The sequence below is a fragment of the Eschrichtius robustus genome, chromosome 11 (assembly GCF_028021215.1).
Source record: "Eschrichtius robustus isolate mEscRob2 chromosome 11, mEscRob2.pri, whole genome shotgun sequence".
NCBI classification, from domain to species: Eukaryota; Metazoa; Chordata; class Mammalia; order Artiodactyla; family Eschrichtiidae; genus Eschrichtius; species Eschrichtius robustus.
This window is the reverse complement of record NC_090834.1, coordinates 13,292,551-13,433,460: the sequence shown is the minus strand read 5'-3', so window position 1 is coordinate 13,433,460 and position 140,910 is coordinate 13,292,551. Positions and strand designations below refer to the sequence as shown.

The following is a 140,910-nucleotide window of genomic DNA, read 5'->3' as shown; positions in this document are numbered from 1 at the left end:
CAGGAACATAGGACTGAGTCCAGAGTAGCACTGTCACTGCAGGCTGGGTGGGAGATGGAGAGAGAGGAGGTTGGCTGGCTCCAGGTTCCCCTGGTCCCTACCTTGGAAAGGGGAGGGTGGGAGGTGGGAGCATTTGGAGCCTGGGTCCTGCCTGGTGAGATGGAGGCCTTGGTGCTGGGTGCCTCACAGCCTGATGGGTCTCCCGCCTCCCTATTTTTGGCTTAGGTAGACAGGGGGGCTGGGAACTCAGGGGTCTGGGCCACCCCGGATCACCCTCTGTGTTTGCCTGGAGCTTCCCTGAACGACGGGAAGAGGCGCCCCGTCCCTCTGGATCTGAGCAGAGGGTGGAGGTGGGAGCCCAGGTCCGACCAAGTCAAGTTCATGGACTCTCTGTGTCTAGGGAGCAGGTTTACTCTGGCCTTTTCCTCCCAGCCGTTTCCCTGGCCCTGGCCTATGGGAAGAGCGCCCTGACTCGGCCCTGCTGCTCGTCGTGGGTGCAGGGTGCTGTGAAGCTGAGCTGGTACCCCAGTGCTGATCGAGGGGCACCACCTTTGTCTGGAGCCCCGTGCCCTGGGCTGGCCGTCTCTCACAGTTTGTGCTGTGCCAGTGTGGGCTGTTTTATGGGTGAGATGGATGACTCCCTGCAGGGAGAGGGCAGGAGAGAAGCCTCACCCGCTTCTCTTTCTCCAGGCGTCTGTGCTCCAGTCCCAGCTGGTCCTGCTTCACCCTGCCGCCGCCTCCCGCCTTCTGGGCCACTGATGTACCCACTGGTCTTCCCATCGCTCAGGGTGACTTCTTAATGACTATAATCAGGGTGTGCGCCCAGAGGGGAGAGTGCCCCCCCAGCCACCCAGTCCCTTAGTGGGGCGGTAGCTGGTCACGGTCCGGGAGGCAGAGAGACCCCGGGGCCAGGCCCAGAGGACGGGGTGGAGGAGGGGTGCTGGGCAGGGAACCCCTGTCTTCTCTACCCCTTCTTCTCTTCCCCAATCCAGGCTTCCTGCTCACAAGCTCTGCTCTAATTATAAATGGTTTGACAACTTTAGGCCAGGCCCTGCAATTAAAAATAAAGAGGAAGACAGGCAGCATTGTCTTCTAACCATGCCTTTAATTGGTGGAGTTAATTTTAACGGGCCTAACTGGTCCTCGGAGGAGGGAATTCCAGAACTGGGGCTCTTGCTGCTTACTCCTGTGACGCTCACCTGGCCCTTTTACTCATTTGCATCCCCGTCAGAAGGGAGCTCCTCAAGGCAGGAGCTGTGTCTCCATTTATTTGTTCTTTTTTTTTTTTTTTTTAAATTTTATTTATTTATTTATTTTTGGCTGTGTTGGGTCTTCGTTTCTGTGCGAGGGCTTTCTCTAGTTGCGGCAAGTGGGGGCCACTCTTCATCGCGGTGCGCGGGCCTCTCACCATCGCGGCCTCTCTTGTTGCGGAGCACAGGCTCCAGACACGCAGGCTCAGTAGTTGTGGCTCACGGGCTTAGTTGCTCCGCGGCACGTGGGATCTTCCCAGACCAGGGCTCGAACCCGTGTCCCCTGCATTGGCAGGCAGATTCTCAACCACTGCGCCACCAGGGAAGCCCCTATTTATTTTTTCTTATCCCTGGTGCCTGGCACACAGTAAGCACTTAATAGATATTTGTGGAATGAACAAAGGCCTAAGTGGCCTGCTGTGTGGAAGACAGGATCAGGAGATTCTGAGGGTGGTTTTTTTTTGGGGAGGGGTTTTCTCTCTTAGCCCAGAATAATTCTCACTCTTAGAATCACCCCTTTGAGCTAAGATGGTGACTGGCAAGTAACAGAAAGAAAGCCTCTCAGACTAGCTCAAGTGACAAGGGAGATATTGAGAGGGCAGGGAGGGGGCTCTCATGGATCCCCCAGGGCAGGAAGGGAACAACAGCCGAACCACTCGGGGTGGGGAGACAGGGACACCAGGGAAATTGGGAGCCCAGCCTCTCTCCATCTCCCGAGGCCTCCCCAGTAGCTGAGATTCCTCCCTGGGACCTCACATCCCCTTGGGGACCAGCCCTCTCCCCACCTCCCCCAAGAGAGAGGGGACAGCTTTTCTTTTTTAACTTCAGCTCAGGCTGAAATTAAATCCTTTCCTTGGTTCTCTGAACATGGCCAAAAACAGGCTGGTGTTTTCAAATTTCGCTGTATTCGAAAGATAGAAAATAGGAATAGAAAACACAGATAGCAGAATCAGTGTCCAAAGGGCAGGTTTCGAAGGCTAGGAATCCTGGTGGAAGTATAGGCTCACTTTTCTAAATTCCCAATCACATGATAACATCACTCTAACCTCCCAAGAGCCGGGACAATTCTACCCCCATGAGATCCTCCCCATGAAGTGCCTCAGGTGGAAGTCACAGAAGCAGAACTGTCCCAGTCCTCGGGGGGACCCCTTTGAACAGAGCCTGGCACAGAGTAGGTGCCTCAGTAAATATTATATATGCTCTCCCATCTCCCACAAAGTGGAATCGTTTAGCAGGATGTCTTATTCCCTCCTGGGAGGAACAAAAAAGTCCCCCCAAAGACAAACCTTTCTGTAAATTAAGCCCCTTGGGTCTAAGCCTTCTCTCACCCCTTATCTAACCAAGCCTCATCCCTAAATCTTGCCAGTTTCCTAAGGAGCTGAATAATGGTTTTGAAATATTAGACCAGTGTGTCCTATTGCCGGTGGTGGGGAGGAAGATTTTTTTCCTCTACCCATCTAGGTTTCTGGCTGTTCTAAGAATTAAATTGACGTGAGACAGATTAACAGGAGAAAATAAAGCAAAATTTTAATAACATGTATACATGGGAGAGACCCAGAAAAACTGAGTGACTCACCAAAATGGCTGAAACCCTCACCTTAAATACTGTCTTCAGCTAAAGACAAAAGAGGATGTTGGGGGTAGTGGTTTGGGACTTCAAAGGAGAGGAAGGGAATTCACAAGGAAACGGAAAAGCAAATGTTTGGTAAACAAATGTTCGCTGGGCCCTGCAGAGACAACAGGACACAGAGTGGTCTCTGATCTTTGTCTCCCCAGGCCACAACCCCAGCCCAGATTTCTCTGGTGATATCCTTATTCCTGTAACAGGCCCTCCATCTAAATCCTTCAGGCAGTTAGGGAGAAGGTCAAGGTTCCTATCTGAGTGTTTTGGGCCTTGATTGTTTCAGCTTGAAATAATCCACAGGCCAAAGAGACACTTTGGGATGGCAGGTTTTGCTCCCCTACACTGGGTAGCCTGCACCCACTGAGTCAGTGGCATCGATGCCTCTGGGGAGGGTGGCTACAGCCTAGAACAAAGACATCAACTGAGTTGGCGAATGGATTTTTCAGACGCAGGTAACAATAGTCTATGAGCAAAGCGATTTTGATTGGCAAGATCTTGAGCTTAAGAGAGAAACCATTTAGCTTTAAACTCCAGAAAGGCTTAGCTTAAACTCAGGATTGGTCATTGAATTTTTAAAAGTTAACCACAGAGTATCTAGGGGTGTTGTAGATGCTTAACTGTTGATTGAATTAACCTTCTCCATGTTCGAAAGTGTATGCATGCAACTAAACTTTTATTCTCATGCAATGCTTCTCATATTAGACTGAAGATTGAATGGCTAATAGTAGTTAACATTGTGCTTACACAGTCGCTTACTGTGTGCTAGGCATTGTGCCGAGTGTTTGATGTATCTCATTTAATGCTCTTAACAACCTCATAAAAGGGTATTACGATTGTCCCCAGGTGACAGATGAACTCATGTCAATTGCCTAATACTATGCCCTATAACATGCCTCTCTCTCTCTCTCTTTAAATCAATCCTGTTACTTCTATTTTACTACTGCTACTCCTCCAGGTTCTTTGTCAGCTTGGGGAGATCCAACCTCCCTTGTCCTGAGGCTTCTGGGGAGAGGTAATCACTTTCTCTTCCCTGCTACAACTAAACCTGAGCGCACTTATAAAGTGATTTTTGCACTTTACATGCATGATTTTTTAAAAAAAAATTTATTTATTTATTTTTGGCTGTGTTGGGTCTTCGTTGCTGTGCGCAGGCTTTCTCTAGTTGTGGTGAGCAGGGGCTACTCTTTGTTGCAGTGCACGGGCTTCTCATTGTCGTGGCTTCTCTTGTTGCTGAGCATGGGCTCTAGGCGTGCAGGCTTCAGTAGTTGTGGCACATGGGCTCAGTAGTTGTGGCTTGCGGGCTCTAGAGCTCACACTCAGTAGTGTGGCGCACAGGCTTAGTTGCTCCGCGGCATGTGGGATCTTCCCAGACCAGGGCCTGAACCCGTGTCCCTTGCATTGGCAGGCAGATTCTTAACCACTGCGCCACCAGGGAAGTCCCTACATGCATGTCTTTAATAACTGTAAATGTTGGTCCCTCTTATTGTTCGACCCACGAGTACTGGAATTTTTCTCTGTATCTCTAGAATCTAGCAAATGCTTGGCACATAGTTGAGATCGAGGATTGACTGTGAAATAAATGGCTAAATGAATGTATGAATGAAAAAACAGTAACCACAGATTAGGGGCTTGAGGGTAGTTGCTGTACCACACGTGGAGGTGCTCCTCCTTGGGAAGCTGGGGCGCCCAAAGAGGCAGAGAGCTGGAGTTTTGATGGGCGTTTTCTCTGTCCTCCCCACCCTCAGTTTTCTCTTAGAGACCAGAACTCCAGGGGGTGATGGAGACCACCCAGGGAGTCTGCCAAGCCCAAGGCAATTTGTGCCCCGCTTTCCTCTGGAACTCCCAGAATGTCCTGCACCAGCAGCGGGTGGCCGCTGCAGAGCGTAAGGGAGAGGCCTGAGATACTGCCTCTGGCGGCAGCCTTCTCCTGCTACCCTTTTGGTTCCTGGCCTGTGGCTGGAAACGAGGAAATCCAGAGTGGCCCCCAATCTGACAGATGAGGGCTGGTGGGACAAGTCAGGGCTAGCAGGAGGGGAGCAACCCAATAATCAAGATAAATATTATTTTACTGTAGCACTTAAAAAAAAGAATCAAATTGGCAATCATGGCTGCCTAGTTTTATAAATAAAGTTTTATTGGAACAAGGGTTGGGATTACAGTGAGGTGAGTGAGACAAGTTTGTGTAAGAGCTGGGTTGGATCTTGCCTCTATTAAAACTTTAATATCTTGTTTCAGTTTGGGGAGGATGAATTCCAGAAACTGAAACAAAATTCCTCCTCCTGGGATTTCAGTTCCCATTCACCCCCTTGGCAGACCTCCTGGATGAAGCTCTGTACGACTATATACAGTGGCCTCATCCGGGGGACAGATCACGCAGGTCACCTGGCCCATAGCCACTTCAGTGGCAGATGCAGCAAAGGCAGAAATCAATGCCCAAGGACCACAGAGGTCAAGCTAGCCCTCAGGGGAGGATACGGGAGCCCTTGCTCAGGGCCATGATGTTACATTAAACCCCTGCCATGTACGAGGCGTCCTGGGGAGGAGGCAAGAGTAGAGAAAACCGGAAGCCCTGATAGGGAGTTTGAATCTGGAATCTGCTGCGTGTTGACCCCAAAGAGACTTAAGTTTTCAAAGGGAAGTGACTCAATTACCTTTACTTGGCAAGGTGAAAACTTCTTTGCTCTCAGTAGACATTGGGCTTCAGAACCGTATTGGTTATGTATTGCTGCATAACAAATGATCTCAAAACTTAGGGGCTTAGAACAGAAATCACTTTTATTCTCTCTCACAAGTTTCAGTGGGTCAGGGACTCAGTGGAGACACAGCAATGACAGCACGTCTCTGCTCCGTGTGACCACAGCTAGAAAACCCGAAGGCTCAGGACTGCAGTTATCTGAGGGCTTCACTGGGTCTGAGGATCTGCGTCTAAGATGATGCATTCGCACAGCTGGCAAGTTGGTCTGGCTGATGATGGGAGGGTTCGTTCCTGTCCACGTGGGGCTCTTCACAGGGATACTTTAGTGTCCTCATGGCATGGTGCTGCCTTTCCCCAGAGTGAGCAGTGAGAGAGAGAGAGATCGAGATCTTTTTATTATCTTGCTTTGGAAGTTATTTAGCCTCGCTCCTGCCACATTCTATTAGTTAGAAGTGAGTCACTACATTTGGTCCACGTTCAAGGAGGGGGGAATTAGACTCCACCTTCTGAAGAAATGACTGTCAAGATATTTTGAGGACATTTTAAAAACCACCGCAAGAACGAAGTTGAATTCAGTTATAGAGAGAGAAAGAAATTCACACTTCTGCATATCTCACTTATGACTATATGTTTAAACCTGCTACATCCATCCTAAATACTTCTTGGATCTGACCGTTCCTCACCGTCTGCACTGCTACTTCCTTTGTTTGGGTCACCATTATCTCTCACCAAGACTCTGTAACAGCCTCAGAACTATCAGGACTTCTCTGCTTCACTTTGTTTTCTACCCCATGGCCAGAGCACCTTCTTGCTAAAATGCAGACGAAAAATATCACTTCCCAGCTTAAAACCATGGCTTAATGGTTTTTAATGGCTTATTTTTTTTTAAACTGACACATAATTCACATACCAAAAAATTCAATATTATCAAGTATACAATTCAGTGATTTTTAGTAATTTCGCAGAATTGCTGAGCCATCACCACAATCAATTTTAGAACATTTTTATCACCCCAAAAAGAAGGAAACCTGGTACCCATTGGCAGTCACTCTCTATATCCCCTCAACACCTCTATTCCTAGGCAATCACTAATCAACTTTCCATTTCTGTAGATTTGCCTATTCTGCCTATTTTATTTAAATGGAATCATATAACATGTGGCCTTTTGCATGGCTTCTTTCACTTAGCATCATGTTTTCAAGGTTCATCTGTGTTGTACCATGTGTCAGTACTTCATTCCTTTTTATGGCTGAATAATATTCCATTGTATGAATAAACCAGATTTGGTTTTTTGGCACAGAGCAGGCATTCAACATTGTTAGTTCCTTTCTCCTTGTATTAGAAAATTCTGTCTCAGACTGACCCTTAATTTGTTTCTCTGTGAATTTCAAATATCCGGTCTTGCAGCCACAGGAAATACATCTTTCTTATCCACGATGTCTGTCTCATATTTGGAGTCTCTGCCCTTAAAAGCCTCTCCTCTGCAAACTCCACATCTTCATTTCCTTCAGCAGCTCTGCTCCAGTCACCCACGCTGATGGGAGCATCACCTAGACTTCCTTGTAAGGCAGATCCGCCCCTGGGTACTGGCTGAATTATCTGTGGTTTTAGGTCATTTCTGTCAGCATGGGAGCCCTGTCTGATTCACTATACCTTGTAGAGCCTTTGCACATGGTAAGTACTCAGTTAAGATGTGTTGACTAAGCCTGCCTCCCTTGGTCAGAATGGGTCCTCTAGCCCTGAGTCCCTCTTCCCTCCCTTGGCTGCTCCTTGAGACCAGGGAGTGAGGCAGATAGTAGTACTGTAGGATCATTCATTCATTCAACATTTACTGACCACATACTGGTGAACCAAACACCATGCTAGGGACCTTAATAAGAAATCTGTTATTTCCCTAGGGCCGCAGTAACAAAGTACCACCAAGTAGGTGGCTTAAAACAATAGAAATGCACTCTTTCACAGTTCTGGAGGCTAGGAACCCAAAATCGAGGTGACAGCAGGGTCATGTTCCCTCTGAGGTTCAAGAGAAAAATCTGTTCCATGCCTCTCTCCTAGCTTCTGGTGGCTTCTGACAATGCATGGTACTCCTTGGTTTGTAGAGTCATCACTCCAGTCTGTCTCTGTCTTCACATGGCATTCTCTTGGGTGTCTGTTTCCAAATTTCCCTCTTCTTAAAAGGACACCAGTCACATTGCATTTAGAATCCATCCTACTCCAGTATGACCTCATCTTAACTAATTGCATCTGCAAAGACCCTATTTCCAAATAATGTCGTGTTCACAGGTTCCGGGTGGGCATGAATTTTGGGGGGAGACTATTTAACGTAGTACAAGAAATGATTCCAGCTGTCAAGGAGTTCATTGTCTAGTGGAAGGGGGAGCAGACACACTAACAGGAGTGATGGAGTGAAGGGCATGTTGGAGCAGAGAGCTCATGACAGGGGGAGGGAGAGTAGGAGGAGGGGAAAGGAGGACATTTGAACCAAGTCTCCGAGGGGGATAGGAGTTGGTAAGGGAAAGGATGTAAGATGGGTATTCCAGGCAGAGGAAACATCATGAGTAAAGGCCTGGAGAAATGCCCTGGGATGAGTAGAGAACTACTAGGAGTTTGTGATGCTGGAGCATAAGGTGGGGATCAGGAAGTGATGATGAGAGAGGAGGATGGGGAACTGAGCAGGGCCGTGGAGTGCCTTGAACATCACTGGCCTTATCCTATAGGTGATTGGAAGCCATCAAACAGTTTTAGGCAGGAAAATGATAAGGCTAAATATATTTAGAAAGTGACTCTGGTGTCTGTGTGAGATGAGCTGGAGGGGTGAGACTGGAGGTCACTGCAATGGACCGAATGTTTGTGTCCCCCTTGAATCCATATTTGAAATTCTAACACCCAATGTGATGGTGTTAGAAGGCTAGGCCTTTGGGAGGTAATTAGGTCATGAGGATGGAGCCCCCATGAATGGGATTAGTGCCTATATAAAGGAGACCCCAAGGGAGTGCTTTCACTCTCTTTTCCACTATTTGAAGATACAATAAGAAGTCTGCAACCTGGAAGAGGGTCTCATCAGAACCCGACCCTGCTAGTACCCTGATCTCTGACTTCTAGCTCCCTGAATAGTAAGAAATAAATTTCTGTTGTTTGTAAGCCACCCAGTCTGTGATACACCATTGTAACAGCCTGAGCTGAGTAAGCTAACAGCCTGAGCTAACCAGCAAACTGGTTATAGGCTGTTGCTAGTCCAGGCTAGAGATGTGAGGCTGTCAACTGCTGTTGTGGACCTTGTCCAGTTTGCATGGACTATTCTAGTGATAAACACCATGGACTTGCACCACAAATTCCATTTTGCAGATAGAACTTGACCTTTGTAAAAGGAAGGCAGAGAAAGGAATCCGAAATTGTTTTCCCAGAGCAAAGGTTGGATTTCCAGAGGCTCTGAAGCCAAGGCTGAATTTCTCAATGAGCTAGCTGGGCTCCACTTGGCATTTAGACATCCCAGGGTTTGCTTTCCATTGATTTTCCAGCGGAAGCCTTCTCCACATCCCTGGTCTTTTTTTACATTCTCAGTCCTCTGTCAGGTGCTGTTTCTGGCAAAGACCTGAAACCTCTCAAAGTGCCCAGCTGGTAAGGGAGCCCTTGGGGCCTGAGTGACCTGGGGATGCCCCTGTCCTGTACGACTGTGTAATGCACCTCTTTCCTGGGCTACGGAGATCTTCCATGGGCCAATGCAAATGTGAGTGGCTAGGAAATCCAAGCATTGCAGGACCCTCATCTCCCCAGCCCACCTGTGCCCTTGATGTTGGCTGTTTGACGTGAGAGGCCCTCTGCCTTTTAGTACATTGTGATGCAACCTACTTTCTCCAGTCTAGACAAAGGAGATATTCCATGGGCAGCTGTAGTTGTGAGTCTGGGATGTTAGTGTCACTGTGAGTGGGAGTTGATTGGCAGTTGAAAGGCCTAGGGGACAGGCTGTGGGACCACCCCTTGTCTGGTGGAAATAGGGTGATAAAAGACGTGTGCAAAAATGCAATCCAAGAGAGACAGAATAAGGGGATGGCTGAGGGAGTGGACAATTCCTGTGGCAGCCCAGACAACTGCTTTTATTGATTCATTCTACAGGGAAACACTGTGAAAGGCTGAAATGGACCAAAAAGATAATTAGGTGTCCTGACTAGCATATTCTTCTTTTTTTTCAACTTTTCATTGTCTTTGAGCTATTTTACAGCTCTGCAAGTGGTAGAAAACCGATAATAATGCAAAGGCTTGTTGTCTTTAAAAATGTAATTGAATTGTGTTCAGTGGAATGCAATTGGTTATTGCCTGTGGATAGACCCATTTTACATCTGTTTGTAAATTCATGTCAGCATTCCTTATTTGCATGTTGTTATGGACTGAATGTTTGTGGCCCTCCCCCCCTCGCCCCGCCCCCAATTCATATGTTGAAGCCCAACCTCCAGTGTGGCTGTATTTGGAGATGCAGACTCTAAGGAAGTAATTAAGGCTAAGTGAGGTCATAGGGTGGGGCTCTGATCTATAGGATTAGTGTCCTTATAAGAAGAGATACCAGAGACCTCACTCTCTCTCCCCCTTCCCTGCACAGGCACATACCAAGGAAAGGCCACTTGAAGGCATAGTGAGAAGGCAGCCACCTACAAGACAGAAAGAGAGCTCTCACCAGAAGGGACCCTGCTGGCATCCTGATTTTGGACTTCCAGCCTTCAAACTATGGGAAATAAATTTCTGTTGTTTAAGCCACACAGCCTGTGGTATTTTGTTATGACAGCCCGAGGAGACAAAGACATACACATTTGAGGTTCTTTTGAGTTTTCCTTTGAACGAGTTGTAACATCTCAGTGGTTCCCTCATTAATTAATGAATGAAATAAGATTTTCGATACAGATTGATTTTATATTTGTATGTGAGAGTCATGATTTTATCTTTAGGACAGAAATTATTCCTTGACCATTAACCATTCAGCTTCCGTGGCCCAGGCAAACTGTGCTGATGGTTGGGAATACGAAGATGAATTTAACACAGTCCGTGTCCTTACAGGGCTGGTTGTCTGGTACAGGGCAGGCAGGGAGGCAAATCAGTGATTGTCATAGAGTGACATTGCTGAGGCTGCATTGGAGGAGGTGGCTTCAGCAGGGATTTCAGGCAGGATTGGGTTTTTCTCAGTGGGAAAAGCATGAGTTTGGGAATCAGACAGGTCTAGGTCCAAGTCCTAAATCCACCACTTCAAAGCTTTGCAATTTCAGATAAATTAATTTTCTTATCTGTAAAGTAAAAATAGTAGTATTTTAGTCTTAAGGGGTTGTGAGAAATAAACAAAGGTGCTGTGGATAAAGTGCTTAGCCCAGAGCCTGGCAGATAATAAATACTTGATACATGTTTGTCTTTTCATCCCTCCTTGGCTGGGATCTCAGAAGTGTAAGGAAGGCCCCCACTTCCTTTTGCTCCCTGTTAGATGACACCTGAAATTCCTTCAGAAGAGGAAAACCCTTTCATTACACAGCTAACGAAGGGCTTGCAGTGTAAACAGCCTGGGACAGGAAATACAGTGACTGCAATGCACGTTAACAAGTAATTTGCTGATCCCAGGGCTTCCGCTTAGAGAAGGTTTTGATAAGAATAACCCCTTGCCTGTGAGTGCCTTGGAAAGCACTTTCACATCTCTGACCCCATTTAATCCTCCCAGTGCCTTCTGGAGAGGGTAGGGCCGGGATAATCATGCTCTCTTCAGGGAGGAGAGGATGTGGGCCCCGAGCAGTGAAACTAACAACTTGCTAGCTCCAGGTTCGCCAGCTAGACCTGGGACTCTGGACTCAAACAATTCACCCTCTCCTCCAAAGAGCAAGAGAAGGGATAGAAGGAAGGAGGGAGGAAATGGAAGGAGGGGAAGGAGTCGCTCTAAAGAAGGGAACTGGGAGACCCCAAACGCAGAGAAGCTCGGGATCAGTTCTGCTTGGAGGAGACAGAGCCTCTGAGGGTGGTAGATCAAGGTTCTTCAACTACGAGCTGCCTGATTTTTAACCACATTGGGCCTCAGTTTCTTTTTTTTTTTTTGGTAAAATGGAGGTAGTAATGTCTATTTCACAGGGTTGCTGTAAGAATAAATAGGATAAAGGAAGCCAAGTGTCAGGCACAACACTAGGGGAGAGGGCTGCAAGCTGCACAAGGGCAGGGACGAATCTGCCTTGTTCACCGTTGGATCCCCAGCAATCCGTAACGCGCGGGGTACACGGGGGTGCTCCGTAAGTGTTCATTAAACGGATGAATAAATGAGTAGCGTGTGCTCAGTAAAGGGCCACCATTGGAATTGTGCCGGAGAAATGGGGTTGCCTGTGGAACTAACCAAGTCTGGGGACATGGAGGGGAGGCTGGAGGAGCTGGGTCTGCAGGCATCTCCAGGTGGCTGTGAGGAGGACAGGCTCAAGGAAGGACTTGAGTTCTTGGGCACCAAGGCTCTGGGACACCTCAGCTGTGAATCAAGGGGCCAGGAGCCAGCTTACTCTGCACCCAGGCACACAGTAAGCCCCAGAGTGCAGAGGGATACTGAAGCCCAAGTCCATGCAGACAGGCAGGGGCAGCTCAGGTGGGTGGTCCAAGGGCCATGCATGCAGCCCCTGGGGGGTGGGCAGAGAGAGCTTTGCTGGGGCCCCTGTGCTCAGGGTTGGGGGGGTTGGTCACCGATGGCCAGAAGGACCCAAAGTGCAACTGCATTTCCTGAACACTGCCTCTCCTCTGCCAGCCTGGCCTCACAAGGGGTTAGGATGTTCCTTCAGGAGCATCTCCGTTCCTCCTATGACCCTCCTGGGACCATGGATTCGTGCCCAGATCTCTAGTGGATTTCTGTGGATTCAGATGTTTTTGACAGAGCCTGTCTTTAGGAGAGGCCAGTGGGACCCTCCGTCCCTGAGCCTCAGAAATCTCTGGTCGGCCTCCATCTGCATCTTCACTTCTGCTGTCTACAGCCTTCTCCACCCACTGTCTGGCTCCTTCCCACCATCATTTACCCTTGCTCAACTCTCCTTACGCAAAACAAAACCAAACCCTCTCTCCCTCACCCCTACCTGTTTCGTCTCATAACATCGTATCCTTTTTCCTCCATATCTTGCTGTTTTATGTTCTCATCTCTCCTTTACTTCTCAGGTTGGGTTGTGGTCGCCAGTGGTCTCTGAAGTCCCCCCCCACCCCGCCCCACTCCAACACCCCACACCCTGTTTCTAAATCCATCCAATGGTCATTCTCAGGATGTCTCTGGAGCAGCATTGGACAACGTGGACCTCTGCCTCCTGCCCCCCCACCCCCGCCCCTCCTGCGCCCCCGGATTCCCTGACATGAGTCCTCCCCGCTCCCTCTGACTACCTGGCCTCTCCTTTCTTGGTTTCCTTGCCGGTTATTCTCCCTGGGCCCCTCCCTTTCCTGGGGATGCTCCTGGGGTTCTGTCCAAGGTCCTCGCCTCCTCTCTCTCACACCTTCTCCCAGCCTGAGCTCATCCTCCCATGGCTTTAATTACCATCTGTAGGCCCATGACCGCCTCTCCAGTGTGGGCTTGTCTCAGGAGCAGCAAACCCATACGCAGAGCAGCGTGTGAACATCTCTGCGTGGATACCTCACAGGCACCTCCAACTCCACATGCGCACGCTTGACCGAACGCATTGTAAACGCCCCTCCCTGCCTTCCCACCATGGTCACCCCCTCAGTGAACATCCGTCAGAAATCTGGGCCTGATGCTTGGAGCCATTCTCTCTTTCACCCTCCAAGTTCAGTCCTGTTTGATTTGATCCAGTTTTCCATGAGGTTTTCCCCTCCTAATTAGCTTCCCAATCCACTCCCTTATCTCCTTTCCGGTGGCTCCCACCCTGGCATGGAGGCCTCCTTCTGTTCCAGCCTCCGCCCGGGCTCCCTGCCTCCGGGCTCGCCTCTGCTCACTCCCCTCAGCTCAGCCGGTCTCAGGCTCTGCCTCATGCCTTTTGCTTTCTGTCAGGCACGTTCCCTTCCTTCAAGGTTCCCTCAAAGCTCGCCTCTTTGAAGATTACTGCCAGAGTTAGAAGGAGTGGTTCTGGAGCCGACGGACCTGGTTCAAACCAGAGATCCCCATCATTTGTGACTTTGGACAAATTTCATAACCACTCTAATCTCGGTTTCTCCCTGCGTAACTGTGGTCACTGTATCACAGATTGTTGCCAATCGAGTGTGTGTCTCTAGCTGGTTTGTGTTCTAGAGAATGGTACCAGTTGCTGGCAGACAGACAGGAATCTTTGTTTTGGAAAATGACGCACTTTGGAGTGTGACAGGTAAAGCTGTCCAGCCAGCCCTCTCACCCACCCCCACAGAGTGAAATCCGGGAAGAGGGGGCCAAAGTGGCGCAGGTGTGGGGAGGGTCTAGCAGTGCACTGGAGGGCAGAGGCTGAAGGGAGGACTCAGAGGATGTGCCTGGGGGAGGTGGAACTTGCAAGAACAGGTCTGGGTTTTAAATTTCCAGCTATTTGCTGGGCTTAGAGAAGCGCCCATCTTTTCCCCAGCTACTCTCAACTTTCGGTAAAGTTCTAAGTCCCTCCTTATGTTAGTAATGTTTGGGGGAAAATTAAGGAAAAAGCAGAGCCACCCCACCTGTCATTTCTTTTAGGAAGCCTTCCTTCCTGGATTCTCCCTGCACCCACCCCACCGCTGGTTAAGTACCCCCCTTCTGTAGATCAACAAGAAGACAAAAAAGGCATGAACTCCAGAACTGAGGCAGAACAGGATTGAGAGGAAGAGGACATCAGAATGAGAGGGAATCATGAAAATGCCAGGTCCTAGCAATTCTCGGGAATCTTGGAGAGCATGGGGAGGGGAACCATATTTATCTGAAGACTAAAGGAAAGGGTGACTCTCAAAGCCTTAAAGGGGCTTCAAGAGAGCATTTGGATCATTGAGAATTAAATTAGATGATGTACTTAAAGCTCCTAGCACTGAGCCCAACACCTAGGATACTCTTCAAAATTTGGGAGTTGCTATTTTTCAAACACATGATAATGTCCTATTTTGTATTTGGCAAGGGTACAAAAATCTCATCAGAAGTGAGGTGGGCACACATCTGCAGGAGCAGGTGCGGACCTCTCCTGTATCTTCCCTGGCACCCAGTCTCCCTGGTGGGGATGCACGGCCGCTGGTCACGGTCTCCAGGCAAGGGACGGTCTTACCATATTTGGAAATGTCCAATGTTGCTGTTATCGTCAGCTACTATTATTTTTAATAACACTGTTCTTCATCCTCTGTGTTCCCAGAGCATTTACTGTCTGTCTCCATCCTCTGTCGCTGAGTACTAATCTTAGATGACTATTTTTCTCTTTAGATATAAGAAACCTGGCTGGTTTTCACATGTGGTTTATGAAAATAGAATGACTATTTTTTGGTTGCATCGTGTATTCTGTCTCCTGCCTCCAATTATACTGCAAGCTCTTTGAGTCAGAAACCGAACGGACAGTTTTCCTTTGGTTCCTTTTGTCTTACACACAATAGTGGCTCCACAGATGTGTTGCTACTGTGGGTGTTAATTCCCTCCCTGGCTGGACCCCGAGAGCCCGGACCTGGGCGGGAGGCTGGGATCGGCCCCTGTTCTGTTTTTGTCTGTTTCTTTACTCCAGTCTCTTGAGATATTCTGAGGTGCCCAGATGTGGTCATGGAGAGAAGGAGACAAAGAAGGGGGTCTTTGAGAGAGAAGAGTGAGCAGTGAGAAGTGAGGGACAACCCTAGGGCATGGAGATTGCCTTCAGTCACAAAGTCTACTTCATGAGATCTCAACCAGAGACATGGTCCTTGGTTGAGGAAGTGTGTACACTTGTGAGCCATGTATAATTATTGAATTATAGAAGACTGACATCTTCTAGGCTGGAAAGGACCTCAAGGTCATCACATCCAACTCCGACCCACTACCAGAATCTCCTCTTATATCTCTGCTAGGTTTTATTCAGTCTCGAACATTTCTAATGATAGAAAGTTCCCTGCCATCAGAGCAGGAACTTTTGGTTACCTAATCATATCTCTTCTCTCTGTCACCCCATTTCCCTTCCCAATGAATGATTTTGACAAGGACATGGGTACGTGACATAATTCTAGCTAATGAGGTGGAGGAGAAGCCTGCTAGAGGCTTCTGGGAAAGGTTTCCTCCCTTTTTAAAAAGACACAAGAAGAGCTGGTCTCTTCTTCTAGTAGAAAATTGAGCCTAGATGTGATGCCTGGAACTGTGGCCGCTATCTTGTGACCGTGAGGGAAGCTATGTTGAAGGCAGGGTGGAAAGACGGAGGCTAACAGAGCAATAACATTTAAAAATAAAACAAATAAACAAGCAAGCAAGTGAACAAACAAACAATGGGGGAATTGGTGTAGTCATTGAACAGCTAAGTTAAACAACATTGGGTTGTATCTACCAATTTAAGCAAACCTCAGAAGCTGCTAACTCATTTTAAACATGTAGTCAATGAAGTTTACATGAACTGCAAATAAACCAGGACTCTCTCAACCTAAATGTATGTGACTGAATTCTGAACCTAAATAAAGGACTTCACATTTGTCTCTATTAAAAATTTCTTTTCATTTCTGTTAAATTTTCTTTTTTGGTTTTGATCTAATTGATCTAAGCTCTTATCTTTTACAGACCTTTTCAATGACGAATTTAATGATACAGAATATTCCTAATTCCTTTCGACTCTACCTCTTTTACCCATAAGTTTTCAATAAGCACACTTTCTTCATCCAAAGAAATGATGAGAGCTGAAGCAAAGCAAAAGAGAGAGTCTGTAAAACTACACTGGAACCTCAGGGCACCAATGTACAGACATTTTGAACCTACCTTGCTGTACCAGGTAGCCCATATTTCTCTATCTTGTCCACATTTGGAAAAATGCCTTGCTGAAATCAGGGTGTAGTGACTATGATATACTGATTCACCCCGCTTTATAAAAATGGAACTCAAATTAGCAGACCTACGCTGGGTCAGTGTGCTCCCGGGGTTATGACCTTCTCTGTACAAGTTTGTATGTGGTGAGGGGATGGTCAGTCTTCTCTGCAAACGTAGCTGGGTCCACAGTCCTGGTTTGGGGATGAGGACTGAGGTCAGGGTGGGGGGGCGGGCGGGGCTAGAGGCTGGGCACCTGGCTGGAAATGTAGAATGATAGCATAAGTTTTTTCTTGTCTAAGTCCAGATAGGTTATCTCAGGCCTCTCAGACAAGCTACACACACTTCGGCTGCCTTCCGCTGGACCTTTCTCCTCCTGAGCTTCCTGACCCTCTGCCAGGGTAGGGCTCAATCTGATTGATCCCAGAAATAGATCCCCAGGGGGCTCTTGAGAAGGGAAGACTTGGTGGGGGAGATGGAGGCCCCCTGAAACCTCTTCAGCCCATGGGGGGCCTAGATGAAACTGGGAATTCTGGGAGAAAAGATTTATCCTATCCAGGAGATAGGGACATTCCTGAGCTGCCCTGGCAGTGACCCGCTCTTGCTCTCCATCCATGATTGTGTACAAGAGCCAGCCTGGTCCCCTCCTTGCATTCTTTGGCCCAGGAGCAAGAAGAAGGCTGACTCTGAGATGACCACGTCCCGGTCCAGTGATCTGGGGACTGGGACCGCCAGGCCCCGCTGCCCCCTCCCAGCTCTCCAGGGCCTGCTAGCTTGTGGGCAGATGTGAGTAGGGGGGACAGATGGCACCTTTATAAGGCCCAGCCCAGATGCCCCCAGGGCCCTCTCAATCAATGGCACTTGACACTCTGGAGATACACTCTGCTCCAGGCCCGAGGGTTGGAGGTTGCTGGAAGATGGGAGCCTCTCCATGGCCTCCTGGGTCGGCTCTTTCCTAGTCAGAGGAGAGCCCGGTTGGAACAGAAGCTGTGTAGCTCCTGCAGGAGGAGGATCTCATAATTTGGGGGCCCCCAGGTTTCCTGGATCTCTTCCCCTGATTGTGAGCAAGGGGACCTGGCCCGATAGATATCCCAAGCTCTGAGCGGCCAGCAGAGTGAGTGGCTTGACCTTTTTGGTGACCTGCCTACAATGCCTGAGCTGGTGGGGAGTGGGAAGAAGGAACTTGCTATTTGAGTTTGGGGGTGATTTGTGGGGTGCTGGAGACCTGGCGGAGCCACCTCATGGGGTCAGCTCTATTGTCCTCTTCCTGTGACCCTAACGGTCAGCTCCCCAGCAGGAGAGGAGAGGCAGCAGTCTCGGGCCTGGCTTCAGGGAGGTGGGGGGGCGGAGAGCAGTCAGGGCTGGGGCTCTGTCTGTAAGCATCAGAGAGAGGGTGGGGAGTGTGAGGTGCGGGGAGAGGTACACACTCGGGCATGCCCGCTCACTCTCACCCAGATTCCATGCATTCAACCAACTATAGACTCACAAAAGCAAAGCCCCGTGTGTGCCGGAGGGAAGTGGAGCCTGAGGGTTCTGTAGGTCTGGGTGGAGGGGACTGGCATACAGGACGAGGCTTCTGTCCCGGGCTGGCCCAGAGCAGCAGCTGGGAGCTGGGGTGAGCGTGGGAGAGGGGACAGTGTCTTCTACATGGATGGCCATTAGAGGCAGGTACAGAGTCCAGGGAGGTCAGTGAAAAGAGGCTTGGGGAAGTGGTCAGGTGGGCGGCCAGCTCCAGGTAGTGGTCTTCCCAGAGGAAAGGGTAGCTCTGGAGGGCCAGGGGCCCGGCAGGTCTCATCCTGGAGCTCCAGGGAAAGACAGGAGGGGAAGAGGGAGGGCAGGGAAAAGAACTGGTGGTAACGGGGTCTGCCGCCCACTGGGCACCTCCCAGTCCGTCCCCTCCTCCCTGCAGTGTGGGAGGGGGTCGTTATTCTCCCTACTCCAGCGTTGGGTGGGGGGGAGTTAACCTGCTCTCCCATGGCCACACGAAAATAAGTGGCAGAGCGGGGTCTGAACTCAGGTCTGTCCAGGGCTGACCTCCCCCTGCTGCAGAGGAGGGTTTAGAGGAATGGAGGGGAGGAAGGAGGAGAAGGGGGTTCTCTCTGGGGCGAGAAGGGAGTAGCAATGGGGTGGCTGGGACCTTAACTGATCTGCACTTGGCTCCCCACGACCCTGAGCCCTGGCCAGTATGTCTCGGGGTCCCCAGTCACTCCATCCTGTTCCCACTCCCACCTGAAGTCCTCCAGTGGCTTCCTTGGGGGAGCTCACCTTGGGGCTGAGGACTCCCTGGCTGCAGTGCCTAGGGGCAGGGGCACGCTTCCAGGGCTGCCCAGCAGGGGGAGCTCTGCCCCACCAGCCCACATCCTAGGGTCTGACTGGGCTGGAGGGGCCGAGGCAGCAGCTTCCATTCTGCCCTCTGAAGACAGCTGAGGCCAATGAGTGGAGGAGCCTGGCCGGCTCTGGGGGAGGCTCCCCGGCCCTCTTCTCCCTGGCCTGCCCAACTCCTGGCCTCCCAAGAGGTTGGACATAAGACTTGGGCTGGGCTTCCCTGGTGGCACAGTGGTTAAGAATCTACCTGCCAATGCAGGGGACACGGGTTCGAGCCCTGGTCAAGGAAGATCCCACGTGTCACGGAGCAACTAAGCCCGTGCGCCACAATTACTGAGCCTGCGCTCTAGAGCCCACAAGCCACAACTACTGAGCCTGCGTGCCTAGAGCCCGTGCTCCGCAACAAGAGAAGCCACCACAATGAGAAGCCTGCGCACCGCAACGAAGAGTGGCCCCCGCTCGCCACAACTAGAGAAAGCCCGTGCGCAGCAGCCAAGACCCAATGCAGCCAATAATAAATAAATAAATTTATAAAAAAAAAAAAAAAAAAAAAAAGGCTTTGGCAATTCGGCTCCCAAGCCCCTTCCAGGGGTGAGCCTGGGCCTCCCACCTCCTCCAGGCCTAGAGGGGAGGAAGAACATGTGAGATTGTGAGGGGTCCTGGGAGAAAAGGCCGTCCTCAGGAAGGGGAGGAAAGACCAACCAGGGCCTGGGAGCTTGCTCAGGCTTCACACACCCTGCAGGGATTTGCGGGGGGTGTGTCTGGGGGTAGCGGGTAAGGTGGCCACTTGCTCCCCAGGCATCGCTCCACCTTCCACCTCCCACCGTGCCCCGTGCCTGGCCGCATCTGGGCCATGGCCACTCGGGGCTCAACCGAGGAGGCTGGCCTGGTGTGGGGAGCCCGGGGGCAGGAACTTCCCTTGCCCACCTTACCACCCCAAACATTCCACAGACACACTTCAAAAGTCTCCACTGCCGAATGTGCCTGCGGAGGAGAGGGGCAGAGGCCAGGCATTTTGGTGGCACCTCTATCTGTGCTGTCCAGTATGGCAGCCCCTAGCCGTGTGTGTCTGTTTAAATTAAAATGAAAAATAAGATTACACTGACATCCAAGTCCGTGGCTAGTGGCTGTGTACTGGAGAGCTTAGATACAGAGCACCTGCATCAGTGCGGACAGTCCTATGGGGGCCCTGGGGTGTGTGGGGGGCGCTGAGCCAGGAAGCAGGTAGGAGCAGGTTGCTTTCCTCACAGTGTGTTTCGGGGGGCAGGTGATCTGGAGGGTGGGGTGCTGCCATCTGAAGCCCTGGGACTAGGGAGTCAGGGACGGGCTTTGTTGGAAGGGGGGCAGACATCCAAGGGAGGGTCCAGTGGGTCCCAGCAGGTGGGGCAGGCCAGCAACGTTGAGCCCGGCCTGTGTACCTAGGCTCTGAGCTCCCATGTGCGCATTTACAACCTGAGAAGAATAATTCCCATCAGATGGTGTAGGAATGGGGGCCTGAGAGAGGCCAGGGCTGGCCGTGTGGCCTGGGGGCAGGTCCCGTCACCTCCGGAGCCTCAGTCACTCCCTGGAAAAGCAGGACCAGTGTAGGCTCCGGTGAGCTGAGCGCTCAGGGCTGTTGGCTGTGGGAAGCAGTGCAGACGGAAGATCTGTGCTGTGTCTCCCGTCCGGAGGGGCCTCAGAGGGCCTTGAGTTCTACTTCCTAGGTTCTTTAAAATTATAATGCATGCAGAGCCTGCTGCCAAAGGAGGATTTGAGGCCGCTAACCCCTTATTTTACAAATGAGAAAACAAGCTTCGGGAGGTTTAGGGACTTACTCAAGTCACGTCTTCCTGAAGTTCTCTGATGTTTGGAGCCAAGAAAAGTTTCGTAAATGCAGCCTCGGCCTTCCAGCTCCACCTCCCACTGCATCTAGACGCCACCATCCCCTTGAGGGATGTGGGGCTGGGCCGAAGCTGAGGGTGAGGACTCGGGCCAGAGGCTTGGCGAGAAGCGGCTGCCGGGGCAGGAGAGCCCAGTCTGGAGACAGAGCTGAGTGTCTGGTGGGGGTGATGGGAGGGGGCTTTCAAGCGGCCACTGCATCCTGGTGAGGATGAAGCCCAGAGGTCTGGGTTCAGGTGGAGCCTGTGTGCCGAGTGACCCCTTGGGGGTGTTAGGACTCCTGTCCTACAGGGCAGCAGTAGGCCTTACTCCCTGGACACCTCTGCCCTGGTCTCTACACACTTCCAGCCCTGGGAGTGCTACTGTAGTAGCAGTAGTATTAAGAGCAACAACTTACTGACTGCCAGCTGTAAGACAGGCATCGTACTAGGTATTTCACCTGCATTCTCTCCTTTAATCCACTCAACAATCCTATAAAGTAGATTAGAGTCCCGTTTAACACATAATGTAGCTATGTGTCAGAGAGGTTCAGTGACTCGCCCAAGGTCACACAGCCAGTAAGGGGTTGGCTGTTATAGTTTTCCAGCTTGTTGTTTGAATCCCAAGTGCTGGGAGCTTTCCATCAAACACAATGGCCTTTCCAGCACCAGGCTCTGGCTGAGAATGTGCTTCCCGGGGTGCTGGGATGCAGGACTTTGGCCTGTCAGGGAGAGTTACAGTCTATGGGGGGGGGGTGGTGCGCTCCTGGAGAGCCTGGTCTTTGATGGGGGAGCCCAGCTTTGATCTCCTTTTGAAGTTCCGGCCTCTGGAACCGGCAACTTCAGTGGGGAGGGCCCAGGGAAGGGGGAGATGAAAGGGCAGAGGCAGCCGGGGTGGGAGAGAGAAGGGAGGGCGTGGGGGGCCGTGAAGAGACATGAGAGAGAAACAGATGTGAACCGAGAAAGGGGGCGAGGCAGCTGGTGAAAGGGAGAGTGAGAGGCCGGTGGGGAAGAGGGACTGGGGGCAGGAAATGCTGCGGGCAGACAGAGGGACTGGCCAGGCCCGGGGCGGAGAAAGGAGACAGGGCCGAGTGGGCTGCGTGGGGCAGGAAGGAGGCGTGGGAGGGGGTGGCCTGGGGGCAGAGGCAGATCCCGGGGCCCCAGCTTCCAGTCTCTTCTGCCCGGGAATCTGGACTGTGGGGTGAGCCTGTGCCGTGGGCCCCACCGGTCCCTCACCTGCCATCCTCCCTCTCCTTCCAGGCGAGGCACCTCTCTCTCAGGCTAGTTCGCCAGTTGTCGGTGTCTAATGGTCTGGAGGTTCCAACAAGTTTCTGGCCAAGGCCTCATTGATGGCATCAGATGGCCCAAGGGATGGGGTGAGGGGGAAGGGAGGAGCTCCCATCCTGGATTTCCCTGGAGTTTATGGCTCAGGCCTGCGCCCAGGCAAGGGGGTGGGGAGAGATTGGGGGGCGGTTTCTGCCCGCGGCCCGTGCACCTGTTCCTGTCTGACATCTTCCTTCCTCCTGCCGGGAGGGGAAGTGAGGACACGTGGTGGGAAGGGGCCAGTGGCGGGAAGCCAGCTAATTCCCGGCTCGGCAGCCTCCTTCCGCTCCACCAAGCCGCCAGCTCGGAGCCCCCTGCCCACCCCGACCCTGTCCCTAGCTCTGTGCTCCCTCCCATCCACACTGCCCAGCCTCCCTGGAAGCTGTCAATTTGTCACAGCTTCTCCCCTGTCCTGGGCACCCTGGTCCAGCACCTTTCAGACCCTGGACCCAAACAGAGGGCCACTCCGGGGCCCAGGATGGCACCCTTAGCTCTGCCGACGGTGGGAATGTGGGTGAGGTGGGGTGGGCCGTGGGGGAGGGTAAAGGCAGCAGAACCCCTCCCTTTCCTGGGTTTCCGCCAGCCGCGCCCAGGATTATATCCACCCCAACTCCCTGTACTTCAGAGGGGCCGGGAGGGCTTCCAAATTAGGATTTATGGGATTAATGGCTTTTTTCTGCCTCCCCCTGCCTGTCTCCCTCACTGCAAACCTCACGCTCTCCCCGCCCCGGGCGGTGGTGTGGGCCCTCCCTGGGGCCCAGACCTCACAAGAAGGCTCTGCAATAGCTGAGCTGCTTCCCTTGGTTAGTGGGGGCGGGGGGGGGGGGAGGCCAGAAACCCCGCCTGGCGCCCAGGCCCTTCCTCACGCCAGCCCGCAGCACCCTTTCCTTGGCGAGGGGGAGGACCTGTCAGAGTAGGTAGACAGCCGATCCCAGTGGCAGGTTCTCCGAACGTGGCTGTGCAGGGGCCTGGGGGAGGTCCCTGCATCCCTTTGGGTCTTCACTCCTCCATACCCGCTGCAGGGGTTTGAGGCTCAAGGCAATCGATCTGCAGAGGCGGCTGGGGGATGACGCGTTGCAGGAGCACAGAGCTTGAGAGGCAGTGGGGTGGAGATGGGTGGCATGTGCGGGAGCAGAGTCCTGGCCCTTCTTGGGTCCCAGGACCCAACTGGCTCCTAGTTGGTGGGGAACGGTCTGCAGGGGCCACCAGTGAGTCCCTCCTGGGTCCTCCCCCCATGCCAGCCCTCACACGTCTTGTGGGACTTTTCTCACACTCAGCACTGCCATGTCGCTCCTGGCTGATCCTTCCCTTCTCCATCCTGCCCCTTTCTTTATCCTCTTCCACCCTGCTCATCCCCAAACCATCTCAAGTACAGGGCCCCGAGGTCAGCTTTCCTCATCTGTAGCTGGAGGGGGGAGGGGGGGCGGGGTGGACCCTTTGACCCAAGTCTCCAGCCCTATGATTCTACTGTCGCAGCTTGAGGGGCCTTCAGCTTACTTTAATCCCTCAAGAAGGCTCACGTGTTTGCTGAAACCCCTCTGACCTCACCATCTCCCCAAGTCAATATCTGAGTTCTCAACCCTGTGGCCTCCAGGTGACTCAGGATCCATGCTGCGGAGGGAAGCCTGCTCACCACACCCTGCAGAGCCCAGCTGGTCCCTTTTCAGCTCAGGGGCCCTCGGTTGTCACTTTGCTGGGAGCCCCTCAGGGGATAGGAACTTTGCCTCGAACTGTTCAGCTGAGCCAAGAGAGGTCAAGGTCAGGAGGAAATGTGGGTATGCAGCCTTGAGCCATGGTAAGAAAATAAAATGTGGCACCCAGGTGCCCATGATGGCTAAGGGGCGTCAGTGTTGCAGGGAGTGAGGCCACTTCTGGGAGAGGCATGTGCCCATTGGACCCATAGAAGGATAAATGGGGGCCGCTGGAACAAGAAGGAGCCCTAGTGATTATTTCCAACCTCTCTGTTTCACAGGTGGAGAAACTGAGGCTCCAAAAGGAGAAATGAAGGTAACACAGTACATTGGTGGTAGAAGGGGACTACATTCCAGACCTCTGGGCTCCTGGTCCAGGTTCCTTCTCCTGCACCTGTCTGGCTCTCCCCCCCACCCCCCTTTATCCATTGCTGAAGCCCCCAGCTCTGCATCGCTCCAGCCCTCTGTGCAGCTGGGCATTTGCACTGCTGGGAAGTGTGGTGGGCAGAGTGTACCTGTGGTCCAGAGGCAGGGTGGGCCACTAGGGGTCATGTGCTAGGGTGGGCTCAGCTGGATGGTGGCATATTCCACAACCTCTTCAGACCCTAGCATGGTGCTCCGTGGCCCTGGCATGAGTTCCAGGGCTGATGTGTCCAGCTCTGCATAGTGGATGTCAGTGTTCTTTGGACCAGAGCCCTAGGAATGAGGCAGAAGGGAGAGATGGCAGGAGGGGGTGGGGGAGGGGAGTAAGGACCAGATGAAGCGCCCCAGGGCCAGGAGTTGGGATGAGATGGGGAGGTGTGGGAGTGAGGTGGGTGCGTGAGGAGAAAAGGGAACCAGGGAGGATTGTACAGTATGGAGGGAAGGAGAGTGAACCAGAAAAACAATCAATCACCACAAGCATTTGTATGCTCCGCTACGCTGTGTCCCCTTGGACTGATGTGGGGATGGGCAGAGGAGGGTGGGTCCCGCTCCTGGTCCCACTGCACTTGCCTCCCAGAGACTATTTGGGCCACCCCTCTCATTTTGCAGAGGGAAGAGAGTGAGGCCAAGAGACGGGAAGTGATGTGACCTTCCAAGGTCACGTGGAAGTAGCTGGCAGAGCAGCGGTGGCATAAAGTCAAACTTGGAGTCAGAAGACCTGGCTTTGGATTTTAGCTGGACCACTTGCCGTGGCTGGTCAGATTGTTCAACCCGCCTGAGCCTAGTTTTTCATCTGTAAAACGGGGGAATAAAACAATTCATTACATGAATCACTGTTAGAACCCAGAGCTCCAACTTCCACCCTGAGCTCTTCAGTGGCTCTGTATTACTTGACTCTTAACTTGACTTGGAAATTACTAGAGTCTACGGCCATACCACCCTGAACGCGCCCGATCTTGTCTGGAAATTACTAGATAAGAGGGTTCGGAGGGCAGGGGCTGCCATGAAGTTGAAAGGGCAGAGACCCTCCCGGTCTCGCATGGGCATTAGCTCTACTGATGGCCCCTGCTATGGCTGTGCCTGGCCCCTCTCCCTCACAGGGCCTCGGTTTCCCCTTTGGCAAAAGGATCCGTGATCTCCGAGAAGCTTCCAGCTCTTAGCCCTGGACCGTTCCTCACAAGCTCCTCTTCCTCAGCTCACTGCCGACGTTTAGGCAGGCATACGGATGGACCTGTCTGCAGAGCAGGGGCCGAGGGAGAGAGGGCTCTCCCCAGGTCGGAGGGCAGGGAGGGGGGCTCCCCGTCATGCGAGGCAGGCCCCTGTGACCCAGGCTGGTGCCCACTCTCTGCCTCTTGGTGGAGCTGCCTGCATGGCAGGAAGGACGAGTGTCCTGATTTCAGCAGCGCCTGTCTGGTGCCCATCAGTGACTGCAGTCAGGAGCACATGGCTGGGCTAAGATCAGAGCAATTAGCTCCTGATTTCTCAGAAGTGAAAGTCACGCCCTGATGCCTTTCCTTCCTCAGCCCCCTGTGCTTCCAGAGCCTGCCTGGAGGTGAGGGTGGAGGAAACACCTCTTTTCCAGGAGGAAGGGGTCTGGGGGAGGAGGTTGGAGGTACAAGAGGCCAGGGGTAGAAGGAAGGGGAAGGGGTCTGGCTCCCAAGCCATGAATTGGAGAGCCGGTGAGGGTGGCCCAGGGCTGGGAACGTGGGCTCAAGGCAAGCAGGGCAGCATGTGAGTAGGAGTTGCTGAGGGCATAAGCCCTGACTCCCTTTGTCCCCGCGGGGCCCTGGAAGCAGGCGGAGCGTGGACACCACAAGTCGGGACTCCCATAAGGTGGGAGGGTGGTTGGCACACTGGGATGGCGTGAAGACCATGCTGCGGAGGCTGGGGACGGATGCACTAACTCTGCCCTCGTTCCACACACCCGAAGTGTGGCAGGATGAACGGACCCCACCTCTTGACCTTCCCATCAACGTGAGGATGCCTGTGGGCAGGTGCTTCAGGGGGGTGTGAGGCCGGGGGTGTCCTGGGGCTGCCAGACTCAGGCAGGGACCCCTCAGTGGGATTCCCACTGAGGCTGTCTGCTGAGACCACCAGCAGTGGGCCCAGTAACTTCTCTACATGGGCCCTTCCCAACTGAGGGCCATCTGTATGGAGCAGGCTTGGCTCTGATCCCCACAGAGGCCTGGGAGATTATGGGGGTGATGGCAAAGGTGGTTTGGGACCATCTCATGCAGGTGGGTGGAGGGGAGTTCTCCAAGGCAGGTGGGGCTACCCTGGAAGCCCTGGCACTTTGCCTTCTGTCTTAACAGAATCCATCTCGAAGAGGCAAGGGAGGAGGGCCCCGAGACTTCTGCTTGGACTGGGGGAAACTTTGGCGACAGGTCAGGGAGTCAGCACCCTGTAGGCCAGGCGTGTCCCTGGCCCCAGGCACCAGCCTTTCTCAGGCTCTGCTCCCCATCTCATCCCAGAAGGTACACACCTCTTGGTAGAAGTCTGGGGAACTGGTAGAAGTCTCACCCTGAGTTGGCCCCTGGCAAACTCAACCATCGATTCCATCCCAAGGTCATTCCTGCCCTGGAGTTCCCACACTCCCTGCTTGGTCGTTGGAGCAGCCATGGAAACGCAACGCTCGGATCTGCTGCGGGGAGCATGGCTGAACGACAACCCAGCCGCCGCCTGGCTGGATCCACCACGGCATTCGCAGAGGCCACACGTCCCCTGGCTGCCCCCTCCAGTGACTGAGCACGGCCGGTACTAGTGGAGACCCATTCCTGAGGGGCAGGACTCCTCTGAGGCTGGCCTGAACACTCCCCTTTGGCCCAGGGCAAGCTTCCCAGAGCTGAGCTGAAGACTGGGGCTCCTCCTTCCTTCCCCTCTCCTTTCTCAGGGCCAGACCTGTGTGGAGGTCAGAAGCCTGCCCCGCCCTCTGCCGTCCCCTCCCCTTTATCTGTCACAGGTGTTTCCCCCAATGAAGCTCTTGTACATCAAATCTTGTCTTGCTGTCTCTTCTTGGAGGCCTCGGATGATCAAAAGTGGTACCAGGAGAGGTCTGAGAAAATAGATGCAAAAGGGAAAGTGGAGATTTGGGTCTGGCTCACTCACTGCCTGGCAGCAAGGAGGCCCCACCTTGAGTGGAAAGTAGGACCCAGAGAGTGCCTGGCACAGTGTGGCAGCCCAGGGGTGAAGCTTCCACCAGCGGGGGCCTGGGAGGACATCATGGTGGAGGGGAACGCTCTCTCAGGCACAGTGATTCGGGCTTTGAGATGCCCGGGAAGCGACGCCAGAGGGGCAGCAGAGTTGGCTGGTTGTTATTTAGTGATGTTGGCACTTACAGAGGGTTCATGAGAACATGAGGGCCACTGACAGTTAAAGACTCAATGTGAGAGCTAGAGACCCTCTCAGGGAGCTTACACAGAGGCCCCATCTCCTCCAGCCGTGGGCAGTGGACACAGCAGAGAAGCAGATGTAGGATGTGAGAGCGGGAATCACGGGGCTCCAGAGATGCTCAGCCACGCCAGCTTTGTTATGCCAAGTGCGAGCTCAGGCTGGAAAAATCTGCAACTCTGAAACTGTGTTGAGGATAAATGGATAGAAGCCCCCCACCCTGCCGGAGGATGTGTCCCTCAGAGCACATGGAGGTGCCCAGCCTTCCCCTATAAGAGCTAACACCATTCCAGGCTTGCCCTGCAAGGCGAGAGGTGCCACCCCCCTGAGAGCTGCCTCCACCTGTGTTCCTGGCTGCCAGACTAATAACTAAGCTGGGGACAGCGGGACCTGATGAGGGAGGAGAGATTACACCCAAGGAGCAAGGAGTGGCACACACTTCTAGCACGTTCCAGCAGAAGCCAGGCGAGCATTCCTGGGTGGGATTTGGGGGGATAAGCAAGACTGCATTGACCTGCAGGGCCCTTTCTCAGGACTTGGGATTCAACAGCCTGGCAAGGACCGCTGAGAACAGGGCAAATTCACTGCTAGGGGATATGGCATTCCCCAGTGCAGAACTGGAATTGACATGCTGACACCACAATAAGCCCATGGTCTGCGGGACAAGGGCCAAGTGGAGACCTCTGAGACTGCCCCCACCAGCCAAGAGAGTAAATCAAAAGTGATATGGTACCCGAGGTCGGGGAGAGATCGGTGTCGTCGTAGAGCCCTAAAGGACGCAGGGATGGGGGTCCCTGTCTCATCTCCATTTAATTCCTCAGTCTGGCCGCACAGGTTGCTAGAGGATCACTGTCGACCACCAAAGGCTCCATCACGCGGCAGCCCCGCTGTAGCTCCCAATGCCAGCTGAAATGCCAGCTCGGTGGCAATACTCTGAAAGGCCTCTACATGGCGCCGTGGCCCGAACAGGAAGAATGCAAGGGATGAAAACAGGTGTGACCCCACTCACCATCACTCCCAATGACCCAGTGTGGGGACTGTGTGCTTCCCATCCCTGCCCCTCTGGGCTCTGCTGGGCACCCTTGGACTCCTCGTGTTCCAGGCCAGCAGGCAAGGAGTCACATCTTGGCAGGTGTAACTGGCCCTGACCGGCAGGAGGAGGTCAGGCTGCTGTCACACATGAGGCGGGGAGGGCTATGTGACAGGCACGGGTGACGACTTGGGCCTCTTCTGCTTTAGCTGTGAACGGACACGTGCAACAGCCCTGGCCTGCGAAGGGTGTCATTATCAAGGGCTCAGACGCCTCAGGAAGGAAGGCAGGTGACAGCTGAGCGAGGGGAATTTAGAACGCTTTTGGGAAGGAGAGGATGTGCACAGTTGTGGCCCTGAGATCTCCTGGAGCAATAGGGGCTACACCCTCAGGAAGAGAGGCCCCCGAATCATGGAGGTGGAGATCCCTGGGGTGCCAGGGTGACCCGTGGCAGCTGTGGACACACACGACTTAGATTTCTGCTGTGGGCAGCGAGCTGCCACCCCTCGGGATCCACCTCAGCGTTTCTGCCGCACCCACACTTCCCCAGGCTGCTCCCGCCAATGACCGAATGTGATGGGGACCTTGTGCAGCTCACCCCTGCGGGATGCGGGGCTCCTCTAATGGCAGCTGTGGCTCGAGGGCTCTCTGTGGCCTGCCCAGAGCTTTTGTAGAGTGTGTGGCCGTTCGAGACTCTTCCTACTCAACCTTCCTTCCTTCCCCCTCTCCCCGTCTACTTCTCCTCCCTCCTTGATCCTTCACCGGTGTCCCCCCCCCCAATGACTCTGTGTGTCTGATTCCATCTTGGCGTCTCCTTCTTGGGGGACCTGAACCAACACAAAAGCTTCAGAACTCCATCCCTCCAAATGTCGTTGCATCCAGTCTTCCGCTTCTAGCCTGGGCTGTCCATCCTCACAGGACTGAGGAGATGGAAGCCCCTCTCCTTAAAGGTAAGGCAGTGCTTCTTCCTCCCACCTCTTCGACGCATCTACTTTGGAGCCTCTGGAAGTCCTCCCTGAGATCTAGCCCTGAGCCAGCCAGCTCTTCAAATGGTACCTGCCACCTGAGTGGACTCTTAGCCCAGAAACCTCGACAGAAATTGAGGGGAGGGTCACGCCTTGCTTAGTGCCCTGGAGTGTGTGGGAAGCATGGGGCCTGGGCCACCCAGGCTGGGGCCACTGGGCTTGGACGAGCCTCTAGTTGCCAGCCCCTCAGACCCCTGCAGCCTCCCCTCTGGAGCCCTACCTCGGTGAATGGTGCATGCTCTCTGCCCGGCTCCCTCTCACTGCTTGTTGGGAAGGAGAATTGATGACAACATCAATAATGTGACTTGTATACAAGCTGCACTGCCAACAAACCCGGGCGCTGGGGATAAATCCTCTCCTGGCCCAGTGATTGCTCTGTAAGCCAAAAGGAATTACACTTCTCTTGGCAGCAACACCAGCGCCTCCCCAGGATGCCGGCGTTGACCTCCGTACACCACCCCACAGGCCATTCTCCCAAGCGTCCATCCACCTTGATGCCCTAATCCCGTGGCCTCTGGGTTCAGGACACAGAGTGCGCCCATCCCCCAGCCCCTCCTGCCCGTGGCGAGGTGGGTGGACACTAGCTTACTCTGCCCTTCGTCCCAAGTAGTCACCTTGTGTCCTGAATGCTTCAACTCATTTGGGGTTTCTGTCAATCCAATATGGCAGAACCTGGGGAGGCAAGGCTATCAGGGAGGGGACAGGGTCAGAGCCGTGTGCTGGGGTCTGGGGCTTGTAGGAAAGAGAAGAGGGGGAGGAGGGGTCATGGTGGTGGGCGGGGGCTGTCCTGGAGCTGGAGCTGCCAGGCTTGGCCTGGTTCCTGCCGTGCCCCCAGGGAGGGCTGTGCCCGCCAGGCTGAGGGGGCAGCAGTCAGAGAGCAGGGCCGAGAAGTCGTTAGTGGGGCTTAGGGCCAGCTGCAGCTGTGCCATTACATCACAGCGATTTTTATGCCGAGCCTGGGCCCACTCCTCAGGAGATCCCGCTGGAGTCTTCCATGACTTTCCAAATCACTCCCTTCCATCATCTTCCCTCTCCCCCAGGCCTCAGGCCCCCTGCCTGCCCTTTCCTGTTTCTTTCTCCTCTCCCCCGCTTTCTCCTTTCACCCAGGGCTCTGACAAGGTTACTGACCCCTAACTCGGGGCTGAGCTGAGGAAGGGGAAGGCTGATTTGGAGAGTCCTGAGGGGAAATGGCTTTCTCTTTTCTGGAAACATTGGGGTCTCTGCACTCCCTCCTACCTTACCCACTTTCAGGCCTGGGGATAATGTGCTTTCTCACTGTCCTGAGGCAGGGGTGGGTAAGATGAGGCTCTCCAGGCGGGAGATTCCACCCTGCCAGGTGCTGGTTGTGTGGCCCAAAGTGACACCCGATCTCCCACTCAGGACTCTAAACCCAAGCTCTCAGGGCTGCCTTGCGGCTCTCAAGGCCCCTAGAGCTGAGGGGCAGCCAGGCAGCAGAGCTGGGCGTTCTGCTGTGCGCAGGAAGCCTGGGGCCTTGGAGGGCCCTGCATGAGCTGGCGCCCACTCTGAGGCTCTTCAAGCCTCTCCAGGTAAACTCCCCACAGGTCTGGCCATCACCGTGACTGCTGTGTGGTAGGGCCTGGACTTGGGAGCCAGAGGACCAGGGGTTTGAATGATGCTTTCCCCAATTACTTGCTGGATGGTCTTGGGCAAACCTCTTCACTTCACTGAGCCTCAGTTTCCTCATCTATAAAATGGGGGCAATAATAGGATTTATCACATTGATTGCTGTGAGGGCTAAACAAGAGTCGTGTTTGAAAAGTCTCAGCAAAGTGTCTGGCACGCAGTCCGTGCTCAGAACTGTCACTAGACTCCCTTTGCTGGAACTGGCAGGGCCAGGCAGTACAGGCGGGGACACAGGGGTGTGGGCACCCTCACAGGGGAAGGGGTTGTCCAGCCGCTGTCTGAGGAATGGACTTTGTGTCCACTGTGAGTTCTAACTCACTTCCCAGCCTCGAGGTTGATTGAGGAATAACAAACGGCTGGTAGTCTTCTTACCCCCTGCGTAGAATCATAAGGGGGGGCTGAGTTGGTCCTCTGGGCTTGGCACCCTGGGATGGGAATGCTACCTCCCTGGAGACAGGATTTGGCATCTCAAGACGGGCTCACTTTGGCACCTCCAACAGAGGGGGAGGATGGCTAAGCTGTGGAGACCATGACCTGGCTCTCCCCCTAGTGCCAGGAGAGAATGTGTTATCTTCGGGCCCAGGCGGTCTGGCCTGGGTCTCTGGGCTGGCACCGTATGTATGGGTACTGCCCTGGCCCCAAGTCTGCTGAAAGGAGTGGGCTCTGGGCGGAGGTGGCAGCCATTCAAGTGGACGCTGGCCCTCCGAGCGGCTGGGAGTGGGACCAGGAGGAGGGGCTGGGGCTGGCTTTCTGGTGGTCATTGGCGGGTCCAGGGACTGGGGTGCAGGGTACAGAGCCAGGGGGCGGGGCTGGGGGAGGGAGAGCTGGGCATCAGGTTGGGGCTCTGCCTTCACTGGAAACCCCACCCTCCTGCCCTGGTCGTCACGGTGCCTGTGGTGGTGCAACAAGGAGGGGTCTCCCCCTCCCTGGGGGCGCTGTCCTGTGCCCTCCCTGCCCAGTCTCCTCAGCCTCCTCTGTCCCCCTTCCCTCTCAGGCAGCTGGGCTTGTGGCCAGGCCGGGTGCAGCTGGGTTGGGGACAGCATCCTCAAGGTTCAGAGGTCCTTACCAAGGGGCAGTAGGGAGGGGAGGCCCCCAGATCATAGTAGGGGGGCTGGGCGGGCAGCTTCTGCAGTTCTTCCTCTTCCTGCTGTGGATGCTTCTTCCCAGGCTCCAGGCGAAGCATCTGGAAGAGAAGGGGCTGAGCGGCTGCATGGGCTCTTGCACGGGCCTGCTCCAGGCGGCCCTCTTGGAGGGACGTGGATTCCTCTCCTAGGTTCCCACGCGCCCCCATCCTGCATTCACCACTTTGGCGGCATCTGGGAGGCACAGGGCAGCCTGAGCCTTTGGCTTTGCAGGCTCTCTGACCAGCCCGGGGCCACACATCAATGGTTATTTTTAAATGAATGATCTGAGAGGTGGAGAAAGAGGTTCCCCTCGGGGGGGCCCTGGGTAGGAAGGGTCCTAGTTTGTCATTTCTCAGGGTAGAGGAGGGGAAAGCCCCGACCGCGGTCTGTAGCCTGGACTTGGCCTTGTTGGAACTGGCCAGGGCTAGTGGTGCGCTGGGGACTGTCCAGGAGTTCATGGAGTTGGGAGCGCTCTGCCTTCAGGTTGGGCCCCCGCCCTGAGTCCATCTCCCATTTTTTCGACCCCCTCCCTCACTCGAGCGACCCAGGCCCACCTGGATGTCCTCAGGTGCAAGGTGGCTCTGCCTGTTGGGAGAAGGCTCCAGCTTCTGGGCGAAGGGCGGGGTAGTCCTGGGGGAACAGGATGAGGCTCACATGGGGGTCTCTGCCCCAGTCAGGCCACCTGACAGTTACTGGTCCCGGAGGCCCCCTTGCAAGGATGGGCCCGGGCTCAGGAGGCCCAGGTGGCCTCCTGAGTGGCCAGAGCTTGGGAGATGGTTACTCAGCATAGTGGGATGGAGGCTGAGAGTGCCTCTGCCGTCTTCCCAGCCTGTCCCTCCCTCCAGCCTGGGCCCAGGAACCAAGTAAGTCAGGTGTCCTAGCTTGAAGGACAGTGGGAAATCCACATGGGCCCTCAGCGGGGGCCAGGACCAAGGCGGGGGGACTGAGGCCTCAGGTGCAAAGCCTATGGGGGCACTGTAAGTCTCAGTCATCGCGATAAAGAATGTTTTAATGCAATATTTAAAAAACCACAATGAATGCAAAAATCCGTGATGAACAAAATATCAACATTTTAAGTAAAGACAAGGTAAGTAATAGGGCCATGCCAAGCCATATCAGAGCCTGAGGCAAAAAGAAAAATCAGTATTACTGATCCTGTCTTTATTTAAAGTGTTGATATTTTGTTCATTGTTATTTTGGGCATTCATTTTGATTTTTTAAAAATATTGCATTAGAGTATTATTTCTCACGATGATGGAGGTTTTTGGTGCCCCATTGAACTTGGTGTCAGAGGTGAGTGCGCCACTCAGCTCACTCTGGTCCAGCTGGGACAAGGTGAGCTTGTGTGAGGCATCTCACCTCTATGCCTCAGTTTCCTCACCATAAACCGTGGATTATAATCGTGCACGTACTTCTCAGAGTTGCTGAGAGGATAAAAATGCATCTTCGTAAACCAGCGTAAACGTTGGGAGGTGCCTGTGTGCAGTGAGCTCTCTGAAGGCTTTAGCTCTACTGCAGGAGGGGTAGGGTCCCCCTCCCGCCTCGCAGGTGGCAGGAGGAGGAGACGGGGTCTTGGGGGGCGGGGTAGCCCTGAGCCCCTTACAAGTCCGGGTGCTTCAGCAGGAGCCCATGGGGGTGGGCAGCGGGGGGGGGGGGCGGGGGAGGTTTGGGGGGACAGAGGATGGGCTGGTTCGCACTCACCCGCCCCCGTCGACCTCCAGCCTGCTCTTCTGCTGCCGGTGATACAGAAAGAAGACGGTAAGAGCCACACCGAGGATGAAGACCACGGCCACGGTGCACCCCAGGAACCCGGCCATACTTCCTGGGCCCCCCTGGGGGAGGGGCTTTTCTGGAACCAAGAGACCAAGGCAGAGAATGAGAGAGTAGGACAGAGGGAGACATAGAGAGAAGAGAGGGAGAGAAAGAAAACTTTTGGAGTCAGAGAGGTGGGCAAAAAGTAAGAATCAGAGCCTGAGGCAGTGTCCTGCCCTAACCCCTTCACCTGCAGCTCCCCTCCCCCATCATGCTCCAGTTCTCGGGGGGCTGTCCCAGTTAGGGCAGGACAGACCTCATATGCTGGCTCCCCAGGGCCCTGTAATCCCAGCCTCTGCTCTGATCTTGGGAACTGGGGCATAGAGATGGGAATGGGGGCTGGGGAGCACAGGCCAGGCTCAGGGGTGCTCAGGGGTGGGGGTCCCCACGCCCTCATTCCATCTCTGGCCCTGCAGGGAAGATCTCTATTGAGGAGTTTAATTTTCTTCCCCTTCCTACCCAATTAAACAGGCAAATGAACTCATTGGTGCTTTGCCCTCCCAGCTCTGGAGAAAGTGTGAGGATCTGGAGAGGGGAAGATGGGAGCTTGAGGATGAAAGGGGATCCCTGGGGGAAACCTAGTCTGTCCAGCGCCGGAGAAGCTGAAAAACCCGTAGGGCCGGAGTCTAAGGGGAGGGGACTAAGCCTCCCGCCCGCTGTCTGGACCCGCCCGGCCGTTGCCCCGGGAGCCCTGACCCCATGGGTGGGAAGTGGGGCTGGGGTAGGTGGCAGCCCCTCTCAGCTTGCTCTCTGATGACCTGGGCAAGTCACCCAGTCTCTCTGGGCCTTGGAAAGAAAAGGGCCTGGGAAGTTGTGAAGTTTTGTCGAATGATTTCTCAGTCTGAGGGGCGGCCACTGTGGGGGTGGTCCCTGAAGACAAGGACACCAGAGCTGTTGGAACTGAATCTGTGGCCAGGGGAATGTGCTGCTTTCTGGCCAGCCCTGCCGGCCCAGGCTTGGTGTGGGAAGCCGTGGATGGCGCCAGGCCTTTCCCTTCCCTCCCTCTGCTGGGCTCCATTTCTCACCTCTGACCTTCCCAACACCCAGGGAGGAAGGAACTGAGGAGAAAATCATATACACTCCCTTCCCTCCTTCCTCCCCACACCGTATACGTAATTAAACAGGAGAGCACCCGAGTAGAGATGCTAAATTGCAGTTTGCAATAAACATCATGGAGCCAGTTTCCTAAAGCGGGGTTGACAAGCACCTGCCTCTCTCTGTCTCTGTCTCTCCGCTCCATTCCAATGCCCTGAAGGAGGGGGTGTCTGGCAGAGTCCTCCGTAACAGATTGGCTCCCAGTGAATCTGCCGCCCCTCTGGCCGGGCTCCTGACCGTGCCCGGAAGGAGGACTCTTTGCAAAGGCTCTGGGCCCAGCATCTATCCATCCACAGCTGGTGGGCTGTGGTCCCGCTGGGAGGGTGGTGTCTGCGTGTGTGTATCACAGGGACTTAGGAACCTCAGACTCCTCCATGGACCCTTACCCTCCCCCGTCTCTCCTCTCCTTTCACAGACCTCTCGGGCTGGGATACTGCAGTCAATTGAACAAACCTTGTCCTCTTTTCTCTGAACCTTAGCTTCTTAGCACCCTCCATCATCTCCTTCCTGGTCCCTCTTCTTTATCCTCAAGCCTTCCTGCTTCCACTCCTGCAGCCACTGACTCTGCCTCTCCTTTGGTTTAGTGAGCATTTACTGAGGATCTACTGTATTCCAAGGCACTACTCTGACCCTGAGCAGCAGAGATGCATAAGTGCACATACCCTGCCTGGCTCATGAAGTTCAGGGTTTTCTCGTGCCATAGCCAGCTCAGCTGGGTGGGCCAGCCCGGTGTGGGATCCAGGCAGGAGGGAGACACAGCTTCACGTCAGCCCTTGCCCTCAGCTCCCTGCTTCCGGGTGCCCTCTCCCACGCCCTCTCACCCATCGCCCCCTCAGTGACTCTGGGGCCACTTCAGCAAGACAGGGAGGCAGCCGTCCTTCTAAGGGGCCTTAGAGCATGATTATAGTGCAAACAATAATATACGCTAATGAGTTTGTAAAGGCACTAACGTGGTCATTAAAGAACTCAAGGGCCACAAAGGGTGGGATGCTGCGGGCAGGGCCTCAAAGGTGCCAGGGCCAGAGTGGATAACTCTGATTTTGTTCCCTCAAATTGCCCTCTCTCCATGTCCCACCCTCTCAAAATATAAGTGCAAATTCCCTTGGAGCCCCTGGGCCCTGCCTGCTCCACACGGAAGGCCCCACCCTGGTGGAAGAAATACTAGTGGAGGGAAAATGAGAGATGAGGAAGAGAAAAGGGGAAGGCAAAGAGGAGAATCAGTCTGAAGTCTCCAACGTGTCAGGTGCTGCCCGGCGCCTTGGCTGATTTGGGGTTAGATCCTCACATCAAGCCTGCAAAATTAGATAATGCTATTCCCAGTGAGCAAAATGAGGTTCAGAGAGGTTAAGCGCTTCGCCCAAGGTCACCCAGCTGGTCAGTGGCTGAGCGGCCCTGGAACCTGCATCTGCGTAACATTTCCCAATCAGGCCATGGGGTCTTCTTAGCAGTCCTGGTCCCTCACACGCATGGAGCTGCCACCCCCCTCTCCCTTACCAGACACAGCCCTCCCTATCCCCTCACCCCCAGTTGCTTTGTCTCTGGGCCTCCTCCCCTTGACAGCTGTGAGGTGGGGGCCTGGCACTGACCCCAGCTGGAGCCCTGGCACTGAGCCCCCAGACACTCTCTGGTTACACCGGGACAAATCCGTTCCCCTAGCCCCAGCTCCATAGGCTTTAGGGCAGGACCAGTCACCTGCAGGCAGCAGGGCTGGCCAGGGCTGGAGCATAGGGCCTGGGAGAGCTGGGAATCAGGGTGTGAGGGAGACGGGGGCAAGGGGCCTCCCGGGAGCATCTCCTGTGAGCCAGGCTGGGTGCTGGGCTGAGGTTGGTCACATTGGCTTTATTCTACTAAAAAGGCTCAGAGGGCTTCCCTGGTGGCGCAGTGGTTGAGAATCTGCCTGCCAATGCGGGGAACACGGGTTCGAGCCCCGGTCTGGGAAGATCCCACATGCCGCGGAGCAACTGGGCCCGTGAGCCATAATTACTGAGCCTGCGCGTCTGGAGCTTGTGCTCCGCAACAAGAGAGGCTGCGATAGTGAGAGGCCCGCGCACCGCGATGAAGAGTGGCCCCCACTTGCCACAACTGGAGAAAGCCCTAGCACAGAAACAAAGACCCAACACAGCCATAAAAAAAAAAAAAAAAAAAAAAAAAAAAGGCTCAGAGAGGTTAAGTTAGTTGTCTGGAGTCCCACAGCCAGGAACTTCACATCTGGAATTGGATCCAGGTCGACTTCTGAAGTCCCTTTTTTCCCTACTGTGTCAGCAGGGGCTGGTCGCTTTGCATCCCAGATGCAGAGTCTGCATCTGTCCTGGCTCAGGCTTCAAGGATGGCCCCCAACCAATTCCTTCTTACCTGTCTCTGGGGTCACACCAGTGATATCCCCTATACCTCAATGCTCTCACCTGTCACTTGGGGACAGCGTGCCTGGTTTTTGGGTCCCTCAGACTGAGAAACTGAAATCCCCAGTTGGGAAGTAAGCACAGACCTGGGTTTTGTCAAGGGGGCTGCAGGCCAGTGTCAGTCAGGAGCTTCTTGGCTCTTCCTGGAACCAGACCAGCCCGCTGCACTGAGGCCCCGTGGTGGGGAGTGGGAGGAGCTTTAGATCCCACACAAGGGCCCAACAATCTCAGTCTGCTTCTCCCTACCACCCCCCTTCTCAGCCATACCTCGTTGGTCCTGAGTCCCAGCCTTTGCTCAGTGATGGAAAGCGGACCCAGACATCCTGCTTCACAGCCTGCTCACTTGCCTACCTGTTGCCCCCCAGTCAGTTCCATAAACACATCCCAACACCTTCCATTTGCCATGCACTGTGCCAGCTGCTGGGGGTTCTACCCCCTGGCTAATGGGGGAATCTGACATGTATACAGGTAAACACTCTGTTTTATGATTCATGCCTCAAGAGAAGTCTGTCCAAGGTCCAGCACAGGTATAGGGAAGAGAGTGATTAGTTTTGGGAGTTCTTGGCTTCACAGATGAGGGGCCTTCTGAACAGGGTTTTGAAAGCATAATAGGAGTTCTCCAGGAGAATAAATGGAGAAGAACATTGTAGGCAGGATAAGGAGTGTTGCAGGGACACGTGTGTGAGATGTGGGGTGTATAAGGGAAATTCCAAGCATTGGCTATGTCTTGGAAATTGGGTTCAAAAGAGGATAGACAGGGCATGAATCTGGGGAGAGGTATGTAGGGAGTGGACCTGGCTCAGAGGTTAGGTTTTATCCATAGGTAATGTAACCCCTCTTTCCTGCTGCCCCTGCCTGGGGACAGAGATGCTGCTTTCTCAGGAGCTGGACTGACCCAGGCTCTCCTGTGGGCTGACCTTCCAGGGCTCCTTGGGGAGTGCCTGGCCCTCCTGCCCACGAAGCTGTCCTGGGTCGGTCCGCCGTCTGCTTGCCTTCTGTGGCACAGGCTGAAGAGGTGTTTCTGGGGGACCAGGAGCTCAGAGGAAGCTGAGTGTCTGGACTTGGCGCGGATGCTGGTAGGGAGGATTGGCTGGGGGTGGGGCTGATTTCACTGCCAAGGGCCCGCCCACCCCCCGGGTCAGAGTCCCTCTGGCCATTTCTCCAGCCCAGGGGTGCGGGAGTGGCTCCTTCCTGCTGGCCAGGGGTGGGCAGCCAGGACTCGAGTCCTCGTGTTCAGCTTGCTTCAGCTCCCCGTCTCCCTGTCTCTCTCTCATTTCAACACTTTCTTCCCATGACTCCAAGTGGGGCGGCTGCTGCACCATCACACTGGGGGATTGTGGGAGTATCCTCTCTCCTTGCCCAGGAGGGGATACATCCCTCTCCTCCCCTGCTCAGTCCATACAGAAGAGCACCCTTTCACGTGCTTTCTTGTGACCCAGGTGGTGAGGGAGCCCACTCAGAGGCCTGGAACTGAGTGAGTCACAGAGCCCTTTCCTCAGCCCGATGCAACCAGCACAACTACCTGGCCAGCACGACTCAGACTCAGCCAGGCCTCTGCCTTCTCCTTGCCTTGGGCTACAGGCCGAAGAGGCTGACCTTAGGAGCTGCTGGGAGACCCTGCCTCCCTCTTCCCTGAGGTGGGCTCCTGGTCATAACCCCTGCCCTGGGCTGGGTTGCCCTTCGGCTTTGCATCTGCCCTGGTGGGTTAGTATTAGTGCAGAAAGCCTTTGGCCACAGAATTTTCTCTGGTTCTGCACTCAGGTGGAGGTCAGTTTGCAGTCACCTTCTTCGGCCCCTCTGGATGGAGGCTGGGGGCTCTGGGCTCTGCAGCCCCGCCCTCGTTTCTCCCTCACCTCTGACTTCCATGTCATCTGTCTGGAGCACACATGAATTACGGAAAGTGTTTAGCACTGTGCCTGGCACATAGTCAATATGTAATAAATGGCTGCTATTTTTGTTGATAGCTACTCCATAAATGCATATTGACAGTGGTGATGATGTTGGTGATGGTGATGTTGATGGTGGTGATGATGTTGGTGGTGCTGGTGATGACGAGGATGGTGGTGATGATGAGGATGGTGGTGCTTCTCCCCTCCCTGGAGTCCTGGCTTCTCCCCTAAGCTAGCATGCTGGGCCAAGTTACACCTGTGGCCACCTTAGCTTACTATCATATATAATATGATACCATACATGTATTCCATATGCTTTTACTTAAATTAGCTCATTTGATGCCCCCCAACCCATTGCCTCTGTTGACAGATGGCTAACTGGAGGCTCAGAGAAATTTAATAAAATGCTCAATCAAGGTCACACATCTCGCTGATGATGGAAGTGAGATAGGAACCCAGGTGTCCGGGTCCTCAGTGCAGAGCTCCGAGCGGTCTTGATGAGGATCTTCTCCCTGTTCATCTGCAGGGGAAGACAGGCCAGCTCCTTCTTAGTTTGCCACTTACTTAGCTGTAGATTCTTGGGCAAGTCACTCAAATTCTCTGAGCCTCAGTATCCTCACCTGTAAAATGGGAATCACAACAGGGTTGTTCTCAGATGTAAATGAGCTAGTGCATGTCAGAGCTCTCAGCACAGTGCCTGCACCCACTCAGTGCTTAATAAGCATTGGTTCAAGGAGGGCAGGGGACATGTCTGCTCCTTGGGCAACTCCCAGGCAGCTCGGGCTGGGACCTCTGCTCTAATCTCGCCTGTGGCCCTCTCTCATCCCTGCCCTCAGCTTTCCCTAGTCCCTTGCTGGTCACGATCTGCAAAACCAACTTGTCTAGGCCTGTGCGGGCCTTAGGACATCCAAGTGTGTGTGAGTGTATGTGTGTATGGGTGTATGTGTGTATACGTGTATGGGTGTATACGTGTGTATGTGGGTGTATGTGTATGTGTACATGTGCGTGTGTGTGACACAGAGAGAGAGACTGTGACACTCCTTGGGGAGGGCTGAGGGCAGTCACTTCCCACTCTGCACGCAGCATTCCCGCCATCTGGAATGCTCTCCCCAGTGTCACCAGGGTCCCAGCCCCTCCCACCCAGCCCTTCACACCTTGAGTTGTCATTAGGGGGAGAAAGGAACATGAGGGAGGCTAACTTTCCCAGAAGCCCGCCCCTCGCCACAGGGTTTGCTCCCAGAGCCCTCTGCAAAGTTGGGCCCAGCTGGAGAGAGTTACTGGGATTTCACGCACATTCCTGGGGGGAGAGGGACTATCTCCCTGTTGGGGACCCTGCCAGGCAGGACCCTGAGCCCCAGCCCTCTCAGAGGGAGGAAGGTGAGTGAGGCTATTGCCCAGCCAGCTGGGGAGGGCCGGGGGGCACAGGGAATCCATTTGTCTGTCATGCACCCTGTGGGCTGGGCTGGGCACTCCCTCCCGCCCCTCTGCGTGTCCTCTCCCCTCACCTGCCAGCTCCTAACTCCTTCCTGCCTCTCTCACAAAGGGCTGCTTTGAAGGGGCAAGAAGGACCAAATCTGAGAAGGCGCACAGAGCAGTGGGGAAAATAATGGCCTGGATGCTCCAGTATTTCTAGTGCTCTGACCTTAGCTGTTCTGAGCCTCAGTTTTCTCCTCTGTAAAGTGGAGACATGGCAGAAATAAGTGAGATAACGCACACGGAGCTCCTGGGGTAGAGCGGCCTCTATGAATCGTAGCAGCAGCAATAGTAGTGTTCTAACACCAGTGGTGTTCTCGGCGATTCCGACATTGAAGCACAATGTCGGTTCCCTCCTTTGCGTGGATTGAGGGGGAGGGACTGACCACCTCCGGTGAGCTCCAGATTCTTCCAGCCCCAGCAGGTGTTCCTTCATTACCCCTCACTGCTGCCCTCGGGAGCCACGGTCCAGCACCCAGCAGTAGGAAGCCTGGGCAGAGCAAGGGACCCCGGGCTCTGTCCTCGCAGAAACCAAACCTCACTGGGCTGGGGTCAGTGTCCCCTGACGTCTCAGGCAGGCTCCCCAGCCCCCTTCCCACTCTCAGCTGCTGGGCACTGCACAGCGACTTCCTGCGCTGTTGGAGCCTCCACTGTCCCCTGCGGAGGGGGAGAGACCAGGGGGTCAGGGTGGCCTTGCGGGAGCCTCGTCTCTCTTCTAGTCTGGTTGGAGCTCTTACAGCCGTGGCCTGCCTCCCTGGAGCTGGGATGAGACGTCGTGAGTGACAGCATTAAAGCAGTCACGTCTGACCCTGCCCCACTGTGGCGTGACGGTATCAGCTCTGTGCGCGGAGCAGGAAGATGTGAGGTCCAGGGCAGCTGAGACGATTCCTAGGCATGGTCTGGGGGTTGGACTGAAGGCTACGATAGCTGGTGGGTTCCAGATCAGGCTCAGCCACAGGGCACGGTCTGGAGCTGGTTCAGGGTGCCAGTGGTGGGTGGGAGGAGGGGACAGCAGACTGACTGCCCCTCCCTCACCCCGACAGGCACGCTGCCCGGGGTCTCGGAGACAGCCTGTCGTCCAAGCCCCTGCTCCCTGCTTTGGGGACCCATCACTCGTCCCAGTCTAGGTGGGTGCCCAGGGGGACCCTCACCACCCACAAAGCCCAGGACTTCCCCTGCACGGTTTGAGGGCTGGCCAGGGAAGGGGCTGCACCTCCAGCTCTTTCAGGCTCTTCCCCCTCTGCTCCCCCTCTGAACAGGCTCTGGCTTTTGGGGAGGGGTCCCATGGGTCCCATTATGGACCCATAATGGTCCTCACACCCCCCCCACCCCTCACCCACTGCCTAAACTTCCTGCTACAACAGTCACTGCCTATGAGGATAAACTTCTTCCATTTTATTTTATCTGGGACAAGATGAGCCATTTCCAAAAGGAGTGTTACTAGGAAAATAAGAAGAATAGGAAATAAAAACATACAGGGGTGGTCAAGTTCATGGAGGACCTACTTCTTCTCCTAAGGTAATTTACCATCTAGCCACAGACTCACTAGAAATCTCTGAAGGTCAGTGCTGCTGGCAGAAAGCTTGGGCAGAAAGCCCTGGGAGGAAGTGAGGTCTGTCACTGGAGATATTCTAGCAGGGCCTTGATGCTTCCTTGGTGGGGAATGACCTTGACAGCTCACTACATAATGATGGTCCTTCACTTCTGCATAGAACTTCACGGTTTACAAAAGGGCTTTCGCTGGCGTTCTCGAGTCTTTGGTGTAATCCTAGGAATTAGGCAGAGCAAGGATTAACATCCCTGTTTTGCAGACGAGAAAACTGAGGGACAAGAGAGAAGTGGCTTTTCCCAAAGTCACAGGGAGGTGGTGGCCACACTTGCTGGGATCCACATGTTGAGCCACCAGGGCAAAGCGGCTCCACCCTCAGGGCGCCCGTGGTTCTTTCCTGACTCAGTCTCTCGTGGACGCCCATCCCACCTACCTGCCCCTTCCTCCAGGGTTGGACCACATTTGCAGGGTACTTAGCAGGTGGCTGGAGGTGATTCTGGAGTTAATGGGGCCTCAGCAGGGAGAGTGGAAACATCTCTACAGGGACACATTAGCCAGATAAACTGGGGGTCTTGAGGCTTCTGGGAGGGGCTGGGTGGGGAAGGGGACCTGAAAAGGCTAGAATTCTGGAAGCAAAGAGCCAGAAGCTGAGGGGTTATGTCTGTCTCCCTGTGAGTCATGGGTGTTGATGTTTTAGCTGTCTGTCCATCCTGGGCAGGGGTCCTCTGCAGGACCCCTCTCCTTGTAGCCTCTCCTTGTGGCAAATCTCCCAAATCAAGTGTATATTGAGAGTAGTACTCGAAATGAGGGGATTTAGATATGGAAATTCTACGTTAAAATTCTGTGAAATTCAATGGTGCTTCTCTGGGCCTTGCCAAGGTGGGGAATGCACGGCACACAGGAGGAGCTCTGGTTCTTAGAGGGGGTGCGTTGGGCTGCAGGGGGATGAGCTCCAATGCCCTGGGGTCGCTGGGGTCCAGGGGTTCGGAAGACTCAGGAAATCTGGAGGACTTCAGGATCTGGACACTTCTGGGGAGGTCAGGAGGAGAGGAGCAGCTTAGTTCTGGCAAGTTCTCTGAGTGGCACCATGGCAAGCCTGAGAGATTTGATTACATTTGTTCACCCCTCTCAAGTTGAGGGGAAAACAACCTCAAGAAAAGAAACAGGGGACACCTGGACTCTGGGTCCTTCTTGGGAAAAACACTGGAAGAGGTCAGACTTGGATTGGGGGTGGGCGTCTGGGTGGGGGAGGTGTGGGATGGTATTGCCTGTGCGCAGGCCACGTGCATCATAACACCTGCCCCTCACTGCAGCCCGTGAAGTAGGCCTTATTGTCTCCATTTTACCCCACTTGCCCCAAATCACCAAGCTAATAAGAGACAGATTTGACTGAACAGATTTGACTGACAGATTTGACTGAACCTAGGTCTGTATGACTCCCAAACTGGGCCCGCCCACCAATGTTTGCGTGCGCCTAGGCTGTGCTTCGGGATTCTGGATACTACCTCAAAGGGGCCTGTGTATGTTCCACACATTTCGTAAGTTATAAGCTGGTGTAAAACTGTGACCATGGTGGCATTTTGTTTCTTTTTAATGGGAGGTTCGGTAGGGAGCAAAGAGCACTTGGCTTGGAGTCAGAAGGCCTGGGTCCAAGTTATGAGTCTACCACCCACCACCTGTGTGACTTTGGGCCAGACGTTTAACATCCCTGAGCCTCGGGTTAATCATCAGCTAAATGGGGTTCCTTGCTGACCTTCCCAGCTGGCTGTGAGGATCCTGGGGTGCCGAGTGCCCTCCGGCTACCCAAAGTGCCTGGTCTAGTCTAGTTGATTCCTGATGCAAACGTTTACCTGGAGGTCCTCCCCACGCTGGGTATTCTACATCTTGTCCAGATCACTTTTCGTTTTCCAGAGTCATCTGTGATACCATCTCTTCCAGGAAGCTTTTCCTATGAGCCCCGCCTGCCCCTGATGACTCCATCTGATACCAAACGTGGTTCCCACAAGCTCAGTCAATCCCCGCCTGGGATACTTGTTGCTTTGTGTACTGAAACTTGTGTCAGGCCCAGGATGCCCCCAGGAGTTAGGCTGGTGTGGCCCCCTCTCCTGGCTCTTCTCCCACTCTGTTGTCAGGACATGACTCTGCCCTTTAGGAGCGCTGCAGGCAGTGGGCAGGGTGGTACAATGGTTAGAGCATGGCCTCTGAGGTCAGACTGCCTGGGTTCGAAGCCCAGCTCCCCACCAGCAAACTCTGTGACTTTGGACAACTCTCTTCATTTCTCTGGTAATGATGGTAATAGTAATTCTAAGTCTGAGGTAAGGATTTAATATCATAGAGTAATTTGAACAATGCCTGACACTTAGTGAGTGATATTATAAGTCTTAGCGATTATTAAAAGCTCTTGATTCACTGTGTAATTTCCAAATGTCATACAAGTGTAAGGAATTCTTACTGTTGTTAGCCTTCTGGGACTCGATTTCCCCATTTGTGGGTTGGGGCAAATGATCTTTGAGGTTGCTCTGGTTCTAATGGTCTATAGTTCTAAAATAGGCAGATAGATGTCTTGCTTGGGATCTGCACATGTTGTGCTGTAGGGGCAAAAGGATAGGGCAAAGGGCGGGGCACCGCAGGACCCAGGCTCAGGAAGGGAGAGGATGATCGCTGGGAGGTGATGGCAGAAAACACCTAAAATTTAGAGGCAGCAGGTGTTGGAGGGTGAGTCTTCCCAATCAGGCGGGTCCTGTGTGCTGTTTTCACCCAGAGCCTGCAGGAAGGCCAGTACCAACCAGCTTTGGGCCCCAGTTCCCTTGTGAGCCTGTGATGTCTCCTGAAAGAGCTGCACGTAAGGGACCTACACTTTTCATTGATCGAAACCCCAAGTCTTTCTAGGGTGAACTCCGGAGGAAAACCCTGGAGACACATAGCAGCTGGCACCCCGTAAGTACGCTGTCAGAGGAGACATGGGGAGCCCACTCCCACTGTGGTTTTCCCAGTGGGGACCGCTTCTCTGCTCAGCCCTTGTAAGGCTTGGATCTCTGCTCTGCTAGCAGGACAGATCCGTCACTTCTCTGCAGAGGAGCGTGGCGTGGGGTGTTCTCACCGGTGAGGGGGCTGCTGCCCACCCTCCCCCATACTCCCCCTGCTGCAGCAAGCCAGACTCTTCTGGAAGCTGCCCCTGCTCACTATCACCCCAGACACCTGGCCTCAGGATCAATTACAGTAGATAGAGGCAATGGAATGGGGCGTGGTGATTCATCACTGTCAGGGCTGCGAGGGACCTGTGACCCCAGCCCCGCTTTGTCTCCATGGGTAGCCCAGGAGAGGCCACCAAGCTCCCATCTCCCCGGTTCTTTGTTCCACACGTAGAAAGTCATGAAATCAGAGAGGTGAAGGGTTTTGCTCAAAGTCACTGGGTGAGACGTGGCAGAGAGGAAGCAGAGCTCAGCCTCCTGATTCCCAGTCCAGGCATCTTTCCAGCACATTACCTGCCTCCTGCCTTCGGTCCAGCCCTGACCACCTGCACTTGCCTGCCAACCCATTATCATCAGCAGCGAAAAGCCCATCTGGGTGTTGCTCACCGTCCCCTGCCTTTTTTTTGTGAAACTCCAGGAAAACTGCATTGCTTACAAATCGATCGTGGGGAGCAGAGGAAGGTTTCCCAGCTAATTCCACCCCGTGTCATCATCGTGACACTTCGACAGCTCATTTCAGCCATAGGGCATTGCTTTGTGTCTTGTGTCAGAATTCCTGATTGCCGAAGGCAGGCCCTTCCTTCCTGCTACTCTGGGACTCTTTCAGAGCACACACCACCCTCCCTCCTCCTCTGGCTCTACCTGTCCTGTCCCCGCCTCCCCAGGGCCTCCTAGGCACCTAGAACAGGGACCTGTCCCCAGATGACCACAGAGTGGCTGGCTAACCCATCCTCCAGGGAATGCATGACAATGGATTTCCCAAAAAAATTTTTTTAAGTCTAGGACCCTTTCAGAACTCCAAATCTCTGATAGTCATATGAAAGTGTTGACATCCTTAGTCATCAGGGAAATGCAAATTAAATCACGAGATACCTCTATGCCCTTGCCAGATGGCTAAACCTAGAAGGATAGATGATACCAAGTGTGGGCAAGGAAGTGGAGGCATCAGAACCGTCTTACACTGGGGCATAAACTGGAAAACTGTTTGGCTGTATCTATCGATCCTAATTCCGTTCTAAACAGAAATGAGTGTTAAGTGCTCCAAAGTTACATACAAGACTGTTTGCAGCAACTTTATTCATAATTGCCCCAAACTGGAAACCACATACATATTCACTAATGACAGAATAGACGACTGCACTGTGGCACATTCACACGATAGAATATTACACAGCGAGGAGAAGCACACCGCACGGATACATCTCATAGACATCGTATTGAGTGAAAGAAGCCAGACACACAAGTAAGTGTGCACTTTGCATGCTTCCATTTATGTGAAGTTCCAGAATGGGGGTGTTTGCCTGAGAGGGAGCTTGAGCGAGCCTCCGTGACTTGATCTGGGGCTGATGACGTGGATGTATACCTATAACATGGTTATAAAAATATGGAGCTGTTCCCTTAAGATTTGACACTTTACTGTCGGTATCCCTCAATACAATTTTCTTTTAAGTTAAAAATAACAAAGGGTTATAACCTGACACAGAATCCTGGAAAGTAAAACAATGGAAAGTTGAGACCCACCCTCTTGCCTCCCACCTCAGGAGGCTCTGGGGCATTCCTGAAGATGAAACTTTGGAGGGCATGCTGGAAGCCTTTGCTCTGGAGTAAGTGTGGCCTCAGGTTCCCACAGCTGGCCCCAGTCCCCCACCCCCTGGCGGTGGCCTAGCATAGGAATCCCCACCAAGGCCACGCCCTTGAGGGACACGTCGCAGCCCCTCAATGCCTGTGTCCCTCCCACTAGCTGGTGGGTCTTTGCGTGGGATGATGCAAGTCAGGGAGAAAGGAACTAAGGGGATGGTCACCCCATAGCCAGGAAGGCGCAGAGCTGGGATTCTACTTGGACTTGGCAAGAGTCCTAGTGCCTGATGTCGTTCCTATGACAGGTTCTGTTTCCATGCTGCAATTTGCTGCTGCTAAGGGCAGTTGCACAGTGGTGAAAATAATAGTAAGAGCTAATATTATCCTAGCTTAACCGAGCACTTACTCTGTTCCAGGCATTGTGTTAAGTACTTTATAAACGGATGATTCTCCTTTAATCCCCACAGCAACCCTCTGTGGTAGGTGCCACTGTTATCTGCTTTACAACTAACTTTCTCTCTCTATAACTATCTTTATTCATCCCAGCAGTCTGTTCACATGGATTGAGAAATAAAGCTCAGGGAAAGCAAGCAACTTGCCTAAGGTTCACACAGCTGACAAGTGGTAGGACTAGGGATTGAATCGAGATCAATGGACCCTAAGGCCCTGCCTCTTTCCTTTTACCAGGTTTTCAATAGATGTCGAGTGTGAACTCAACTGATGATAGAACCAGCCTCTGAAAGGATCCCAACAGGCTGAAATGCTGACTTTGTCATTAAGATAAAACAGAGCAGAGATACATGAAAAGCGCCACATTTAGGAGAAAAATAGACAGCCCAAGTACAGGGTGAGAGAGATCTGCTCACAGGCAGCACACATGAAAAAGACTCAAAGGTTTATTCATCCACCCATGCATCCAGAAATTTAACCACCACGACTGAGCCCCTCTGTGTTCCATACCATCACCATGAGGTCAGCTGGGTTGGCTGTGCCACAGAGTAAGAGAGAGTACGCTAGGTTCAGGGAGGACATACAGATAGTCTCCCACCCCTCCACCCCCATCGCCTGCTGGTCAGATCTGTTCCTGGAAACAGCATTTATTCCCTGGCCCTCAGAATGGGAGGGAGCTGGTAATGGGTTTTCTTCAGGAACAGCTGGACTAATGGGATTTTTTTCAAAGGCTCTTTTTTTCTTAGAGCAGTTTTAGGTTCACAGCAAAATTGAAAGACACAGAGAATTCCCATATACCCCCTGCCCCCATATATTCACAGCCACCACTACCAAAATCTCTCACCAAAGTTGTACATTTGTTACAATCAGTGAACCTCCAGAGATACATTATGACCACCCAAAGTCCAAAGATAACTGGGATTTTTGATGTGAGTCAAGTCACATCAAGTCAACTCCGCCAAGGCTTGAACCCAGGTTTGCCTGACTCCTAAGTCCAGGTTCCTAACAGATGTGTTGCTAAGTGGCCTGATGACTAGAGGGAGAATCATATGAAAAAGAGGTTGGGCCAGGAGTAATCATCTCCAAATACCTGAAGGACTGTCCTAGGAAGGCCAGATCACGTAGCTTCTCCGGGAAATACCTAGACCAATGGGTGAAACTTAGGGGAGGGAAATTTTGTCTGAATAGAGAAGTTGCCTTTTGATGCTAGGGCTTAGCTCTAGAGGTAGTGCGGTGCCCCTCTCCAGAGGCACCTGGGATGCTTGGAGGACAGCCCTGCCTCGGGGAGGTTGGGCCATGCCACCTGCAAGATCTCTTGACTCTCACGTGGATGAGTTCAGTTTGGTTCAACCTTTATTGACTACCCACTCTGTCCACCCTGGGCTGGGTGCTGAGGATGAATAAGATGGGATCCAGCCCTCCAGGGGCTTCCAGCCTGGTAGGAAGGCAGCTTGTGTGGTCCTATCACTTGCTGACTCTTTTCTCATCCATGGAGGCTCTCTCGAGGCTGAGGGTCCCATGGAGATGAGCTGGCCACTAACTGAGGAGCCAGTGGGTGTGAGGAGTTCAGGCTGAGGGCACCCCAGCCTGCCGTTCTGTGAGTCAGTTATTCCCCCAAAGGTCTTTGCTCCCTGTGGAATGGAATACCTTCCTCAGAGAAGGCTCTGGAGGGGCCCTCTGGCTAGTCCTTGGGCAAGGAGGAAAGGGCTTACGGGGCCCGGGTGTGCCACCTTCCCTCTCTGTCTCTCTCCGAGGGTCCCCCCTCATCTGCCTAACTGGACTCTAAGGAGACTATCACTGTCCTTCATAAACCCCATTTGCTTCTCCTAAGGTGGTAACACTACGGAGCAACAACCCCACTCGGGGCGGGCCTGCGAGACTGCCTGCCCGAGCTTTTAACTCAGGATCCCACTTTCCCTCTGACAGGTGCCCAGAGGCCAAGCGCTCAGGAATGTTCTAAACCCAGGAAACCTGCTCCATTAGTGTTACAAGCACGGTTCCATCCTGGCTCCCTACTTGCCTCCAGGGACTGGCCTCCATTGCAGTCACTGTCATCCAGGATCCCGTCTCAGAGGGGATGAGGATGGCGATGATGCAGATGATTGATGATGGTGACAATACAGAGCATATTTGGCGCCCAAACTCTTATGTGCATTAACTCACCGAATCACCTAACTACCCACCCCGCAGTCCCAGTCTCCCATCTCATGACGTGCCTCCTCCTCATGATTGACACCTTGGATGGCCTCTGCCTCCACACCGGGGGCTCTGACTCTGGCTGTTCATTGGAACCTCCTGGGTAGCTTGTTGAAAATATAGCTGTCTGGGTCCCAACCCTAGAGCTCTGACCCTATTGGCCTGGGGGTGGGGCCTGGATATTTGATTTTTTAAATCCCCAGGTGATTTGGGTTGTGTGTCCAGGGTTTAGTTCCCTGGCTCAGTGGAGCGTGTGGTGTGTGTTGATGATGCCCTGGGGCTGGTTCTTGAGCCAAGCAAGGCCATTCCTATACCTTTCCTAGCTCAGGATGAGTTTGGATGCAGCAGGGCCAGAAGGGCCAGCCTAGATGTGGCCCAAGGCAATGAAGCGAGGGTGCCCTCCAGCTAGGGAAGGCGTGGCTGGCAGAGAGGAGGGAGGGAAGAGGGCAGTGCTTGCAGCTTCTCATCTGGGAGTTGATGCTGGGGTTGGGGAGTGGGATTTGGCCTGGCTCTGCCATCCGGCCTGTAAGCCAAGGCAGAAAATAGGGTTTGGGAGCCCTATACGCCAGTACCAAGCTGGAGCCCAAGCATTGCTCCCCAGAAGTGTCTGGCTGTGGGGAGAGGACAGAGGGGGTGTAGGAGCAGGGTCTGGTTGCTGCTTTCCTCAAGCTTTCACAGAGCCCTTTCCTCTTCCATTTTCCCACCAACCTATGTGCCTCTCATTCCTCAAAACCACTGCAGATACCATCTGTGATATTATGACTTATAACAGGAAGTGTATATTTGGCCTTCGTCTTGTTCCTGGCACAAATCCTAAAACCCTTGGAATTTCCTAAGGAATAAGAGTGAGAGAGGTGTCTTGTCATTCTTAGGACATCCTTTTCAACCACGCCTGAGTTTGTGTTAATGAGCTGGCTTTTGGAAAGCACCTAAGGATGGGGGTTGGGTGCCAGGCGAACAACCAAGTTTGGAACTTTCGACCCCACCCCTGACCTCTGCGGAGGGGAGAGGGGCTGGAAATTGAGTTCAGTCACCAATGGCCAATAATTTAATGGATCATGCCTATGTGAGGAAGCCTCCATAAAACCCCGGAAGGACAGGTTTGGAGAGCTTCCAGGTAGGTGCTGGGAGAGGCTAGTTCCCTGAGGCATGGAAGCCCCACGCCCCTTTCCCATATACCTTGCCCTCTGCATCTGTTCCTTTTAACTGTTCCTGAGTGGGATCCTTTTACACTAAACCAGTAACCTAGCGAGTAAACCGGTTTCCTAAGTTCTATGAGCTGCTCTAGTAAATTAATCGAACGCAGGGAGGGGGTCGTGGGGACCTCTGATTTATAGCCAGTCAGTCAGAAGCACAGATAACAACCTGGACTTGTGATTAGCACCTGAAGTGGGAGGAGTCTTGTGCGACTGAGCCCTTAACTGTGAGATCTGATGCTGCCTCCAGGTAAATACGGTTAGAATTGAATTGATTGCTCGGTGGTGTGGGGAAAATACTACATCAGAACTGGGACCAGAATCACACCGCCTTTTCCAGGAAGTCTTCTCCATGGGCCCTGTCTGACCGATGGCTCCACTCAACACCAAGTGTGGCTCCCGAAAGCCCAGTTTACACCCCAGGCGTGTTTGTCCTATTCTGGGGCCGGGGTGGGGGACCGAGCCTTGGGTCACATCTAGTATACCCCCAAGGGAGTTAGGCTGGTACCACCCCTTCCCCTGGACTCCTCCTACTCCTACTGCTCTCAGGACATGGCCTTGTCCTTGAGCATGTTTAGCACATGCTTTCTGATGGTCTGGTTACCAAACCTTAGTTTTCTTTCTAGGCTCCAGTTCTCCACGTGCTGAACAAGTGTGTTGGACTAGAACGATCTCTTTTATTAGAAGAATTAATATAAGATGCTAAATTCCAAGCCGTCCTGAAATACTCTTAACACACCTTTGGTCTGGGGAACTTCTACACATCCTTCAGGGCTCAGGGGAAAATTCACCTCTTCTATCAAGCCTTTCAGACCTTCCCAGACAAAGTTAGTCACTCCCGTTCTGTGCTACCATGGCACTTTACACATAGCTCTGCTTCAGTCCATGGCCAGCATGGCACTGTTTTGGGGTTTAGGACCCTGGAGGCTCTGAATTCTTTGAGACCAGGGACTCTGGGTGGGACTATCACAGGGTCGCACAGTGCCTGGCCCAGCGTGGCCAAATGAATGAATGCATGAGTGGATAAATGAATCCCTCAATTCATCAAGTTCATTCCCTTAACCATCTGCAGAGGGTAAGGTTAGGAGGATGGGAGAGAGGACTCCTTGGTATGCAGAGAGGAGCTTTGGCTGCCCAGCTATCTCAGTTCTGGGCCCACAGTCGAGGTAAGGCAATGGTGGGCACACCCCAGGGGGACCTTGACCTCTCAGGTGGATCCTGTCTCCAAGCCATTCAGCGTTTTGTCCTCTGCTCTGCTGACGGTGGGGATGGAGCACAGGGGCAAGGGTTGAAGTTTGGGCAGAAGTAGCCTAACTAGCAGAAGGTTCTTCCAAAGCCTAGCTCAACTAGAAAGCTACGTGTGTCCTGGCCTCCTGGTATCTCGGGGGATGGGGCTGGGTCTGGCTTCTCCAGCCCGGAGAGGCTGTGCCTGGGACTAATTGGCTTGCCCTCCTTCGGCTGCTGGAGAAAGTCTTGGCTAATTTGCCGGAACGCTCTAGTTAAATGCCAATTAGGACATTCTGTCCATTGCTCTCTTCCAATATATTAATAATGTAATTAAGCATTTATTGCCTGTGCAAATTAAAAATTAACTTAAGCGGACAGCCTGGAAAACTGAGGAAGTGACCGCTTAAACAACCAATTTGCATCTCACTCGAGTATCAACATCCAAACACAGTCTAAGGTGCTGGGTTTGACCTTCCAGTGAGGGACCCAGCCAGCTGCCAACAGCTGCTGGCTTCTCCTGCTCCCGCCAATTCCGCCCGCCCCAAGCCCATGTTCGGAGGGCGTGGTCCTGCCCCAGACGGGCGGGAGGGCTTGCTGCTGGGCAGCCACCTAGGCTTCCAGCATCCCCACCCCCTTTTCTCAGGGGTGTATGGTGTGGATTTCAGTGAAAGGAGATGCTGCTGGGGGTGGCTGGGCGGGGGCAGTCACTGAAGCCCCTGCCACTGCCTCCCCTGGATCGATTTGTCCTGCATTCCAGCCCAGGAGATGGGAAGCAGATGGTGCTGGAGCAGGGAGGGGCGAGGTAACCAAGGAACTAGGAGACCTTCCTTCCAACAAGCCCCCTGGGGGGCGGGGCGGGGTCTCTGAGAGCTTGCAGGGGATGCAGTCGGCAGTATCCTCCAAAAAGATGAGAGGATAAAGCTCCTGTCTCTGCCCTGTCCCCAGGGATCTGTTTAACACGACAGGTGTGACATTGCTGGTTTTCTTCTCCAAACCACCACGGGAGGGGACTTGGCAGGAAGGAGCAGGACAGTGGGGGGGCGGGGGGGTGGTGAGGAGGGGAACTGGAGGGGCCTGAGTAGGAGCTCTGGGGCTGGAGGGCAGGGGACTCTAGCCAGCACAGGGCCCTCCCTCTGCACCAGCGGTCCCCAGACTCTCAGGCCGCGTGTTGAAGGGCTCCCTGCTTGTGTCTGAGCAGCCAACCCCTCCCCATGCTGCTGTCCTCGGCGGTCCCACGTGTGTGCAAGGCGGTTCAGTGGCAGCCCGGGAGCTGTGCTGAGGACTCAGGCAGGACCCTCACGTTTGCCCTTGGGGCTCCCGCAAGAGGGCGGGTTGGGGCTCCTTTGGCCTGGGCAGGGGGCTCCTTCGGGGTCCGAGTCAGTGTTCCAGAGCCATGGGAACGGGGCCCGGGGTGGAGGCCGCCTTCCTTGCACTGGGGCGCTGGCTCATCCCCGCTGTACCCTGTCCTGCCCCCAGGTCCGTGGGGAAGGGCCCAGCTCCCGAGGGACACGAAGCAACCGCGGTTGTTTTAAAGACTTTATTTATAAAAAAGTACATTTTTTTTCCTCAGTACATTTTTCAACCCATCATTTTTTTTTTTTATACAAGTAAAAGGGGGTGATGCAAACACCCCCTGGGTTAGAACCAGGAGAATCTGCTGGGCCGTCCCTGGGACCAAAGACAAAAACAGTGACTAAGAAATTGAAGCAAAGGTAGTGCATCACACTCAGGGGGGAGGGGAGGGGGCAGCTTCTCCTGGATTTTGTTTCCATTTATACAAAAAAAGAAAACAACAAAAAAAAGAAAACCATTTGTTTCGTTTGTCTGTTTCCGGCCAAGAATCCCATTCCTCACAGCAGGAGTCAGAAGAGCAGCAGCACCTGTGGGGCAGGGGCTCCTCTGGCCTTACAATCGGGCGGCAGCAGCGAGGTCCCAGAAGCCCTCACCACCTGGGCCACGGCGCAGGGGCCTGGGCACGTCTCCCCGTGGGCCTGGGGCCTGGTGGGGCCCACCTGAGGGTTCCTGGTGGCAGTCAGGCCTAGAAGGTCTCCGTCTGGCCCCCGGGAGGCCTGGCAGCCCTCCCCTCCTCCCACGTGAGCTGCCCACACCACCTAACACAATCCCCGATTCTTCTGCTTGGAGGATGGCAGAAAAATTATTGCACCAGTGACTCGGGCACGCGGGAGGGGGTTGGCATGGGGGCACATGCCTGGGAAACAGGGCCCCCGTAAGTCTCTCTTATGGCCCGAGCGCTGGGAAATCAGTTTTTCCTGAAGGGCTTTCAGCAGGACCAGCCCAGCCCCTTGGCATGTCTGTGGGGCCGGGGCACCTGTGCTTGGGTCTGTCGGGGGGCGTGCGCCAGGCCTGACGCATGGCTGCACGTGCCACGTGGGCCAGGCCTGACGTGGCTGCACGTGCGTGCCTGTGTTCCCTGATTCCATGCTGCCGCTCTTCAGATCCTTCCGATCAAAGGGGACTCAGGGTTGTTACACATTAGAACAGTATCAAAATCTTAAGGAAAGAGGGGTATTGGTGGAGTGGGGGGCGGGCAAGGACGGGGAGGGCAACAAGAGGCAGGATGACCAGTGGGGAGGCCTTGGCACAATGCAGACCAAGTTTATTTCATTTCCAGCAAAGGCAGAAGCTCAGCTCATGTTGGGGGCATGGAGGAGAAGCAAGACTTCTTCGTCTCTCTGCGGGGCCAGACCTCCACTGTGCCAGCGGCTGTGGCTATGGGCCCAGCAGTAGTACCCACCGCCCCACAAACTCGGGGCACAGAAAACCCCGTCACCCCAGGCCCAAGGGCCGACCCCGGCCTCGTGCCGACTCTTGGCCCCGGGTAGCAGCTGCCCTGCTGGGCATGCTGCTGATGGGTCCCTGCCAAGGCAGGAGCCTCCTACGTGGCCCACACATGTGGCATGGACCCCACAATTTGTGCTTTGCTGGAGGGGAGGGCTTGGAGGTGTCTTAAGGGGGACTCAGTGCTTTGGCTGGGCCCGGGGGCCTCCTAAGTCCATCATATAAGGAGGAAGAGGGGGTGGCAGTGCAGATAAGGGAGACACAAGAGGAAGAGTCCTTTCAGTCTTGTGATTTCAAGGGGACAGAGAATGCCTCTATCAGGCAGGCCCCTGGGATTTCCTCCTGCCTGGGGGCAAGGGGACCAAGCAGAGGGGCCAGGGTGGTGTGAGGGGGGATGGGGCAGTGATGTAACATGGAAAAGGTCCTCTGCCCTGGGGGGGGACACTAATACTGCTGGGAGATGCAGCCCAGCTCCTCCACCCCCTCTGCCCTGTGGCTAGAAAGACCCCAGAAGTTTCTCCCAACTCCACCCCATCCAGTACCCCCAATGCCAAGAGAGGGGAGTGCCGCCCCAGGGCTGGCATGGCTTCAGACTTCTGCTACGTGGCTACTGGGTGGTCTGGGCTGGGGTTAGGGCAGTGGGGGCTGGGGGAGGAGCATGACCCAGCTGGTGGGTCCAGGGTTGCCAGGGCAGAGATGGAGCTGGCTGGGGGTTCCATAGCAGCACCAGGGAGGGGAGGAGTAGGGTGGGAGGCTGGGGGCTCCCTTGGGAAGCCTATGGCAGGGTAGGTTGGTGCCCGTGGGGCACAGAGTGGTCTGCCTTCCTCCCCCCAACACTTGCCATCCCACAGAGCCCCTGCACCCTGGGCTAAGTTCACTGGAATCCTCATGGGCAGGCATGAACCTGCCTCTCCCATCCCAGGGTCTTTCCCATCTAGAGTGCTAGGGGGATGGGGTAGGCAAATGGAGGAACTGAGGCACTTTGAGCTGGGGGAGCAAAGAAGGGGCTGGGAGGGGCCTTCCTCCATGGTATCCTGGGGAAGACCATCCGTCTCAGGTGATTGACAGGAACCCAGAACCCCATTCAAGAAGGGAATCTACAACTCAAAGGGAAAGCTTCTCCACGGTTCCCCACCTCATCCAGAATGGAGACCAGGGATAGCTGAAGCAGGACGGGGAGGGTGGCGAGCAGGAGCTTCGGACTCAGGATCCCTGGCTCCCCGTGCCCCTCGCACTTTCTGGCAGGCCCGGAGCAGCTACATTGGCCTTTGTGGGCCAGGAGCTACCTGCGCTCTGCAGGGTCTTATCAGCTTGTGTTTGCAGAGCTCCTGTCGTGTGGGCTTCCTTCTCTGGTGCCCTCTGCATTGATCCTCCTTCACCTGTAGCTCCTGGAGGTAATTCCCTTCCGGGATCCCAGCTCTGACTCCCCAAGAAAATCAAGAGTTGCTAGCACTTGATGGATAGGGAGAAATTCAAGAAACTTCCATGCTATGAGAAGCGGTTAAGAGCCAGCCTGAGATGCTAGGGTGGAGGCACCGAAGGGCCTAGTCTCAGCTCTCCCTGGAAGCTTCTGAAGGCTGGCCCCATCCTTAGCTGGAAGGAAGGGGGAGAGGTGGAGCAGAGGGGGCGGGCCTTGGGCAGTGTCCAGCCTGGGTAAGGCATGTGACCCCAGGGGGAGCACAGGGGTAGACAAGAGCGGCATGTGTGTGTGTGTGTGTGTGTGTGTGTGTAAGTGTGCATACGTGTTGGTAGAAGTGTATGGGAAGTGTGGGCCAGAGTCTACCTAGAGTCCCGCTATGTGGGGAGCAGACTGGGGTAAAGAGGAGGGACACACCAGAGCTGGGCCACCTTAACTCTCTGGAGGCCAATGAGGAAAACAAATGTAAAACTAACCTTGCCAGGAAAACACGCTGCCCAAGGCCTCAGGTGGCGACCTCAGCTTGATTCACTTAACAAACAAAGACGACCCTGGGTGCTTTGGAAAAGCCACCCCCCCTCCCCTACCCCTTGGGCGCAATGACTGCCTGGACCGGGGGTCCGAACTCCAGCTGGTCAGCTCACGGTGGGATGGGGGAGGGGGTGCCGGGTTCCCTCTCCCAGGGAAAAAGGAGCAGCGCCTGGGGTCGGCGGCAGGGGGCTTTTCCTCTTGGAGCCCCTTCAGCCCTCCATCCGCAGAGACAGGACACAGACAAATTCCAGTGTTGGGGGCAGGGGAGGGCTGGCTCCCCAAACCCCGGAGGGAGGGACGTCTAGGTACACAAGACGGGACTAGGGCTCCCTGCGGAGGGCGGCAGGTGGGGTCAGGGGAGGAAAGGTACCAGCAACACCGAAGCCACAGTGAACACACACCATGGGGGAGGATGGGGGGGAGGCAGGGAGGAAATCAAAACAAAGCCAGGCCACGTGCCCTGGGCTCCCAGGTACCCCAGCAGCTGGGTGAGTCTCTGCCGCGCTCCTGGAGCAGTGGACGGACGGTGGGGGGCGGGCAGGGGGCGTGCGGGTGTGGGCTTGGGGCAGGGTCTCTGCAGACAGGGCTACACGTACCACTCCTTCTTGGAAATGAAAGACCCGTCGTTCTGAGAAACCATGTTTTCGGCCAAGTCCAGCTGCTCAGGGTCGTACTGGTAGCCCAGAGTCCGGTCCCCGTAGCAGCCGTCCTGATGGGCCTCCGCCTCATCCACCGTGAAGTAGGGCCGCTTGGCGTCCTCGTCGTATTTGGGGTGAGGGCCGCCCACCTTGTGCTCGCCGCCTCCGCCCTCCTCCTCCTCTTCCTCCTCGTAGCTGCTGCCGCCCAGGGGGCCGGCTTTCTTCTCGTCGTCCGAGTCCTCAGGGTACTGAAGGTTCTGGGCCATGGGCGGGTGGTGCTGGGGGATGCCGGCCTTGCTGTAGCCATTGCCGTACACGTGCTTCTTGGTGCTGTAGTCGCCCTTGAAGGTGTGCCGGCGCCGGCGCAGGGCCACCACGATCCCGCCGACCACGGCCAGCACCAGCAGAATGCTCCCCACCGCGCCCCCGATGATGGCCGTGGGCACCGGCCCGGCGCGCCGCCCGGGTTCGCGAGGAGACGGGGTGTAGGGGAACTCTGGGTGAGGACGAGAGATGGAGGGGGGACAGTGTCAGTGTCTGCTCCTGGGGAGTCAGCAGGGGTGGCAGGGGAGGGAAAGCCAGGAAGTGGGCCCGAGGTCCCCCCAGCACCCCACCCATCCAGGAGCCCAACACGCTGCAGCGTGGGTAGCTGGGGCCAGAGAGAGGCAGAGACAGCCCCGTAGCCCCAGAGCCCCCAGGCTGACTTTCTCCTTGGATGTGGAGCCAGCCCACCCATGACCCCGTGTCCAAGTAGACGCCAGTCACCGCCATGACACCCCGTGAAGTAAGTATGCTGTTAATTTCCCTCCAGCACACGAAGAGACGGGGCTTAGAGAAGTCAAATAACTTGTCCGAGGCCATCAGCCAATGACGCGTCGTTGATTCTCTTGCACCGAAAGCCTGTGCAAGTGTCACCACTGCCCCTCTGCCCGACACCTGCTGGTCACTGCGCCCCAGCACCACACCTTGGCTTCTGAGACTCGGAGCCTGGAGCAGACCGGGTGCCCCACGCCTGATTTCATCTGCTCCGAGGTGCTGGCCCCATAGATGCCCCATGAGTGCCAGAGACCCGGGCTGTGGCTCTTGGCTGCAGTCTGGCCCTGCAGGGCAGGGTGGGGGCCAGGGTGCAGCCAAGCTGGGCTATGAGCATAAGACACTCAGCATGGCTGTGCAGAAAGGGGGCGTGAGAGTACGTGAGTAGCAAAGATGACAAGTATACACAAGCGAGCACGCGTGCCGGCACACACCCTTGTTGTCACCACCGGCCCACACACATGTGCTGATGTGATGAACGTGTGTGTACGAATATGTACACACTGAGGGCAGAGCAGAAACGAGAAGGCAGAAAAGGTGAAAAGAGAAAGGAAGTGGGTGGGCAGGGCGAGAAGGCTGGGCGGGTGACTGTCGGCCAGTGGGGGCCGGGCCAGAGGCCGAAGGGGTGCCCAGGTGATGCTGAGGGAGGCGGTTTCCAGCACCACCACAGGGTGGCACCGGAGACCACGGCTGGCCTTGGACAGGAGGAGCCGGTGGGCAGGTCCAGGGCAGGCCTGGAGGGCTGACCTCGGCTGCTCCCAGCCCTCCTCTCTTCAGGCCAAGGGAGGCGGTCAATCTGGGCATATGTTGGGGCCTTTGGGAATCTGTTTCTGCCAGTTCACTCCCCGATTCAGCATCACTCCCTCCGTGGGAATCCTGTTCCTCCTCTGAGACCAGTCCCTCCTCCCAGAGGTGGAGCCGGTCTGGTGTGTGAGCCTGCGGGGTGCTGTCTGCAGCGGGAGCAGGGCAAGGATTCTAGAAGAGAAGAGGAAGCGCCTTCCACGAGTTCGGGCTGGAAGGGCTAATGAAAACACGGGGGCCGAAGAAGGGAGGCGATTTGCCTGCGTCACGTGGCTGAGCTGGGACCACCCAGAGACTCCTGCTCCGGGCCTCTCCACGGGGCGGGAGTTGGCAGAGAGAAGCACAACCACTGAGGACGCAGCTTCCCACTTGTCACCACTGCGTCCTCGGTGCAGGTCACCGAGTGGCTGCGCGATAAATATTTATTGTATATTTGTCCTCACCGCCCACTTCCAGAACAGTCTCCCTGAACCTCAAGCGTCTTCTCCTGGTTCACCAGGTCCCATCTGTTCACCGCCCTGAAAAGGGCTGCACACTTGCTCCCCGCGAGGTGGGAGGTGTTGCCACAAGAAACGCCCAAGAGGCAGCTGGCAGGAACCGAGCCACCTGTGTACTTTCAACCTGCCGGCTCCCTCTTCAGTTCTTACCCTGTACCTGCGTGCTCTCTCCTTTCGCCACCTGCCGCATCATCGCTCCATCCACCCACCCACCTATCCACTCAGCAAACATGTACCAGGCATCTGTTTCGCTAGTCACAGGATACAAGGAACTCACAGCCCAGCTGAGGAACCAAATGGCACTCTTAAGCAAAGCAGCATGCGGACATCAAGGGCGCTGGCAGATAAGGGCTTCAGGAGTGCAGTGCAGGAAAGTCCTGTGGCCTGGAGTTTGAAAAGGCTTCTTGGAGGAGAGAAGACTTAGGCCAAGCCTTGAAGGATGACTAGGACTTGGAGAGGTCAGCAGAATAAGAAAGGCATCAGGTGGAGGAACCTGCCCTTCCTCTCTGACATGTTTCCTTTGCCTTCCAATAAACACAAGGAGTCCTTGACCCTCGGCTTTCTTTTTGGAGCCTTCTGTCTGCAGACTGCACTGCTGGGCCTTCTCTCTGCTCCAGCCGCCTGGCTGGGGGCTCCATCCTTGGACCTTACCCTCTGCTTTCTGTCCTAGGGACAGACCTGGCCTCAGTGTCATGAGTTACCTTGATCCTGCTGGCTCTCCAAACCATCTCAGGTAGCTAGCCCTCCCCCAACTCTGGGGCTTTATCTCCAAAGGCCTCTGGGACAGCAGTTCCCAAGCTGTGGCCATGGAACCTCAAGCCATTGGCTCAGAGGGCTGGCAAAAATACTGGGGTCAAACGCTTCGGGAAATGTCGGTAGAGACAAAGCATCAGAGCCCTTTCATCTTCTCAGGCACACTGAACTGTAAGAGGAACACACAGTGTTTCCCAGCCTACTGGAACACAAACCCCACCCTCCTGACTCAAGGACCATTCACAGGAGAAGTATTTGGGGACACACTTTGAACACTCTTCTATCTAGCACAACCTCACTTGGAATTCTCTCCACCCACTCAAGGCCCATCCCTCCCAACATGGTTCACCGTCTTCCCTCCAAACCCACTCCATTCAACACCACAACTCCACCACCATTTGTCTACTCTTCCAGTTTAGAATCTTACTTATCTTTGACTCTTCCTTCTCCATCTCTTGGGTCAAAATCTGCCACCAAATCTTGTTGACTCTTCCTATTCAATAGCTTCTCACTTGACACCAGGTTTTACTTTTATAGTAGATCTGTGAATCTCCCACCTTCATTTGGTCTCTGTCCCCCCTTTAGTCACTCCAGCCACAGTCACCAGGTTAATTTTCACTGTGTAGACACTACCATTCCCTTTCTCAAAAGACTAGCAATGACTTCCCCATTGCCTGTTGGACCACGTCAGTCTGGTCTTCAAAGCTTCCATCACGCAACTTGATCTTGGGTCTGGCCAACTCACCGTTCTTGCTGTCCAAATAGATTCTTTTTTTTAAAAAATTAATTAATTAATTAATTAATTAATTAATTAATTTTTGGCTGTGTTGGGTCTTCGTTTCTGTGCAAGGGCTTTCTCTAGTTGCGACGAGCGGGGGCCACTCTTCATCGTGGTGCACGGGCCTCTCACTATCGCGGCCTCTCATTGCGGAGCACAGGCTCCAGACGCGCAGGCTCAGTAGTTGTGGCTCGTGGGCCCAGTTGCTCCGCAGCATGTGGTATCTTCCCAGACCAGGGCTCGAACCCCTGTCCCCTGCATTGGCAGGCGGATTCTTAACCACTGCGCCACCAGGGAAGCCCCCAAGTAGATTCTTTACTGCAGACCTTTGTTCATGCTGTTTCCCCTGCCAGGAATGCCCTTCCTCATCTCCTTCTGCCTATTTCAGTGCTTCGGTCCCTTCTTTGTGCAGCCTTCTCTTCTCCAGCTCACACTTCTCTTTCTCTTTAGAATGTTTACATACCAGTGGTCTGCAGCTTTCATTCTGGTATAAACAATAGCTTACTCCATTTCGTTAATCATATACCGACATATTACAGTAAGGCCTGATAGAACAACCTGCAGTAAATGCAAATTAGGATCTACCATGATTGGCTCTGGTCCTTCTGCCAGTTTTCAAGTGGCTAAAGTTCTTTTCTTCTGCAGGAACAGGGAGAGGGGTTGAGGAAGTGGCAGTGTCATGGTAATTTGGGACCGACTCAATTCAGTGTGTTCCAGTTGTGTACAATATTAGTTCAACTATATTTACTTTTATGCTTTCTGTAGCAACAGAGACCCAAGGAGAAGTAAATACCTCCTACATTTCACTTGACTAGACTGAATTTTTTGGGCCCCACTAATCACAGTATGGAAGAGTTTACTGTATTGCCTGTTTCACGAGAGTGGCTGCTGTCCCAACTAGTCTGTAAATTCGAATTCAAAGTAAATCTCGAACCTGACCTCTTCTCACCATCTCCATCACTACTACCCTGATCCCAGCCACTATCATCTCTCAACTGGATTATTGCAATAGCCGCCTAACTGGCTTCCCCAATTCCACTCCTTTCCCGTACAGGCTATTCTCAACACGGCAGCCACAAAGATCCTGTCAAATCTGAGAGCTGAAAATGCTCTACACGATCTGTGCCTCTGCCTTCATCTCTTGCTTTCCTCCCAGCTTGCTCCACTCCCAGCTTCCTCAGGGCCTTTGCACTGGCGGCTCTGCGCCCTGGAAAGCTCCTCCCCCAGGTGTCCCATGCTCACTGCCTCAACGCCTTCGGGGCTTGGCTCCAACTTCTCATGAAGGTCACCTTCTCACCAAGGCCTCCCCTGACTACCTTAACGAAAATCACAGCTCATGAACTCCCACCCCCAGCACTGTGAACCCCTCACCCTGCTTTTCTTTTTTCCTTATCACCTTCAAAATGACCACATAATTTTTCAAACGTATTTTATCTGTTATTTGTTGTCTGTCCTCCTGTGCTAAAGCGTAAGCTCCACGGGGACAGGGACTTTGGCTCATTGATGTACCCCCCGCCACCTAGACGGCCTGGCACGTGGCCGGAGTTCAAGAACATTTGGTGAATGAATTCTACAAAGGCAAGGCCATGTCTCAGAGGTGAGCCTCTGGGTCTCTTTCCTCTCTAGGGCCTTCTGTTTACCTTTTCCCCACCTGAGTCCTAAGTATGTTTACTCTTCCCTGGAGATTTTTGGGACCAAAGGGAACCCTGGTTATTTTGCCTACTTTAGGGCCAGCCTGCCTAGAGGCAGAAGACCGGTTAAGATGACCTTCCAGCAACGCAGACTTGTGTGGAGATGCCAAGTGAGGGTGCAGAAGGAGTGCACGTGGGGACCTAACTCATTTGTAAGCAGAGGTGGCTGTCTGGTGTGGAACAGAGCACCCTCCCCTTCCACCCCTCCAGCTGTCACATTCAGCCAGTAGCTCCCGTCTTTGTGCCAGTAGCAGAGCCTCAAAGGCCGCAGCTGGCGGGAGAGAAGAGCTGGGCCGTGGGGGTCATCTGCGCTTCCTGGTGGGGGACCAGCCGGCTCCCCTCACTTCCTCTTACGAAGGGGGCAGCCCAGCCCCACTGCTGAAGGCTTGCAGCCTCCCCTCGGGGATGGCAGGCTGGCTGGGACCCTGGGGCAGTGGAGGCTCCGCATTCCTTTGGGGCTGGGGGGGTCTCCTGACTGAGGTGGGTGGGCTGGTACGGGGGCTTTGGATGGATCGGAGGTGGAGCGAGGGTTAGGGTTTAGTCTGGTTCTAGGATCCAGAGGAGGATTGGCGTCAAAGAGAATGTTCGGGCTTCTCAAACCAACGCCTGCTGCTTCCGCAGGCAGGCAGGCAGCCAGGCAGCGCTCTGGCACCAGAAGCCTAGGCCCGGAAGCTGTGAGAACTACACCTCCCAGTGTGCAGTGCTGCGGGCCCAGGGAGGGGGGAAGGCCTGAGGTCAAGCTCTGGGAAGCCCTTCTCCTGCTCCTGCAGCTGCAGCAGCTGTGCACTGCGCAGACCAGCGGGCAGGGCCTCATGGCGGTGGAGGGGAACTGAATCCTCCCAGGGGTGTGGACGCAGCTGCCTCCCCACAGGCTCCCCAGTGCTGCCACGGGCGGCCGGAGACGGCCACATTTGCCCACAGCACAGCTGTGGGCCCCGTCTGCACACTCAGCACGCAGACATTGCTCGCCTGCTTGCCTGTGCACGTTTACACGCTCAGGGGCACACGCCCACACTCACACCCGGGCACGCACACTCGCAGGCTCACACAGCCCTCCCTTCCAGATGGACCTCCAAGCCCCGCCAACCCTTGGCCTGAAGGACTCCCGGCCTAATGCGCAGACCCTGTTGCCTTCACCCCTGATGGCTGAGCCCGCTCAGCGCTGGAAATGGAAACTGGGGACGCCCTGCACCCCGGTGGCCTTCCTGCCTGGCTCCTGGGAGTGCCCTGGACACTCTTCTCTGGACAAACCCAGTCCCAGGGACGGATGCTGCCTTCTTTGGCCTCTTTAGTCTGGTCAAGGCCATACCCTCGCAGCCCTCCCCGCCCTCAGCGTTGCCCCCAGAGGGAGGACAGAGGGGAGCTCACAGGTTTGTTTTGTGACTAGGGGCCAACCCCATGAAACCGCCCCTGGGAAATGGGCTTCTCTGCGGGCCCGGGCCCCGTGAAGTGCATCCGCAAATTCCGGTGGGTTTGTCTCTTCTGCTGTCAGTCGCACGGCCACAGCCTGGACCTGTCGTTTCCCTCTAGAAAAACCCTCCTTGTACATACAGCCCCTAACTGGTCCCCCAGGTGCCATCCACACAGCCTCCCAGGCGCTCAGTCTCGACCGCCCTCCTTGCCACGCTGCTGCTTTCGGAGGCCGCCCGTGGCCGAGAGAGAGGAAGCTCTGCTCCCCCTGTTCCTGCCTCCTCGGCCCCAGCCATTCTCCTCCTACACGCTTCCTCCATCGCCGCTCACCCACCACTCATCCTTGGAGGAACAACTCAAAGGCCACCTTCTCTGGGATCTGCGAGCCCAAGAAGCCTGTGCCAAAGTGTGTCTGTGCAGGTGGTGCAGCGGCCCTGTGCACGCGTGCCCTGCACACACGTGTGTCTCTGGCACGCACCCTGCTGCACGCCTTCCTCTGCCCTGCTCTTCATTTCCCTCGCCAGATGCGCCCAGGGCAAAGCTATTACCTGTACGATGGCCAGAATGAAAAATTAAATTTCCACTTATCCATCTCGTTCATGCATTCCTTCCAGACCAGCGGGGCTTGGAGCACAGGGCATGGCTGTGCCCCCCGGAGACCAGCCGATGCGGGAGGAAGGCTGGTGGGGTCGGCGGCTGTGTGGAAATTGCCCGTGAGTACGAGAGCGAACAGCTCTGAAAAGGCTCAGGCCGCCTGGCTGAGCCTTCCTGAGGGGGCTGAGAGACCTTCCCTTGGGACGGCCAGTGAAACAGCCCCTGGGCCCATCAGTGATTCAGGGAGCATCACGCTTCCCTGGCTCCTGCCTCACTGGGCTGTCAATGACAGAGTCCCCTTATGCAAGGCCCTTCTCACCACCCATGTGTGTGGCTTTGGTGACCACCCCCATCCTGCCCTGTATTTGGGGAGCACGTGAGGACACGCTGCGTGCCTCTTCCAGCTGGAGCCCTGGGCGGCCCCGGCCCACCTTCCCCGCAAGGCCACCTAGGCCTGACCACAGATCCCACGGAGGGCACCACTGGAGCAAACACGCCCAAGGAGATGGCTCACCTCCATGCTGGTTTCCCTTCCTTCCTTTCCTCTCTTTTCCCAGCCTGGGCCTGGGAAGTTGCTCCCTTTCCTTCCTCCTTGCTCCTGGACCTGCTGTGTCTGCCTGATGAGCAGTGCTGCACTCACGGTGGTCCTGCATTCTCCTGGGCTTTGGGAGAAGGGAGGCCCTGACTTTCCTGTCCCGGCCCTGCCTCTGGGGTAGGGCGGTACCACTTAGCCCCGTAAGCTTAGTGGGCCTCTGGCCGGTCCGCTCATGCTGGGCAGTAGGATCAATGGGAGGTCATTGCTCCCGGGTTTCTTGGCCTCCGCCCCTGATTTCCCAATCAGCAGTTTCCCCAGAGAGCCTGAGTGGTGGTGGGGGAGGCAGTGGTGGCGTTGGTGCTCCAGGGCTGGGTGAAGGTATTCCCATGCAGGAAGTCCATGCTGTGTGCTAGGCCGTGGTATATGGATTTGGCGTGATCAAAAGAAGCCTGAGATAAGTATGATGATCTCTGTATTAGAGACTAGGAAGCTGAGGCTCAGAGGGGTGAAGGCCACACAGCCAGGAAGAGCCAGTATGTGAACACACTCGGGCCAAGTCTGTACTGTCCCTCACAGGACCTGCATCCCCTCAGCTGGTCATGCTCCCTTATGACATTGTTCACCCTTATCTGCCACATGGCCAGAGCTCACGCACCTAGGAGGCTGTTATTGAGCTCTGCTCAGACTTTCTCCAGGGGGCGAGAAGTGTGTGACACTGGCCTTCCCATCCTTGCCAACTTATGGGAACCCCCAAACCCTAGAGTGGGGGAGGGGCTGTCTCAGCTTTCCCCAGGCTCCACCTCTGATACTTCTTTTTTTTTGCGGGTGGGGGGGGCGGTTAAGTAGAAAAGAATAGCGCTATCGCTTTGCCAGGCAAAGGGGGACACAGCGGGCTCATGCCCTGAAAACTGTGTGTTCCCTCTGACATTTCTACCACCTTAACCAGTCCGAGAGCCAAGAGCAGGGAGTTGAAGAAAAGAGCAAGTGACAAGTGACTCCACCCTCCTCCCAACCCTGGCGAGAGAGGTGACAGAGCAGCCCCGAGGACAGGTAGATGCAGCCCTTGGACAGCTTTGGGCTGTTTAATCAGCAGCTGTGCCTTGAATGTACCCACAGGTGAGGTCTCCCACTTCTGAGAAACAGGCTCAGAGCTAACGAATCCTCAGGACTTGCCCAAGCTCTGTGCCTGGAGCCAGGAACCGCCGCCCAACTTCCAGTATCCCTGAACCTAGCTCAGCATCTCCCTGAGGTCACTTCCTGTCCGGCTCAGTAGCAGCATGATGTCACTTCCTGTCCTAGGAGGGTCTTTCTGTCACTTTCTCATCCTGGAACTAGCTCAGATACAGGGTTAAAGACACCCTGGTTGCGAAGTTGTGATGGTAGTTTACCCCTCTATTGGCTTGTTTTGATCTTTCCATTAATAATGATAATGACAGAGACAAGATAATAACCATAGAACACGAGCCATTTATTGACAGACTGGTCTGTGCTAGGTACTTGGCCTACGTTATATAAATTCTGACAACAAGCCTTCAAGGCATGTCATATTGTGCCCATTTTACAGACGAGGGCTTGTCCAGCTGTCTGACACGGAAGCCCATGCTCCTTTCACGTTCCATGTGATGTCTCCTCCAGAACATCCCAGCCCCTGTGTTCCCTTTGCTCTAAGAGGTCAAGAGGCTGAGTCTCCCTCCCATCTGCCCTGAGAGAGAAAAATGCAGGGAAAATAGCAATTCAGTTGCAGGGCACACAAACCACCATGGCTTTGGGCTCTATCCTGGCTTTCCCTCTGTATCTTTGCTTGAGGTAAGCCTCGCCCTCCAGCCCACGCAGGTTTCCTGAACTGCAGGAGCAAAGCTCGGAGGAGATGAGCTCCTCCCACAAGCCCACCCCACCAAGGCAGCATCACAGGTGTGTTGTCGGCAGACCCATGGGCAGGCTCTAACCACGCCCACCCCCAAAACAGCATTGCTGTAAACAGCACTTCCTTCCTCTCTCCTGCAGCCTCCCTCCTGCCCCTCTCTGATTGCGGGGGGAGTCACCCTGTCTCGTGCACAACCTTCACAGAGGAAAGAGAAAAGCAAAGCAAGACCAATGGCCAGAGCTCAAGGGAGAACCAGAGAAGCAGGGAGAGGAGACGCAAATTTCCTACAGTGACACAGCCCATAGGTGGCGGATGCTGGCAGTGGAGGCAGTGGGCGTGGAGAGGCGGGGAGTGGCAGGGAAGGGTGCAGCTTCCTACCTGTGATATTGACCTCCACCTGGCCTGAGCGGGTGCCGATGGGGTTGGTGGCCTCACAGACGTAGGTTCCTGCCAGGCTGTAGTTGATAGGTCCCCTGAAGAAGAGAGTTCTGTTCTGGGCCTCCACACCCTTGGGGAGGGAGCCATTCAGCCTGCAGGGATTGGGAGACAAGGCAGACGGTTATGACTCTCCAGCCCCAAGAAGCTGCCCATGTGTCACCCACCTGACTTCAACACCATCAGCCCTTTGGCTGAGTTAACAGGCAGCCTCTGTCTTGGAAGGGGTAAAAACAATAAAAAACAACAATCATCTCTTGCATTTGGCAGTTTTGTATCATTCAGTGTTTCACATTTGCTCATCACAGCACTGACATGCAGGAGAGCAGACAGGACAGGTAGATACTGGTCCCACTTAACAGAAGAGAAACAAGGTTCAAGGCCAAGGAAACATAGCTAGAAAGTGAAAACTGGAGTTCTAGCCAGAGCTTTGGACCCTTGGCACAGTGCTCTTTCCACCACACTGGTTCCTGGTAGCTGGTCCTTGGTTTCCTGGGTAGCTGGTTAATAGTCTGGGGTCCTAACCCCAAATCTACTAAAGCTGCACCACTGGGGTCATGGCCTAGAATTTTAACAAGCTACTCAGGTAACGAGATGTGACCCATGTTTAGGAATTACGTTCCATTTCACCATCTCATTTTCTTGCTGGGCATGTCACAGGTCTTTTTCACGTGGGGAGAGTCCTAGAAGGTTCCTGAACACAGGAGACCTTTTCCTTCCTCCTGATCCTCCATGCTACAAAACTATTATTCTGTTGGGCCCGGAGCTGAAATTGGCAAGCAGGCCCTGCCCACTCGCACCTTCAGAACTACTTCTGGTTCCAGGAAGTGGATGGTGACAAACAGCTAACGTGTGTCAGTGCCTTCTACTCCCTAGAAAAAGAATGTAGACACGATCTGGGCAGCCGTCTTCTGGCCACCCATGTCAACCTGCTTCTTAGTTTCCCCATGCCCCTGTCTTTCTGCTTTCTGTGTGTTCCATCCAGCTCTTCTCTGGGAAGAACCTTGGCTCAGGCCATCAGAGCTGGCGGGGGCGGGAGGTGAGACTAGACCCTTTGAGGTCCAGGCCCAAAGTCCACGAAGCCAAGAATGGGAGGATGGGCCTTGGGGCGAGCACTCTATGAACGCAGGCATTCTGGGCTGACTGCTGCCTCTTCCCTGAGAATCTGGGGGTGCTGGAGAGAAGGAAAAGGAACAAAGAAAGATCTGGGATGCTTCAGAAAGCCAGCTTCCCTGGGGACACCTCGATAAAAATAAATACTGGGGGCTGGGGTGGGAGTGACTCAAACTGAATCACCAAAGGGGAATGACAACATTCTTTATTAGGGAGCCGAAGGAAGGCAGATCACGAGGGAAGCCCCCCTGGCAGAATGGTTTGTCCCAAGGACCCTGATGCTGTCATACAAGGGTGTGTGTGTGTGTGTGTGTGTGTGTGTGTGTGTGTGTGTGTGTGTGTGTGTGTGTGTGTGTGTGTGCGCGCGCGTGTCTCTCATGGCCCCTCTCCCCTTCTCACCGAGCAACCTGAGCCTAGACCTTCATTTCCTCTCTGCCCAAGGTTTCTGGAGGTGGAGTGGGTGGGCCTCCCTGTGACCAGCAAGGTTCCGGCAAGGCGACCAGCCAGCCCCGCAGCACTTACGTGGTCCAGTGGTACTCGGTGGCTGGGGGGTTGGCATCAGCTTTGCACTTGAGCTTCACATCCATCCGCTGCAGGTACCAGTTCCCATCAAACCCCTCGATGGTCACCTCGGGCTCGTCTGTGGGACAAGAGGTGATGTTTGAAAAGGGTGAGGTCAGGAGAGCAGGACTTGGGTGAGGGAGGCTCTGATGGGGAAGGGATGGAAGGGGAAGTGACATGGAAACAGCAGGAAGAGGGGGAAGAATGACAGGGAGGGTGGAGGTCACGGACCCTTGGAGCAGAAATAGCAGGGGAATGAGGAAGGGGGAAAGAGAGGGTGGGCAAAGGGAGAAGAGGCGGGGAGGACGTAGAACCCCCAGAAAGAGAGAGGGAGGAGGAAGGAAAAGAGGAAGGATAAGGGGTGAGGCAAGGAGAGGTGGGGAGACTGATGAGAGGTGAGAAGCAAAGGAGGGAGGGCTGGCGAGGGTGGGGGTGGGTGTGAGGGGACCACGGCGCCTGCCCCACCCCGGGAGACCCAGCCCTCCGACACTCTGCCCCGCTCACACTGCACATTGAGGGTGAGGCTTTCCCGGAAGCGGTCCATGTGGTAGTTGACGATGCAGGCCAGGGATTGCTGGTGGGTTTCCCGGCTGGGCACCAGGCGGTAGCGGCTGATGACCGTCACCGTGCCGTTGGGGTTCCGGATCTCCTGGTACTCCGCCTCACCCTTCAGCCGCGTTTCCCAGGACACCACACTGGGAGGCTTCCCATTGGCCGAGGTGCAGGTGGCCACCAGGACCTTGTCATCCTGCCCCTTCCTGGCTCGAAGCACTGCCTGGGTGCCCTCTATCCAGTTGGTGGGTTTGGCTGTGGGGAACCAGAGAGAGCCATGAGTCTGGCTCTGTTGCCTCATCAAGGACACACAGGCCAGGAGGGCAGGTACCTGCCAGGCCTTGCTTCAGGTCACCCTGGCCATCCATGCCTCTCAGCTATGCTTCACCAAAGCCCCTCCCAGCACTTCTCACAGGGACCTCTTCGGGTCTAACCCACAGCCTTCCTGCTCTAGTCTTTGTATCCCCTTTTGTCAAGTGGAAGTCTTCTTGGAGTGCTGCTGTGCTCAAGCGGCTCTCTCCTTTACCATGGCGTCTGCCTCCTTCCTGGCCACCTGGAAAGTGCCCCACGGTGGGGCTCCAACCTGAATACTGATCCTCAGCTCTGTCCACAGCGAAGGCCCAGCCCCCATCCCTAGTGAACTGAGACAGCCTGGTTAGAAGGGACCAGAAGTGCCACGTCCAGAGCACGGGAGCATGCCGACCCAAGGAGAGCATCTGGGGCCACTGAAGATGGCCAAGCGCCCAGGCCACAGGCCCCACCCAAGCAGAGAGGAGTGGTCAGGTCAGCTTACCCATCACAGTGAGATTGAGCTGGCTCTCTCGATTGCCGGCAGGGAAGGTGGCAAACTCGCAGATGTAGACGCCCTCATCCTCCAGCTCCAGGCGGGAGAGGCGAATGGTGCCATCTGTGAAGGAGGGCCGTAGGAACTCCACGCGCTCGCGGTAGGGCGCCAGCACCGAGACGCCCATGGCCGGGTTGTAGATGGCCACGTTCTGCTTGGAGCCATTGGTGGCCTTCTGCCACGTGACCTGGGTGATCTTCACGCCGGGCAGCGGGTTGGCGAAGCTGCAGTGCAGCACCACGTCCGTGCCGATGAAACCGTACATGGAGTCGTTCACCTGGACCACCTGGGTGTGGGCGCCTGGTCGAGGGAGATGGCAGAGGGTGGTCAGGGACAGCCACAGCCCCCGCCCCAACTCCCTGTGCGCCGGTCTTCTACTTTCCAGTAGTCATTATTTAAAAAATTCTGACTCTAAAATAATAATTGCTTGTTATAGAAACACTGTTGTGGGCAAAACTAAAAAATACTGAGAAGAAAATGACAACTACCCATGATCCCGCCACTCGGACACATCACTCATCATCTGATAGGAAGTGTTCTCTTTTACAGCCTTCTCTATACATCCCGGTAACCATCTGTTTTTTTAAACAAAATCAGAACCGTACCGTAATCTGTTCCATAAACTGTCCTTTCACTTAGTGATATATCATCAGTGTTGCTCCATGGCAGTAAATATCCGTCCACACCCTTATTTTTGATGAGGGTTGAATGTGCTGCTTTTTGAGCAGAGGCTCGGCAGAGGAGCCACCAGCTGCTTCACCTTCCTGGGCCTCGGTTCCCTCGTCTGATAAATGGGGCGGATAATCCAGTCCTCTCTAGCTCACAGGTTGCTAGGAGAACCAAATGGTATGACGGATGAGAAAGTGTCAGGAGGCAGGAAGCGCTGGGGGAGCACCGGGGCCCACAGTGGCCATCATTATGGACACCTCCACTGCCTTCTCCCTCAGGAAGGGCTGAGGGCCCGGGCCCTGGGGTGCACTGGCTTGGCCCCTCTTATGCAGCAAGGCAGCCGCACAAGGCTCAGCCTCTCTGGCTCTAACTCGCCTTCACAATCAAGTCTGGATGTCTTAACTTGGCATTTGACGTCCTTATCACCTGGGTCCTGCCTTTCTGTCCACGTCTCTCCATACATGAGGCCTTCCAACCAGGTCAGACTGGACCCCTCCTTAGAACGTGCCATATTTCTGTGTTTCCTTCTCCCTCTTCCCATTTATGTATCAATTTCTGAGTCTATTATCAGCACTGGAGTCACGTCAATGAGTGATTCAGTCCCAGCCTCCAAGGAGCACAGAGCCGTAGATGCTACATGTCTAGGCTCCTGTTCCTCTGGTTCCCTGGAAGGCCCTGCCCCTTTTCCACCTGTGGATATCCCACTCAGGCCGCCTCCTTTGGGAAGCTTCCCTGATCCTCCCACCCTTATTACAGCTCTTTTCTGCCTGGGAATGTGGTTGTTCACACCTCTGGCTTCTCCTCTTGTGTCTTTTCCATCCCTGTAGCCCCAGCGCCTAGCCCAGTATCCAGCACACAGTAGGTGCTCAGTAAATATTTGTGGCCAGACAAATGGCACTGGAAGCCGTGAGAGGAGAGATTTGCAAGAGGGAGGGAGTGATCAGTGGCATTTAATGAATGAATAAATTCCCTCTACTCTCCCTACCGATTTTGCTTTATTCCATCTCAAGTGGCTTCTGTTTGAGCTTTTCCTTAACCCTGAACTTGGCTCAGTCCTTCCCTCCAGGGGGCTCACTCCTGAGCTCTGTCATCAGCCGTCCTTCCATTCTTATTTCAGTTACTTTATTGAGTGCCATCAATAACATCAGTGTCAGGCCCTGGACTGACCCAGAGCCCGAGGGATGGCCTAAACGCGCCCCCCACTAAGGGAGTCTGCTGCTCCAGCCTGGGAACTCGGGGCTTACGCTCGCCTCTGCACGATGGAGGTGTGAGCAGGCCACACTCCTCTGAAGGGTCCCGAGACCACGGTCAGTGAAGTATGCTGGCCCCCACGCCTCCCCTCAAGAAGGTACAGGCCAGGTCTCTCCAGGCACTGTGGTATCCCCTGTGTTTGGCACACAGTAGGCACTCAAGACACGCCTGCTGATTAAGTATATCTTTGGCCCTCCAAGCTAGGCCCTCGCCACGCTCTGAAAGCTTCCCTGACGGTCCCCTTCTCTATGCCCGCTCACGTCCACACAGCCCTTCAAGGTCCACCTGGGGTACCACCACCCCACCCCTCCAGCTGTCCCCTTGGCCGGTCTGGGCGGTTCTGACATGTCCCCGGCAGAGAACACTGTGGGCTGGTGGGAGAATCATGCGGGAGACACCCAGCAGGGGGTCAGGAGGGCTGGCTTCTAGCCCGGCTCCGTCTTGAGCTCAGCTTGGCACCTTGGCGGGTCACTTCCCCTTCCCGAGCCCTCTTTTCCTCCCCTGTAAGGGAGCAGGCTGGACTCCACGATGTCAGTGGTCCCTTCTGGGCTTAACAGTCTGATTCCCTGAACTGCAGCCCAGCCCAGCTGTGGCCTCACCCCTGACACAGTCCCACAGTGAAGTCAGTGGGCCAGTAAGCCCAGTACTCCTGCTGACTGGCCAGTTGGCAAGCACCTAAGCCCTAGCCCTTCCAGCAGGGTAAGTGGGTGCTCCCTCCCACACGCCCCAGCCTCTACTCACCAAGCCAGCTGGCAGCTGCCCAGCGGCTGAGATAATGTGGGTATAATTGGGGAACTTTCACCACACAAAGCCGGGAACAGGAAAAGCCAGTTGGGAAGGCTCGGGCCACGGTGGGGGGGGTGGGTAGGGGTGTGGGCACCAGGATCCACCTTGGGATTGGTGCCAGGGCACAGTGGGGCCTGCAGCGGGACACAGCCCACCAAGCCCGCTGCCACCCCATCTCCTTTCACCCGCTGGGGATGTAGGGACAGGCAGGGTTCAGTGCCTGGAGCACAGGCTGACATTCATTTGCCACATCCTCAGCAGTGACGTCACCCTGCAGAGCTGTGAGCGTCAGGAGGGGAGACGGCTGACTGCGGCCTGGGCGTGGGGAGGAGACGCTTCTGCAAGGGGCTCAGGTGCCCCAGAAGCCCCCTCTCACCCATTAGCGCCTCACCAGGCTGAGGTGGCCCTCCCCATCCCACGTCTGTTTTGGGGTTGAGGCTGCTGTCTCCTCTCCTGTGTGACTCTCCCAGAAGCAACCCCATGGCAGGCGGGGCAGCGAGGAAGGTGCCTGGGTGCCCGCTCACTGCGCACTAAGTGGGTTCCCTGGGTTCCTGCCCCTCTGCCCCCGTGATGAGCGGGCAGGTGGGCGGGAGGACCTCTAAGGAGCAGGCAGGTGCATCCTGACATGGGCCTCTCTGCCTACAGCTTACTGTTAGCCTTGTCTGCTCTTTCCACTGTAAGTATCTTTGCCGCAGATGCCTTTGCCACATTTCTTGCCGCATAACTAATTGTCCATAAGGCAATTTTGCCGAAAAAGATAAAAATAATAAAACATAAATGAGGGACATTAAAAAGGCCATAATGAAACAGGAGAAATGAGTAACAAAATTAAAGAGACTTTATTGCAAAATACGAAATATTTGAATTTAAAATGTGTGTAGGGACTTCCCTGGTGGTGCAGTGGTTAAGAATCTGCCTGCCGATGCTGGAGACACGGGTTCGATCCCTGGTCCGGGAAGATCCCACATGCCGTGGAGCAACTAAGCCCGTGTGCCACAACTACTGAGCCCACGTGCCACAACTACTAAAGCCCGTGTGCCCTAGGGCCCGCGTGCCACAACTACTGAGCCTGTGTGCTGCAACTACTGAAGCCCGTGCGCCTAGAGCTCGTGCTCTGCAACAAGAGAAGCCACCTCAGTGAGAAGCCCACACACTGCAACGAAGAGTAGCCCCCGCTCACTGCAACCAGAGAAAGCCTGCACACAGCAATGAAGACCCAATGCAGCCCAAAAATAAAAAATAAATAAATAAAAAAAAATGTGTGTAGATGCATGGCAATACCGTGCAAAGAACTGATTTTCTTTTGTGGGTTGTACTTGTCTAAGCAGTAAGCACTTGCCTTCCAAGTCTTTCGTTCATATTATTTTATACATTTGTTGATTCGTCTCCTCTTTTGGTATCGAACATTTTCTTTTCTGCTAAAATTTCTTCCTTCATTAAGAGAGGGATCAGTTTCCAAACACTAGGGTGCATGTTTGTAACTGAACTTTGTGTTGTGTTGGGAAAGTCTCTGCACTGCTGTGTGTTCTCGGCACATTGTCTTATGTCCATTGATAGACTTTCCAAAAAGTTCTATGGGAAATGTAGGCTCAACTCTGTGCCTTCGAGGCCCTTGGCCTCTTTCTCCTCCAACGTAGTGTGTCTCAAAATACAAAACCAACTCTTGGGGCAAACCATCATCTTCTGTCAGCTTGATAAAGCCATCAGTAACGTCACTAACTGGAAGAAATGCTAGCACATCTCAACTACTTGAAACCAGACTGTCAAACCAAACTGTCAAACAGTTATTTTCTCTTTCATGGCAAAATCGCCTCATGGCCAATTAGTTATGTGGCAAAATGTTTGCAGTAAAAATGTTTTTGGTGAAAGCACCTAGAACTGCTGCTGTTAGCAGGGCCGGTGAGGGGACCCTGGCGGGTGGGCATAAGGGAACGCTTGGAGTATGGGGTTTGGGGTCACTGAGGGCGAGGATCCTAGAGTTGTGGAACTGGGAGGGGCTGGGAAGACTGGTAAGGGCTGAAGACTCTCCTTTACCTTTCCCCCCACTTTAGGCTTAGGGACCCGGAACCCAATCCACGTGTCTTGGTCGGGGGATGCGGGGGTGAGGGGACTATGGCCCTCATTGTTTAGATTGGGCAGATTGGGAGGCTTTCAGAGAGGGGGGCACACTCTACCCCAGTGACTCTGACAGCCAGGGTCAGAATGCTGCAGGCACCACCGAAAAGTGAGAAAGGGCTAGTTGAGGGCGGGGACCCAGGAGAAGGGCCCTCCTCTGTGCAGGATGAGGTGGATTGCAAGCCTTCTCTGGAAGGCCTGAGAGAAGGGGTGCACTGCAGGGGAGTCCCCTTGGGGACCACACAGCCCCTCTCCTCTGCTGGTCCATGCCTCTCCACCAAGCACTCCAGCCCTGACAGCCCGAAAACTGATGCTTATGTCTCCCCTACCTTGCCCAAGCTCCTCCCACCCTCTGAAGAGAAGGTCACCATCCCCATCAGGCAGTATGGTGGGTTGTGAAGAGCCAGACAGTGTGGGTTTGCATGCACCCCCTGTCACCTATGAGCTGTGAAAATTTGGGCAAATGACTTAACCTCTCTGTGCCGCAGTTTGCACTGAGGATGCACATCTGTAAAATGGGGATTATAATAATACCTATTATAAAAGTTGTTGTAATGCTTAAACGAGTAAATGTGAGACTCGAGGACAGCACTTAGCACAAAATTAAATGCTCAGTAAATGTTAGTTGCTATCATCATCATCACCACCATCAACATCACCACCACCATCATCACCATCATCATCATCATCATCATCACAATCACCATCATCATCATCATCATTTCTCATTTATGAAGCAGGAGGCCTCCCTTCCCGGCACTTCATTCAACAAATATTTATCGAGCACCTTCCCAGTACTAGGCACTGTACTGTGTGCTTCTAGTCCCCCTCTTCCAGGAAGTCCTTCTGGACTCCTCCTACTTAGCTGACACCTCTATTCATTGCCCAACTGCATATAACATGAATCTGTACCCTTTTTTGTTTCCTCCATGTGTGTTTAGCATGTTTTCTACTGTAACCCCCCCGTCTCCAAATAGACTGCAAGTCCCTGTGGGAGAGGGAAGGAGCAGGCTTGACCTTGGGTTGAGCTGATCATGTCACGGCTGATGCTGGCAGGGTCCAGGGCTTGGAGAGTACTCTACAGACTCTCTCTGGTTCCCCAAGCAGCTAGGGCTGGTCCACAGAAGGTACCATCTCTTCTTCCCCACAGGCTCCTTCTTACATGAGAAGCAGAGGCTGTCCCAGATGTGGGAACCAGGACCACCAAAATGGTAGCACAGTGGAGCTCAATGGACCATGCAACCCATCATTTTACAAAGGAGGAGACAAGGGTCCAGAGCAGTTGGGTCACTTGCTCAGGAACGCAGAACAGCAGTACCCAGCCCAGTGCTCTTCCCAACCTGCCATAAAAATAGACTCAGGTTCTCCATCTAACGCTCCAGGGCCTCATTCTGGGTGGTGTCCCTCCTGTGTAATCTCAGTGCCTCCATTGCTCCTTTGGAGAAATGGCACAAAAATACCAGTTACAATACTGCAGCCACAGTGCCTGCGGGCTACCTGCGCTGGGCTTGGCGGGCAGGTGGGTCAAGGGGCTGGGGGCCAGGGATGGAGCCCCCATTGGAGTCCAGTGACTACGTGTCAGGTGCAAGGTCAAAAACAGGGACTCTTGGGAGCCCAGGTGGGGGGCACCTGCAGGAGGCTGCTATGCATAGAGCAGGAAAAAGCCAGGGAGGTGGGGAGTGAGGGTGAAGAGATCCACTGGGACCTGTGTCCTTGGCAGAGGGGTTCTTTTTTTTTTCTCTCCAGTTTTCTTATTCTTTTTTTTTAAATGCTATTCTGTTTAATTAATTAATTAATTAATTATTTATTTTTGTCTCTGTCTGGTCTTAGTTGCGGCACGTGGGATCTTCTCTCGGGCTCTTCATTGTGGCATGCAGGCTTCTCTCTAGTTGTGGCATGTGGGCTCCAGAGTGTGTGGGCTCTGTAGTTTGCAGCACGTGGGCTCTCTAGTTGAGGCACGTGAGCTCAGTAGTTGTGGCATGTGGGCTTAGTTGTCCCATGGCATGTGGGATCTTAGTTCCCCGACCAGGGATTGAACCTGCATCCCCTGCATTGGATGGCAGATTCTTTACCACTGGACCACCAGGGAAGTCCCAGCAGAGGGGTTCTTGCATCCTGAGGATACCAAAGAACGAGTCTGTTTCTTTTCCTGACCTCAAGCCCTGCCTATTTTCTCCCTGGCCACCCTATGAGCTCCAGGGTCTGGGACCCAGGTCCCGGGGACCTGTGCATACGTGCCTCAGTTTCCCCACTGGCGCTGGGGTCGGGCAGTTTGGGCTGCCTTCGTGGCTTCTCAGAAGTGATGAGCCAACAAGGCAGGCATCAGGCCGGCCCCCGAGACGTCACGGACCTGCAAAAGCCCCAGCTCAGCAACAAAACACAAAGGCTCCTCAGCTGTGGCCGACAAACCTGCTCCCCAGGGCCCTGCCCGCCTGCCCTGCCTGCCATCGAGCTAATCCGAGGCTGGGGCCACGGGTTCCCACGCAGCGGGGTGTGGCCCAGAGCGGGGGCTGCTCTCCTCCCCATACCCACCTCGACCAGTTTGTCCCCACCTTTGAAACCTCAGACCCCTCTCTCCCTAGCCGAGCAGGCTGGGACTGGGCCCATGTGGTGGGTGAAGGGGAGGGCCGGGGCCAGGGGATTCAGAGATTTCTGGCACAGGCTACCTCTTCTTTGGTGCCCGACTCCTTTCCTGAGACTCTGCCCGGGCGCCCTCAGTTGGGTGGGCAGAAGTGGCAGGCCTGGACTGGGTGGGAGGCACTGGGCCCTGCAGAAGGGGAGTCTCTGAAATCGGCATCCTTTGGGATCCATCTCTAGGGCTTTCCAGGGATGCTCCCCTGCTCCCTGCCCTGGAACTGGTAGAAAGGAACAGGACATCCGGTGAGAAACCAGCTAAGTGGTAAGTGGGAATGACTCACCCATTGGAGGGGGAGAGCCTCCAGATGAAACCCTGCTGAGTCAGCACAGTGACCTAAAGGTTATAGGTCCCCTCCTCCCAGTGCAGCTACTTCTCCAAATGTCAACTCCCAGGGCTGCCTAGCTCCTCACTTTCTGGTGTCACGGCCTAACCTCATGGGGGAGAGGCTAGTGAGGTAGAGGGTGAGATTCGGAGGGATTCCCCTTCCTAGGGTTCCCTCCTCTGGGAAGATTTTGCCAATCAGTGTCGCCTGGACCCAATCGTTCTGCCAGCAAGAACCCACATGAGCAGGGCTCTCACTGAAGTCGTTTGAACTTGTCCTGTCTCGTATCTATGCCCTGGGCATGTTTCCCTACTAGTTCTGGAGCTCCCCAAGTGCCCAGGCTGCATCTCCAGCCTCCAGCCTCTCCTCTACATCCAGGATGGGGTCCGGGGTGAGCCAGGGCAGAGGTCTCAGTGAGGAAACAGAGAAGTGGCAGCTGGCCCAGCTCTCGTACCTGCACCCCTAGCCCCCCGTCACCGGGTCTGGACACGGCAAGAAGGCGTGAGGGCTGAGTCTAGGCTGAGCAGCCCGGCCCGGTGCCACTGTTAGCTCAGCACTAATGCTCCCCCTGCCTCCTGCAGAGCAGGGGCTTTGCCTGGTGGGATTCTCTCTGGGAGCAGTGCCTACTGGGACGGCCCCAGGTGTCCTGGAGCCTTGCGTCCCCTCCACATCCACCTTACCAGCAGAGGTGATGACATCCCGTGATCCCACAGCCAGGGGCTAACTGCTACTGTCCGAACCCAGGCGCCTCCACCCCTCATTTGGGGTCACAGAAACCGCCAATGTTTTCCTCTGGGCCGATGCACACCCTCCTCTACTCCCCACGCGGAGCTGGTTAATGACGGGCTGTGGGGCTGGCGCCCGGCGCCTGGGGCGCGTGAGCACAGTGCGTGGGAGAGGAGGGGGCGCGGCAGCCTGGGCAAAGCCCCAGAAGGAGCCGGAGTGGAAGCCCAGGATCTTCCAGACGGGCTGGGCCGGCCCTGCTCTCTGGCAGCGCGGAAGTCCCTGGGGAGCGGTGGCGGTGGGGCCTGCTCTGGTCCCATCTCTCCCTGAACCCTAGGAGGAGAGGTTGGGGGATGGGGATGAATCAGGGAGCTGGGTTTTGCCTTCTCCCGCTGAGGAGCAAGTGGCCAGAGACACCTGGACGGCTCTCCTCTAGGCCTGTTTTCACGCTGGCTGCCCATCCCCAAAGCCCAGGGTAGGCTGGTCTTGAGCAGCTCCTGACTCCACTCCTGGCATCCCAGCAACAGGGAGCCTCTCTTGGCTCTGCCCCCTCCGTCTCTAGCCTTCAGGCTTTGCCTCTTGGTCCTCTCTGTACTGCTCACCTGTCACCTTTCCTCTGACCAGATGGTGGGAAGGGAGGGTACTTACTGGAAATTAGGAGAGGCGGGCTCTGGCCCCCATTACTTGGTCACTTTTTTCTGTATGGCCTTAGGTAGGGCAGTTTGCTTCTCTGACCTTAGTTTCCTTTTCTGTAAAACAAGAGTGCTGGACCCCATGTCCCTGGAGGACTTGACTTTGGATGTCACCTGTCCAGCTCTCTCTCTGCCCCTGCTCTGCACCTTCCCTGGATCAGCCTCTGGAACTTCTCTACCCAGCGGGTGCTCTACCTCTGTATACTGCCCAGCTCCTCCAAGAAGACCTCCCAGATTAAGTGGAATGCCAGGAAAATCCAGGCTGCACGACGGCAGAGCCGGGGCCCACAGGGCTCTTCCACGGCCATGTAATCACCAAGCGCAGCTGGTGCTAGCTCCTAAATGCTTTTGAATTCACCACTGTTCTCCATGCCCACCGGCCCCAATCCAGACTCCTCCTAAGTCCCCTCCCTCCAGCCCAGCCCCTTTCCTACCCACCCGCACCTCCAGCAGAGTCTCACTTCCTTATTTTCTCAATATTCCTGGGCTGGGAACCCCCAGTGAAGTAAACCCCAACCCCTTTCCTTTGAACCCAGCACCTACCATCTCATCCCTGCTACCCTGTCCCCTTCTTCTCCCCACGCCTTGCCCCTGGTGCAGGCCACCATCATCTCTCGCCCAGTCTACTGTACTATAATGCCAAGGATACATACCTGCCTCCAGGCTTCCCCCTCTAATCCATTTTCTGCTCTCTAAAATACAAATCATTCTCGATTTAAAATCCTTCCATGGCTTCCTACAGCCCTCAGGATCAAGTCCAAAGTCCTTTTGGGCTCTGGACCTCATCTTGGGCATCCAAGACTCCAGCTGCCTCTCCCCTGCCTGCTCTCTCTCTCCTGCCACATGGGACAAGACCACCAGTTCCCTGCCACGTTCTTCCTTCCATTAAAAACACATACCCCGGGGCTTCCCTGGTGGCGCAGTGGTTGAGAATCTGCCTGCCAATGCAGGGGACACGGGTTCGAGCCCTGGTCTGGGAAGATCCCACATGCCGCGGAGCAACTAGGCCCGTGAGCCACAATTACTGAGCCTGCGCGTCTGGAGCCTGTGCTCGGCAACGAGAGGCCGCGATAGTGAAGAGGCCCGCGCACCGCGATGAAGAGTGGCCCCCGCTCGCCACAACTAGAGAAAGCCCTTGCACAGAAACGAAGACCCAACACAGCCAAAAAAAAAAAAAAAAAAAAAAAAAAAAAATTAATAAATTAATTAAAAACAAAACAAATAAAAAACCCAAAAATACCCACATACCCTGCTACCTGCCCACACCTCTTCATCCTTCCTGAATGACCTTAGCCTTGACTTCTGGGGAGGCTTTCCCCCCTTCCCCCATGAGTGAGGTGTTCCTATACCCCGAGGGTCCCAGGACCTCAGCATACACCTGTCATAGCATTTCCCCTACTGAGCGGAAAGATCAGGGCTTCAGCCCAGTGCCTGGCATCTAGTAAGCATAAGGGGGCCTCAAGTGGTTGGTGGAGAAGGCTGTGAGCCGGCTGGGGTCCCAGGCCAAGGTTAGCCATTTCTCAGGTCTGACTGCAGCTTCCTGGAAATTGCACATTAGCCAAGGAGGGGGGCCTGTACAGGAGGACATAGTATGGTGTGGCCAGGTAGGGCCGGAGGACAGAGACAGAAGGTGAGGCCTCACATCTGCACGGAAGGGAAGCAGGTCAGGGTCTGAATCTCCTCCTTCCTGATGGAAACCAGGAAGCTACACCCCCAAAGGGTGCAGGTCTGCCTGACCTCTTGTCTGCCCCCCAACCCCATATCCTCCGCTTGCTTCCCACTTGCCACCTCCCGATTCTTTCCTCTGTCCTCTGCCCCAGTTCCTAGCACCCGGCCCCACTTCCTTCCTCACTCCAGCCCATAAGGTGAAAAATATTCTTCTCACCCAAGCGAGATGCGGCCCTGAGGCCCTGAGGCCTTGCTCCTGAGGTCTCAGCCCTGCAAAGCCTGCACGCTCCCCAGCTCCACGCCCCTCACTACACAGCCTGGATTTCTCCCGGCCTGGCCAGGCTTTTGAGGCTTCAGAGACCTGGAACCACCTGGCTCTCAGGCCAGGATTCAGACAGGACCCCTCTCTGCGGCTGACGCCAGCCGTCTCCACCCCGGCTGCAGCAGACGACATATCTCGGAGCAGACACACGGCAGCCCGGATTCCCCTCAGCAAATGTGTGTTTGTAATGACACATTTTGGGGAGTGTAGGCAGCAGCCTCCTCGGAAGGCTAGTGTGGGCTGGGAGAGGCGGGGGGCTGCCGGGAAAACAGAGGGAGAATTCCCCAAGCCTCCCAAGGCTCAGGGGTGACAGATGCATTGTCTCAGCCCTGTGGGTTCCATGCTGATGGTCACCACCTGTTTAGAAGCGGAGGTCATTTGATCTGCCTCTTACCAGGAGGGGCCTGTCGGACTACCCCAGTGCCCAGCTCCAGACGCCCAGGCGGCTGCCTGCCCCAATGGCAGGGGGCTGGGCCTGTACAGGGAAGGGAAGGCAGTCAGGTGGGTATATGGTGCCAGCCTCAGGCTCAGGGAAGGCTCAATCTAAAAGGGCAGGGTTGGGGTGGGAGACTGATGGGGAAGGGGTTAAGAGGAATATGGCGGGGCGGGGGGATGTAAGTAATTCATTCATCCATGAGCACTGACTTTGGATTCAGATAGACCCAGGCTTGTATCAGCTCCTTATTTGCTGGGTGACTGAGCAAGTTGCATCAACCTCTCTGTGCTCCAGTTTTCTCATGTATAAAAGGGGAACACTTATAGGACTGTCTCCTGGGGTGGATTTGAAAATTAAATAATTCACATCAGTTCTTAGCGCAGTGCTTGGCACAGTTACGCTACACAAGTGGTTGTATTACTGTCATTTTTATAGTCTTGGGGAAAGGAGCTACCTAGGAGTCAGGTAAGCTGGTTTCCGTCCCAGCTCTACCGACCCGCCATGTGATCTTGAGCAAGTCCCTGCTGTGATAAGGCCACTCTCCCAGAGCAGGGGCCCTCAACCTCAGCACTGCTGACACTTGGGGCCTGATAACCCCTCGTCGTGGGGACCGTTCCGTGCACGTGGGGCATTTAGCAGCATTGCTGGCCTCTACCCGCTCCACGCAGTAGCAGCCCCCCTCAGGTGTGACAGCCAAAAACACCTCTAGACATTGCTGAGTGTTCCCCGGGAGGCAAAACTGCCTCCAGTTAAGACCACTGGCCCAGAGGAAAGGGCATGAAGCTCAGGCAGGGGTGTTGGAGTGTGGGATGGAGGCGCAGGGCAGACCGGAGCCAGCTGGGTGAGGAGGGGAGTGGGGAAGAGGGGTGGGGGCGCTCCGGAGGGGAAGTGTCCTGATCTCTCTTGGGGCAGAGGAGCTGCAGGCTCCTGTCTGGAGAGCCTGCTCCCGACCCGGTAGGAGCAGGTGCGTGTTTGGGCGGAACAGGCGGAGAGAACAGGGGGCCTAGGGCGTTTGCACCTGACTGCTGTTTGCTGTCAGAACATGGGTGACAGAGTGGCGTGCAGTCCTCAGAGGACAGAAGAGCATGGGGGAGGGGGAGTCGGGGACAGAGGCGCAGACAGGGAGACGCTCAGTGCCAAGAGGCCGCAAAGACAAGAGGGCTGTGTTTCTAAGAGCAGAAACGAGGTCGGCAGCATCTTCCTTCGGCTGGTAAACTGCTATCATTTCGGAAGGATTGTCACCTCATTTGGTTCCTGCTTAAGTGAAATCCACAACATGTGTTCTCTGCATTAGTGGAGTGCTTGTGCTTAATTAGTGGCAAATTCTTTCATATTAAAGTCATTAAGTTTTGCCGTTTGCTCTTCTCACCCCCGGCCTGGCTTGCCTCTGTCTTTCCTTTTAAGGCAGGTGGCCTGATTGCTGCCGTGCAGGTTGTTCAGCCTCGAGGCCTCAGGAGATGAGTGGGCATGCGCGCGCGCACACACACACACACACACACACACACACACACACACACACACACACACACACCCCCGCCCCCCCCACCCCTCCCTGTGGCATCTACAGCACCAACCCTGGGCTGGCATTTGCGGCTCCCAGCACCTCCGTCCACTCCCCAGCCTCCTCCACCTGGCCTGGCAGCTCTGCGTCCTGTCTCCCCCGCCCACCCCGCCTCTGGGGGCTCCTCCTGGGCAAGGCTTTAGGGTCAGAATTCTCCCTGCCGGGAGGGACTCTAGGGCTGGAGTGGGAGGGATCATCCAGGCTGCAGGGTGTGGGCGGGGCCACTGCTGCTCACAGGACAATGATAGGGTGGCAGGACTACACTGGACTTGCCCCGCCCGTGCAGCAGTGAGGGTCTCAGGAGGAATGCTGGGGTGCGGGGGGGGCGGGGTTGGGGGGGGAGACGGGCTCTTGACCCCGCCCCACAGGAGGGCCTCGGTCTCACTGGTCCCTAGTGCTGAAATGCAGCGGCCTCTGTGAAGATGCTTTGTAGCCACAGCACAGTGGCAACCCTGGACTCTTGGACACGGCGTGGGGGTCAGTGATTAGGGCCCAGGACAACCTCTTCCCCTCTACTTGCTTCTGAACAGGCTTAAGAAGGAGAAGGGGCCTGAGAGGGAGAAGGTGGCCGCTGCAGGCACCAAACTTGCTATTTCATTTCTGGGCAGGACGCATGGGTCCGTCCGGACCAAATGAGCAATACTGTAGCCACATTGCAGCCCAAGGCTTAGCTCAGACGTAATGTTCCCAGGCAGGGCAGGAGGGGCCGGGTCTCTGCTGGGCCCCCTCACTGTACAGATGGTACAAGGACAGAGCCAGGCCTTGGGCGTTGGCTCATGGGACGCTTTCTGTTGACTGGGGATGGGGGATGGGAAGAGGGTGCTCCCGGGCCTGCGGACGGGGCCTCCTCTGGATCTGGACTCGGGTGCAGGGGAAGTGTCTCGGGTGCAGCAGAAGGGCCCTTCCCTGCACAGCCCCTCCTTGGTGAAGCCCCTCCTGAATGTCTGGGTTGCCACAACCTGGCCCCAGACGTCAGCAGGTCAGCCTCCCTCTCCACATGTCCCAGTTCAGGACTGTCTCCATCCCCCCAAAGCCTTCCCTGCCACCCCATGAGCTCCGCTCCTAGGCTTCAGGCGGGCGGGGAGCAGTCTTGACCTGACCCACTCTGGGCAGCATTAAACCTCCGTACTGGGCAGGGTCTAGGGTGCAGACAAGAGGCGAGGGCAGGAAGCAGGGAACCGGCAAATGCTCGGGTCACAGTTTCTCTCTGATTGACCTTCTTCAGCTAGTGTTGCCCCAGGGGCCTCCCCTAAAGGGTCTCCAGCGGGGGGCTGGAGGTGGGCCAGGAAGGCAGGCCCCTAGGGTCCCTCAGGTCAGGGCCGAGGGCCTGCTGGGGTAGAGAGGAGGAGGCAAACCCCAGTCCTTATGCTCCCTTGGCCGAGGGGAGAACCCAAACCCCACAGAGGAGACACTGCCCGATGCCTCAGAAATTCAGGCTTAGGTCTGGGTAGCATCTGAATGAGGCCTGGGGTGGCCTGGGTCACGGGATGCAACAGGTGAGCAGAACTTTGGGAAAAGGGAAGAGAGAGTCTTTGAACGGTCCTTCCGTCACATCCAGAACACCCTCCCCTTTCACACCCCCGCGCTCAACCCACCCTGGCTCAGCCGCCACCCCCAGCCCCGCTCCTCTCCCCAGTCCACGGCTCAAGTGAAAATGACCTTTTCTCCTTCAAACATAAGCAGGAGGTGCTGGATCCCCAACCTCTCCAACACCCCTTAGCTGTGACACCCCCAACTCACTGTTACCCCAATGGTAACCCAGAAGAGCATCCTCCTCAAGCCGCAGTATGAACCCCCAAACCAACCCCAGCCAAGTCGCCATGTCAGCGCCAACCTAGACCACAGACCGGGGTCACGACCCTAACACTTGCGCTAACCTCTTCCTGGTTTTAACCACAGAATGAAGCACAATCTTACATGTGGTTCTAACCTCAACTCACTCCAGATCTGAACTCAGCCTCAGCTCTGTGGTACCCCGGAAGGAAGGCAGTGACAGCTCACAGTTTTTTTCCTACCCAGTAATCCCCGACAGGGGTGGCCAGAGAAAGCGGGGTTAGGGTTCCTGACATCAAGTTGCAGGGATAGGCTGGCTGAGCTTGAAGGCCTCCCTCTGTGGGTGGATCTGCCTGACGGGGGGCTCATCCTGCTCTCTCCTCACGATACCCCATGGCCCAGGACCTTGTAGACATGTCTAGTCCCTGGGCTGTCCCTTCCCCAGCGCCCAGGAGGCTGAAAGGGGTGGTGATGGGGTACCCGCTACCCAGTTTGTCCTGCTGTGATTTCAGCATCAGCGATCGCTAGCAGTGGGACCCACGATCACGTCCCACACCTTCCCCGAAGCCCAGCCTGTTCCACCTGTAAAACAGGCCTAAGCACGTCCACCTCTTTGGCTGGGGAAAGGATGGAGTGAGGGCATCTGTGTCAAATGACCCTTCCTGCCTGGCCCCACGGGGCTGCCATCTTCCCTCCCCCTCATTTCTCCTCCACTTCCTTTCTCAGCGGCGCTGAAATCATCACCCTCTTCTTGGCAAAATGCTGAGAGGAGAAGGTCCCTGCCGTTGTCACAGCCTGTCCTCTTCCCACCCTGTCGGGCCAGGGCAGGTGGGGTGAGAGGGAACCCAAGAGGCAGGGGGAGAAAACCCCAAGCCCTGGTCACATCCCCCCAGCCCTGCCCACTCTCCCCCAACACGGGCAGTGCCGTTGTTTCGAGTGGGGGGGGTCTTTCCCATTCTCCCCACCCTCTGTTCCCCGCCATCCCTCTGCCCAACATGAATCTATCAGGAACCTCGCCCAGTCCCACTTCCAGCTCAGACTTGTTAGGGTTTCAGGAGTCACTGGGTAGGGGCCCGGCATGCCAGGACCTGCTTCTCGTCCTGCCTTGCAGAGAGAGCTAGCACGTAGTCAGCAGGGCACAATACCCAGCGGCGGGGATGCAGCCCAGCCTCTGAGGCCACCTGCTTCCCTTCCCTTCCCCGCCCTCTCTCTCCTTCCCATTCCCATGCCCTCTTCGCCCTGCCCACCGCATTGCCGGGAGCGGCCCCCGAAAGCCAGGAGTGGCCCCTGGCGGGAATGCGTATGCGTGTGGTGGGGAGCAGACCCACATGTTCTACTAAGTCTGGGAAGGGTGTTGCCTGCTACCCACAAGTGCCCCAAGACTGAGCCCATCCCCTTAGCAGCAGAAGCCAGGGGTCTCACATGCTCCCCTCCCTCCCTAGCACAGAAAGTACAAAAGGATGACGTTCCCTGCCGGGCCCCTGCCAGCCCCCTGCCAGTTGACGGTAAGAACAGTTAACACATGTATATTACCTGTCTGTGCCAGGCCGAGGTCTGAATGTTTACAGATATTAACTCACTTAATCCTCACAACAACTCCGGGAGCTATGTACCATTATTGTCTCTATCTTAGAGATGAGGAAACAGAGAGGTCAAGTAACCTGCCCAAAGTCACATAGTCGGTGAAGCCTATTTGACATGGCAGCCTGGCTCCAGAGGCTAAGCTCCTCAACACAACACCGGCTGCCCGCGGCCTCCCTCTCCCCACTCCATGAGGAGACGAGTGGCCAGCACACACCTACCGAGCCCCAGAATCGTGGGTGAGGGTGCACGTGACACCTGGGACCCTTGTCTGTTGGCAGCCATGCTGATGGGGCTGGGAAGGGCTCTTCGTTGGGAAGGCAGACACCATCCCCCCCTCTCATCCAGGCTCTGGGTGAGGCTGAGCCCCCCAACCCCACTCCTATCGGGACTACTGGGCCGGCTGGGCCCAGGGCCGCCCTGGCCAAAGGGATAATTCTGGGCGCTCCAAATGCACTCTTCCCCTGCTCTCTTTTCCTCCCAGTCCAGGAGCTAATAAGCAACTTGACTTCCAGTCCGATCTCTGGCTGTGGATCTTCCTCTTTCTGTCCCTGGGATGCCCCACCTGCGAAGGCTGGTGTTCACATCTTCCCCCAGGGCCTCCGGGGATGTGCGGCTCGGAGGACCAGGCGTGCAAAGGGTTAACGCTGGCCACCGTCAATTAAGCACCTATGATGTGTCAGGCACTGACATATATGACCTCACTTCCTCTTCATCGCCATCCCCGGCGGGGCAGTCCCCTCAGCCTCGGGCCCAGACAGGAGAGTGACTGCCAACCTCTGCCTTTCCCAAGGCCCCAGAAATGTCGGGTTTTTCTTTTCCTTCTCATTTCTCATCCCTGCTCCTCCCACCTGGCCTGTACCACACTTCCACCACCACGTCATCCCCCCCACAAGCCCCGCCCCGTCCACTCTGGGTTATTAGCTACCCTGAAGCCCCCGGAAGTGGGCAGCGGATGCTAATGAAAAATGGGCAGACTCTTCATGGCCCTCCCTGAGCAGGGGGCTGGAGGGGGTACTTGGGGGTCCAGCTCAGCCCACAAGGTGAGCAGGAAGCTTGGACACATCTCCCAGCCAGCTCCACCAGCGGGCTTCCCATCAGAGGCTGCTGGGTGGGATGGCATGTCAAATTAGCTTAACGAGTGAGGCCCCAGCTTTAATTGGGGCCCTCTGCTTTGCAGCGCTGTCTCGGGCTTTCATTTTTAATGCTGGGAAAGGGTGGGTTTTCTTTCTCTCTCATTCCCATGCATTTTCACCCTGGCTAAGGGCTCCTCACTCAGAAAGGCCCCTACAACTGCTAATTGGGTTTAATTACTGGGGTAATTAATGATGCTATTGGAAGACTGAAATGTTGTGGGTGAATTCTGTGTATAAACAGATAGGAAAGTCAAAGGGACAGAGCACTCAGACAGACCCAGGGAGGAAGGACCAGGCTGAGAATCCTTCAGCTGTGGTGCATTCCCTTAGATGGGGACCATCTGGCCTAAGCTCCCACTTATAGGGGAGGAAACAGAGGTGCAGAGAAAAGCAACTCATCCAAAGTTGCCAAGAAGTTGGTGGGAATGGGGAAAGGAGGAGCTGGCAAAGCTGGGCCCTGGAAGAAGAGCAGTGGGAAGGTGTGACTTTAGCCACCTGGGCTCAATACTGTGAGTGTGGATGTGAGAGTACCTGGGGAAGGTTATCAGCCAGACACCAGTCCATAGCAGTATACTGTGGTTGTTTCTCTTGTTGTGGTTACAAAGGCCCTGCCTCTGGGTCATTGGATAAGCAAATAGCTCATCAAGCCCAGAGGCAGTCAGGTGTAGAAAGAAAGAGCGGTGGGTGGGCCGGTAGTGGAAGGCTACGACCTCTACACCTCCTCTAGCTGCGATTCTCTCTCCCCTCTGGTCTGTATGGAAAGGGCTGGATGGGCGTCTATTAAGGCATCTCCTGTATCTTTCTTGCTTGGCTCACACTCACCAGCCTCATCCTGAAGTGATGAAGACATTTAGCCCTGGAACCTCATGGTGACCTAGAGATTTTGTACTCTTCTGGGGAGGGAGGAGACTGGAGGAAGGAACATGAGATGAAGGGAGGGGAGAGGACCGGCTGCCTGGCTGTGGATGTTTGGTCAACTCTAGGTGGGTCCACGCGCCCCTAAGGCCTTGATGATGTCTCCATGCTGAGGGCCCCCAGCATGCACCTGCCAACTGGGCAGCTCCGCACTGAACTCTTCTCTCCAGCGGCTCCCTCACCACCCCAGTCCCTCCCAGGGCCCCATCACATCAGTCACCTCATTATATCCATTTGACTCTCCTTCCTCTGAATTTCTAGAATACAGCCCTTGACTTCCTGATCCTTAGTGCAGCTCAACTGGGAATTTAGGCCTCCACCATTTCTAATCTGGAATCCTGGCACAGATTACACTAAAAACAGTGAATCTTTAGTAAGTGCTCTCTATCTAAGAGGTATTGTTAGGCGCAGAATCTCATTTCCCCCTCACAAAATTCCTCCCAGTGAAGTCTTCCTGTGCATGTTGGGAAGCTGAGGCTCAGGCTGGTGAAGTGGCCTGTCTAAGCCACAAGTGGATTTGAACACAAAGCAGACCTTGTCACACCAGTGCCCTCCCCACCCCCACTTTCCACTGCCCCGGGCGAAATCTAAGGCAAATCTGAGCTGCTTAGCAGCCTTCACAATCTGTCCCTGCCTGTATTCCCAGCTCCTTCTCTGGGCCCTCCCATGTCCCCACCCGCCACACCAGCCCCTGTAGAAAGCTCCCACCCGATTCAACACTCAGGTCCCCTGGCCACTAGCTCTGTGCTCAAGCACCCACAGCACAAGCTTTCCCCGGGTGCCCAGTGTGGCTTATCTCTTACTCTGAAGCTCCAGTGCCCACACAAGGCAGGACCCCGATCTGTGTTTGCTCAATGAACTGCGAGCCCAGCTACAGTCACATCTCAGAGGACAGACTCAGGGACGGGGTGCTCTGTTGACTGCTCCGGTCATTAAGATCTTTTAATCAAGACTTCTTAGAAAGCTCACGATCAAAGACTCCCTGGAGAATGCCATGATTATGTATAAAAAGGAAGGATTCTCTATAAGAGAAAGACTGAGAGGCCCCATATGTGAGAGATGCATCCAATTCCAGGCCCCGGTGGGAGGTGGGAAGATCCCCCCAACCCTTCCTTTGCAGTCCAGTCCGGGGTGCCAGGGCTAATCCCATCAGTCTGCTCTTCCAGCCCCATTTACCCTGATGACCCTGGAACGATCCAGAGGAAGGTGCCGCCCATGTGGTAGATGTTGAAATTGAGACCCAGAAGGGTGAGGTGATTACTAGAGGCTATATAATAAATTAACTGAGAGCAGAGAGTGAATCCAAGTCTCTTGACGCTTCTTTTACTCTTCTGGTCCCGAAGGGATGCGGAAGAGGAATGGTGTAGACACAGCGCCTGGCTGAGTGAAGGCCTCTGGATAGGAGTCATTGGTGGGCAGGCTGGTGTCCCACGTCCTGTTTTCAGAGGCCCAAGCTGGCCCAGATCAAGGCGAAGATGGTCAGCACCCCTCTCCCCTACTCCCCTCAGTGGCCCCAGGCTGGGGCCCTTAAGGGTGAATCAGGAGGTGCTCTGGAGTTCACCACCAGCCTGCCCCCTCGGGGTTGGGGGTGGAGGAGGAAGAAAGCCTGAAGAAGCAGGTCAAAGCAGATCCTCCCCACGTGCCCCACCCCCACTAAGAGTGGGCAGAGCCAGAGCCTGGAGGACCAGAACCCAGGCGCCCTGTCCCGACACGTCCCAGAGAACAGCTTGGGTGGGAAGTGAGGGAATGAGTCAGGGCTCGGGGGCCAGGGGTGGGCGGGGAGAATGAAGGGGAGAACAGAGAGCGACAGGCAGGTGGCTGGGAGGTCTGTCCCACCTCAGAGGACATGGGGACCAGGGCTGGCAGGAACCAGGGAAAGGGTGGGTTTCCAGGGTGGGAAGGAAGCAGAGTTGGCTCAGCGGGCTTTGGCCCAAGGCCCGGGCTTCCCAGGTTACAGGCTCAGACACGCCCCAGGAGCAGGACTGCTGGCTGTAGATAGGGCAAGGTAGGAAGCAGCACCTAGCCTCCATTGTCTGGGGAAAAATCCTGCGAGGCCTAATAATAGTGACCTAGCTGTGCCATTTCACCCTGACAGTAAGCTACAGTCAACAGGAGGCCCGGCAGGCAGAGGTTGGGGGAGCTGCCTTTAACTCCTATCTCCCACACCCCCCCCATCTCCCCATCTCCCATCAGGCCTGACAACTCTAGGTGCTGCCCACCACAGCGGGGAGGGGCTGGCCCGGGGAGGGGCAGAGCCCCCGTTGCTCAGGGGAAGGCCCCTCACCCACAGTGGATGTAGGGGGTGGGCAGGTCGGGGTGAGGACTAGGGCAGGGAGACACTTTGAACCCAAGACAGGCCGGTGGGAACTGGTTCTTGGCTCATGGCAGAGAAAGGGGGGGATGGCCAAGGCTTGTGCTTTAGTTTTTTTCCTTTTATGAGATGTGAACTCAAGCAATTAAAAATATGCACTTTATTTTACACAATCTGCCCTGTTGTGTCTCTTCATCTTTGCTCCAGCCCTGTTCCCATCAGACAGGTTGGCATTTCCCAGCAACTTTTCATTTTCAAAGTGATTAGACAGATTGTGTGTGTCCCTGTTTTATATGAGGCTCAGTCCTCCCTCCTTTGTGGGCTCCCTCACCCCTAAAAGTAAGTACTGGTATTTGTGCTTCCTGCCTCCCAGAATTCTAACAGCAAGCTGTTTTATTTCCTCCAATACTGATTGAACCACTCCTACGTTCCAGGCACTGGGAAGTGCTTCCCGTTTAGGATCTCACATCATTCTTACTTCCATCTTTTGGAGCAAGTACTGACGTTCCCATTTTACAGAGGAGGAAACTGAGGCCCAGTGGTTGAGAAATTTGCCAACTTGCAATGCTAAAAAGTGGTGAGTCTGGCTTCTGTGCACTTTCAGAATGACATTGCCCTCTGTTTTTCTGTCTGTTCAGTTAGAACCTCTCCTAAGACCAGATTTCAGCTTTCTAGGCAGGCAGTGCCCAACTCATTGGCTGACATTCGTAGGTTCTCTGCGGATTTGCTGAAGTGAATAAGATGGACTTCCGCAAAGGACAGGGTGGCCATCAGAGGCTGAAGCCCTCGGTGATCTGCCCAGTCTGGGTCTCCTCTCCCAGCCCAGTTCTGGGAGCAAGGGAGGGAAAAGGAGCAGAGTCTGGGGCTTTGGAGTGGCTGAGCTCTCCCCATAGAGCCAACTGGTGTCCGGACAGGTAGCTGGGCACCACACCTACCCAGGCCCTGCCTTGCCCCACATGCCGCCCCAGGCACCAGTTGGCAAGGGCTCCAAGTGGACTTGGGCAAGAAAGCATGTCCTTAGAAAGGCGACATCCATACCTGACCCTCTGGGCCAGGTGGCAGCAGCAGAGAGGGCAGTCATGTCCAGCCAGAGGTTGAGCCCCTGAACTGCCCAACTAGAGGTTAGAGAGAGGGGCTGTCATATACTACCCTCTGCCTCTGACAAGGCTTTACCCCCCAGAACTCTACCTAGGTGACTAAATAAATCTCTTCCCCTTCTTTCAAGGTCTTCATAGTAGGAGATCCTACCATTTTCCCTGGGAAACTGCTAAAATGTTCTAGACACTTCATTGACAGAGAAGTCCTTCCTAAAGTCTGTCCTCAATTCCTCTTACTGCAGTGGAAGCACACTCTATCCTGTGGTGTGCTGGGGTCTGTTGGATCAGGTGCCAGAGCTGGAGATCAGGCAGGTCCTCCTCTTAAGGAGAGAACGGGAGAGGTAGGGAGAGGACGTGGGTGGTAGCAGACAGACCTGGGCTGAGCTCTTCCACTCACTGGCAGTGAGTGCTCATGAGATAAGTTTCCTTATCTGTAAAATGGACTTAATGTGTGATCACTATATGGCTATAAGGATTCAATAAAATAATGTATGTTCATGGATAGTGTGACATAGAGTAATTGCTCAGGAGGTGGCAGCTGGTATGTAGGTACTTTGGGGTCATGGACAGAGCCAGTAAGCTGAGACCATCCCTCAGGGCTGGAGTAGGCCCTTTCTAGCATCCCAAAGTAGGCTCCACACCCTCCCCAAAGACCAAGGCTACCCCCATTTGTCTGGATTCTAGAAGCTGCCCTGTGCCCTCCTGCAGAAGAATGGACAGCCCCAAAGCTCCGTGATAGATCTCAGACAGCTCAATTGTTTTTCCCCCAAATCAGCATCCTCAATCTGGTGCATGGCCTGGTCCTGGAGTCCTATGGCAAGTGGCTGGGGACCCAGGAGAGCTTGGAGTGTGCTCCCCGCAGAGGGTAAGGGGCCTCCGGGGGGGGTGCCAGCACAGACCTGTATTCATACTGTGGGCCCTGAAGATGCAGAAGAAAGAAGGACCAGAGGGGCCGGAGGTGTGACGAGGGCTGAGGGGCTTCTCCCGACCTCCTTTCCCAGTGCCTCTAAGAAAGATCTGAGTGTCCTCGCGGGAACTCTGGGACTCTATCCTACATCCAGCCAGTCGACGCCAACTCTGCCAGCTCCACTCTCTCCCTGGGTCCTTCTCCCCCCACCCCAGCCGGCCGCATCCAGCGCTGTCAGGGCCCGGCCCCGAGTCCTGGAGAGCAGAGGCCCCCGTCCCAGCTGCCTGCCACACCCCTGCGCTCTGGCACCTCAGGCCTCTGGGCCTGGCTGGAGTCACAGGATGGCTGGGAGGGCTCCTTTCTGACATCTCTCCCGGCTCCCTCATCGCTCACAGACGTGTGAGGGACGGCGGCAGGAGCCTGGGGTGTGGCCTTTTGAAAGACACTGGTGGACTCGCTGGGCATGGGCACTGCCTTCCAGAGCAGGCGTTAGGAGACAGCTGAGGAAACCGTGGCTCAGAGGTGCTCGGACCACCACAGTCCATGAGCAAAGGAGCACGGATGAAAACCCCCTCCCCTCTAAGGCCTCCCGAACGAGGACACTGCTTTTCAGGCCCACGAAGATGGGGAAACTCAGAGCCTCTCCAGTTCTCCGTTCCCCATCTGTACAATGGGAATTCTAACCTCCACCCCGCCGGCACCAGTGGGTCTGCTGAGGGCATCAAATGAGACAAGCTCTGCAGAGAACGGTGCTGCCGCCGATGACGTGCCTGGCTACTACCGGTCCATGATTTGAGGGCATGGAGCAGGGCCGTGTGCCCTGCAGGGGTGAGGCCCCTCCTGAGAGCTCTGCCAGGAGGCCCGGAGGGCACGGGGGCAGTGGTCTTGCCCCCGGACCTGGGCCTTGTGGTCTGGCCCCGCTAGGCAGACGTCCCACCTCCCCTCCCCCAGGGACGCTGCCCTGTCCGGCTGCCACCAGCCCTCAGCCTGTTCTTGGCTCTGCGGGTCCCTGATGTAAGACATTCATCTTGTTGTGATGCCATTCACCAAGCGTTAACACCTAGTTCATGAAAGGGCCGGGGCTGGGAGTCAGGAGACCCAGGTGCTGACCCTGGTGGTGCCATGAGCCAGTGAAACATGTGGCTTTCTCTTTTGAGGCCTCAGTTTCCTCATTTCAAATACAGGAGCTGGACAGTCCACGCTTCCTTCAGGTTCCCCCGGGCCTGGCCAGCCAGGGAGTCTCTGCTCTGTAGCCAGCCCCCAACCGGCTCCACGCACAGAAGGCAACGAGCTCTCGGGCTGCAGGGAGATGTTACCGGCTGGGCAGTGCTCACGTCCACGTGTTCCCAGGGCCCCCCGGGAGCAGCCGGTCGGCAGGAATGGAGCCTCTAGGATGCCACCACAGCACGGCAGGCAAGAGAACAGACTGGATTTTGCAACCAAGGCGTGGCTGGTTCTCGAGGGCTTCTCCTCCTGCCTGGCGTGGACAGGCGTTTCTCAGAGCTGGTTATTCTCCGAAATGGCCGGGGCTAGGCCCGGTTCTGGGATGGGGGCGGGTGGTGAGGGAAGGCACCCACTCTGCAAGACGAATCCCCACTCTCGCCCACATCAAGGGCCAGCCTGAAGGAGTGCCCGGTAGCGAGGGCAGGCTCCTGGGCTGGAGACCTTGAGCTCAAACCCAGGAAGTGAGGCATCTGGTAGTAGGTGAGGCTCTGGCCATGAGTCAGGTCTCTGCAGAGCCCAGGGGTTGGGGGGGATGGGCCGGGCCGGGGAGCAGAGCACTTGCCCAGCTGAGTTCTGGTCTTGCCTCTACAGCGATTTGCTGTGTGCTTTCCATAAGGTCCTTCACCACTCTGTGCTCCCTTTGGGTCATCTGTGAAATGGGAACACCAATGACTGTTTCTTAATACCTCCTGAGGTTACTGTTAGGGTCAAAACCAAAATGACCTTGTGAATACGAAGGAACTGTGAGATCTTTCCAGTGCTTTACTTATGTTCCATCTCCCAGAGTAACATCGAGAGCTGAGTTTGCACCCAGAAGGTATCAATACTTGCTGCTTCACATTCTCCCAACACCCCTGGTGGAGAGGCAGGCCCTGACTCGGTTTCTAGGTAGAAGCTCAGACAGGTGAAGTAGCTGAGACCTGGTGCTGGGGTTTTCTGGGGCTTTACCCCCGAGCTGTGTCACCCACAACTGGACTCAGCACCCCAGGTAAGTGGACAAGAGAACTTGGTGGGGTCCCTCTCAGCCTGCAGTCCCTAGAATGGGACCCTGAAGCCCAGATCCGGCCTCTTCCAGACTCTTCCCTTCCTCCTGCTCAGGGGGGCAGCTGGAGAGGAGATGAATCTGGTAGAGATGTTAATTAGTTCTGACAAATTAATAAAGAAAGCCTCATTTATTCTCCAGATCTAATTTCCTTCCCCATGTTTATTTTCCTGCCCAACAAGCTGCTGATAAGGAAATGGAGGGAACGGTGCTGGCGGTGGGGTCAATCTGGATGGACGCCGCCCCCACCACCCTGCCTCCTCCGTGCTGGCTGCCTGCGTCCACCCTGCCCCACCCCTCCACTGCTCTGGGAAGCCAACCCCAGACATTAAGCTGTCAAACCACTCCCAATTATCTCCCTCCGTGCCCGCCGGCTCCAGGGGCGACAGTTGTAGCAAGCTGGCGTTGACTCATTCTGTCACTGGTCTGCCCTGCTCTGGGAAAATGCAATTTAATGAAGTCCGATGGCAGGGCTGGGGCAGACAGGGTCCCAGGAAAAGGGGGGCACCAGCTTGGGGACAGCGGATGTCTCTTTCTGTGGGACAGTGCCCTGCGATGTGTCTGACTGTATCTCACCTTCGGAGCTGAGCCGAGGGGTCATCCCATACCTCCCCAGCCTCCACTCCCCTCTTCTGCAGCTCTGAGCAACCAAGACGTTGACCTTCTCCATGAGGGGCCTCCACCTCCCTCGGCTGCCTGTTTTAATAGCGTCATGACAGCTGGGAAATTCTTCCTGCTGTTTCATCTTGATCCCTTTCACTGAAAAGCAAGTGCATTTCCCCATGCCTTTTGATACAGAGCCCGGGAGAGGGTCGGCTACCACCAGATGCCATCCAGGCCAGTCCCAGGTTGGGGAAAGAGGCTGTCTGTATACTGCCAAGCCAGCTCTGTGCCGCAAGAAAGCGTGTCTTCCCTTTTGATTTTGCCTGGGACGGGCCTGGCCCTGACACTTGCTCCTGTCCTGGTCCTACCTCATCAGGGGCGTCTGCTGGAGATCCCAGTTCTCTCGAATTGTACAGCAGAGAGGCTCTGGCATCAGGCTCCTGGGTTCAAATCCCAGCTCTGCCACTGGCTAGCTGTGTGACTATACGCTTTCTGTATCGTACTTGTTTCCTCATCTATAAAAATGGAGAAAATGCCAGTAAACTCCTTATAGGTTGTTGGGAAGCTTAAGTGAACTTCTACAAGCGAAGCACTGAGAGCGGAGCCTGGCGCAGTAAACGTTAGCTCGAGGTGCTGCTGCCCATCACGCCTACCAGCACCCAGGAGTACCACGCCTTCTGCAGATGCAGGGCCCCCACGTGTGCTCTTCCCTTTTCTTTCTCCTCTTTCTCCAGTGCCCCTTCATCCTTTAGGTCCCTCCAGACTGGGTTAAGCCTCCTTGCTGTGTGCTCCCACCAGGCCATCTCTTTGGCTACTGCCACACCTGTAGTAACCTGTTCACTGTTCCCTGCTAGACCACGAGCTCCATGAGAACACAGATGGTGCCCACCTGCTCAAGGCTAGATCCCAGCACCCTGCCAGGGCCTGCACGCAGGCCTTAGTGATCAGTCACTGAGAATTGATTGATGCCTGGCACAACTGGAGGGGCCAAGGTGCTGAGCTTCCCCCACCCCAGTGGAAAGGGTCTGGGACCCTGGCGGGTTTGAGAATCGCTCCTGGCAGAGACAGAGGGGGCCAGGTCCTGCCTGGCTCCGCTCTGAGGCCCAAAGGTAGTCAGGAAGGGCCTTCACGCTGGCTGCCAAAGGGACAGAGAGATGTCTGACAGCAAAGGCATGTGGACATCCCCAGGGCTCAGGGACCAGCTGGCCCCTGGGAAGTCCCAGCACCACATTCTCCTGTGCCCTTCTTGGTCTCTGTGTGCCTTGGACTTCCCCAAGTGGTGAAGTTTAGTCACTGGTCCCACGCACGTCACTGTACAGCGAGGATGGGTCAGCAGGGACTGCACAGGGACAGCTAGTCTAATGGTCTTGCTGTACAGATGGGAAAACTGGGGCCAGAGAGCGCACAGGGTGACTCGGCGACAAGTAGCTGAGCAGGACTCCTAACTCCGAGGCTGGTGCTCTTTCCCCGAAAGGACACTTGGCCCATGTCAGCAATCCCGCTTCCTGTGTGACTTCCACATTTGATTCCTGTCACCCTGCATTATTGCTAAGGTAACTGCCCCCAACTTCAACGCTCCGAGTGAGATCCCCAAAGGGTCAATCACGTACGACGCAAGGTAGCTCACTGCCAGGTTAATTGAACGCGTGCTCGGTCCTTCCAGATTATCTACTCCACCGCATCATGCCTCTCCTCCAGGACCAGTCACCGCTCTTCCCAACCCACTGGGCTCAGCTCCTTCAGAAACCTGCTCCCGTGAGCCCCTCCAGCTCCAGGCTTGGGGACCCCACCTTAGCACCAGGGATGTGGACCTGGGGTGGAAGGAGCGCCTCACCCAAGGCCACATAGCTGGTGTCCCTGGTTGCCACTGTGTTCCTGCTGGGGCACCGAGGGCAGGGCTGTCTTCCTTCTCCCTCTGGATCTTTCCAGGGGCTACCCCAGAGTTTCTTGAGATGGAGAAAGCCCAGAGCTGCACGAGAAGGGCTTCCGGAGGCAGAGAGCCGACCCAAGCACAGAAGGGGTCCTCCCGGGCCCTCCCAGTGTCCACCTCTCCATCTATAACTTGGAGTACTAAGCGTTGTGAGGGCTCAGAGGGGGTCTGACTCTCCTCGCTGGGGTAAAGACAGGCCATCCTGCCCCCTCCCAGGAGGGTCTCTCCAGTCAGGTGGACAGATGCAGAAAAAGGGCTAAAAGATCAGCTGGGCCTCTGTGCATGCCAGGGAGTGAGGGGAGGAGGTGGGAGGGGACCTAGATGAGCTGGGACACGGGGCAGCAGGTGGTGAGCCGCTCCCAGGACAGGACAGCCTGCATCCCAGGCCACAGTGACAGACCCGAGGCTGGGGGAGGGCTCGGACATTCTTCCACTCAGCCCAGCAGAAGCTTCTAGAAAAAATGTGCATGGCTCCGGCTAAGAGCCTGCCGCTCACACGTGGAATTCTCCAGCAAGTCCTGGACCTCTCGGAACCTTCCTCAAGTGTAAATCAGGGATGCCCACCCTGACCTGCACAGGATGCTAGGAGGATGAGGCGAGAGCACTTTAGATGCTGTAAAACCCTGCAGGAAGCGGGGCACCGTCGGAGGGCTTGGGATGCACAGGTCAGGGAGAGCTCCTGGAGCAGGGTGTGGTGAGCAGGACTTTCAAGGGCACTGTGTGGGTGTGTCTGTGTGGGTATGTGCGAGGGCTGCGTAACTTCAGACCAAGGGTCACCAGAGAAGGCCTCACTGAGAGAAGGACATTTGAGGAAAGGACCGAGGAGGCGAGCCCGCCGGCCGTGTGGCCGCCTGGGACAAGGGCATGGCAGGCAGAAGGAGTAGAGGTGCGAAGGCCCTGAGGTGGGCATATGCCTGGTAAGTTTGGTGGCTGTGGCTGGAGGGGAGAGGTGCAGGGGCCAGATGATGGAGGGCCCAGGCTTCTCCTCTGAGTGAGACGGGAGCCGCTGGGGAGTGTGAGCGGGGCAGGGGGGGAACATAGGTTAGCTTTGGACAAGATTGCTGACACAGTAGGGAGTGGAGGCAGAGGCACTGGTCAGGAGGCTCTTGTAATCACCTGGGACATCTCAGCAGCCTCTGCGATGATGGGGAGGGAGAGCCAAGGCCAGAGGCAGAGCAGGGCGGGGGAGGGGTGCGTTCAGGTCTTGGGAGCCCACCTCTCCCACCTCTCCAGGTAAGACAGCTGGCAGCCCACTCCCTCTCCCTGCAGACAATCTGTCTTCCCCATCCTGGGCCTGAAAGGGAGGTTGGGAGGGGCAGGGGTGAGGAGGAAGCCTGCACCAAACAATGGCCTTGAGCCAAGACAAGCTCGATGCTTGTTCCCCTTTATTTATGATTGTTATGGGGAGAAATAAAGCCTCAGCTCAGCCAGGAGCCAGGCCCTCGCTCCTCTCTCTCCTTCCACCTTTCCTTCAGTCCCACCTCTTCCCTGGGCACAGGCCTTCCTCTGACACACAGAGATCAAATAACTTTTCACTCAAAGGGAAAGATATTATCTCCCCTTACAATTCAGCACCAACACCATCGGACTGACATCCCCAGATTAAAAGGCAATTAGGCAGCTTTGTTTCTGCAGGGGCAGGAGGTCTGCCAGGCACCCTCCTTGGGAACCGGATCGCACCGTGGGGAGGGCCAGCGGCTCCGGTGGCTCCCCATGGAGAAGGCTGCCGGCCTCACTTGGTCCCGCCCCACCTTGGCCACCAGCCCCTCACTGCTCTGCCGGCAGCAGGAAGGACCCGATTCCCTCTGCTCCAGAACTGCTGGTATCTGTGAAGAGGGAGGGACCTCCCGACGCCCCCAACCCAGCACCACTCTCTTTTTTCCACATCCCCAGCCCTCGGAGTAGGCGTGGAGGCTTAATTTGTCCCCCTCATCACCGTCCTCCCAAGAAAATACAATTCAGTTTGCTTTCCAGCCTATTTCAAATAAACAGTATGGAATTGCCCCATCAGGGTTTCTAATCTCTTGGAAATGACATAAAAGACAAGAAAAGAAAAGGGGTGATTCCTTCAAGCCAGAGACCCCTGGCCTCCACTTCCTTCCCTCAGTTAATCTGTGTTGATAGCACATGTGAGAATAAGTGCTCTCCCGGCCCTTTCAGAGCATTTGTATGCCCCCTCTCATTCACTCCTCAAGGAAATCCTCAAAGTACGTGTTATTATCAACCCGCTTTTATACTCAGTTGGCCAATGTCTATAGGAGGAGAGAGGGTCACAGAGGACCCTCAATTCTTCCCCATGGGGCTGGGTGAAGAGGGAGAGGGTTTTAGAATCCATCGTTTGCCTTCTAGTAGTTTCCATCTGGCAAGGACACTAGGACCACTGACATCCCTGCAGGCTGGGGTGGTCAGGGAGAGTCCATTCATCCTGAAGGGACCCTTGAAGGATGGGGAGGTTTTCATCAGACACAGGTGTAAAGGCCACCACCCTTACCTTGTCATAAAACTCCCTGGGCAGCTGGGCTCCTGCTCACCTCACCGGCCTAAGCCTCACGCTGCCCTCCCCGTCTCCTGCACCGGGCTCTCTCCTCCAGGATATTTTGGACACTGGCTCTTTCAAGTCTGTGAAGCGTTACTGAACACATACTGTGTACCAAGCACAGCGCTAGTTCATTTGGGTAGAGGCGATGGTGGAAGCGGCAAGAGGTAGGAAGGTAGAGGAATAAGAGAGAATAAGACATTTTCTTTCTCTGTGCAAGCTCAGTCTAGCAGAGGACCAGACATGAAAACAAATAATTACTGAGTGATAAGTGCTGTGTTTTGTTTGTTTGTTTTTTAAAGTATGAACCAAAATCCATGGGAGTTCAGATGAGGAGTGGTTCTGAGGGTGATGGAGGAGCACAGAAGAGGTGAGATTTTTAGCTGGGTCTTGCAGGATAAGCGGGAGTCCCTCAGAGGCAGAAGAGGGAACAGGAAGAGGGAAGACGGTCTTTAAAAGCCTGGCTGTGGCTAACGTGCTGGCTGTGTGGTGCGGAGGTGACACGAAAGGGAACTGGCCGCCAGTTTAAAGAGGGCTCTGTACCAGACAAGGGTCTGCACTTCACCCCCTTCACCCTGCTGGCAACTGGGAGCCACTGGTGCTGTTGAATCAGGGTGGTGACATGGAAAGAGGCACATGGGATGCTCAGTGAAAGACACCAGCCACAAAAGGCCACTCCGGGTATGATTCCACTTATATGAACTGTGCAGAACTGGCAAATCCAGAGACACAGAAGTAGATAGTGATTGCCAGGGGTTGGAGGGGGTGGGATAATGGGGAATGATGGCAAATGGGTACAGGGTTTCTTTTCGGGGTGATGAAAATATTCTCTATGAGGGAGTGGTGATGGCTGCACAACTTTGTGAATATACTAAACCCCACTGCATTGTACACTTTAAGAGGGTGAATTTTATGGTAGGTGAATTATGTCTCAATAATAAAAGAAGAGGCACATGAAGAAGGATAGGTGGCAGGGAGCTAGATCCCACCCCGACAGAGGCAGGCTGGCCACTAGGAGACTTCTGCAAGGTTGCGGAGCCCCCAGATGTGGTGTCCCCTGCTCAGCACAGCTGCTCTGAGCGTCGACGTTCTGAGGTCTTCTTCCCTCCTCTGCCCCGGACTGATTCTCCTGGGGTGGGGGGCACTGGGGAGATCCTGGGACCCCCACCTCTGGGCAGGCTCCCCGCCCCACATCCAGGTGGCGGCACCTTATGCCTAGGACCAGAGCGACAGACGGGTCACCTGACAAGCCACACCACTTATTTTTGAAGACAGGCGGGTCCCCTGGTAATAGAGCAGGCACGGAAGAGGCTTTGCCATAGATGGGGAAATTAGGGCAGAAAATAACACTATGAAAACAGAACTGTCTGTCCAGAAATAGGAGAGAAAAAGCCTCACCCTCATCCCAGTGTGTCAGAGTCTGCCTGAGCCCCCGGGAATCCAGGGACCATCCAGCTGCAGAGCTGCCCACCACCCCCCAGGCTCAGAGTTCTTCTATCTGCCACGCGCTTGCCGGGGCCACCCTGCTCACTAGGGCCAGGGGGTGGGGTGGGTGGGAGAGCCCTGGGTACTGGGGGCTCTGACAGAGTCCTTTGTGCGGGGCCCTGAGTGCCTCTAAGGCGGCTGAGGGAGCACTCACTCCCTTGGGAGGGAAGCAAGGGACCCCACTCTCAAAGTCCTGTCATGTGGAAGGTCCGTGGGGACTGAGGTTCCCTGGACACTGGCCAGGGAGGGGAAATGCACCAACCATCAAAGTGGGTTGAAAGTTCTGATGCTTTTAAAGTGAGGGGTGTGCATGTGTGTCATCCCTGGCTGAAGGAGATCTTAAGATGCCTGGATGGGGCGAGGAAGTGGTTTGGAGGCAGGGGTGGCTGAGGCTCAAAAGTGCAGGCAGAAACTGCAGGGCTTTGTGCCCCCAGATTTCCCTTCTAGTCCCAGGTGTGGGTAGAAGGACAGGGCTAGCTCCCCAGTCTGCTGGTGGCAAGAGCTTATGAATGGAAGCCGGAGGGAGCCGTGTATAGGAAACCCAAAGGAGCCTGGGAGAGAGCAGGGCTGGGCTGGGCTGGGAGAGGGGATGCTGGGGGACTTCACGCCCTGGCAGGCAATAACTTTATTTTGGCTCTGGGCTTGGGGGTGAGGGCAGGGCAGAAAGGAAAAGGCGAGGCAGAGCCGGTCTGAGGGGGAGGACATCACTGATTTTTCCCAGCATCCCCCAGGCCACTTCTCTCACCACAAACCTCAGTCTCAAGCCACTTGGTTGTCATGGAAACAGGATGGAATGGAACAGATGGTCTCCACTAGACAAATTCCAATTAAACAGGGCAGAGATGGATCGGGAAGGGGGTATGATGTGACTAGGCCACAGAAGGCTCTGCCCTCCAACCTAACCTGTCTACCCTCGGCTGCCCCAGGATGGACAGCAAGCCCCTGGTCACTTCCAACAGACCATGGGCTGGGGTCCGAAGGAAATTCTGCGAGGAAGATCTCAGGTGGCTGGAGAAAGCTGCCTGGGGGGACTCACCACCCAGCCCCCTCACCCTCACTCCTTCAATTCTCAAAGGTGAGGGGCTTGGAGAGGGGCTGCACTGGGGGGGACCCACATTTAAATCTACAGAAACACTGAGACAGAGACCCATGCACGCATGCATGTCCAATCAAGCACACGTGTGCAGTTAATTAGTGCTGTATACATATAGACGTGTATATATGTGCATGGTTGCAGGCACAGAAACACATGGGGGCACATGCAGAATGATTAAGCAAAGTCATTAATCAGAGACACATTCTTAGAACAGTACAAAGAAAATGCTTTAGGAAAATAAGCAATTTACTTCAATTTACTTAATAAACATGTATTAAGAATCTATCAAGTGCCTGAAAGTAGGGATTATACACACACACACACACACACACACACACACACACTCATACACACACACGAGTGATATCGTCCCGGGCTTAAGGACACGGGATCCATGAACTAATACCGTGATCATGTGCTATGGTAGGAATGTTCACAAGTGCCATGACGGTACCAGGGAGAAAATGATGAACTTGGGGAGAGGAGTTAGAGAAGAAAGGGACTTGCAGGAGGACTGGGACTTTACCAGGCAGTGAAATCGGGCCCACCAAGCAGAGGGGACAGTGTGAGCAAAGGAATGAAAAATGAGGGAGGGCGTGTAGAGGGGACAAGCCCAGGGTGTCTGGCCAGTGGAGTAGCTAGCGGAGGAGCAGACCCCCAACAAACCCTGGCATGGATGGCACAAGTTCTAAGTCAGACACAAACACCTGCACCTAGCAATGCACCAACACACACCCTGGGAAACCGCACATCCACACACACCTTCACACATGCGCGTCTACAGAGCCCCCTACTCCCTAGGGGTCGAGGCATGGGAGGTAAATACTTAGTAAATGTTGACTAAATGGCAAAAAGATGCTTTTGTTTGCCACAAACAACACAACATGAGTATGGGAGGTGTCAGGAGAGAGGGAAGCAGAGCAGTTTTCGCATCTTGGCTGTGGGGTTAAACAAAGTGCCAGGAAAACAGCGAGGTGCGCGGGGGAAGGAAACCTCAGAGCTTACTGGGCTTGAGAAGGAGGGCAAGCCAGCAGCTCCCATCGGTGTACTGTACATTTACGGGGCACCTACTCTGTACAGGGCACTGAGCTAGAGCCTGCAGAGATTGTAAGGCTGAGACCTCTCCTGCAAAGACCTCAGAGTCTAGGGTGAGGGGAGGAAAGAAAGACAGTACCGGACAACATAGTACCAGGAGACTGGGGAAGGAGCCATTTGGGAACCAGGTATTTCACAGGTATTTTCACATGTTGGGGCTTTGGGCTCAGCCGGCAGCAGGAGCCAAGGCCCAGGGGCAGGAGTGGAGGAGCCAGGAGCAGTTAACTCTGGCTGCAAACTTGAATGTGCCCAAGTCAGGCAGGGGGAGATATCTTTGGAAAAGTAGGTTCTGGCTACAGCAAGAGCCTAGACCAGTGGTTCCCAACCGGGGGTAACTTTGCCCCCAGGGGATGTTCAGCAATGCCTAAAGACATTTTTTCCTGTCACATGGTGGGGGGTGGTGGGAGTATGCTACTGGCATCCACCTGGTAGAGGCCAGGGATGGTGCTAAACACCCTACAATGCACAGAATTACTTGGCCCAGGACGTCAGCAGTGCCAGTTGCGGGGTGAGAGCCCTGGCCTCGATCACGGAGTCTGTGTTTAAGACAGCAGCACTGGGGAGCCCAGGAGGGCTTCAGGCAGAGCAGGAGCATGCCATGCCCCAACTTCTCCTCGCTCTCAGTGTGTGCAGGCCACACAGGAATGGGGAGAGGCCCCCGGATGTCTCAGAGGGTGATGGTGTCGGGACTGGCACGGGGGTGGGGGTCTGACAGAAATGGGACCAATAAGAACTGGCAACAAATCAGATGCAGAGGATGGAGGAGAATTGGTCAGAGCTCCATTGAATGCAAAATTGGGGTTCCAAGCACAGAAATGGGGAGAGTCCAGCGAGGGCTGTGTCCTGGGAAGAGAAGGATTGCACACGGGGCCTGAAGCGGGACTGTCCAGCTGGCAGTCAGACCAGCTGGTCTGGGGTGCACGTCAGGCTGAAACTGGACAGAGCAGATAGAGGGGATTGTTCTCTGAAGGCCAAAATCCTCCACACGGGCTTCCCAGTGCCCTCCATCGCCACAAGCTCCCGGCTCCCCCATCCTGAAGACATTCCAGACGAGTCTAGTCTTCTTTCATGTGTGTCTGCATCTGGCCTCCCTCAGACTGCCCTGGTCGTTCTCCTCTGCCGCTTCCCCCAGCCACTCCTACTCAGACTCCAGGTCTCAGCATCAAGGTCACTTCCCCGCAGGAAGCCTCCCCCAGGTTAGGGCCCAGGTGTCTCCTTGGCAGCCCAATGCAGCACTGTGCAGACTTTAATCACTCAAGTAACTCCCTAGACCCGCTCTGTGTGCCATCCCAGAGCCCAGAGCAGGAGGACACCTGTTTTCAGACAGTACATCACCACTGGGCTCAGCCCCAGCTCTTGCCAAGGACTGAAACAGGCAGGAGAGGCTCCCAGTGCCCTCGCTTCAGCCCTTGTCTCCTTTCCCTTTTCCCTTTTCTGCCCTTCCTTTGCCATCTCCCCATCCCCTGACCACACGGCTTACAAAAACAGTTCTAGGAAGAGCTGTTCTGATAGCCACCAGGATGGGATTGCACCAAGGAGCCAGGAAAAGGCATGGAAACCCCAGCAACTGCCAATGGGAAGTGTTCCAGCAGTTACAGATGAAAAATGCCACCCAAAGGCCAAACCTCAAGGACACGTGCCCCGCCCCCCCCCCCCCAAGCGCCTTTGAATAAAGCCTTTAATGTCAATTTGAATGGCTTAAAGTACTTTTTCTTGACATAAGGTTCTGGCACTTAATAGATGCTCAAAGAACATCTGTTGACTAACTGACCTCACCTAAAGGATTAGGGAAGAGTTACCCACAGGATCACCCCAGGACCCCATCTGGCCAACAGAAAGGGCCCAACTAAGTCAGTCAATGGGGGCCAAGGAGAGAGAGTACTGAGATGCTCTCTGGGGTGGTCGAAGGGCCTGCCCTCCCAGCAGGCAATATCTAGGTGCATCCAAAGAGCCTGTGGGAAGGCTGGCAGGTCACTAATTACTCTTGGAGATTAAACACCATGCTGGCTCTAGAGACCAGAAAGCAGCTGGGAGAGGGGGAGGGCAGAGCCTAGAAGGATCTCCAGGGTTGGAGGTGGGGGAGCTGAAATTGGGGAGAAAACACTAATGATTTACTAACCAGAGTTACTAATTATTAACCAGCTAGACTCCTGGACTTGAGGGCCCACTTTGCGCCTTCACCCCTACACCAGTGTTGAATCCCGAGCACCTCTGGAACTCCCCAGCCCCGTTCTGGAGGCTGCCCCACCTCCGCCCCACCCACCACAGACTGTCCCCAGCCCGGCCTCCGTCTTTATCTTCCCCCGCCCTTCCCAGTGGCTGCTACTATTGAATATCGACTCCTACTCCCCACCCTGGTGGGGTGTCAGGAGAGAGAGGGATGACAGCGATAGAAAATATTATTTGGGGGCGTGTCTGGGTGACCCAGAGGCGGCCAAAAGAGGAGCCATCCCATCCCCTCTTCACTTCTCACCTCCCCGCCCCCTCCCTCCGAGGGTAGCCCAGCTCCTTATCTCTCCCTGCTCAGCCTCAGGGTTTGGCAGGTTTGGCAAGCGGACCACCATCTGAGGCGGGGTGGGGTGGGGAGTTGGCAAGGAGCAGCGAGCCTGCGGGACAGGGAAGAAGGGGCTCCAAGCCACGCCTCCTGGGTTTTGGGGGCGGGGCGCTGGGGCTCAGGCGGGTGGACACGTGTTGGGGGGTGGAGCCTGGCTAACCTCCTCTCGGGTTCAGGATGGAGGCTTCTGGTTTACCCTTAGGATAAAGAGAAGCCCAGACTCTCCAGGGGCCAAAGACTCATCTCACCAATGGGCACGGGAATCCATGGCTAAGAAGCCCGCAAGGGTCTTCTGGGGCGGGGAGGGGACGTGCTTTTAGTGCCTGGACGGTACTGATGAACTGCCTGCGGCGGTGGGGGGTGGGGGGACGGACTTGCGGCTGCAGAATCTGTATCACAGTGTGTGTATCACAAGGTCAGATGGTGAGGTGCCTCACCCCGCCACATGCCGTGGCTCGCTCTCCCAGCGCCGTGACATGCCACAGAGCCGCTGCACCATGGCACGAGGCACCAACGGGCGACAGGAGAGGCTGCCAGGAGACCACCCCACCGGAGGCATCCCTGTGGGCACCGCCTCCCACCGGTGACCACACCCATTCCAACCGGTCCCCACCAGTGCCAATTAGGGCACAGGCTGCTGGGAGAATTAGGGGGCTGCCCCCACCGCCTCACAGTGAGGTGACTGCAGGCAGAGGGTCCCCCCCCCTCCCCACTGTCCTCTTTATGCCCTGAATCTCTGCAATATGCTCCCTCTCTCAGGCCCCTCACCAGCTTAATTCCTTAATTCCCACTGGAGATAAACGGATCTTTCACTGCAATTTATTGTTAATCCAAAGGAAAACAGGGGTTGGGAAGGGGTGAGGTGGAGGTGGGGAAGGGTGAAGGCAGCTAACCCACTCCCTCCTCCTGGCCCCTGGGACAGTGGTTGCAGCTGGGGACGCCTAGGCTGAAATCCCTGGGCCAGTCAGCCGGCGTTTGGGGCATCACACCTGTTACCGGGGATCTAGACAACTTGGTTCCCAGGAAAGCATCTGAGACGGAGGGGGTGTCAGACTTGGCTGGCTGAGCTCATGGGAGAGAAGACTCCGGGTGCCAGAGGCCATCTTTAAATGCCTGAAGGACCCCCATGTGCAGAATCAGATGTGTCCTACAGGATTCCAAGGGGGCAGAAACAGGACTAAGAGGTGGGAGCTTCAGGGATACAGACTTCAGCTCAGTAAAAGGAAGAATTTGGGGCAGTCAGAGCTGTATGGGCTTCCATGTAGGGTGGTGAGTTCCCCATCACTGCAGGTATTCATGCTGAAGCTGGATGGTCAACCAACAGGTAGGGATGTGTTTGGGGGGTTTTAAGAAGTGAATGGGTGTTACATTATTTGACTCCCCTTCCAACCCTGAGACTCTAGGGTTCTGTGACTTACTCTTCTGGTCCTCCCCACCTTCACCTGCAGGGCAGGAGGCACCTTCAGCTGCGGGCCCAGCTGGGAGGCTCTTCCCAGACCTGGGGCTGGGAGGGGCCAGGTGGGCTCAGATGTATAACCCGCCTTTAAGGATGAAGGAGCACGCAGCCCCTGCCTAGTCGCCCCCGCCCCTTCATGTCCCAGCAGGGAGGGTTTAGGGAGAGTGATGGGCTTAGGTAATTACCTCATGAGGCCCCAGCTCCTCCTCTCCATCTCCCAGCCAGGCCACTGTCTTACAGGCATGCAGAGGTGGCACTCTGAGGTGTCACCTGCTGCGTGTGAGGTCAGAGGGCTGGTGCTGTCCCATGCTGTACTGGAGGCATCAGTGCACACGGGGTTGAGTGGGTGCAGGAATGGGCCTGCCACCCCTCTCCCACCACACACCCAGGGCAGTGGGAGTCCCATAAGTGCTGGCATTGGGCTCTGGGGGCGGCCAGACTCCTGCACCTGGGGTACCTTGGTCGAGGGCGTGTAACTCTTGCTTCTAACTACCCTTTAAGAAGGGAGCACAGAATGGCTCCAAGGGTCACCAGGCACCTTTCCAGGTGACCGTCTGGGCAGGGGGGTGGTTTTCCAGGAGCCCAGGGGCCTGAGAGCCTGACTCTTCCTGAGTTGATCACCATGGAGAGGTCACAGGAGCCCTGCTGAGGGACACCCCACCCAGCAGGTCATGAACTGCTGGGAGGGCTCCTGGGCCTGGCTTCCCAGCCCCTGGGAAGTGACCTTCCTCTAGACCCAGGGTCCCTAGGTGGGCAGTAGCTAATAACAGCCAAGTGGTGTGAAGACTCGCTCTGTACCAGGCACCATGCTAATCACACCACATGGCCACATGCATTCTTTACCACTTCTAAACCTCCCGGTATCACATCCCCATTTTCCAGTGATGGGAACTCAAGTCTGGAGAAGACAAGACATAGATATATACACGGCCACATGTAAGTAATAAAAGACAGAGACTGCTTGGCTCCAAAACAACCAGTGGGTTCAGTCAATTTGCCGGGAAAAAAATAGTCAAACCAGTTGTTTGTGATCCTATAGACAAAACAGTTATCTAAGATTGACCTTCTGCATTCTCTAACTGGTGGCTGCGGGACAGTGCAGACCCTGCCTCGACAGCCATCGTCTTTGACTGCCTGCCTCTCCTTACTCTTCCCCTCACCCCCCAGGATCCAGACTCTGCCCTCCCCGCAGGGAGCTGGGTGACAGCCCCCCACCTCCGTGGGGGAGAAGATGGCAATCAGAGTCTGATCGAGAGCAGACACACACACACAGAGCACGTGACCTCATGCGTGGGCACACACATACACACACAAACCATAAACCTCTCTCATACACACACAGAGGACATAAAAACACTTGTAAAGAAACACATAAACCAGCACAAATGATCATTACAGTGCAAACTGTGTACACAAGTGCGGAGGGGGTAGGAGTAATGGAGTGATGGGAGATGGGAGAGGATAATGGAGCTGTTTCCTGGGACGGGTGCTTCTGAGCAGAGCTGGGCTGTGTGTGTGTGTGTTGGGGCGGGGGCGGGCGGGGGGGGGGTGACTTGCAGAGAAGCTAGCTGGTGGCACTGTCTGCCCACTGTCCCAGGCTCCCTGGAGGGAAGGGGGAGCCACAGAGACCCTTTCCAGTTATCCCACAGCAGTGCTGAGAGGTGGGGGCCAAAGACTGTCACCTCTCCTCCTCCACGACTACCCCCTCCTTCGGTTCCAGCCCAGAGGCCCATTATCTGACTCCGGGGAGGCGTCGAAGGTTGGGAAGGGTGCTGAGGCCCAGGCAGGGGCGGTCACAGGGGAGCAGGGGCAGGGGGTTGTCATCTAAGTTCCCCAAAGGCTCATCCATCAACCGAGCGGAGATAATCAGAGTGCGCAGCCGGCCCAGGACACTGATTACTCTCTGGGCACCGTAAACACAGGGAATAAATCTGGGAAGGGGCTGGGGAGGAGGTGTCTCGGTAGCAGGGCCGGCCACCCTGCCTGGGAAGGGAGAGGCAGCCCATCCATCATTCTGAGAGATGCAGCAATCTAGGCCAATGAGATCAGGATGGTTTGGGGATGGGGGAGGTGGGCAATCATAATAAAATAATCCAGTGCAGTGTGGCTGCTCCGCTCTGATCTTACTCACATTCACGGAGAAGCCTGTCCCTGCCTCTGCTCCAATTTTTACCCAGGAGCCGCTGTAGAAGCTTCTGCCATTGACTTAAAACCCTCAAAGGAGGCCTGGCCCAGAGGGCACATGAGAGGGGCAAGAAAGTGGCTCGACTCAAAAGCACCTGTGGGTATCGCAGGCCCTGGGGCAGGCAGGCTCTGGGCAGAGCTGGCTCCTTTGTGCTGACAAGGCAATCCTTAGGTTTGCATGGAGGTCAGATGGGTCTTAAGCCCTCCTTCCTCCTATTGCTTCCAAGTACTTCCCGGGTGCCGGGCGGATTCCAGCTCCAGGAACCGATCGCATAGCTCTGGCCTGTGTCTGGGCCACAGAAGTTGCACCGTAATTCAAACTAACGGAGCATGGATAATCTAGAACAGCAGAGGGTCTAGGAGGAATTTCTCTTTGGCGTCGAAACATATCAGATGACTGTTTTGCAGCTGAATTACCTTCCTAATTAAGCAAGGGAGTTTGTGAGGCCTGAGCGCACGTGGTAATCTGCAGGGTCAGTGTGTGCCGGAGGAGCACTGGCCCCAGGTGACCCTCGAGAGGACAATCCACACGTGGGCCATCTGGAGTCCACTCCTGGTCCTTGACCACAACACTGGGAAAGGGTTTTGATTTTTCTGCTCCCACGATCCTCCTTCTTGGGACAGTTTCATACCTCAGCTGCAAGGCGGCCAATGCCTCTGTCCCCGGCTCCCTGTCTTGAACCTGCCTGTGGTACAGGAAGCACCAGGCCCTTTCATCCCAGGAGATCAAAGCAGCCGGCACAGGTGAACACTCTAAATCCTCTCCTTGCCCCTCTCCCCAGGTAGGGGCCACCTCCCTTGCCATCTTTTGGGATCTCTGGGTGAGGGCAGGAGGGACGGGAACCTTCCAGAAGCTTAGGACAGGCCCTGGCATAGGAGCAGTTTGCTGAGCTGTGGACCCACCCAGGATCTGGGGCCAGCCTGGGAACACCTGCTGGGGGCAGTTCCAGGCAGATTCTCTGAGAGGAGCTATTACACCTGCCTCTAGTCTCACAGTGAAACATGGTGGGAGGCCCCCAAACGGCATCAGTGATGCTCAAAGGCTCAGGGGATGAAACAGCAATAATGTCAAGACATTTCCCTCCAGCACAGGCACATTAATACTCCCAAGACACAACGGTGACGGTGGCAGGATATACCAGGAATGTAACAACTGTACTTTTAGTACTTGTAATGTATCCAAAGGATAAGTAGTAACAACCGCCGAAACTCCCTGATGATAAGCATTAATAACTCCCCAATGCTCCAGGGAGGCCCCAGGTCATTCCTGCACCATCAAAGGGGGCAGGAGGGTAGGCTATAAGATGCTATGCAGGGGGGATGGGCATTCTTGAGGCAAGGTCCTATGTTACTCCAGGCTTAGTAAGCTGTCTTCTTCCATCACCCAGAAGAGAGGCAGCTTAGCCAAATCGTAGGATCATGGACACTGGACCTGATTTCCTGGATCTGAATCCTGCCTCTGCCACTTACTAGCTATGTGACCAGAGGCGAGTTACCTAGCCTCTGCTCAGGTCTCCTTTGTTCATATGTTAAAGACGGGAGGAAGGATCCTCCACAAGAAGGAGGTATTGTTATGAAGACCGAATAAGTGATTACACGTGAGATGTTTACAACAGTGTCTGAGTGTCTAAAGACTCTTGATAACAGTTCGCTGTTATTGTTGTCATCATACTGTCCAAACAAGCAACGACGTATCCACTTAGCGTGTACTATGCAATGATGTATCCACCTACTACAGTGCTGTCAGCCCATGGTGTGGCCAACCCTGTGCAAGGCCCTAGGGATTCCAAGCTCTGTCAACAATGAGCCCTGTCCTTTTGGAGCTCTCAGTCTTATGAAGATAAATCCCAGGCCCAAATAACTATAGCAAGATGCAGAGTGGTTATTGCCATGGGTGGCATGGATGAGGTGCTGGGGATGGGGGGTGGGGGCTTTGAGTGAGAGAGGTTATCTCCAGCTGGGGGCTTCATGATAAAAGTAGCTCTCGACCTCAGTTTTTGGATATGGGAAATAAGGGCGATTTGGGGGGAACAGCACGTGCAAAGGCACTGAGGTGGGAAAGCATGGGGAGTGTGGCTGGCTGGGCCAGCCACGCAGGGAGGGGTGGTGGGAGCTGAGCCAGGGAGGGGGCAGCCATCAAATGCTTCTGGGCTTGTGAGTATCCTTCTCAGGCACGCTTTAGGTATATTCATCCAAGAAGCAGTGTAGGCAGTTTGGAGCCAGAGAGCCAGGAGTTGGGGACAGAGGTGAGCCAGGGGCTGCTGCAGCCTGCTACCAGCCCCTCCTGCAGTGGGATCAAGTGGGTCAAGTGGCGACAAGGCTGGCTCGGCTCTGAGGCACCTCGTCTACTTCCTTTGTCCCAGCAGCTGACAGCATTTGCCCAGGAGAGACCAGGAGTGACGGAGGGGATACCTGGGGCGCTGCTCAGGGGTCAGGGAATGGAGCCCATGGAGTCAGCCCACCAATCCCACTTGGGGCTCGAATTCCAGACAAGCTGCAGGGCCTTACAGGGGAGCATCAGGGGCTGGCATAGATCTCCAGTCCCCATTTCTCCAGAGCAGGGCTGACTTGCCGATGTCTTCCCAAACAGCTTGGCGCTCCCACCTCCGCTGACTGATTTGGCGGGCGCTCACGTGCTGAAGTGTGGGCTGGCCTGTGTGACCCCCGTGTGCGCTAAGAACCAATTACTCCGGCCTGGCACCCTCTTTCCTCTACAAGACTGAGGCTCCCAGAAGGGGCAAGGTTTTCTTTGCCCTCGTCTTGTTTTTCATGGCTACATCCACTGAGCCCTGGTGGTATTGTGGTGACTGGTTGGTCTGTGGGGGAAGAGAGATAAAGCAGAGGGGGAGGGCACGGGCAGAGGGGCTGGCTGTCAACAGACACCAGAATCTGCTGAGAAAGAAATAATCCCGTCTTTGGTGGGAAGAACCCCAAGATGGAACCAGGGCTCCATCACAGCGACTGTGGGCAAGTCACTCCACCTTGGGGAGAGGGGAGGGGCCAGGAAGCCCCTGCGGAGGCTGCCAGCTGGTGAAACTGCATCTATAGGGAATGAAAAATGCTTCTCACATGGGGTCCCCAGGTCTCTACCCCCGCCTTTTGGACAGAAAGATGGGCTAAGATTCAGGCCAAGGCCGTGTGGAAGGCTCCAGACTCCACCTCTGCTGCTAGGACGTGTCTCTCAGATCTGGGGGGGGGATGTGTGTGTGGTGGGCGTGCTATCCCCTGTGCCCTCTTCTATGGAATGACAATGATCTGCTGAGCTTCTCAGAGAAGGCGGACTCCTATGCGTAGCCCTGGAGGGAGCTGTGTCCTTGTCTCCTTAAGGTGGGGAGCAGAACTGAGGGTCCAAGTGGGCAGGAGGGACTCCATGTTTCCAGCTTTGGGGAACATGCATTCCAGGAATGTGCGGGTGCGGGTGGGGAAGGAGGACCCTGCTTAGGCCCACAGATCAAACTCGAACTCCCAATGGGACATGCTTGTGCCCATGGCCATTGGCCTGTTTTGCTGCCTGGGCCACGCCTGCAGCTGTGTCCCAATGGAGCCACCAAGCCAGAGGAACTAATGTCCTCTAATGAGATCCGGGCCAGAGTGGCCAGGCGGGTTTTATTGTCTGTGGCTTGGTAATGAGACTCCTCATAAACTGGGAATGAAATTGGGGTCTGCGTGGACCAGAGAGGGGTGGGGGATAGCCCAGGAGAGGGAATCGACTCTGCCTACCAAATCCCACACCCCTCCCCCTCTCCACTGTTCCAGTCAAGTCCACAATGCTGTCTGAGCACTGCTCTGCCCCGGGCCAGGCCCACATGCTGGCTGTGTGCCTGCCTGTGCCCTGAGGCTCTGTGCTCACACCTCAGGGGCCGTGCCCACGTCTCAGGTCAGATCCCCGGGAGTGGTGCTCTAGCATCTGAAAGGACATGCTCCCCTTGACACGCGCCCCCCCCCCCCAAGCTGTTCTGTTGTTGGGCATCTTGTGCTCTGTGCCAACCTGGGCTCTGTGGTCAGCTCCAGCTGGGCCACCCTCCAACCTATGTCCTTAACTTATCCCTCGCTTCTCCAGGGAGCCGCCACGCTCTGCTTGTTGTGGGGCAGAGTGTAAGCTGGCGGTTGCTGGCAAAGTGAATGACCACCTCACCGGACACATTCTCTCGTGGCCTGGCTCAGCCTCTTCCGCATCTGTCCAGCCCAGCCCATCTCATCTTCCTCATCTACTGAATTTGGAGTCAGAAGACCTGAAATCTAATTTGGCTATACTGGCATGAGATGGTCAGCAAGGTACTAAACCTACATCTCACTTTTCTCATCTGTAAAATGGGAGAACTACTGATACCCTTCACATGGGGTCACTGAGAGGATCAACTGAAACTATGAACTGAAAAGACTGTCACAAACATCTTTATTATTATTGGTGAAAGGACTGAACCTTCAGCTGGAGAAACCAAAAGGACTTTCTGCCAGTGAGAAGGGCGTGACCCCAGGACAGAGTCTCTACCTCTCTGACTGTACCATCTCGCCTGAAGAGCCGGTACCGTGGACTGCTGGGAAAGGGTCCTGTGGCCCACCTTTCTCCCAAGTGTGGAAGTTCGCAGGGGCCGAATCCCAGGCCCTCCATGCCAGCCTCAGGCTGCTGCCCCAGCCAGCACTCCAGATGGGCCACGGTGCCCAGCTGGGCCCCAGCCAGGGAGTGAGGCAGGTGCGGGGGAGAGCCCTCGGTGACAGGCTGCAGAGCAAAGGTGCACAGCACCTGCTGCTCGTGCCATACATGACCACCAGGGCTGGGTTCAGGTAGGTGCCTGCAGCCAACCAGGCCACCTGAGTCCCCCAGGGCTGCTGCAGCCTTTGCCATCATTTCCAGGTGGGGATGAGAGGTCAGCAGTGGGCAGGCAGCTGTGTGGTTCTTTCTCAAGGGATTGTGAAATTGGCACTGCCCAGGTGGCAGACACAGTGGGGGCCAGGACCACTCAGAGGAAAGGTGTAGGGAATAAGAGCAGCTACCACTACTGCACATTTATCACATGCCTGGCAATACACTAAGGGCTTTTCATACATTACTGTCAATCTAATCTTCACAAACCTCCTTTGAAAGCTGTATTAGCGGAAACCCATTTTACAGATGGGAAAACTGAGGCCTACAAAGCAACTTAACCAAGTCCACTCAGCTGGCAATTGGTAGAGATGGGATTCAAATCCGGTCCAGCTGGCCTTGCTTTGCTCTCTCACTCTGCTGGGTGGCCAAGATGGGGTGATCTCCAGGTTGTGGGAAGAGGAACTGAGCTATCTCCTGCTCCCTCTTGACTGGGGCCTGGGACCACTGCTACTCTGCCCCAGAAGACTGTGAAAGGCACAGATCCCATGAGTCCCTGAGAATACATAAGCATTGCCCCTCCCTTACCCCAGAATAAACCTTGGGATTATCCATTGCCCTGAAGAGCCTACAGTCTGCTGTCAGGAAGACTTTCTTTGTGTCCTTCTTGGGTCTCTCCTGTTGCACTGAGTTCATCTCTCCTTGTCAGTGTTCAGATATTAGGTTTGATGTGTTTTCTCCTAGCTTTTCCCTCTCCCCATTTCCCAGTTCCAAACAGCGCAAAAGAATCCAGAGCTTAAAGGGTTAACCGGACTAAGGGGTGTTATCTCCAGCTCAGGGCTTTCCCTGTGCAAGGTGATCCCTGCTCAGATCTTAAGTTACCTCCTGCCCCAGCCAGCACATCTGCTGCTGGCTCTGCAGACCTGGTCTCTATGGAGAGGGGCGGGCATCATGGGGCAGAAACATTTGTCAGCTGGACTCGGGCACCGGGTCCTGGGATCCCAGGACTGCCCTCTTCCCCACTCCTTGCCCCTCATCCCCACTTGTCTTTTCAACAAGGGGGCTCCTCCTTTCTACTGAATGAACTGGGATGCTTCCAGGTACATGTATGTTGCCAACCTGGGCACACATATGGTTCAGCAGGGCTTTTCACAGCCCACGACTCAGAGCTCCTTTTTAAATGCCCAGAGTACATCACCTTTCTCCAGCTGATCCTTTCCCCCAAGTATTCATTCAGGAAGCAAAGATGCCAAAATAGTAGCTGAAACTCTATTTCTTGAGGCCCCTCCCAGCCGTTCAGGAATCCTGAGAAGCAGCGGCAAGTCTCTCCAGGTGAGCATCTCCCTGTGAGGATGCAGAGGCCCAGTCTAAGGCCAAGGGCAGAGCAGAAAAATAAGGCAGTGTCCAGGCTTCCCAGCCCCAAAGGATATGGCAGCTCATCTTGGAAGGAGCTGGCTAAGGGCAAATCCTAGGTCTCCTCCAAAGTCACCCTCACTGACACTCTGACATAAACACAGGTGTTACCAAGGCTCACAGCCACTCACAAAATCCTAGCTGGAAAGCCATAAGAAATCAATTGCATGTGAATATACATTTGATGTATATTTATGGCCCCTGCACCACGGTGACCCACAGATCCCAGTGCACACACCTCCTGGTCCTAGCCCCCGTGGGTCTGCATGTGCACAGTAAATTGTAGATGACCAACACATGCACACACAGTCCTGCACACGTGTGTGTGCACCCACTCTATACTGAAGGTGAGGCCATATGCAGATTGTCAAAAATGTTACAGCCTAAGTCCCATAGCTGGCTAATGTCCATTCTAGCCTGGCCCACTGGCTAACATTCAAAGTTAAAAAAAAAAAAAATCAGCAAAACAGGTGAATATACAGACACCCTCACTCTTTCCCCCAGCAGGTAGGAGCCATCCAATTTACCAGGTTAACCAGGAAAGATACAATCAGGAAAATCGAAGGTATATTCACACCTCCCTTGGGTATTTTCTGTTTGTGCTGAACAATGAACATTAGTCAGCTGCTAAACAATGGCAGTATCATAGGCACAGCAACTGGGGCTGACCCCCTGCCCCCCACCCTCCCCAGCCTGGCCCACTTGCTCAGCCGTCAGCACTAGGGTTCTGGCCGGAGACCATCCTGGCAGTGTACAACTGGGTCCCGGGTCAGGTCAACGAGGTGGATTCATTGTGCAAAGCTGAGCAGCGAGAAGGGAACGGATATCAGAGTCGAGGCCAGTATCAGGCAACAAGGGGCGGCCTGTCCCATAAACACAGAGAGTCAGGCTCAGAGACACTTTCTAGACCACTCAGCCCAGGGTGCTGGGCCCAGGCTCTGCCATATCTCCTCCTCCCTTCCAGCCTTGACTATTTGGCCTTGAATCTGAGTCTGAGACATTCCACAGCGCTGCCTCCGAAATGGGCACTGGGATTCCTGCTTACCCGCGCTGCAAACCCCAGGCCAGCAGGATTGGTTTTGCCATAACGTCCTGCCCAGCAGCCAGAGCACACCACTGTCTGTGAGCGATGGGGAGAGAGGAGAATAACCCAACAGTCCTAACACCCCAGGTTTCGAAGGAAACTACCATGACGGCGAGCTCTGCATAGGCAGCAGAGAAGGGGGTGCTGTGGCCCGACAGGTCTTCCGAGGGTGTGTGTGACACCTGGGGCGTGTGTTCTCTTTCCAGACAAAAGGTTTGGGGAAGCCAATTAGGGAGGGTGTGGTGTAGGTGGGACACCAGCTCAGTGCACCTGCTTCTAAGACAGGTTCTCTGCCTCCTCTCCAGGGCTCCTCCTGTCCCTCTGGGATGCAGCCCCCGTGCCCCACTGGCCCCGGCCTCTGAGTGAACAGATTCATCTCAGAGGCTTGTGGGGCTTCACCACCCTGCCTGGGAAAGTCTGTGTTGTTGAAAACATACTTCTGTGCTTACACATCAATAGCCGGATTTGGAGTGTTTTGAAGTCCGTGGGCCACCACACACAGCCCGGGGGGCTCCCCTCCCCCACCCCACCAGGCTCCTCTCCTCCACCCTCCACGCTCCCTGCCATAGCCTAGGAGAACCCAGAAAGGAGCATCAGGCTGGCAAGTCCCCAGAGAGAAGCAGCAGCGGGCAATCAGGAGGGTGCCTGAGGGTGATGGTAAACGGGGTGTGGGAGGGCGACTTCTGGGCCCACCAGCCTCTGTCCAAGTGTCATGTGGGCACTACCACATCCACCTCCCTCCCTTCACAGAGGCACCAGGGCCACAGGCACCGCGTAGAGGAGGTTGGTGGGTCGGGGAACTCTGCCTGCCCCGCTGACTGACGCTACCCAGCCATGACAATTACGATCAATCAAGGAGGCTTATTAACTGCCTATCTGAGCTGTGTGGTTCCTTCTCTTCGTCTCACCCCCTCAATCTGGATTTTTGGTGGGGGGAGTGTCTACACTTGAGCCAGGTGACAGTGTCACCTCCTTGCCCCCACTTCCTGAGTGGGAGGAAGCAGGGCAGGCCTCCGGTCTCCCAAAGAAGGAATGAACTACCAAGCACAGCACCACAAAGCTGGGGAAGAGAGTAACAAAAGGAGGGGAGAATGGGGGGGAGTGAACTTCCCCTCCCCAAACCTTCCCGCTCTTTGTCTGACCCAGGATTAGGTTAACCCCTAGTATGCTGGGCCACGCAGGCCTCAGGAAAGCTGTCCTTTTGCTGGGTTCTGGGTGCGGGCAATATGGGATTGAAGGGTTCCCAGAAGCCCAAACCCTGGTGTCGGACAAGTGCTAGAGCCTGAGCTTCTAGCATCTCCTGCTGGCTTCCCAGGAGGTCCAGGGAAAGATAAAGACCTCTCAATTCTCATCAGAACAACCCTGCTGCGCGGAGGGACTCAACCATGCCTCTTTGAAATGGGCAGTGACACCTGTGTGCCCAGGAACTTACCCTCACCCCGCACACCTAGCAGGGCAGCGCCCCCCAGGCTGCAGGGCCGGGGGCACCATGGTGCGGGCTTTCACAAACCACTTTCTCTGCCATCGGCCACTCCGAGGCATTTTCGGAGCCCTGGCAGTGAGCTGGTGGCAGACGGGGTACAAAAGTGAATGCGGTCAGGTTCCTCCCTTCCAGAAGTGCAGGCCAGCCCCGCAAAACACACAACCTGGCTGGCCCTCAGTTAACAGACCGCCCTCCGAGTCTGCAACATCGCACGTACCTCCTTCGCGGAGCTGCCGGCACAGCCGAGACCCAACATTCTCGCCCCACGCGGAGCCGGTCTCTCTGTACTTCGGCCCCTTATTTTGCCACCTAAGGTCGGGGCCACGTGCTCCAGCCAAGCCCCCACCCTGCCCAGCCCCCTCCCCAAGCCCCCCATCTAGCTAGCGCGGGAGGTAGTCTCAGGTTTCCTTCACGAAGGCTGGAGGAACTCCCCCAAACTCCTCCCCCACCCCACCCGCCAGCCCCGCGCGGTGTCCCCAGCCACCGTGGGAGCCAGGCAGCTTCCCCAGGGACACAAAGGGTTAAATCCAGGCGAGGGGACTCGGTCGGATTTGCCTCCTAAACGCATTTTCCAGTTCATTCCCCAGCACAAAACGCCCGGGCCAGTCCCAGCCTCTGCCCCCACCCCATCCGTCAGAGGGGCCACCGCGGGCCACCCCCGGGGTCGGGCGTCGCGTTAACCCCTCGGCTGCCAGCATCTCAAGGAAGGACACGCGGGGCACCCTCGGGAAAGTGGGTCATGCAGCTACCTGGCTGGCACGAAGCCCGCGGTGCCTCCTGCGGGGAGAGCCCCCCAAACTGCGATTGCAGTTCCGAGGCGAAGCCCAGCCCTGCGCAAGGCGGGGAGGTTGCGATCTCGCGCCGCCGGGGCCTCACCCTCCGGGTAAAGGAACCGCAGGTGAGCCCTGCCGCAGGAGCGGGCTCTCCGCGTCGGTGGTGGGGCGACGCGGTGCGGCAGCGCCCGAAACCATCTGGCAAAGGGGCTGGTAGAAGAAACGAAGTCCCCCTGCTATCCGCCAAGCCCTGCAGCCCACCAGATCCGAGACTGATGCCCTCCCTCTGGGGCTGTTGTCTCGTACCCCGAGACGGTGATTACGGTGATTATTTTGCATTTATGTAACATGAAGTGTTTCCAAACTGCTTCCCGAGCTGAGAGCTGGTTATTAAATAAATAGAACGCTATTACATATTATTATTTTTGTGTGAAAAACTGCGCGGGAGAAAGTGCTTTCTTGCTACACAGAGACGTGCATCCTACTGCTTCCCTGCAGGGCAGGCTGTTCGGTTCCTCAACCTCTCTCTCTCCGCCGTGCCACCCGTTACCCCCCTTACCTAAGCCGTGACCCAACTTTTCTGGCTCCTTTCACTCCCTACAACCCAGACGTGCCCGCCATCCAGCTCCCAGTCCCGGGGGAGGTACTGGATGGGGGTTGGGGGGGGGGAAGGCAGAGGCGGAACGCGCTTACCTGGGAGGAAGAAGGCGGTCAAGCCGAGAGCGAGTCCCCACCAGCGTCCAGCGGCGCCCGCAAGCCCCATCCGAGCCATCGGGGTCCGGGGGTCCGGCGAGAGGGGCCGCGAGGAGAGCGCTCCTCGCGCTCCAGAAAGCAGCCCGGAAGACGAAGGCGATCCCTGCAGGCCGCCGGGCGCTCTGAAGATCCAGGTCAACCTCAGCCGTCGGCCGGGGCGGGGTGGGCTGGGTGGGATCGGCGCGGACGCAATCCGGGCCCCGGGCGGCCGCCGGCTCAGAGGCTCGGCAGATGCCCGCCGCAAGTTGCACGAGTCATGCCCCCTTCTCCTCCTCCGCTCTCCTCCCCGCGCCGGTCCCCGCCCTCTTCTTCCACGCAGAGCCGGGCTGGGGAGAGGGACCCACCCCCGGCGCGCCCGGCTGCCCGGCGCGGGCTCCCGGCCCCCGGCGCGCTCACACCCTCCCGCTCGGCTCCAACTTGAAGGCGTCCATGAGCGGCCGTCCTCCGAGGGCGGCGGGACGAGCGAGGGCGGCGGGCGGGCGGCGCGGTGGGCTCGGGGCCCAGGCGGAGGGCGCGCGGCTCGGCGGCCCGGGCGATCGGGCGGTGCGGCTCCAGGCGAGGAGAGCGACCCGGGGCGCCGCGTCCCCGCAGCGCCGCAGCTGCTCGCTCTGCCGGGTCCCGGCGATCCGCAACAATGTGGAGCTGCCCGGGCGCCGAGTCGAGCCGCGCTCGCTCCTCTCCCTCTCTTTCTCTCACTCGCCGAGCTCCAGCCTCTCAGCCGCTCTCCCCGTGATGTCAGCCCGAGGGGGAGGGGTTAGCGTTAACCCCCTCCTGGCTCCCACGCGCGGCCCGCGCTCGGCCCCGGCCTCCGCCCCGCCGCGCACACCTTCCGGCCGCAGGCAGAGGCGGATCCCCAGCAAGGGCCGTGGGGTCGCGCTCAGGCCCACTGCTCGGGAGATGCCCCTTCGGTCGCCCTTCCGCCGGGGAGAGGGCCGAAGGGCTAACCGCCCTCCTCCGTCGCTGACAAAGGGAGGCAGTGACCCCTAGCGGCCGGCGTCAGGGGAGAAGCCGCTCGCTGGGGGTGGAGTTAGGACGGGGTGGAGGCGGGGCTGTGGAGGAGGGGGCGTGCAGTACGGAGAAACCAGGATCCAGCAGTGTCCGAGGCGAAAGGGCTTCTCCAGGCCCTCTCCTGCAACCCTGGCCCCATTTTACAGATGAGGAAACAAAGGCTCAAAGAAGGGCAAAGCGGGTCGCCCAGGGGCATGAGCAGAAAGTGGCAGGGTTCGGACTAGAACCCAGTAGCTCCTGCGTCTCTGCATCACCTGAACGCTAAATGGAGAGGCAGCTATGGGGTGGGGGTGGGGGGGATCCTCCGGAAGCTGCCAGAGAAGTCGGTGGTGGGCATTCGTGGGTGAGATGGGGCCACTGAGGTTTCTGGTCTTTTCTAATACACGCTCCCTTCAGGAGTTCCTTTTCCAATAACTGAAGCCCCCTCCCCTCTCTAAATAGAGCAAGAAATCTTGCTCTGCCCCCTTCGTGGAACCTCTGTTTTGAGCGATTTGCAGGATACCCGCGTAAGGGACCCATCCAGTGTCCGCGGCAAGGCAGGGACTCTCCGCCCCATCCCATTCACCACCCACCACATCCGGGTGTGGTTGGCTTCCTGCCAAGGCGGCTGGGCCCTCTGGGCCCTCTGGGCCCTTGGCAGTCCGGCGCCTGCCCTCTGTTCCTTCCCTCTGGACCCCATCCTCTCCCTCAAGAGGAGACAGACAGAAAGAGTTTCCCACTAAGGAGAAGCAAGTTCTTCCCGGACGCCTGACCAGACAATGCTCCCTTTGCCCATTGCTGCCCTTTGCCCAGCAGGCAGGAGCAGAGGGGAAGTGGCGCATTCCTGATAAAATGTAAATTCTAGTTCCTGGGAGTAGGAGGAGAGAAAGAGGATGGGCAAGGAGGACACCACTTTCCCACTATTTGGGATCTGGCCCTGGAGTGTCTCTTGGTTTCCTGCTGAAGCCTGTAGACTAAAGCGCTCACATGAACATTCACACTCATACAACCATCTTTTACATTTAACAAATGTAATTGGGCTTTCTTTGTACCAAACACCATACCAGGCTTGGGGATACAGAGACATCCTCATTGCCCTAAGGGCACTCAGTCTAGTTAGGGGGCAGAGGGGGAAGACAAACAGAAACAGATGTTATAAACAAGCATTTAATGTGTGTGGTGTGTCCCGGAGATGTGCACACATGATTTGATGGGTCTCAGAGAAAGTGGCCAGTTCAGTCTGGGGTGGGGTGGGGATCAGGGAAGGCTTCTGTGGGGAAGGCACACAGGGGCTGAGTGAGTTATCTATCAGACAGAGGCAAGTGCTGGAGGAGAGAGGCATTAAGCTGTAGCCTGAGCCTAAGACTCGGGGAGAGGAGAGACCTGCAGTGAATGCCAGGTAGCCACCAGGAGGGTTTTACCTGGAGAATGCCTTATCAGTTTGGTTTGTGGTAGTCCAGTCTGGCCCTATACTTTAAGGACCAGTGCTGGATTGAGGTCACTGCAGTGGTCTCAGACTCTGCCTCTGAATACTTGATTCATTCACCATTGGGCTGTCAGCTCCTCCAGGACAGGACCACTTGTAGGAGCTGGACTGGATAGGTTGAAGGGGCAATTCCAGATGCACCAATGCCTGCTAGTTCCCCGCTTATGTTCTCCCATCTCTCCATCCTTGGTAAGGCTTCTTTGATCTTCTGCTACTAAATGGGCTTCCAGAGAGAGTGTGCCTGGGGGTTGGCATGGCTGCCTGGGGATGGGTTGGGTGGAGAAGATGGAGGCGGATTAAACCAGTCCCTGAAACACGCAAAGCACCAACATGGGTGCCAGCTTGTATGTGTTGTGTGTGTGTGTGTGTGTGTGCGCACGTGGGTGCGCGTGTGCGGTGGGTTGCAGTAGACAGAAAAGGGAGCCAGGAAGGGACAAAGAGAAATAAGATAGAGCTTGTTTACTCAGACAGATGATTCACTGAACAAATATCTTTTTGAGCATCTACTATGCTATGTACTGAGGTCACCAAAGTGAACAAGAGCCAAGACCCTACTCAAATAACTATATTATAAGATGGAAGTTGTTCACTGCCAAAGAGAGCCAAAAAAATGCTGGCGTCTAGAGGAGAGACTGAGTGCTTCTCATTGTGGAGAGCAGGGAAGGCTTCTGGAAGAGGTGGCCTTGAAGGGTTGATCAGATTTGGACCAAGGGAGATGGAGGGGACAATTTCAGTGGAGGGAACAACTTGTACAAGGACATGAAAGTTGGAGAGGTTGGGGCCTGTTTGGGAGCAGCAGGTGGTCCAGCTTGTTTTGCATTTTGAAGATCATAAGAGAAAGGGACAAGTAGGTGCAACTAGATTGTGAAAGGTCTGGAATGTTTCCCTCAGTGACGGGAAGAAACATAGGACCAAGCGTCAGGAGACTAAGTTCTGGTCCGTACTCTTAAGCCGGAAGGAAGCCCAGGAGTCATTCTTGCTTCTTCCCTCTTCTTTGACCATCATATTCCAATTCAAAAGCAAATGTTGAGTATGCCTCCAATAGATGTCTTAAGTCTAGTGACATGGCTCCATTTCTACTGTTATCACCCTAGTCCGTGTGCTCATGATTTCTGCCTGATCCTTGCAATATCCTTGCAGTAGAGCCAGTGCACACTGAGGGGAGGGAGTACAATGTAATGCTCAAGCACACAGGACTCTGGAGCTAGACTGCCTAGATTTGAATCCTTAAACTCCAATTCTGTCACTCAGTAGCTGTGTGTCCTTGGGCCGCTGACTTAACCTCTCTGTCCTCAGCTTCCTCATGTGTAAAATGAGGTGGAATAAAGTACTTACTCATGGACTTGCAAGGATTAAATGAGTTAAACACATTAAGTAATTGAAACAATGCCTGGTGTACAGGAAGAACGGTTTAAGTGTTAGTCATCGTTATTACTGTAATCTCTCTCCCTGCATCCAGTTTTGCTCCCCTCTGCCACGGTGCCAGAGGGATATATGTATTTTTAAAACTTTTTATTTTGAAATAGTTTTGGGCTTACGGAAGAGATGTAAAAATGGTACAGAGTTTTCATGTGTCCTTCATCCAGCTTCCCCTAATATTAATGTTTTACATAACCATGATACCTTTGTTAAACCTAAGAAATCAGTATTGGTTTAATACTATTAACTCAACTACAGAATTCATTCAGATGTCTTTTTCTTCTGCTAACGTCTACTTTATGTTCCAGGATCCAATACACAATACCCCATTGACTTAGCAGTGGATTGTCTTCCAATGCAAATGACTAGGTCCCAATGCCTGAGAAGCCTTCCTTGGCCAGCCAGCCTCTGAGGCCAGTGTCAAGTTCTCAGTAAGGCCATTGAGGCTGCCTGCTTCTGCAGCCCTTTCTCAGCCTGCTCCAGGGCTTTGAGTAGGAGCCGCTGGGCTTTCCTGAGGTTCCGGCCACCAAACTTGCTTCATTAGGCTTCACCGAAGCTGTTCCGTCTGCCTCAATGCTCTTCCACTTCTTTTGACCAGCTACTTGTCTATCCTTCAGGGCTCAGTTTACATGTGTCGCCTCCCCAGGGTGGCCCACTTTGCCCTTCAGACCAGGCGAGTGTCCCTCCTATATGCTCCCACAGTTTCCTTCGCATACTTGTGACCACTTTCAATAGTTGTTTATAATACTTGGTTCACTCCCTGCTGGGCTGTCAGCCCCTCCAGGGCAGGACCACTTCTGTCTTGTCCTCTGCTTTATTGCTGGCACCTAGAATGTGTCTGGCACTCAGTAGGCACTTAATGAAAATGTGTTGATTGACTAACACATCTTGTGCAGCTTTCTACCAGTCACTTCTCCTCTCTGGGCCTGTTTTCTCACCCGCAGACTGATGAATTTAATTTTTTCAGTGGTTTTCTAACTGTGGTTTGAAAGCCCTAGAATTTCCTGGGATCCCTATTGCCTGCTTCAATAGGAACCATGTTTAAAGAACATAACTGTTTCCATGCTCTTTGAACATTGGGCTTCTGAGAAAGAGTCTTCATAGTGGACTCTGCTGCTTAAAAAGTTTGAACCCCCTGACATATTATTACATTGTATATTATGCATTGCCTATAGTTGCATCATTTTATAACTCCATGAGTTTTGTTTTATTTCCTGCAGGCAATGGTGAGCCATTGAAGGTTTCTGAACAGAGAAGTGCTTACTGGGAGCTGTCGGAGCTGGCCTTCCAGGAGATGAATCTGGCAATAACGTGGGTAGGACAGACAGATGAAGACTGGTCAGTGAGGGAGGAGGGGGGCGAGGAGAGAGGGTTGTCATGGAAGCCAAGTGAGGAGAGAATTTAACGGAGGAGGAGTTTTCCAATTGTGTCTGATGCTGCAGAGAGCAGGTGGGAATCAGAGGAGGCCTTTGGATACAGTGGCAAAAACGCCGGTGACCTCTGAGAGGGTGGTGTTGGGGGCAGAGCAGGGGCAGAACCCAGATCAAAGTGGAAGCAGAAGAATGTGGAAGGTGAAAAAGCAGAGGCAGCTGGTGTCCACCCTGCTCTCGAGGAATTTGGTGGTGAACAGAATGAGTAAAATGGACCAGAATCTTGAAGAGGATTAGCACAACAGAGACCAAGGGGCTTATTTGCCCCTTTGTGATGGGAAATCAAAAGCTCCTGAGAATCCTGAGGCAGAAGGAAGAGAGCAGGTGGCCGGTGAGGATTGGCAAAACAAGTGTAAGAAGCGAAAGAGGGTGTACTTCATGGGGCAGGCCCTGGAGGAAGCGTGGCCGGTGGGACTAGGGTGGAGGAGGGGTTGGCCTTGGAAAGGAGAGGACTCATTTTTCTCTGAGCCTGGAGGGAAGGTCAAGAGAGCAGTGAAGATGGAAGTTTTGGGGGTGGAAAGCAGGGAAGTTAATAATAAGGTCATTGCAGTAAAGTAGGAGTTGGAGTTAACTGCAGAGAGAGGCTGGAAGGTGGCCTCAGACCTCATAAAGGAGAAGGCCAAAGGAGGTGGAAGTGAGGTGTGATTAGCAAGCTCCCAAAACCCTGATGGGAAAAGGAACAAGCCTAGCCTGTGTGATTTCACAGAGAAGAAACAAGACCAATGGGCATATGCGTTGGGGAAGTAGATTTCAACTTAGCCTAAGGAAGACTGTTCAGGGAACCGACAATGGAATGAACTCCCTGTCCCTTTTCAGGCTGAAGCCCCAGGTCCATTTATCAGGGATGCCCTGGATGGGATTCTTGCTCTGACGTGGAGAGTGTACCAGATGAATTCCACATTCCCTCCTGGCTCTGAGACTCAATGACTACAGGAATGATAGTCTGCTCAAAGGACAGGTCCTTGGGCTCACCTTTCTTACCTTCTCCACAGCTGAGGGCAGTGACCAGACAGAGACCAGCCCTGAGGAAGGTGCCCTACCCAGGAAACTGTCCCCACCGTCCCCCCTCGGCTTCCACAGGCTCTTCCAGAGAGGCAGCTGTTGGGCTTGGGGAAGGCCCAAAGTCAATACAATAAAGACTTCCCCTCCTGGCCATCTCCCAGGCCCCTCGGTGTCATTCACTAATTGGCTAATAAAGCTCACTTTGATGTGAGGGGAGTCCTGTTAAGAAGTCCCCAAGATTCCCCAATCCCCTGAAATCTGTTGATAGGACGAGATGAACTTGAGCCTACCTTAGAGTGATATGCTGAATGGGAGTCACCCTCTCCTGTGTCCCCAGTCCCCAGTCTGGGGTCAGTGGAGGCTGAGGGCAAGGCGAGAGAAGAGGAGGAGGAGGAGGAGGAATCTCATGGAGGAAGTGTGGCCAAAGCCCTAGCCAGCCCCAGAGAAGACTGGCTGACATTGGTGCCCCCTTCATTAACCTGACAGGCCAGCCTCACCCCAGGCAGTGCTCCCGGGGGGTAGTCGGGAAACCACAGCATCTAATTACTGTTGTCATCACCCTGGTAGCTGTGGTGATTATGATGGTGCCTCCGTATCCCGTATCCCACGGTGCTTAGGAACGTTTAATTATTGTTATTCTTACAGAGATCCCTGCAGAGCCTCCCTATTGCCACGGCTGCCATTGATCTTGAAGATGACAGATCAGTGGAACGCAGCTGCCCCCCACGTCTGATGATCTACTATGTCAAAGTGGTACCTCAGTGGCTAATAGGCAGCTAGCCTCTCCCTTGTGGGCCATAGTTTCCTAGGGATCTCTGTGGCTCTGAAGGCTGGAGCTCTGAGCAATGATTGAAAGGCCCCAGTTCCCTCTTGAACCACCCAATTCTCCAGAAAGAAGGGATTCCAGAAGGTAAATCAGTCTACACCCTGCCTCTGGTTGGAAGACACTCAACACGTTCCTGTGAATCACCACATCCAAAACCCTAGGGAATTCTGGATGTGACGGGGGGAGCATTCCTCATTTGGGGTGGGAATACTTAAAATTCAACAGTGGTACTAAGAAGAGGGTTTCAGTGAGGATACCCATGGACCAGGGAGCTTAGACCAAGAGACGGGAAGAGGATGGGTCAAATTCCAGCCTGGAGCATACCCAATGCAGAAAGAGGTGAAAGGGAAAAAGACTTAGAGAAAGAAAGAAGACACTCAACCTCCCACCCACACTCTCTCCCCTTCGATGTTGCCTTTAGATTCAGGCTGGAGGGGGGCGTTGTGGTCAGGATAATTATCAGGGTCACAGAGAGGAAACAGATTTTTTTTGAGAGCCATATGGAAGCCAAGAAATGGAATTTATTGTAAGGGAGGAACAGAGTTCCTGGGTCAGCCCAGCCCTGCAGAGAAAGTGCATGGTGGACGCTTGCCCTGGGAGTGGACGTGAGGCTGCGTGTCCTTCTCCAGGGCGCTGATCTTTTCAGGATCTGATGAAAGCTGTGTCCCTCTGCCCTGCAAACAGCACACATGCCCAAGGAAGGTGTTTACATGGCAACCCGCAGGAGCCCAGCTGGGGCCCTGAGTTAGCAATCCCTGCTGAGAAAGGGGTCTTTCAGGAAGGAGGCAGCCCTGAGCCCAAACTCCCTGTGATCTAAGCTAATGGGTGTTAGTGACATGGAGGATCCAGAATGAGGCAAATCTAAGCGAGAGTTCTGTAATGCGAAGTGAGAAAGAGAACAAGCATGATACTTACACTTCATTGAGGTTCTGTAAAAAATCTGCACTTAGAAAGAGAAAAATGCAAAGGCAACATGGAGAAATGAAAATGTTTTGTGAGTGAAGTTTTTTTTTATTTTAAAAATTTGCTTTCATATCATTATGAAGTTATTTTAATAGTAGACTTAGTTTTCTTCTATATTATGTAAAGTGCTTTCCATCCAGAAATGAACCTCTCTCTGAATTCTATTTGCTTGAGGTTAATATTAATGCCCTGTACTCCTTGGCACATGCTTCTGGAGGGAGTTGCTCCAGGGCAGTGCCAAGTGGTCTGGGGAGGCCATCCAAAGGGTGGGTCACTGAATTTTGAGAACCCTCAGGAGGCAGTTGGGCAGGGAGCGGACACGTGATTTGGAGTCAGGAGTCCTAGGTTTGCATCCTGGACAGGAAGGGTGGTCAACGGTCCCATTTTGCCTGGGGCTGAGGGGGTTCCCAGGACATGGAACTTTCAGTGCTAAAACTAGGAAAGTTCTGGGCAAAGCAGTGAGCTGGCCCCCTATGAACGAGACACTTTAACCTCTCTGTGCCTCAGTTTCCTCATTTGTAAAGGGATGCTGATGACTTCCAAGACCTTTGTAAAAGCACTTCGTAAACTCTACCATCTTCAGCCCTGTTGGGATGATGATGATGATGGGTGGGGTAGCATGGGGGGACGGAGTGGGGAAAGGGGTGGTTCTCCCCAGCCTTGAGATCTGAGAACCCAAGAGCCTGTTCAAAGCACACTGTGATGTAGATACATGGAGAGCTTGAGACAGCCACTCTCTCTCAACAGGATTTTAAAAATAATTCATTCAACAAATATTTATGCACCACCTATGACCTGGTACCATGCTAGGCATTGGAATAAAGCCATGTACTACTGAGACATGCTCCCTTTGTGGCTGGGGCCAAAGTCTAAGGAGGAAGAAAGGTTCTATTAGGAAGTGGGATGATAAGGAAATCAAGGGGCCTATGGGCGTGTCAGGTGAGTGGGGACCCCTCCCTAATCTAGGGTCAGGGAAGCTTTCCTGCAGAGGTGAGCTGATCCCCGAGGGGTGAGAACTGGCTAGCCAGGGATGTCGCATGGAGAAATCAGGCAGAAGGAAAGGCAGTGAGAAGGCCCAGGGGGCTGGGTGCATCAAAGGACTGAGAGTTCAGTCTGGTGGGTGCGGTGCAAGAGGAGCAGGAAGCGGGGGGCCTGGGACGTGCATGCCCAGGTTGTGTGGGCCTTGTACACTGGAGTTTGGATTTAATCCTGAGGGCAGTGAGGAGCCGTGGTGGTGTGGCAGAGAGATCAAGGATGTTTCACACCTGGCCACCGGGCAGCCCCAGCCCCTATTAGGCTAAGATGGTGTTCCTGGGCCAGGCACTGGGTTTGGCCTGTTACAAGCCACGTCCTCTGGACCTGCAGGTGCCAGCTGTCTTTTCTGCTCCCAAGGCCCCCGAGCCCAGCCCATCTGCTGAGCACTCCTGTGGCTTCAAGCGTGGAGTAGTCAATCTGTACCTTCCCCTGGCAGGGGCCCTGCTGCCTGGCACAGACTGGGGCTCCAGAGAGTAGAGTGGCACCTCCCCTCCCAGGCACGCTGCTGTCACCACAATGGGTGTGTGGGCCTGATGGCTGCTTGGCAATGAGCTCAGGGCGTGCCAGGGGCTCCCACAGCCCAGGCAGCTGATAAATAATGAACAATTACACCATCGACCCAGGTACAGGGAGGTGGGTATGTGCCCACATGCATGTACGTGCACACACATGCTTGCGTGCACACACTCAGATTCACTGAAACTCAGGTGAGCACATGGAGAGATTCCCTGCTATGTGCATGAGATGAATAGGTACACATCACGTTACATTTGCCCAACACTGACACACAGATGGTACAAATGCTCCACATCTAGCCTCCCATAGATGCCTGTATACCTACACTGGCCCAACCTCCATATCAAGTGTTTAGTAAAATGCCTGGCATATAGGATTATTATATTGCTATATTTTAGTATCATATTATACTAAGACACTTGAATGTGTAGCCATGAACCAATATACTCATAGCCACATACATTGCCTGTATGCACGTTTAAAGGCAGGTGTCGACACAAGAACTCCGTCCTTCCACAAATCTGGTACATATACCCCCGTGCCCACAAACAAGCTCACTCTCAGAGACACACAGATTGCCATAATCGGCTTTCCCAGTTGTACCTACACACAATCACAAAAGCAATAATAATAATAGCAAAACCAGGCTGGGTGATTGCTTTATATTTTTCAAAGGCTTTTCAGGCCTGTAATCTCATTTGACCCTCACAGCAGCCCAGTGAGGTAGGTGGGTGGAGCAGGCATTATTACCCCAGGTTTATGGTTGAAGAAGCAAAAGGCAGAGAGGTTAAATACACCATCTGGGAGGCGGCCTGGAACCCAGATCTGACTTCTCCGTCGTGAGCTTCTCCTGGCCTCCGATGCCTGTTTGACGACTGCTAGCTGTCGCTATGGAAAGCAGGAACCAGGGTGGGGGCCTGGTGCTAGATTCTGGACTCCTGGTCAAAACATTTCCCGGAGTCAACTGGGCTGAGAAGTGGGAATTGGAGGCTGATAAAGGGAAACCGCCATCATTAGAAATCCCATAAAGTCTCATTTACAACTCCTGTCAGATGAAAGGAGCAATTGACTGCGTTGGAGGGAAAAGCAAATACGGATTTCCTTTAGGATTGCCCAGCCTCAGACAGCTGGAGGTCCTGAGTTGGGGGGGGGGGTCCTGTCCCATCAGGGCTCTCCCCATCTCTGTGCCCTTCTTCTCCCCTCTGTCTGGGCTGGCCTCTGGGTCCTTCAGCTCTGGTAGTAGAAGAAGGGGAGAGAAAAGGACAAAGAAGGCGCCTCCCTCTTCCCCAGACCCTTCTCTCCTCTCGCACTGCATCTGAAGCCTCCCTATTTTGCTCGGTCCTGAGCCTTCAGGACCCATTCTGTCCCCAACCTGGTTGGGGTGGAAATGGGGAACAGGCTGCCAGCCCGACTTGACCTGGCCTGTCAAGTCCACAGAAGCCAGGCCCTGAGGCCTCAGATCCAACAACTTTAAAAGTGATGAGACAGCTTTCTTCCAAGGCCTGTGCTCCACAGGGGAGGTGCCTCCTAGTGAAGGAACAGGCAGAGTGATCATCCCTTCTTTTGCTTCTGATGGTGCCGTTGCTTCACTTTGGTTTCATCATCACTGTGTGCCTTAGTTTCTGCATCTGCAAAATGGGCATCCTAAGAATAGACTTACACTGTTGCCATGAGGTTGAGGTGAGATGTGTGAGCCCCCAGCACTGTGCCCCGCACACTGTTGGGCTACTGAGGAAGGAGGGCCTCCCCTGCTGGGGCTGGAAGGGTGGAGTGGCAAGAGGTGCTCCCCAGCGTCCTGGGTGTGCCGGCTCTGGCTGGGAGGGAGGGAGGGACAGGGAGGGGACATCTGTTTGACACTCTTGTCAGCATCTGTTACCTAGTGTGTATTTTCCCAGGAGCTGATTACATTACAGCATGTGTTGATAAACATTTGGAGTCGGAAGGAGTGAAAACTGAGCAGAATGTTAAGTGGGTGGTGGTTTGGTCAGGATGCTGAGAAAAGGCTGGCTATGCCGACAGGAGGTGGGGACAATGGCCCTGACCTGGTGGCTTCCTAGCCTGCCAGGCTCCTTTTGCTTTCTCTCTCTCCCCTCCCCTACGCTCCCTGTGTTGGCCCCCAGCAGGGTATCCAGAGATGGTCCCAGAGGCAGCGTGTTACAGCAGAAGAGGGGTGGGATTAGGACTCAGGCAGTTATGGGTTCCAGTCTAGGGCCAGTTCCTCAACCTCCCTGAGCATCAGTCTCCCCTTCTGTAAAGTGGGCCTAACATCCACTCCACAGAGTGAAGTGAGGGTTAAATGAGAAGGCATCAACCATGCTGGTACATGGAACTAAGCACTCAGTAAACACTGGTTCTTTTCCCAGTTTACCCAGGGGAAAAATGTCACCCTAGTCTTGATTATGCTTTGGATGTTAGGCAACCATTTCTTATGTCTACTAAGAGGAAGTGGGCTCATGTTCTGTATAATGCAAACTTCCTCACTTCCAACCCTGGTTGGGCCTGGAGCAGGCAACCCAGGGTGACTGTGAAATCTTCCTCCCTAAGTCTTTATATTAACCTGTTCACATATGACAGTAGCAGTCAGTTAATTATGTGTGTAGTTGTCTGCCTGGTGTCTTTCTCCCTCACTCGTCCACACACTTTCTGAGGACAGGGGCTGTGCTATCTGGTCATAATCAAATGCTCAGGGCCTAGTCCAGCGCCTGGCACCGGCAGGGATGGACGACTCTCACCCATTCTGCTCTGATTGGTCCAGAGCAGAATGGCCAAGATAACCCCTATCAGAGCTCTGTGGTGTCTTACCCCATGGCTGTTTCTGAACTCAGAGCACTGGCTGTACTTCCTACTTGGCCTTTGGCATAGATTACCTCGGATTAACTTTTCCTGGATCTCTTGTCTCTCAGAGGTTGTGGGCTTCTGGCGGACTGGGGTATTTAGACCTTCAAGCGAAGGACATGCAACATCGACAGAGGACTCGATAAAGAAGATGTGGGAGATTATCTATCTATCATCTATCTATCTATCTATCTATCTATCTATCTATCTATCTATCTATCTATCTATCTATCTATCTCACACACACACACACACAATGGAGTATTACTCAGCCATAAAAAATAATGAAATGATGCTATTTGCAGCAACATGGATGGACCTAGAGATGATCATACTAAGTGACATAAGTCAGACAAAGACAAATATCACATGATATCACTTATATGTGTAATCTGAAAAAATGATACAAAGGAACTTATTTACAAAACAGAAACAGACTCACAGACATAGAAAACAAACTTATGGTTACCAAAAGGGAAAGAGGGGGTAGGGATAAATTAGGAGCTTGGGGTTAACAGATACACATTGCTATGTACAAAATAGATAAACAATAAGGGCCTACTGTATAGCACAGTTAACTATATTCAGTACCTTGTAATAACCTATAAAGGAAAAGAATCTGAAAAAGAATATATATATGTATAACTGAATCATTTGGTTGTACACCTGAAGCTAACACTTCTAACAGCATTGTAAATCAACTATACTTCAATAAAAAGAGAGAGAATGGCGCCATCGATGCAAGGACAAAAGTAAAACGGATTCTCCAGCTTCCCTGGTCCTTGGCTTCCTTTAATGCAGCTGAGGGCTGAGGCCTTAGAAATTCCATGGACATGAATAAATGAAGGAGGGAATGCTGCTCCTATCTCCCTCCCCCACCTCGGTGCACCTGCCACCCGCCGCCCACCTGCAAGCGGGCGTCCAGGGGCCTCTGAGGCCGCTGGGACGCCGGGGTGGGAGGAGCATGACTGCCGAGCGCCACCTAGCGGGCGTGGGCCGCGGGAGAGCGCTTCTTCCCGGGACTGTGGGACGGCCGACTGCCTCACGGAGTCGGAGAGGCTCCAGCCACTGCCCCTGGCAGCCCCATGCTACCAGAGGTGTGGAGACCCTTTTCGGGAGCCCTGGCCCCGATGGCAGCAAGTTGGGATCGTGCGCGCCTGGGTGCTTACGAAGTGGACTCCCCCCAACCCCCAGTTCTTGTAGTGGTTCCCGTACCTTCTCAGCCACAAAGAGGCCATTGATGGGGAAGAGTAGCCGGGCTGTGGCAGGGAAGCTGGAGGGGGCGTGCGGCGGATACACACACACACACACACACACACACACACACACACACACACACACACGCCCTGCCTCCTGCAGAGTGGGGCTGGGTGTACTGGTCCTCGGGAAAGCTCTGCCTCCTGGGCAGGCTTGTCCCCCTCCTGTTCCGTCTTCCTCCTCCTCCTCCCCTTCCCCCACCTAATTTTTGCATCCACCTTTGGACTAATCCGCAGCAAAATGTTCATCCCAGGGTGGTCCACCTCCCCATTCTCCCCAGTGTGTGGTCTCCTCTCCTATCAAAGGTGTTCGTGGCGCTCAGGGGCCCTTTTTAATACCAGGCGAAGCCAATATTGTTAGGAAGGAAGAACCGCTGTCACAGCTGCTGCAGACAAATAATATGCAGTAATGCATCCCGGGCTGATAGGAAGGTTTGAATATGCTGCTGCTCTGGTTTATCAGCACTTTGCCCTCTCCACAGAATGGCTAATGGATGGCACACTGCACCCAGGTCAAGTGTTGGGGGATTTCGTGAGGTGGGGTGCCAGTCAGGACAAGGCAGGGGTAGGAATAGGTTTGGCTGGAGGGGGCTGCTTCTGACCCTCCTACAAATTCTTGCTTCATTCCTTTTGCAATGGGGAAGTCCTTACCTCTCACAGCATCTGAATTCTGGGCACTGTGGCCCTTTAGAGGCCAGAGCTTCCAGGACTGCCCCAGGTGCACTATCAGTCCACCTCCATCAGAGGTAGAACCAACACCCAATTACCTTGTCCCATTCCTGGTCGCCTGCCCCACGCTGTCTTGGAGCTGGCCTGCAGTGGGGGTGGGGAGGCTGGCAGTTGGTGCCTGTAATAAGACAACCGGGAGTGGTAGGAAACAGGCTCCTTGAAATCCCACTCGGTGCCTCCCTGAAAGCTCCTGCTTGCCACCTGGTTGCCTGTGTGTACACAGGAATAGGTTGGGTTCTGGGGGAGGGGCTGGCTGGGGATGTTGGCTTGCCTGGCTTAAAATACTTCTCCCTGGTCCCCAAAGCCACTGTGGAGACTGCACCCTTGTATGTGTGTCCCCATTTGTGGGCAAGGTTGTGCCCATGTGGGTGCCAGGAGATGTGTGTTCATTCACATATTCATAGTCTATTGGGCTCGGAAGGGACTTTGGAAGAGATCCCCCACCCCCACCCTGCTTCTGCCACATCCATGCCAAGTGCTCATCTGGATTCCACTTGATTGCTCCTGGTGACAGGAAGCTCACTACTTCTTAAGGCAGTCCCTCTCTGCTCCAACAAGTGGAATACTGAGTTGGAAATTGTTCCAGGCAGCCTGGACAATTCCCCCAACACCATAGGAAAATAAGGCTAGGACAAGGTGTCAAGAAACAGCACCCCAATATAGTTACAGCCAATGTTTACTGCATACCTACTATCAGCTAGGCACTGCGTTAAGTGTTGCCCATATATTCACTCTCATACTCTTCAGAAAATTCTGTGAGGTCACGTTTGTTGTTATCCCATTTTATTGAAGAGGAAACTGAGGCACAGAGAAGCCAAGGCCCTTGCCTGAAATTTCACAGCCAAGTAGTGGCAAAGCCAGGATTCAAAACCAGGAGGTCTGGCTCTGCCTGAGCTTAATCACCACATTATATTGCAGGCACCACCGAGAGAGTGAGAGAGAGAGAGAGATACACACGTGTGTGTATCTTCACCACCATTTCCGTGAAGCACAGCTCAGTGATGTTATAGGCAAATAGGATCCCAGGATAAGAAATTAATATAATACATTAGGAATTGCCCTTCTTCTTCTTTCTCTTTCTCTCCTTCTCGCAACCCCCTTCCTCCCGCCCCTTCTCCTCCTTCTTCATCACCATTGCCCTCACCTTCATCTAAATTAAAAGTCATCTTCTGAGCACTTGTGCGTGTTCAGGGGTTCTCCGGAAGCAAGAAATTCATCTGGGAGGTTCCAGGCCAAGACAGACATTGGGGACATCCTCACAGTGAAGTAGCCTAGGATAGATGAGGTTGTAGATGGGGAATAACTGGGGAAGAGCTATATTCATGTTCCACATCAGCCAAGGGTTAGGTGGTACACGGTTCAGAGAGTTTTATGTTCAATTTTATGTGTAGTTTGGGATGAGGTTATCACTTCTCCTCTAATTAGTGCAAGAAGGCTTCCCCAGGCGCTGCTTTTGGGAGCTCTCCTGCTGTCTTGGCTTTGCCATCTGTCCCCAAGAGTGAGAACTGGATAGAGCAGCGGGAGGGCAAAGTGCTAGATTGGGAGTCGGGATGCCTGGATCTTTGGCCTTGGGTCTGCCTCCAGCTTGGTGTGTGACCTTCAATAAATTACATTTCCTTCCTGGGTCTCCACTTCCTCACTTGTAAAATGAGAGGTTGAGACTTATTGGTCTAATAGGCTCCTTCAGTGGGTGTACTCCCTGAAGTCTAACAGTTGTGTGCAGGTGGGCAGGTTGTGCACCGTGCAAGGATACTCAGGCAAGAGGTGGACAGGGGCTGAAATCCAGCCTATGCCCTTCTCACCAGCCCATGCACCATGATGGGACCTGCATTCATCTGGAGAAAAAGGCATCTTTTTCTAATTTGCACAGAGGAATCGCATGGCTCAGCAGTGACCCTGCAAGCTCCCCACGCAGATCGGTTCCCCGTGGTGCGAGTCGGAGTTGGGGTGTTGGTAAGGGGAGTTCTTTAAATCAGAAAGTGAGATTGTAGATTGGGGGATAGAGGAAGGAACAAGGAGAGATTCCATGGTCCATGAATGTCCAGAGAGTGCTGGGTGAGCAGGGAGCAGTGGGGAAACGCCAGCTCAGAGCTAAACTTTGGATAGAAAGGGAGGTGACAGTGGGTGACCCACATGGGTGGGCCGTTGGGCTGAGGTCAGGGTATCCCTGGGAGCAGTGGTTCTCCCTGTACCCCCCAGCCTAGCTCTCTCCTGTCTCCTGTCACCCTAAAGCAGTCAGTCCCTTTGGGGTGGCTCTTTTGGCCGAGCTCCCCTTTAGAGGGAGATGGGAAGGGGTTGGGTTTTGTCCAGGGCCCTCTGAGAGGGCTGTCGACTTTTAGAAGGTGTTCCTTACCCAACAAATGGCTTTGGAGGCCCTCTCTGGGCCAGGCCCTGTGGTGAATGGACAGGCGTGGACCCTGCCCTCAGGGAACTTACAGTCTAACAGTGCTTTTGTCCACGGGTCTAAAAGGAAATGACCCTTGTCCCCTGAGATAGCGAGGTCCGTGGACATTGTCGGACAGTCTGGTCCCTACCCTGGGCTAAGTCCAGGCTGAGGCAAAGGGTCTTTCCCTACATCTGGGGACTCTGAGAGGCTGCTCATTTGGGCCTCAGTGGCTCTTGAGAAGTAGGAGATCAAGTGGGGACAGGTTTCTGAGGCCCTCAGCACCCGGGGGGAATGTGGGGGTCACTTTGGAGATGGGGATGGGGATGAAGGGCTTCCAGAAGGGAGGAGGAGAGGTGTGCAGGCTGGGGGTCTCTGCTGGGGGAGCAAAGCCTCACTTTCACTTGGTGGGGGCTGACTGAGAAGGTGGGGACGTGGGAGTGGGCCCTGAGGGGGGCTTGTTCTGTGAGGTCACCCATGGCTGACCACAGCCTGGCTTCTGGAGACCACTTCCTGTCCCTCCCCCTTCCTGAGTAAACCTGAAATCCCCCATCACATGCTATTTGATGCTCTTTCACCAGAGAAAGTACCCCCATGTGTCTAACTCGAAGTGGTTCGTACTGCAGGTCCTGCTCGTTCTCACACAGCCCGGCAGTTACAAGTTTTGGGCGCCAAGCCTGTCTTCTCAGCAGTCCCAGGTGGGTGGGTGTGGAACGGGGCGCATTTAGGCCCCAGAGCTGTCGTCTCTGCAGTGGCAACTACAGGCCAGGCCTTATACCTGGACCAGGCAGGCCCACCCCACTCTCCTGGGTGCCCCTACTCCTGTTCTTCACAAGAACGGGGCCGCAGGGAAGCTGGTCAAGTGTCTCTCACTCACAGGGTGGCTCTACCAAGTGCCACTTTGTTTTCAGGATGTCCTCTGCCCCCTGGCTGACTTGCACGCAGTCTGTGATACCCAGTGAAGTGGGACATGGGCTTGGAGCAGCTCATGCTGGAGAGGCAGCTGCCCTGGGATGGGAGCAACAGTGGGTCCTCTACCCTGTATTACAACAACAGCAACAGTGACGATGACGATGATGATAATGATGAGGATAATCGAGAGCTGACATTTGCTGAGCTCTTACTATGTGCCAGACCCCATTCTAAACGCTTACACACTAATATGTATTAGTTTGCTATTGCTGCTGTAACAAGTGACCACAAACTTAGTGGTTGAAAGCAACACAAAATTATCTTACAGTTCTGCAGGTTAGAAGTCTGACACAGGTCTCACTGGGCTAAAAATCAAGGTGTAGGAAGGGCTGCATTCCTTCCTGCTGATTCTAGAGGTGATTCCATTTCCTTTCCTTTTACAGCTTCCAGAGCCTGCAGCCCTTGGCTTGCGGCCCCCTCCTCTGTCTTCAAAGCCAGCAATGTTGCATCTCTCTGATGCTTCTTCTGTCATCACATCTCTCTCTCCCCAAAAAGCTTCTCTGCTTTTAAGTTCTCATGTGATTAGGTTGGGCCCACCTAGATAATCCAGAATAATCTATCTCCAGAGCCATACTTTAAACACATCTGCAAAGTTCCTTTACCATGTAAGGAAACATATTCACAGGTCCCAGGGATTAGCCACGGACATCTTTGGGGTCCACTATTCTGCTCCCACAATATACTTGAACTTTTTCATATGATGGACCAATGAGGTAGGTAGTGTTACTACACCCATTTCAAAGGTAAGGAAACTGAGACACAGAGAAGCTAGGTAACTTGCCTGAGGTTCCCTTGCGAGTGGTAATATATTAGGGATTCAAATTAAGAGCAGCCTGACTCCAGAGTTGTACCTTAGTCACTGTGACAAAAGCTGAACCAGAGAGTGGGAGGCAGAAGACGTCCACGTTTCACGTGGTGAAGGGCAAGGTCCCCCTAGATTAGCTGAGCAGCGGATCAATAACTGTTTATTTAGTACCGACTGAGTGCCAGGTCCCGGGAGGGGTTTCGGGAGGGTTTGACGGAGCTCCAGTTCAAGCCCTAGTACTAAGCTCATTCTCCTTCCACATCCTGTTGCTGTATGAAGGGATGGGGCCCTCTAGCTGGGAGGTTAGCTGGGAGAAAGGATTGTGCTCTAGTGGGCATAGTGCCTGGGGCTCAGCTGGAGAACTGGGTTGCCCCGCACCCCACAGGACCCTGCTGGGCCGGCCCAGAGCCCTTGGGGGTCAGCTCACCGGACTATTCCTGCCCATCCATCATGATGGGGAATGGGCCCTCAGTGAGACTGGGACCTGCAAATCATGGAAATTAAGACCAGTTAGAGGGGGAACCGGCAGCTCCTTGGCAGGACTTCTGGCCACAGAGCCGGCTCGGGTACTTTATGGATGTTTCCTCCCATTTTGTGGTCCAGCTGGGAGGTAGAAGCAAGCCAGCTCAGCACAAGGCCTCATCTAGATGCTTCTGGGCCACTTAGAGGGAGAGCACCACCTCAACAGGATCCACAGCTCCCGCCACAACCTGCACAGGCCGTGCTTTCCTGTCCACGGGGACCGCTAAAGTCAGCACTTAGTCCATGGAGCCCTCTCAGCCCCACACAGCGGTTCCTTTCTCTTCATCTCTGCTCCGTCCTCCACACAAGACCTCTGGAGGCTCGAGCCTGGGAGCCGGAGGAGGGAGAAACGACGGCAAGTCACCTTGCCGG

The 140,910-nt window shown here is 54.8% G+C and overlaps 1 protein-coding gene across 3 annotated transcripts; it reads right to left on the bottom strand.

Moving 5' to 3' along the window:
* Positions 1-32,194: 32,194 nt before the first annotated feature.
* NECTIN1 (nectin cell adhesion molecule 1) lies at positions 32,195-122,327 on the bottom strand. Of its 3 annotated transcripts, XM_068555880.1 has the most exons (8): positions 121,313-122,113; positions 70,904-71,254; positions 70,063-70,365; positions 69,520-69,637; positions 67,828-67,979; positions 33,975-34,122; positions 32,828-32,903; positions 32,195-32,332 (listed from the first exon to the last, which is right to left on the bottom strand). In XM_068555880.1, the coding sequence occupies exons 1-8, from the start codon at positions 121,389-121,391 to the stop codon at positions 32,195-32,197; spliced, it is 1,365 nt and encodes a 454-aa protein (XP_068411981.1). In that variant the 5' UTR covers positions 121,392-122,113. The 3 variants fall into 3 exon arrangements, with proteins under 3 accessions (XP_068411981.1, XP_068411979.1, XP_068411982.1); XM_068555878.1 differs by lacking the exons at positions 32,195-32,332; positions 32,828-32,903; positions 33,975-34,122 and adding an exon at positions 53,852-58,209 and having other exon boundaries at positions 121,313-122,327; XM_068555881.1 differs by lacking the exons at positions 32,195-32,332; positions 32,828-32,903; positions 33,975-34,122 and adding an exon at positions 67,057-67,287.
* Positions 122,328-140,910: the final 18,583 nt, after the last annotated feature.

Bases quoted from the DNA above. Each gene is read 5' to 3' on its own strand.
- NECTIN1 (XM_068555878.1), bottom strand. From the start codon at position 121,391: ATGGCTCGGATGGGGCTTGCGGGCGCCGCTGGACGCTGGTGGGGACTC. The intron at 71,255-121,312 runs GTAAGCGCGTTC...TCCCTCGACCAG, and splicing joins GACCGCCTTCTTCCTCCCAG to GCGCCCACACCCAGGTGGTC. The intron at 70,366-70,903 runs GTAAGCTGACCT...GGTTCCCCACAG, and splicing joins GCTCAATCTCACTGTGATGG to CCAAACCCACCAACTGGATA.